Source organism: Marmota flaviventris, chromosome 12 (genome assembly GCF_047511675.1).
Source record: "Marmota flaviventris isolate mMarFla1 chromosome 12, mMarFla1.hap1, whole genome shotgun sequence".
NCBI lineage: Eukaryota > Metazoa > Chordata > Mammalia > Rodentia > Sciuridae > Marmota > Marmota flaviventris.
The window spans coordinates 23,301,214-23,423,109 of NC_092509.1; the positions used below are offsets into that span (position 1 = coordinate 23,301,214).

A 121,896-nucleotide genomic window follows, 5' to 3' on the forward strand; every position below is an offset into this window, starting at 1 on the left:
ATGGCGTAACTCTACTTTGTGTACAACCAGACATGAAAAATTGTGCTCTATATGTGTAGTATGAATTGAAATGCATTCTGCTTTCATGTGTAACAAGTTAGAATTTTAAAAAATTTAAAAAGACTTCATATTTTTACCTAGGCAGAAATTTCTGGTGTTTTTTTTTTTCTCAGAAGTTTTAAGATATCCTATTCTAGAGGACATCATAAATAAGAATAGTGTCCAAAAGAATAAAAATTGCTCTTCTAGATTTTAATTTATAGGGACTGATTTGTTAATAATGTATCATTTCTTTCTTCTTCTTTTCCCCTGCTCTTTTAGGTGGATTATTTAAGTTGAGCTAAGGTCTTCATTTGAACTGCAGTATTCCTTGGTTTAGAAAAATACTCAAATTTCTGAAATGTCAACTTTGTATATTAGAACCTTTAGCAGTCTCTGGAAACTCTAAGAGCTTTTGTACTAAGTGTCTCTTGTGACCCATTTGGCAGAAGTTACCACGCTGCATTCACTGGTCTTCAGTAAAATGAAGCTATACAAGACCAGGCACATCCGGGGCCTTGAGCTCTCCGTTTTGAATTACTCCTTTTATGGGAACATAGTTATATGTTTCTTCTTTCTTGACCAAGCAAAGAAACAAAAATGCTATAAACCCTCCTTTCCAATCTGCAATTGAGCTACCAAATCTCATCTCTTTAGGGCAATATTTACAGTGTGTTCCTTCCTTTCTTTTCAGTTTGAATTTTGACTGAGGTTAAATGGATAAAATGTTGCAGAAATTAAGTAAGTAGAAAGACTTACAATGAAATAATCTGGCCTCTATAATGGGGCCTGTAATCTATCTCAGGAAGCTTCATCTTTTTCTATAACCTGCAAAATCGGCCATGCTTGGTATAACTGCATTAGTCCATTTGCACAATAACTTTTATATGGACTTCAAGTGTATATTGGGATTTAATAATAGAGAGGATCCACTTGAAAAAAATCAAGGCCAACATGTACAAATTACATTGATGGAAACATCAATTGGTTTCATTCTGTATTTATTAGTAATTTCCTAAATAAACAACACCATGGGAAAGACCCAGTAAGAACATGTTGGAGAACTTGATCCTATGAACCCTTAATCACATTGAGTAGATGAGGTTTGTGCCCATGAAACACCAAGAAAATAATACGTATACCATTCTGCTTTAAAACAACACTCAAGTAGTTTTGCAGGAAGTCAGAAAAGGACCAAATTGGGGGCACAGAAACAGTCATGAACAAAATTCTATTTATTTATTTATTTATTTGTAGGCTGGGGATTGAACCCAGGGATGCTCTACACTGAGTCACATCCCCACCCTTTTTTATTTTATTTTATTTTTTTCATTTTGAGACAGGGTTTCACCCTTTTTTATTTTATTTTATTTTTTTCATTTTGAGACAGGCTGGCCTCCAACATGCCATCCTCCTGCCCCAGACTCCCAAGCAGCTGGGTTTACAGCCATGGTGCACGGTTATGGACAGATTTCTAAACATGTTATTTGGATGCGACTCAAGAGATGGAGAAGCTGGGGCAACAGTGTAGCATGGGCTGTCCCAAGGACAGCCAGAGGCCACACAGGAAGGGATGGAATCCACCTGGAAGAGCAAAAGGGGAGGCTGGGCAGGTGGTGGATAAGACTAGGGATATCGCAGCAGGGGCTGCATCTGGTCCTTGCTGTGCGGTGGCTGCTGACACAGAGGACAGGGATGCTGCAGTCCCAGCAGGGGAGAGGACAGCCCTATCCCTCAGCTGCCTCCAGGGTCCATCAGCTTCCAGGACTGACAGCACATTTGGACAGGAGCAATGGCCAAGGGGCAACACCCAGAGGAAAGGGGAGAGGGAGGGAGAGAAACACGAGCAAATGGCCCTATTTCATTCCATTAGCTGCTGTGACCAGGGCCTCCTAGAGCCACCCCAGCTGGTGGCCTTTTTGCTTTATGAAAATTTCTCCGGTGGATGGGCTCCCAGGTAACCAATGCAGCTCCTCAATGGTACACGGACCCTCTTCACCAGGGTCCTCCCTGGGATGGAGGAATCCTTGACATAAACTCCTTTGCTCACTCCTGATCATTCAAGAGGTTACCGAGAAATACTGAAATAACACAACCAGAGTTTCCATCAGCATAACATTTTTATTTTACGTGGTACCGGGGATTGAACCTAGGAGCACTTAACCACCGAGCCACGTCCCCAGCCCTTTTTGTATTTTATTTACAGACAGGGTCTCACTGGGTTGCTTAGGACCTTGCTAAATTGCTGAGGCTGGCTTGGAATTCCTGATCCTCCTGCCTCAGCCTCCTGAGCTGCTGGGATCACAGGCGTGCGCCACCTCGCCCAGCTCCATCAGTATAATTTATGCAGGATGACCGTGGTCTTTTTCACGTGGATTCCTTACCTCTGGTCCCCACAGACCTCCAAGTTCAATGACAATGTTCCAGGAGCCCCGCCCTCCTGACAGCCAAGGCGTCCCCCCACTCAGCCTCTCTCGGAGTCTGATTCCAGGACCAAGCAGCTCCCCCGCAGCCCTATTAAGCAGTTAATTATTTCTCTTTGATACTGGCCTTTTTTTATCTTTTAATACAACAGTTTTACTGTCTCTGATAATGACTCTGTCTCAGATAACTCTTTCAGATCTAATGAGGCGTGGCAAGCTCTGCCTAACAAGGCAACGCGTCATTAACTTCTTGCCTCTTTATTTGCCATCTTATCACACTCAATTACTCTATCACCAGCCAGATACACAACCTGTCACTCGCCAGGCAGAGCAGTGCGAGGTGACCCCCTGTCAGGCCGGTTAGCGTGGGTACTTAATAAACGTCAAGGGCCACTCACCACCGGCATCTTATCCTGCCCACCGTCCTGGGGACCTCTAGATTCACCCGGTTTCCACTTACCACGTATTGATAAGTTCCATAGACAGTGGCCTCTACTTTCTCTTCCCCTATCTATGGATCTTGTTATTCAGGGGTGGTAATGTCCTCAAAAGTCCCTTTCTATATAGAGGAGAAGAAAAAAGGCCATGAGCACCGAGTTTAGTCAAAAGACTCAGTCAGGGTCAAGTTCGAGCAAGCTCTTCAGCACCTGTGTGGCTTTGGGCAAACTGCTTAACCTCTCTGGACCTAATGCTTTATCAAAAACAGCAGCAGTAACAACATATTTCCAAGGGTTGTCTTGAGAGTTAAACTAGGTAATTGCTATCTGTGTTAGAACTCAGATTACCCTCAAAGAAAGTTTAAGGTAATCCCTTTTAGTCTATTTTGGGGACGAATCAAGGTATAAATAAATATAGGGTCATTAAAAGATCCATTTCTTTTAAGTCTCTTCTTTCCCCCATACTCTGTATAACTATGTAACTTCCTGTTGTATTGTTGCTCCCAAGAATTTTGAGAGTCTTTAGGATTCATGTTTTGGTATCTGCCCATGTTCCAGGCAGCCCGCTCGGTGGCCTAGGGATCAGGGATGGTGTCTGTCCTGGGGAGCTTTCATCCTGAAGAGCAGGGCAGCCACCAGCAAGCAAGTATGCCGGGAAGCACTGCAGACGGACTGCGGCTCCATGCAGAGGGGAAGGAGACAGAAGCCAGCACTTCTCCCTTCTGTATTCTCACCTCCCAGAACAGAGCCAGGCACATCCACAGTGGGTCAAGGTCAAGTCCTAAATACAGGCGGTCCTTACAGTGAGCAGGTGCAGTGAGGGAGGAGAGTTACCACACACCTGAGAACGGCGCGTGGCCCGCTAGAGAGTGCAGATCTGGGCCAGAAGGCTGAGTTCAAGTTCACGGCCCCTTGCCAGCACTGCCCCTCAGTCTAGCATAGACCTGTGGGCCCCCTCTAACACAGATGGCCAGTCCTGCACACGGGGTCTGAGGAAGACATACCTGAAACATCTAAACACTGTAAACTGAGCATTACTCCTGGAAATGCAAATGCTGATTTTGGTCCAATTTCCCAACAGAATTACTAGTGATAGGAAGAGGTGCTTTTAAACAACCACAAAAAGAATTCTGTCTGAATGACGAGGAAAGATGCAATTTCATGCAAAGACCCGTCCCTTCCTCTGACTTCCTTTCACACCTTGCTGCCAAGCTCATAGCTAAGGCTGTTTCTATAGATGAACTTCAGACGCAAAATCACAAGGAAAGCTTTCCAGCTCATTAGGATTACTGTTAGAGTTTTGAAACTAACCTCAAGCCAGGTGTGGTAGTGCACATATTATCATGCCTTCTTGGGAGGATCGGGCAGGAGGATCGCAAGGCCAGGCTGGGCAACTTAGGAAGCACCTGTCTCAAGTAAATAAATAAATAGAGAAGAGTATGCAGCTCAGTGATAGAGCATCCCTGGATTCCATCCTGTACTGTGAAGGAGAGAGAGAAAGAGATAGAGGTCAGAGCGAGAGGAAGGAAGAAAGGAAATAAATCTCAAGCACATTTTTTTTTTTAAAAGAGAGAGAGAATTTTTAAATATTTATTTATTTTTTTTAGTTCTCGGTGGACACAACATCTTTATTTTATTTTTATGTGGTGCTGAGGATCGAACCCAGCGCCCCACGCATGCCAGGCGAGCGCGTTACCTCTTGAGCCACATCCCCAGCCCCAAGCACATATTTTTTAACAGATCAATTTCAATCTGAGCTCCAGAGACCATCTTTTGTTTTGGGAAGATATAAGGTCAAATCATTTGTCACATATTTTTCAGGTTATCATCTTGTGAGTTCCAATCAGTTTTATCATAACTATTAATGAACTATGCCTCAAGAAATGGGAAGATCACTGGCCGGGAACCATCAAACTCCCTTTCAAATCCCAGACAGAGGACCATGAGGAGAGGGCCATGAACAGGAACAGGGTGCTTTGTAAACTGTCAAAAACAAAATGGAGAGTATTGCTGAGCTGCCCAGATAAACCACATCTGTTGTTTTTGTTTGTTTGTTTGTTTTTATTGCCACCTAAAGTATCCAAATGTTTTCCTGGAGTGCTTTTTTCCTTTTCTGTTCCCTCCCACCTGGAAATTTATTTTTCCCATAGGTGAAGAAAGTGAGAGGTGTGCTACCTGCCCTGTATCCCTGATGTTTATTTTTTTAGACAGATACAGCTAAATTTCTGAGGCTGGCCTCAAACTTGGCAAGCCTCCTGCCCTGGCCTCCTGAATAGCTGGGATTATAAGCATCTGTCACCGTGCCTGGAGTTCTGCCCTGTTCTTGAGTGAGGATGCTCTGTTTGTGTTCACAACTTTGGTATATTTCCTTGTCCCCAGGATACTTACCTAAACCGAGCTGATTAGAAGGTCAGCTGACAGGTGCTACCTGGGGAGGTTCCCAGGAGCCCTCCTGCCTTCTATGATTGACTTGTTGGTGACCAGAACCACTTCTGTCCCCTTGTCCTGTAATCCTTGCACCAGGTAACACCCAGCATGTATCTCTGCAGTGAATAAGACAAGTGCCGAGCCATCCCTCACCTGAGGACCTGGAGCTGTCACCTTGACTTTCTTCTCTACCCAGAAGGCCCTCATTCAGGATGCCCTTTAGGTGTGGACTAATGAGTGACCCCTGGTGCCCATGGCCAAGTTCCTCCTCAGCAGCCAGACTGGCGTCTTCAACAAAGGCAGCCACTGGTCCTTCTTATTGAATTCTTAGGTTCATTCACTAATCCTTTTTTTTTCAACAAAGGTTGCCAAGGACCCGCCACATGGCAGCTTTATTCTTCTTTCTAAAAATCCATAATACATTACATGACTCAACTTTCCAAAATAGGTAAGAGGGTATCAACGAAGTCCCCCCCGTTGGTAGATGCTAGTATTCGATTTTGAATGAGAGCAGATTCCCCGTCTTCACTGCTCACTCCTGGCTTGGCCTGTTTTCTGTTACTATGACAATACCACAGACTGGGTCATTTGCAATGAATGGAAGGACCTTTCCCCGTGGTTCTGGAAGCTGGGAAGTCAGAAATCAAGAGGCCATATCGGGTAGGATCTTTGGGCTGTGTCATCTGGTGGAAGAAGGGTGGACAGTCAATCTAGAGCAGCAAAAGAGCAAAGCACAAGGGGCCAGACTCTAAAACAACCTGCTCCCCAAACAGCCTCAATCCACACGTTAGGTGGAGCTCCTAATCCATGGCCTAATCACATTTTTTTCCTTTGGTTCTGGGGATGGAACCCAGAGCTGGTTTGCCCCTGCAATACATCTGCAGTCCTTTTTGAGACAAGTTCTCACTAATTTGCTTAGGGCCTCACTAAATAGCTTAGGCTGGCCTTCAATTTGTAATCCTCCTGCCTCAGCCTCCTGAGTCATTGTGATCACAGGCACACACCATGACACTCAGGCCCTAATCACTTACTATTTTTTTTTTCCTCCAGGTGCTGGGGGTCAAACCAGAACCAGCCCCACTAACCACTTCTTAAAGGCCCCACCTCTTCATACTGCTACAATTGCAATTAAATTTCAACAAGTTTCAGAGGGGACCTTCAAACCATAGAACTTCCCAGCTGGGTTATAAAATTGTTGCAGTTTTCCTAACTGTCTGGATGGGAAGAGCATCTCAATCTGTTACTTTACTTCACAAAGAAAACAACTAATGCCATCTACTCAATGATTGAGGCCTGGAGAGTCAGATCCACAGTGGGCAGGTCTTTCCCAGGCTGAGCTGCTTGCATTTCCATCCACTGCCTGCAGCTGGGCAGTCACTGGTCCTAACAGACTGTTTGCATTTCTGCTGCCCTGGCTGGTTGGGAGACTGGTTAACTAATTTTGGCCCATATCAGAAGCAGGTGATCTCTGTGGTCTCTGGTCTTCTGTGTTCCCAGTGGGAATTGCAGGAAAGATGAGAATTTGCTGCTTTGTAATTTTATCACAAATGGATGATTTTTAAAAATTGGTTAGAGGGTAATAATGAGTGTAATACATTCCACTATTGTCATGTAGGTAAAAAAAAAAAATAGGTTAGAGCTATATCATGTACTCTGAATGAGTGACAATGGGCTGCACTCTGAGCCCTCCTCTTTTATGGAGAGAGGTCGTAAATGTACATGAAACAAATAAGTGAAATGGAAGATCTGTACTTGGTGGGAAAAAACATCTGTCCATTAGTGTTATGACATGAAAGGAATCCATTAGAGATTAGTTTTTGTTTTAGTTGGGTGCCCTTTCACAATATTCCACTAGATGGTGCTATTCACCCGCTTATCTGCCACTCTGCGGCTCTTGCATTGTGTTAAACTCAATTTTGAGATTTGAAAGCTAGAGGGCAAGATTTCCTTAGAAATAACTTATCAAATTTAAAAGAAAAAACACTTTGTAAGTCCTGTTGAAGATTAAAAAAAATTATGAAATGAGGGGCAAGGCTCGGCTTGCAGCAAGGGAACCAGAGATAGGAGAGGATTTTGTAAAACTCATGGGCAATATATTTTGTCCAGGGGAGTCAGAAATCAAGGCAAGAAGTTTCCGTGGAAAATCCTCCAGAGTTTTCATGGTTCTGCTGTTGCTTGGGAAACACACCTTAGATCTGCGTCCTTTTGTTTCCACCGGTCACCTTTGGTGAAGAGAGGGTTCCCCCGTGAAGTGGGGTCTTCTGTGTTCCCTTGGTGGGCCCCAGCAGAGGGAAGACCTACTCCTGCGAGTCTGGGAGAGACTCCATCTGTCATCTGGAAGTCATAAAAGCCACTCTTGGAACCATTTGCTGTCACTTCTGGTGACTGGTGGTCGTGTTTCAAGGTCTCTCCTGGGGGTCTGAACTCCAGGGCTGGGGCTGCACGGTGAGTCGGGTGTTTCCATGGGCTGCTCTCTGGGCAGCTGTGGCCTCCATGGAAAAGCGTGGCCCTTCTGTTGGCGACCTCCTGCTGGACCCCAGGCTGTGCCTTCTATGCCTGTCTGCCTATGCCTTTGTCCCTTTCCTCTACATCTAGCACTCACTAAAACCCATCTTGTGACCTCTGACCAGGACAGCCTGGCTCTGCATAAATGAAGACTTTATAATCTTCATTTTGTGCCTTCCAGCTTTCCTCTAAGATTTAACAAATTATATAGATAGAGATAGATAGATAGATAGATAGATAGAGAGAGAGAGAGAATAGCTATTTCAGATTCACAGAGAACCAACTTGTTTCCTAGCCTTTGGTGCCTATAACCACCTTTAACCTGTGGGGACAGGGAAGGCCACCAAGGCTGAGGAAGGGGGGCACCCTCATCCTCTATACCAAGCTGATGAGATGCAGGTGACAACTTTCCCCAGACCACCCCGATGCGTGTCAACTTGGATTAACATCAATGTTATGATGGCGATGCCCCTCAAGTCTTCAGGAAAAGGACTAGGGGCACACAGAGGAGAGGAATTCAGGGTGAAGTTCCACCCACCCCTCTTCTTGTGTCGCCCCTTAGGAGAAGTCTGCCCTATGGAGCAGGCCCTCCTCGGCCCTCCCTGCCTGCATCTATTCAAGGTGCCTTTAAATGTGTGTTACATTCACGAGGCAGACTTGGCTCAAGCTAAGAGCACTCATTTAGGTTGCTTCCCAAAGTTGACTTAATTTTTTTTTTTTTAGGTTGAAGATGGAAGGGGTGTGGAGAAGTAGGAATGATTCCATGCAACCTCTGAAATATGGGGTGCAATTTTATAGCCTAAGTCATGGGAAGAGTCAATTTTATAGCCTAAGAGGCAATTTTATAGCCTAAGTCATGGGAAGAGTCATGGGTTCATTTGATTTAACAAAACAGATGATAGATAGATAGACAGATGAATGGATGGTAGATGGATAATAAACAGATGGTTGATGCATAGATAGATTCATAAACAGCTAGATGAAAGATGATCATAGACTAAGAGTTGATTGATAGATGATAAAGAGATACACAATAATAAATAGATGATGCAAATGCATAATAGATACATAATAAAAGATAGATGGCAAATAGATAATAGGTGATGTAGCTAGACTTTACATTCTAGTTTCATAACTATAACTGTAAAAACAATTCGAAGAAAGGCAAACATAATTCATAAACTTGTTTCATAGATAAATTCCATTAAAAGAAGAACAGTTTCCCAGTCTTTAGCAAAACAAGCTCACCTCCTCCTCCTCCAGTTTGAGAAGCCCCAGCCAGGTGCTATGCCCAGGTGGGTGCCTAGTGCTAGGCCACGAGAGCAGTTAATGGGAGAAGCAGGTGGCTGAGGAGAGCAGTTGGACTTTTCTCTGCAACTATTGCAACAAAGCAGGAACATCACTGCAGCATTTATTCTGCATTTAAATGGCAGAATCTGTCCTAAGAGACCTCCATGGGCCACTCTCATGTGCATCTCTCTTCCAAGGGATCCCTGGAGAGACAAGTTTAATGTCATCATAACTCGAAGGACCCCTTTGAGCAATGCTGACCCAAGAGCCCTCGGCCGGGCAGCTGACTGTGGAGGGCAGATAGACTCCTTTGATGCAGGGTTGGCATAACTGATGATGTTCGGGTTCTTTTGTTCACAAGTTAAAATACTCTACTAAGTCACATTAGACAATACTCTTGGTAAATTTCCCTCAAGATCTTAGGTCTATGATTTATGTAGCCCTAAGATTTCTAGATTTGCCCTGAGTAAGCCACTTTAAAAATAATGATGATTAATTAAGACTAGGTCCACTCGGTCCCTCTGCTCTTTGAAAAGGATCCCCCAAACAACAGATTTGTTGTTTTATGGATTTGTTTAAATACAATGGGCTCACTTGATTATAATGCCACATGCTTCAAATATTTTTACTGAAACGGATCAGACCACAGGGAGAGCGGGCAACATGGGAGGCTGTGGAACAGCCCCTGGGGAGGAAAGAAAGCTCGCTTCAAAGGTTTCAGCCCTGTGATTAAGGAGAGGAAAAAAGGCTCTACAGAGGTCCAGGGAATGGGTTCCGCTCGTTCTTTGTTACATCCTTCACTACCACTTTTTCCACCGCAATAAATCTGAAAACATAATTGTGAGATTCTGATTTATCCTTATCCTTCTCTTTAAGTAAAATGTATTAAGGGACCAAAGGAAGAAAGAGATCCTTGGGGAATCTGGTTAGTTTTGACCACTTTTTCAATATCTGGAACTGAAGAAGACGGAAAGGCTTTACCAGTTTCCAGAATTTCTTCCCCAGTGATGACTTGGGTCCAATTGCTTGGGTCCGACTGTCCCAAACATGACACCTTTGCGGGGAGGAAGTGCTAATATTATTGTTTTAGATTATAAAATAGCCTTTAACACAAAATAAATTGTTCTGCTTCCTGTGACACACCACACATGAAAGTCAAATGAGATGAACTTGGTATTTACAAAAAGTATAAAACGATTTCAGCAATATTTACTTATTTTCTTTAGCTTCCGCTTATTTATTTATTTATTTATTTATTTATTGTTGTAATGCCATTGGTTTGGGTATATGAATGTTGCCCAAATTTCTGGCTTATCTAGAAAGTTTTCTTAAACCTTCTCCACCTCAATTTCCTCATTTTGTGGGCATAAAATGACGTTATGATCAAAGTTATCATAAAAAATTAAATAAAATATATATTCCACAATTTACTTCCTTCAGAGAAGTCAATATGGTAGACAAAAATCTGAACAGGTAGAGAACTGTAATGTGCATGTCTTAAGCCATTTCAGTCATCTCTAAATGCTTGCCCCTGTGAGTAGCAAAAACTGAATGCACTTCAAGATACAGGACAGAGAATGATAGTGTAAAGTCATAGAATTAAAGCATTTAGAAACCTATTTCTAGGTTCTGTGAGACCTTGAAACTTCACCAGCATCCACCTGTCACCTCTATGGAACAGTGTAGATAATATCTTTCTAAAACATCCATTGCTTCTGTGACCAAAATTAAGTATAATTTCCATGTACGTAAACATGTGTAATATATTTAATTTTCATTCATTACTATACAGCAGAAAATTGGCTCAAGGCAGCAATTAGCAGCACAGAGTGAATCTGTGATTGAAATTCAGCCTTTCCTTGGCACCATGGCACTTTCTAAGCAGGACACTCTGATGTCACTGTGATAAGCTTTTCCTTCTCTTCGACCCTTATTTGACTAATAGCATTTAATATTAAACGAATGCGTCTTTGGGAAAACAGCTCAATTCATTTTCACTGGCTAAGCTGTGTTCTGTTTTGCCTTTGATCCGTGAAAACGGAGGGGTCAGTTTCTTGCAAGGCGATTGGAGAGAGGGTCTTTATCAGAAACGAGACCAGCTGGCATTGGATTCAACACATACTGATGGGTAACTGCCACTAGGTAGCAAATACTGTCCTCTGTGGGAAACAGAAACTAACTAGTCTCTGCCATCATCTTCTGTCTTTGTGAAAACTACAGATGTTGGATTGTTCTGTCCTGTTGGATGCTGGGCCCCATCCTTTTCTATATGTATTTGTACGTAGAGATAATTCCTCAACACTCTTCCCTTTTAAGATTCATTAATTAGTAGCTGGGCACAGTGGCACACACCTGTAATCCCAGTGGCTTGGGAGACTAAGGCAGGAGGATCCTGAGTTCAAAGCCAGCCTCAGCAAAAGTGAGGCAACTCAGTGAGATTCTGTTGCTAAATAAAATACAAAATACAGCTGGGGATGTGGCTCTGTGGTCAAGTGCCCCTGAGTTGAATCCCCGGTTAAAAAAAAAAATTCATTAATTTAGTCACTCAATAAATCTCTACTTAGAACCTACTATGTGCCTGGCACCATGCTAGATTCCAGCTGGCATAAAACAATATGTGGCAATATCACACCTGGTTCGTGTTGGTGGAATTTTTATAGCAAGGGACAGATGCCACAGTCAAGGAGTCATCATGCCCACATGTGAAATAGCCCCATGACAAGCACTGTGCAGGAGAGACATGGGTGGGGGCCGTGTGTCCAGTGATGGTGCTTGGGGCAGGGGACAGCTGTGCCAGGGAGCTGAAGGGGAAGGAGGACTTCACCACCAGAGAAGGGAGGGAAGTACTCCTCACCCCTCAACTGAGAATGAGCTCGTGAGCCAGGGCCGAGAAGGTGGGACAAGAGAAGAAAGAGGAGCTGGAGTCTAATGGTGACAGGCCTGGAGTTGCACCAGGTGAAGTGGCCATATGCTCAGACTTTGAAAAATCTCTCTGGTGGCAAGGTTAGGAACACATAAAAGGATACCTTGCTGGAGGTTCTCTTTGCCCTGGGTGACTTTTGTCTTACATGTGGCTGCAGGAAAGCTACTCATACAGTCTGGACCAAAGTTAGTGTCCTGGGGAGGGGGTGTTGAGATTGTTCCTCCCTGGTGTGGTGAGTATGGTCAGCATCAGGAAATCCAGGATAGGTGACGTTAGCCTTTGTGTCACAGAAGGAGAGAGCGATGTGGAGTTTCTGTTTACTGGGGCTTCAGCTTGATTGCTCATGTGGTGGGACTTCATAGAAGGCCCTTTGTGGGATCACTGCCACCCCTTGTGTTCGGCTCACAATAGGAGCTTCAGGAGCTAAAATGACCAATGTGCTGGGCTGGTCAGGGTTCACTTGAGGAGAGTGGAGGCTGCTCCGACTAGTTTAAGCAGAGAAGGATTGATTACAGGTGCTCTGTGGCTTCAAGGGAGAAAACTAGAGAAACTCCAGGCTGAGTTACCAGGAACTACTCTCCAAGAAGCATGCAGAAATGGGCCACCAAGGCATGGCAAATCTGTCACCATCAGAAAGTGAACTGCCATTGCAGGTTCCACTCAGATGCCACTATTTCTGCTGTCTATATCTGTGCAATGGTTGGCTTGTTCTCTGCCTCTCTAAGTCAGTTTGGAATTCAAGTTGCAAGCAATTGCTTCTGATGGATGGAACATAAACCATGTCAAATACCCTGCGTTAGTCAGGGTCCTCCAGAGAAATACAACCAATCGAGGAGTGATGTATATATTTATTAGAAGGAACTACATCAACTTGACAAGTTCAAAATCTGCAGAGTGGATGGGCAGTCTGGAGACCCAGGAGAGCTGGTGGTCTGTTCCAGGTCTGAAGGCCATCTGCTAGCACGGTCTTTTCTTACTTGGAGGAACCAGTCTCTTGTCTATTCAAGTCTTCAAGTGATGGATGAAGTCTACCCACCATTTGGAAGGAAATCTGGATCCTTCAAAGTCCACTGATTTAAATGTTAATCTCATCCAAAAACACTCTCCCAGAAATATCCCGAATGATGGTTGACCACATATCTGGGCATTGTGGCCCAGACAAATTGACTCATAAAACTGTCACATGTCCAGCAACAAGGAAGTCTAGCAAATGTCTCCCTCCCCGCCAACACACACACAGTATGGGAAGTCACCACCGAGAGCATCTGCAGTAGCTGAGCTGAGCCTGTCTGCAGGGTCTGCCAAATGTCTATGGAGACATCCTGGGGAAATTAGAATAACTCTTCTAGAAACATTTATTTATGGAATCCTTTTGAAGATTTGAAGTTCAAAGATAAAGTATCACTTGTAGTGTTTGTCTTTCCCATCGTTATGAATTTTGTTGTTGTTGAACGTGATTTATGTTCTTGTTTTTGTTTATTTGTTTGTCTGCTTGTTTAGCATTGCTAGGGATCAAACCCAGGGCCTTGCACATGCTAGGCAAGCACTCTACCACTAAGCTACATCCCCAGCCTACCCTAGGTTTTTCTTTAAATTTTTAATTCTGAGACAGGGTTTCTCTAAGTTGCGAAGGCTGACTTTGAACTTGAGATCCTCCTATCTGAGCCTCTCCGGTAGCTGGGATTATAGGTATGCACCACGATGCCCAACTACTATGTAGTCTTCTTTTTTTTTTAATATGTTTTAGTTGTAGATGGACACAATACCTTTATTTATTTATCTTTATGTGGTGCTGAGGATCAAACCCAGTGCCTCACCCATGCTAGGTGAGTGTTCTACCACTGAGCCACAACCCCAGCCCTATTATATAGTCTTAATGGAAGGCAAACCATTCAATTTAAGTTCTATCCTAGATGTGGGAAAAGAATATCTTCATTAAAAGCATGACTGCTTAGGGCTTACAAAAGCAAAGTCAGAGGCTAATCAAGATTATGATTCTATATTCCAATCTTTCCTTGTAAAGAATGCATAAATCTCATTATATCCATTTTCCAATATTAGTATAAAGTGATCAATGTCCAACTTTCTCTCCAAATGTCAGCCAAATGTCTTTTGAGAAAGGACTTCAAGTCCTCCCCCTAGAACTGAGCAAACCAACCTGTTGATAATTCTCAGTTTGTAAATTCACTTTGAGGTAACTCCAAAGGATTGAGAACTTGGCCCAAAATTCATTTCAACTCATTCTTATTGAAAATTCATCTGAGATACATCCTCCTTCTGTTTTCCTGTTTCTCAGAGTCCCACAAGGGGGCAACAAGAGTTCTTGAAATGGCTTAAAACTCTGGCACAGTCTTTTTTAGGACAGTTCATTAAACATTCTTTATTCATAACCAGCCTAAGAAACAATATTTTTAAGTTTCATAATAAAAATTCAAGGAAAATTGCTATAGTTTACTTGGTAAAAATTCTAGAACCCACTAGTTAGAACTGATTTCCTATGAGGAGTATATGCTAGATATACAAGTGATTCCCTCACCCCCATCTCCTCATGTCTGTCCTGTTGTTGGTATTTTCTGGTATCACATTACGTTTAGGTCCCTTTAACGTTTATTTGGTCCTTCGCATCTTTTAACATGACCCACAGATAGGCCTTATGGCCTCCTGGGTGGAACGACCCAACAACTAAGGTCAAAATAATGTGGAAAGCTCCTTTGAGGAAAGGGCCAACCCATATATTTCTTTGTATTCCACATAAATACCATAAAATGGGATCATCTTAGTGCCTATGTGATAGAGGAGTTGTCCTCAAAATAGTTGCTCAAACCTTTGTGGAATAGAGATGAACGAATGAATGAAGATCGCTCTACAGGAGAGATGGAGCAGAAAGAACCTAGGGCCTTGAGTCCAGTGGCCATTTCTGCGGAGGGTTTTTCACCCCAGAGTGCCTCTCCCACCTATGCTAGGCACAGCCTGTTTCCTATCTTCCTGCCCCTGTGAACCTTCTTAGAGATCCTGAGACACAGCTGCCAGCAGTCCGCGCAGCATGATTCATCTCTGAAGCCTTAGAAAAGGTCAATGTCTGGGCCTGGTGGCTGGGGCCCGTGGCTCTGAAGTGGGGCAAGACATCCCCAGGCTTCATGGCAGCCCCAATGCCACCAAACAACTAGGGCCTTTCCTAAGCCTGGAGGCCAAGAGGTCCACACTGCTCTGTTTCAAGGGCTTGAAAATCACTTGGTTTTTCTCTGGTTGTTCTTCTTCTTTGCAATAAGCTTTGCACTGAGAGAGAAAGGGGAGTCTATTCTTCACCTTAATCCCCAGTAAGGAGCACTGCCATCACACTTGCCCTAGCAAGAACTTTCAGAGAGTATTTCCAACTCTATCAGCTGATGGGGACTCATCCAAACCGTGGTGAAGTCCCTGTGATACACAGATGCCCTCTTACCCCTCATCGCACTGGTTTAATGGGATGTTAAAGTGAGCTTCTGGAAAGTTACAAAAGACCTAAAGAAATCTCAGTGGCTTCTTTCCAGTTTGAAATGATCGGTCGGTGCTGACATCCACTGCAGCCCTTGTGACAGTCATATGGTGTTTTCTCATTTAAGCTGCACACAGTCCCATGGGGGCAAGTTGTCTTATTTGTGACTAAAGATAAAAGCAGGTGGGTTCTCCCAGGCTAGGAGATTCTGATGACTGATGTCGTAACCTGATGATGTTATTACCTTACATCATCATAAAAAAAGCTGTCATTTAAAAAAATCACCAAGGTCAAAGCTGGGGACATGGCCAAGTGTCACACAACCATTCATAATTGTTAATGACTGGGGGCGTGGGCTGGAAATCAACTCACATCTGGTGCCCACCTAATATAATGGCCAGAATTATGGCCAGAATCCCCTTCCCTCTGGACAGACTTCCCAGCATGCAACTCACTGAGGGGCCTGGTGAGAAGTCTCCTGTCTTCCTACTTCATTTGCTTATTTATTTGGGGTGTGGTCATTATATTCACCTAACTTAGTAACAGAAAGGGGCAACACACTCCAAAAGAAAGCTAAAGGAAACTTGAATTAAAACCTTCAAGTTGGCCACACCTGTCATCCCAGAGGTGTGGGAGCCTGAGGCAGGAGGATCGAAGGTTCAAAGCCAGCCTCAGCAAAAAGTGAGGTGCTAAGCAACTCCATGAGACCCTGTCTCTAAATAGAATGCAAAATAGGGCTGAGGACGTGGCTCAGTGGTCAAGTGCCCCTAGGTTCAATTCCCCATCATTTCTAAATGATGGCTGGGAAGGCCCAGTGGATAAGAAGAGTAGAGCTAGAGCCAAGGGGTCTAGTGGAGCCTGGGGCCTTAGCTCTGGCCATACCTGACTTGAGGGTATTCATTCAAGTTTCATTTAGCTTTCTTATGGAGTGTGTTGCCCCTTTCTGTTATTAAGTCAGGAGAAAATAGAATGACCACACACACACACTCACACACACACACACAATTGTAGTGCCCTAGGAAGACAGAGACTCACCAAGTCTCTGGGTGAGTTGCATGCTGGGAAGTCTGTCCAGAGGGAAGGGGATTCTGGCCACAATTCTGGCTATTTTATTAGGTGAGCACCAAATGTGAATTGATTTCCAGTCTCCCCTCCCAGGCATTAACAATCATGAGTGGTTCTGTGACTACTTGGCCATGTCCCCAGGTTTACCCTGGCTGATTTTTTTAAATGACAGCTTTACTCACCTGAAGCAAGCAAGATAATGACTGTTTGCAACTGGTCATGACACTAGCCATCAGAACAATGGATGAACACACTGAGACTTAGATAAGAACTGGAAGAACTTTCTGGTTCTGTTTTTCAAATGAAGACTAGGGTCCCTTCCTCCCGAGACATGTCTACCACAACTGGCTTGTTGAACAGGCCACGACAGAAATGCAGAGCAGGCTCTAACCTCGAAACTCATTTCTGGGAGCTGCAGGAAGAGGAAGGACCAGTTAGATGAGGAAGGCAGACCCCTCTTCCTAAGGCAGCATAAGTGGAAAGCTTAGCCTGAGAGAGAAGTTTCTTGGTATCCTCGAAATGAAAGGTGATATGTATTCATAATGTCCCTCTAGCTGAATTTTCAGATATTCTGATTTCCTGCTGGAGTTTTGGTTGGACCAAGTCAGAGGTTGATATGGAGCTGTTCTGTTTATCCATTTATCAAGTACTGTGTAGCAAACCACTCTAAAACATAGAGGCTAAAACAAAAACAAAAACATTTATTTTTGCTCTTAATTGAACCTGCAATTCACTCAGGACTCAGCAGGCATGGCCTATCTCTGCTTCACTCCCTGTCGACTGGGGCAGTTGAAGGCTGGGGCTAGAATCATCTAGAAGCTCATTCACTCAGATGGATGGTGATTCATTCTGGCTATTGGATGGAGCCTGAGCTGACTTGTCTGCCTAACAACCACATATGGCCTCACCATGAGGCTTGGTCTTCCTCACAACATGGCAACTGGATTCCAGTGGTGAGTGTCCTCCCAGGTGGCCAGAAGTCATACCCTTGATACCCCTGTTTATGACCCAGCCTCAGGAGTCACACAGCATCATTTCCACCACACTCTATTCAGTAAGGCAACCACAATGGTCCACCCAAATTCAAGAGACTGGAAAGTAAACTCTGCCTCTTGATGAGAACAGTAAAAAATATTCTAGAAAATCATGTAGGACTAGAAATATTGCTGTGCCCTTTTTTGGGAAATAAAACCTGTATGGGAGTAGCCTCATTTCTTGGTGAAGTGGGGACTCTGAAGATCAGATGACCTTTGGCACCATGATGTAATATCCTATAACTCTCTAACACTGACCCTCTCTCTGTCCCAGGGAGGGCTATCTTCTCACATCTCATGGGGGTTGAGCATCCCTGTCCCCCCTCTAGGATTCTGTTATCCAACCATCTTCCAAGGTCCAACCACACCATCCCCCATGTCTTCTCTGGCTATACTAGTTCACAGTAGCCCCTCCCTTCTCTGAACATTCACTGTCTGTATCACTGGACAGAGTCTTACTTTCTTCTATTAAAAGGCAATTTTCTTGCATGCATCTTCACCTCTTGACTAAATAATAAGCCCTTGGCATCTCCCACAATGCTTTGCACAGAGGGGGCATTCAGTGCGTTGTTCTTGGTTAGAGTATACGCTCTTTATACCACCGTGAGGTTAGCCTCCTTAGGTTACATAACAATACGGAAGAAAATCGCAGTCTCATGACCTCTTATAAAAGTGAGGCATCTCACTTGAATGCTCAGTTGCCCTTCAAAGATGGGAAAAATAAATACCAAATTTTTTCTTTTTTGGTTTTGTTCTTATGCAATCGTGGCTTTATACCTCTGGGGGAGGGAAGAATTGGATCATTTAATAATTGCTTAGAGTTAAGTGTAAGACACACGGTGGCATTTAGCTCTGGGGGTGGTAGAAAGGAAAGAAGCAGGGAAGGGTCAGAATGAATGGAATCTTGTTGGTTTGCTCCTCATTTTCTCCTTTGTGTGGGAGAAGAGCAGATGGTGGGAGGGTAGACGGAATGGATATTTCAAGTTGCTCCAAAATCTTGGAATGGGTGGGAATAAAGTCACTATCAGGTCACGTTAATACTGGTTGGAGTTAGCAAAGTGAATGAGGGTGAACCTTGGCATTTATTTCTTGGAAGGAGTTTAAAAGTCCTTAGCAAAGCCCTCCAGCTCTGTCTAATGCAATGCTTCTGATGTGTCACGGGCAATTTCCTCTGACTTATGGAGCCTCTGATTTCTCTGTGGATTGAAGGGTATCTGTCTTTCTTATTCTGAACGGCCTGATATGGAGAGAATTGGTTCTCCTCCCATTTCTTTGGTTCAGAACACTGCTCTCCGCTGGCCTCCCCCTGCTACTCTGAGAAGCTGAAGAACGTGTCCTGATGGCAATGCAGCTGTGGACCCCTGGAGAAAAATGGTTTAGATATGGCATGCCAGATTTCATGTCAAGTTTTCCTTCTCAATTTGTGTTAGAGTTATTTGATGTTACAATTTTTGCATTGTCTAAAGTCCATGCTAATTTGTAGCAATGAGATGTACTCTGGAATTCTGTTAGGTTTAGGAGAGGTGCCAGTTACACCACCAGTGATTGCCATCAGGTATCCCTTCACGGATAACAGGATTGATTTGATTTGACTTTATTTTTTGCATCCTTCATTGGCAAATAACAGCTATCCGATTGATTCCAAGGGGAAGGATTTTTATTCTGGCGTGTTAGGTGCACCACTTCACTCCATACTGTCCCAACAAAGAATTGAAGTCCAAGGCGAAGCCTCAATTGGTATTCTGCACTTTGGAAGATAAACTCCTTGAAAGCAGAGACAGTCTCTCAGAAGAAAATTCCCAGGCATGTCACACAGCATCATGCCTAGAAAAGGTGCTCGGGTGGTGAGGACTTAATACAGTCACATCCAAAGAACAAGATGAAAGTTTGAAATAAATTCTCTTCCTCATCCATGAATACATATTTTATTCAGATGAAGATGGAACCGAAACAAACTATAGCTCTTGTCCTTGTATTTCCCACAACTGTACCTACAGGGGTGACTCTTGTGATCTGCAGTATCCATCCACTGCCCAGAGGACGTGGAGGATCACTCCTCCATAACACAGGTACATCCTGCCTGTGGCTGGTCCTCTGCAGCCTCATCCTGGTGCACGGTTCTGCCAGCTGTGGATGTGGGGGTGTGCTTGAGGCTGTTGCTATGGCACCGAGCAGTGTTACCATAACACAGCCTTCCCACATGCTCACAAGCCAACTTGGACTGGTGGCCCTGCATGATGCTAGTCCGGCTGGAAAGCGATCAAGGACCCTTTGGGATTGATATTCTGGTTTTTGCGTGTGAAAGTTTAACTCTGGCTAAAACCAAGCATGTGCACAGCACAGGCCCAAGATCTAAAAGGAAAAGTTGAAGCACTCTACCCCCTTTCCTTTCTGTCGGGCTGTGCTGAGTAGCCAGGCGTTCTGAGTGCTTGGGCCCCAGGGACTTATGCCTGTGAGGTCTGAGTAGCTGTAGGGAGTGGAACAGAAGAGAGAGGAGGCATGAGCTCATGACAAGGGGACAGGCACAGGTTGACTTTTATAGTTAAAGACTTAGAAAGTGATCTGCAAATTTCCTTACTTTCCCGCCTCCCAAAGGATACACAAGAATTGGGCAACTTAATTTGAACTTGAATTTAAGGGGAGATCTTTCATTTCTTGGCAGTGGCATGTCACCCCCCTGCCCCGTCTGGGTCATGTAGACGTTATCTAAGAGCCTTCCTCCTGCCTTGAGCCCAGTGGGGTAAGCCTGGCTTACCATCCATGCTGAGCTCATGCTTCACATTCAACAGCAGTTCTGTTGGAGTCCCAAATCACCAGGGGACAAAGTTCACTACTGTGCTTTACTTAGAGCCAGAAAACACCTTGACAGGGACAAGAGCAGTCCTCTGGCTGCCTGTGGGTCTACTTGCAGGGACAGGGATTCTCCAAGCATGGGTCAGGGTGCTGCTGGCTTCCCACTGCTGCTGTCCATACTACCCTTTCTCATGTGTGAGGGGTGACCCCTTCCCCTAGCAGGCCCCTCTCTGCATTCCTCCCTCAGTTCAGATTGACTCTTCCATCTAGCCCGATTCTTAAAACAAAGATAATATTCTTTTTTTTTTCAAACTTTCCCATCTAATAAAGTCTGAAACAATTACATATTTGCCTTTCTTGTCCCCCTCTCTCAAACCATAAGTTCTTTGAGGACAGACATCACTCCTGCCTGTGTCTGTATCCCCTACCAGATTCTGGGCTTACATCATGAGTACACAGCAAGTGTCTATTTCAACAGCATAAATTAAATATCTCAGTGTTTGCACGGTGGACATTTACCAACAAAGCACCTAGGCAAAAATGTCATTTTGGAATTCCTTAACTTACCAGGAATTGGGGGTGGGACCATATAGATGATATTTTCTCTCATGACACTCAACTTGCTTCATATAATATATGGGACAATGATTTTTAAAATCTGTGATCCATGCTTAATTGGACTGTTTGTAGATTGGGTGAGCTTGATTCTGGCCACCTAGTAGAGCTAGTGTGATCCCTATACCAGGGCTGACTAAGAGCCTGGAGCATAGTTGGGGTTCAGTAACTGCTACTACCTTTCCTCTCCCTGCTGGTGAGAACCTAGCAGTAAGCACTGGCAGATGCTAGAGCCTAAATCCTTGGTTATTGACCCTGATGCTGCCAGCTTCACTTAGGGGGTCATCAGGAAATCTTCTGCTAGTTTCTTTTATCTGTTAGGAGGAAGTGGTTGGCTATTTCTTTGTGATCTCAGGGGGAAAAAAAAGAGTGCTTGAAGACCCAGGACCATTTCTCTGTTATCAACAAAACAAATGCATGTCTGATATACTTAGCAGACAAGCAGCAGCAGGCCTGAGAGAACGAACAAACCAAATCCCAAACTAGCAGTGTCGCCGTGTGGCATTTTTTGGACATCTGGCCCTTTGGGGCACATGACCAACTTTGGGGTACTTCCCCCACTTCATGTGTCCTGCTTCCCTGTGGTAACTTTAGAGGGGTTTATTTCTCAGGAAGGGTTGAATCAGGAAGCTCCTTGTTCCCACCCTCAAGGTTTTGGTGACTATGGATGTAGGAGAGGAGTCAGCCTTGGTTCTTTTTGGTCTTTCAGTTGGAGTTCTGCAGTCTCAGTTTTCAGGGGGACATAGAAGCATATGGTAGAGCTTATGCTCAAAGTGTGGTCCAAGGACATCAGCAGGAGCCTTACCTGGGAGCTTCTTGGAAGTGGAGACCTTCAGTTCCATCCCCCCCTGCCCGCAACTTTAACACAGTCTCCATGTGACAGAGAGCACTTTGACTCTTGAGAGGACTAGTGTGCAGAAAAGCCCAAGCAGTGGCTCAGAGGTAGGTACTTGAACAAATCAGAGGCAGTTACCTGGCTCAGCCCCACTGAAGACAGAAAATTCCAGAAGGATTTAGAAATAATGGTATAGCAAGATCCTGTCTCAAAATAAAAAAATAAGACTGGGGATGTGACTCAGAAGTAAAGTGCCCCTACGTTAAATCCCAGCACCAAAAAAAAAAAAAAAAAATCGAATTCTATCATATATAATAATATGGATAGAATTCGAGGACATTATGTTAAATGAAATCAACTTCAAAGAGAAGAACAAACACTGCCTGTGCTCCCTTGTAAGTAGCAAGTAGAGAAGTTGATCTCAAAAACTAAGCAGTTTCATTGTAGAAACTACTGGTTCCTTCAGTTCCAAATTCTGTTAGATCCTGCTGGTGGGGGACGTGTGGAAGGAAGGCAATGCTGGGTGGGAGACGGGGAAGGGAGAAGCACCAAATTATTTTCTTATTAATTTCAAAGTAATCCAAATTCGTTATAAAATTTTAACAGCACATAAGAAAATAAAGCAAAACTTGGACATGAATCTTCCTCTAAGTTAGTAATGATCGTAGAAAACTGATTATGGGCATAGACTCAGACCGAACTTCAGGGTCTAAACCCCAGCTCTAGCACTTACTAGCTGTGCAGTCTTGGGAAAATTACTTAACTTCTCGGTGCTTCAGTTTCCTTGGCTGTAAAATGGAGTTAATAAAGGGGTCATTGTGAGGATTCAATTTTGAGTTGTATAAATTACTTTTAAACCATGACTGCAAGTAAGTTTTATATCTTGACTCTTATTCTAATAATGATTTTTCATGTCTGAAGTTAATGATTTAACTTTACATTAGTGATTTTTCATGTTCAAAACCTTGGTCCAAGAAAATGTGGTACACACAATGGAGTTTTATTCATCCATAAAAAGAATGAAATAATGGCATTTGCTGGCAAATGGATGGAAATGGGGACCATCATGCTAAGTGAAATAAGCCAGACTCGGAAAAATCCATCATTGAATGTTTTCTCTCATATGTAGAAGCTAGAGCAAAATAAGGGAAAGAAAGTGGTGGTGGCTTGTGTGTGAGGGGGTGGGATCAGATATAAAAATATAAAATAGATAAGTGGATTAGAAGAAGGAGAAGAGAGGGAAGAAAATGGCCCTGACACTGAAGTTCTTTCCACCATGATGCCCAAGTGCAGGATCAGCCACCATCTCTCTCCCTGAATGATGGAATTTTTTTTTATAAAACTTAATGGGATGTGTTTGAGGATTAACTCCATCCACAGACAGAACTGTACACTGTGCTGGTTCAAAATGAAGTCTTCGTTCCTAGGCTTAAGACAATGCCAATTTCTTTCTTTTTTTCTTTTTTTAGCACTGTTGGTGGAGTTGGAAAGGGAAAGTGCCAATGCCAGGTTCTATTTCACTTGAGTAAAGAAAATCAGATTAAAATAATGAATGACAACCCAGGAACTAGGAGGCTTCCTGGGGGAGACAATGGCAGTCCGCTGGGCCTTAGCATGAGACCTCCTCTGTGGCGTAAATGGGGATGCATTTCATAGCAGCTAAGCGTCAGGAAATGTGCTTTTAATTATTACTTAAGATGTAACCTGTCAGAGGTATTAGTATCACTTGTGTTTAATGAGAATTGATTTTCAGATTGCATTACCCAGGAAGCCGAGGATAATGGAAAGCCCTGGTTCTTTCCCGAGACCTTTAGTCATCACATGTCTCTCTGTGCTGATGCTCCCCCCCATCAGCAGCCACCAGATATCTGATCTGCCCACATGTGGCCTGGGCAGAGGCCCGCTTAGCCTTGAAGCGATTTCTGATGAATGAGATTCCGTGGAGCTGAGCTGGGCTCATGAATTTCATTGCAAAGTGAGGAAGCCCCAGGGAAAACTAATTAGGGGTTGAGTTTTTCACCAAGGTCCACAGATTGGCCTTGTCAGTGCAAGGATATAATGCAGAAAGAGTGTGTTGATGGGAGAAGCATCAGAGGGAGCAATGCCCACCTCTGTTTTGACCTTTCTCTGATGGTCCAGCAAGTCATGGAGCAGCAGACCTGCGTGGGTGTGCAGCAGGCGGGTCAGAGACCCAGAAGATGTCTGATTCTGCATGTGTTCCCAAACTTAAATTATTCCTATTCCTCCTCCTCCTCTTCCACTTCTTCTTCTTGCCTTAAATTTATACTACCTTGAAAATTATTTGCTTAAAATTTTTCTCAAAGCTGAGAAATCAGCTTTGCAAAATCACTGCAGTAAACCAATTAATCCTTCTGGTTTGAAAACAGACCATCTTTCAGTTGTGATGAATTTTGTTGCCTGCTGATGATTTTGAATTGTGGACCCCACGATTTCTTTGTTAAAGTGGACATTCAACAGATGCTAAGGCATAGAAACATGATGTGGGACCTTCTCTTTTTTCCTTATCAGGATCCAAAGGATTGAAAAAGATTTGAACAGGGAATAATGTTTTCACTGCAAGATCCACATTGTTGAATTCTGTGTCTGTATACGACTTAGGAAATGGTGCTGTGTACTTTACTATTTGGAAAACAATAATATAATCTATGCATAGCTATCTGGGGATCCTGCTGCAAGATTATGTAAAGGGAGGTTTGGGGAAGGTGGAGTAAGCAGGAGACAAAGAAGAAAGCTCAAGCAGGCCCCATGGATTGAAGTATGGCTTCTGTATTGTCTAAGATGGTTTTTAAAAGAAAAATGATGGTACTAAATTCAGTTCAACGCCAGTCTCTTGGCCCTTCATTCAAGGTTATTCATCCATCAGATGCCTCTCATGTATCAGACACTGTATAATACACTAGAGCCATGGATGAATAATTGCTGTCCTTGGGGGCCTTGTCTAGTTCACAAGTTAGGACAGCAGGCAGATGGAGAGCTGTGGGGGCCCACGAGAAAGTCACTTGAATCAACTTCTGAGGCAGTAATGGAGACTTCTTAGAGAAAGTGCTTCCTGGGACATCACCATACTGGAGTATTCTTATTCTCTGAGGCAGGAAAATTAATCACAATCCAAGCAGCACATTAGAGGAAGTAGTATACAGTGTCAGACCACGGCTGGCTTTCTAGCGTCGTTCCCAACCTCACTATGTGTCGTGGACCTTCAGAAGGGACTGTGCTCAGTATGAGATGCTACTGACGGCTCAAATTCCAAAGCCCAGAAGCAGGGGTGTCTCAAGGATAAGTTGGGCTTTGACTCTCTAGACAGTTTCACTGAACAACGGATTATAACTCCTGTGGGTGGCCACAGAGTGGGTATTCACCAGTGACTCCTGTTGGGTGACTACAAGCTCAATTAGTCAGGGCTTGAGAAGATGTCCACTGGCCTTGTTCTGCTTATCCCGGGCTCCGTCACAGCAAGAACATTTCTGCCAATTTGGTAGGTTGATGTTCAGACGGTGGTGAGGTCTAGAGCCAGGAGAAGGCCTGGATCTGGCCAGCTCTGGCAATGCAAGCACGGTTTTCGTGGTTTTAACCTGGCATTGACGTTTGAACTGTTTCTCTTGCCCTATTGGGAAACATAAGCCAATTCATATTGTTCATTGTGAAGCCATTTTTGCTAAACACGTATTAGAACAGAAAAGCAGACCTCACCAGAGCTCCCTGGTGGTTAGGAGGATTTTGTAGACTTCAAGATTTACCTCTGTAGTTTCATTACTGTGAAAATTTGAGGATTTCCCTCTATTGCATTTCATTAACTGTCTCCAAAGCACCATTCCTTCATCCACCATACTTAATTTTGAGCTCTATGCTTAAAACTCATGTTTCCTGACAAGAGGATTTGAAGTCCACAGGGAGAGACTACCAGCTGTTGAGGACCAAGAGCCCTGGATTGATTCTGTTGAGTGATGATTGTCCCCGTTCCTCACTGAGTTAGGAGATTTGTTGGATTACATCCTAGACCCTCAGCTGCAGCTGACCCTAGAGATGGGTAGCATGCCCCTCCCTGTTCCTGTGTGTGCACTGAAAGGGGTTTCTGAGAACAAAATGGAGGACACAGCCAGGCACATGGACCAGGGCAGGAAAGTGGGCTTGGAGCTCCCTCAGAAGCTCATGGGTGGGGGCAAAAGAATCCCTTTGCAAAGACCAGTTCTCTCAAGGATTTGATTTTCTTCAACAAACCCTTGAAGCAATAAACTAATATATCCTTCAGGCTAAAAGAGAACCACTGGACACATCCACAGGTAGAGCCCATGAAGGGTACCCCTCACACATCCACACGGGAGCTTTCCTTTGCTTCTTTCTTCACAGTATTCTCTTTGGGTTATACGTCTGTCCCAGTTTTCTGTGAATAATATGAGAACGAATGACTCTGAATGCTGTCCTGACACTTCCTGTCCTTCAGACTCGGCCTCCAAATAAAATAAAAGAGGCATGAAGGGAAGTTTAGACTACAAGGCTAGGGGCTGTCGTTGGCTTGGTTCAGACAAAGGACAGGAAATGGAAAATAATCTGTATTTAAACCCCACATGCGTCAATTATAGGAAATGGAATGATCCCTCTGCTTCTCAGAATATTGAGATAATTTTGGTTCATGCTCTTTACCTGCCTTCGTCCCCATTATTCACAAGTAGTCCTCATCATAAACATTTCTCCCCATGTGATGTCCTTACCTTCTCTAGCTCCTGGGCTCTTCCTTCAGCAGAGATCCATCATCACTTGACCAGGAACAAGTGATTGGGGGCTTGGAAATAGGCCTGGCAATATGTTAGAGCCTAGAGACACACCCAGCAAAATCCCCCTTTTGTACCTCCTGCCCTTACCATGACTTTAGGATAGAAAACATGCTTTACTGCCTTTCACCATCCAGTTCAGGGTTTTATCAAGATAATTTTCTGTATATAATAATAATAATCTACAAGTCTTATTACCTTCTTGACTCCATCATGTTCTGAGTAATGGATAACTTGATCAAGAGGAAATGTAAACAGAAGAGAAAAAGTAGTGATAATCTTCAGAGCAGATAAGAGGAGGACAGTCTACTAGTCATCAACCAAGAAGACTATCAGGAAGACTAGAGCATTGACCAACCTGAAACATGGTCCCTTAGGCTCAGTCACTATGCATAAAGTTGTACGTCTGGGTACAAAAGAGATACAATTAAATCTGTATCATTTATTACAGAAGATATGTGTGTGTGTGTGTGTGTGTGTGTGTGGTATGTGTATGTATCTCCACTCATAAGAATAATGTGAGTTGACTGTAGATACTTTGGATATTGCTGAATATATTAAAAAAAGAAAAGAAAAGTCATCTATAACCCTAGCAGCAGGAGGTAATCACTATTAGTATTTTGGCACATTTCTTCTAGTCTTCTATTATTTTTGTATCATTTCTTTTCCAACCAGAATATATGAACATTTTCCCATATTGGTAAATAATCTCACATAATCAGATACTACCTATCTATGCATGAGCCATAATTAAAGTCCCCAGGCCTCTATGATTAGTTACTTGAGCTGTTTCCACTCTGACTACATCCCTACATGAGCCTTTGGCCTACATCTTGAGGATACCTGGAGACTGCGTTCCTTGAGCCAGGACATAAGTAAGGAGTACACACACATTCAGACTAGACGGCACCAATATTCCCTCCACCATCAGTACACAGAGTGTCCATTTTGCTAGGTATGATTCTGTCTAATGGGTGCTTGAATATGGAGCCCAGGGTGAGATGGAAGAGGTTCAGTAATGATGAGGAAGGCATATTTGCCCAAGTAATAAGTACTACTTTCCAAAATTAGATGAACCCAGTCTAGGAGTCAGGAGCCCTGTGTTCAAGTGCTACCCTAATAAGCTGGGTGATAAGCTTGAGTTAATTCACTTCTCTGGGCTTCACTTTCCCTTTCTAAAGAGTAAAGGGGTGGGTGAGATGATCACTCAAACAATAAAAATTCCTGAAATTAAGCTTCCTGCTTTCTAGTGGACCCATGTTCATAGATGAGTGACAGCCAACATGTCGGCCCTCAGTGACAGAATATTAAATTTTAGATGCCAGGTCCAGATTGCTAAAAAATGCATTTCCTCCCCTCTTAACTAATGGGACCAGATCTTTAGTAATAACCAACTTGTAGTCAGGACTCATAAAACACTTATTTCCACAGTAGTATTCTCCTCCCTGAGTGGAGAAAACCTTGTGGACCCTGTAGTATGGAGCCTGCTTGAAGGATTTCTAGCTTTGGTGGACAAGACACGAGTTCAAACTTCCTAGCTCCTAGATGCATGCTTCCTTTCTATGGTTGGTTGCCTAAAATGCTGTCGTTTGAGTATGCCATGAATTACATGGATTTAGGAATCAAGAGATTGCTTTATACCCATACAACAAAGTTAACCAGGAAGTCTCAGCACCCCATAAGAGAAAGAATTATGGGTTTCACAGAAGCTCCAGCTATAGATCAAAACTAAGACAAAGCTCAGTGTCTTCCTTTATATAGTTAAAAGGTGTAAGGTCAGGGGGGTCCCAGGTTAGATGCAGGGTGCAGGGGTGCAGTTCACCTCTCCATGCTCTGCTTCCTAGCCACTTCCTTCAGTTAAAGCAAGTGTTAGGCTAGATTGGTTCCTTCTTTGCGGATCGGCTGACTGAAGGTCTATCTAGTCTTATCACCGGATCTTGCTTTCTCCTGCTGACAGCAATATCATTTGGAACAAAGCGTGGGAATAAAGTATCTTTCGAAGAGCTCAGTGCAGTAGGGAAAAATTCATTCCCAACCTTACAAGAGGCACATCCTCACTCTTCTTGGCATATGGCACTTCCTGTCTAACACAGCAGAAAGGTGGAAACCTGCTGAGGTTCCCTTCACATACCCAGGAGTCACACTGCTCTGGTGTCCCAAGAGTCTGATAGCCTGAGGTAGGTTAATGGAGGGGGGGGGGGGTAAAAGGAAAAAAAAAAAGAGCATCCAGAATTGAGCTTTCAGTATGCCACATTTTTCAGAAAAGTAAGTTAGCACCAGTATCTGAATTACCCCAAGGCTTTAGTGATCACTCAAGGGGTAGTTGACACAAATTCAGCTTCTAGGACATGCATTGAAAGGGCATCTTTTTTCTTTTCTTGTTTTTTTTTTTTTTTTTGAGTACTTAGTATATGCTAGATACAGCACCAATTTCTCTCTTAGATTAGCTCATTGATTTTTCTCCTCAACATGGCATAGTTATGAGCAACTCCAGTTTGCAGATGAGGATGCTTTTGAGGTGTTAAATTACCTTTCCAGGCCATAGGGTGGGGTATTGCCCAGGTAGGATTAGGATGCTGGTCCTTTATTGCTCATTGAAACATCTTGTCAACCGGAAGCCATATTGTCTCTCCTGAGGGTCAGTCAGAAGTTCACAGTGGAGAACAGGATCCAACTTTTTGTGATAAACAGAAAATTAAATATTACTGGACTCTTGGGATCAAATTATTTTTCTCAATTTTGGCTAATGTCCTGAATTAATCAAACTGGCTTTCTCCCTCCCTCCCTCCCTCCTCTCCTTCCTTCCTCCCTTCCTTCCATCCTTCCTTCCTTCCTTTCCTTTTCCTGGCCTTGGAGATCAAACCCAGGGCCTTTGCATGCTAGGCAAGCCATGAACTCCATCCCCAGCCCACAATCTCACTTCTGAGAATCCATTTCTTGATGTTTACTGGCATGGCTTACTCAAATGGTAAAGTGGGGTGTTCTATTTCTGATAGGTAATCTTCTGGAAATAGGTCTCTATTGAAAATTTTCTTTTTTTTCAAAGAGAAAGAGAGATCAAATTAAAAAGAAATCAATTCTTTGTGGTCGTCTGTATTTTCCAAGGTTTTATTTTCTTTAACAATGAATATGTATTATTTTGCTGTCAGATACAAACTGTGTTTTGTTTGTAAATGAAAACGGAGAGCTATCAGCCCAACCTCTAGTGGGAGAGAAGAAGCATTTCAGAATTGGTTGTCCTCCCCCTCCATTTCTGGGGACAACTACTTCATATAATGCTCAGGTAGGATGCTGACATTGATGCCATTTCTTCCAAACAAGGAACAAAACACTTTCACACACATTATCTCTTTGATTCCTCACAAATGAAACCAAAGTCCTTTTCAATAGTTAGTAGTTGACATATTAGAATGGAAAGCCAAAAGCATTTTTAGTATTACTTTAGAAGCAACTTGGGAAACAGTGGTATCTTGTGATTCTCATTTCACAGACCCATTTCGATCCAGAACCCTCCTAACTTGGAAAAAAGAAAAAAAAAATGAAAATGATTAGAACAATGATCTGAACAGTGGTTCGTTTTGATTATTTTGAATTATGACAAATACCAATCATTAAAAGTTTTTCACCTTGCTGTACAAGAGATTGGTCACAGTGTTCTGGGTTGTAGACGGTAAGAAGAGGTCCCAGGGACACCGTGTCTTGTTCACATCAATACAAACACATGGAAACTATGCTTTCACCCCAGTGGGCCAAGCCAGTTGTGCCCCTCAGACGGGGTCAGAAAAGTGGAAATTTGAAACATGATGCGATATGGCTTCTGTGCCAACAGTTGAGTGACTTAAGAAGGATGGGGGCAGCTGCTGCATGTGAGCATTTCATAAGGAGCATAGCCTATAAGGATGAGAAGGAGAGGAGCTCCCCTGCCTGCCCTGGAGAGCAGTGAACATTTCCTTTTAGAATTGCAAAAGCGTCTTTTCTCTGTGCTCCATTTCTGCATTTTTATTTTGTCCCCTACCCCTCCAAGGAACTTTGTCTATAACATTTTCCTCTGTTTAAGGCTCTAAGGAACTTACAGTCTCCTTTTGCTCACAGATGGCCTAAGCAGTTGGTCTCCATCCTGTGCCAAGCCAAACCATGAGTCACCAACATCCCAGTAGCATGTGAAGCTCTGGGGACTCCCCAATCTGCCATCCCACTGATGGAAGGAAGGGTCTGGACAGTTCTGGCAGTCCTGACTGGGACTTCCCAGGCTGTAAGGCCACCTGTGGTCACTGGTTTGGCCCCTGCCACCCAGCTTACCCTCTTCACTCTGGGTCCTGATCAGCCCTTAAAGATTTTGGTTAGAGGGTAGAGGATTTTTTTTTTTTTAATTGTGGGGTAAAATATATGTAACATAAAATTTACCATTTTAACTAATTTTTGTATGTTATTCTTTTAATGTAGTTAGATTCTGTTAAAACTATCTAAAAATCTTGCCTCAATGTCCATGAGTTTTATCTGTAATTTTCTTTCATTGTGCAATTTTTTCAAGTTTTATTGTCCCCTGTGCTTACTCCCCCCACCACCCACCCAAACACACTTTTTTTGCTTGGTAAAAACCACATAATGTAATAGCTAAGCCATTTTCCAGCACACACTTCAGTGACAATTAAGGATATTCAGTGTAGCCATGCAACAGATCTCCAGAACCTTTTCCTCTTGAAACACTGAAGTCTGTCCTCCCCTGAGTTTCCCTCTTCCTCCTCACAATCCCTCAACCACCACTCCCTTTCCTGTGTCTGTTGCTACCCTGGTACCTCATATAAGTGGAGTCTACCATATGGGTCTTTCTGAGACTGGCTCATTTCACTTAGCCTAAAGCCCCCACCCCAACCCCCCAGGTCCACCCTGTTGTGTATCAGTGTCCCTCCTCCCTGAGGCTGCATGTATATACCACATTTGATTCATCCATTCGTCCCTCCGTGGACTTTGGGCTACTTCCACCTTTGGTTGTTGGAATAATGCTGCTACGAACATGGTTGTACGTCTCTCTTCAGGACACTCTTCAGGATACTGCTTTAACCTTCCTTAATTAAACATGTGGTTGGGTGGTATTACCTACCTTCATATCTTTGGGCAGGGGACACCGTGGCCTGAAATGAACCACAGAAGTCTGAATGCTACTGAGAAGGATGGTTGTCCCAGGGTCCCCGACTGCAAGGGGATATGGGAGTATGTGTGAGCCTGCCTGGGTCCTCTCCAGCTGCTCTGGGAGGATGGTGCAGCCGACAATGTCCCAGAAAGGGGTCCTTGTCCAGATCGCGCCCTTAAGTGACTCCATCCTCAGGGCCTTTGGGAGCCGTGCACCCTCCAGTGCAGACCCTGTGACATTGTCACCAGAACCAGGAGCCAGGGCAGGGCCTGGGGTCCAGAGCTCAGCTCTCTCCCCTCTGCCGGCACCCTCCTCAGGCGCCCTCCCCTCTACACCGGGTGCTAAAGTTTCCGGGCTGCACGGGGGTGCGGGAAAGCGCCTCTGGGTTTATCAGGGTTCATCGGACTGTCTAACAGCAGGCGCCGGGCTGCCAGCATCGCCCGGACTCGAATTTCAACCCGTTTTCTCTGCTTAACACCTCCCGGCCCCCCTCTCCGCCCGCACATAATAAGCTCCTTTCTTCGCCAGCAAGCGGGGCAGCGACAGCCGCCCGGGACCCACCGTGTGGGGACAGGAATTGACTCTACTTAACTTGCGGGATTTTCTTTCTTCCTTTCTAACCAGTGCATTCAGCTGTAATCCTAGCAGGCTCCGGCCCAAGAGGGGCGCCAAGGCGTTTGCCTGGGGAGGAATCGACCCAAGCGAGCTGGGAGCGGTGACCCAGGCCCTGCTTTGCACTCACTGTGTGGTCACCCGCAGGTCACCGGGTGTGAAGTTCCACCGTGACCCTGTAAGTAAGAAAGAATAGGCTCTCCTCGCCCTGACCTCACAGAAAGATCTTGGGAACTGCCTTGGTCTAAATGTTGAAGTGCAGGCGGGGGATTGAAGGGCTGTAAGGGAGAGAAGACCAAAAGCAAAACAATCAAGGGAGGTGCCTAGAATTACACTCTGTTTGCTGAAAGGACCCAGCAATTGGGAGTCAACTGGATAGTGAGATCATTCAGGGATTCTCCAGAGGGATCATTCAGGGACTCTCCAGTGCAGGGGCATGGTGGGCTTGGAATGCCCCCAGAATACAGCGGCAAAGAACTTTCTGCTGGGGATGACTTTACTGAGAGATCTCATGGCTAATGACCTTCATTTAGCTTCTACTTCTTCTTCCTTTCTTTTCTTCTCCTCGTCTTCTCCTTTTCTTCTATGAGAAAGTCCCGCGATTTAATTTTTCATCACCTAATCCAAGTGCACCAGGCAGAAAGGCATTAAGAATCACCTGGTGATCTTTCAAAGTCCCTTTGAGCTCCTGCTCCCTACTGACCAGTAAAGAGCTTCTTACTCCATCGCCCTTGTCATTTGCCTCCAAACTCCAGGACTGAGGTGCCAGGAGTGGAAATAGCCAGACATGCTGCACACGAATGAGCCAACCAGACTGAAGGATTGGACTGGAAGGGTCTCCTAGCCCAGGGGTATGAAGGGAGGGACAGAGAGCCCACCCACCTGCACAGGAAACCAAGCTCAGGGACTTTCCAGCAGATCCTCAGGAACTGGCTATCTTTCCTAAATGTGGGTTTCCACTTTGACTTTGTATCATTCATCATAGTGAGCTTTGGTGAGCAAGGGCATTCAAGGACACTGGGCAATGACACAGGAAACTTTTTTTTTCCAAGTATTTTACCTTTGGTTGTGGTATTCTTTGCCACCCCCTCCCTGTTTCCCCTCCCTCCAGTTATTAGAAACTCATGCTCTCATTTGCCTGGGGCCCCCATCTCAAGTCCATGTTCACCTCCTTCCTTTCTTACTCCCTGCAAAACTCCTGGGACTTGCTGACTGGGTGTCTCCCCATTGCTGCAGCTGGAGTCTGACAGAAAAAGGAAGTTCTTGCTGCTTCCACCTTAGCAGGATGCTCTCTGCCAGCTCAAACTGGCTCATTAATCATGTGTTCCCAAGAAGACAAGTGACATTTAAGAGCCACTCAATATGCATATGAGTTCTCTTTCTGTTTCTATGAATCTAACCCCCAGTCTGGCTCTCCATAGCCTGGCTCAACTCCCCACATCCTTCTAACAGTGATTTGATTGCAAAGGAAGCTTGGAATCATGTCCATGAATCAGAACTCCCTGTCCACTGCCACCCTGACCAGTGGCAATGGCAGCAGGACAATTCTGTACAATGGACACTGCTTTTAGATGGAAAAACACAATACTATTTTGAAATCACTGTCACTGGGAGGCATAAGCAAGACCCCTGCCATCTTTCTTATCCTCTCAGGCCTGTGATGCATTTGCTGGATACAGGTGGTCCCCGGTCTCATGGCCCATAGCTCATGGAATCACAGTAGAAGCTGTTTTGTTTGTCCACAGCATCCCAGAGTCCTAAAAGGAGGAAGAGCATTGCAGCCAGGCAGCCCGCCCCCCAAGACTGATTCTGTGGCAACAGCAGTGATAAAATTTCCCCAAAATTTTACTTCTAAACTATGTATTTCCCTCTTACTTATAGTGTTTTATGAAGAATAAATCAGTTGTTACATGAAATGCTCCCAGACATCTTCTTCCCCCTCTGAACCTGACCAGTCCTGTAAGATCTAAATCAAATGCCAGCTCTTCTTTTATTCCAGGTTGAAAACAATCTTTACCTTTAAACCCCTATAGAACCCTCTTTTTAGCCCCCTGTTTTCTCTGAATGTCTGTAAGATAGACTGCTGTCTATTTTTTTGTTTTGTTTTGTTTTGTACTAATTACATAAAACATTATCTCCAGGGCTGCAGGGGAGGGATGTTATAGCCTTATACGTACTTGGTGCTCACTAAACATTATTCTTAAATGCAAGAATAAGTACATGCATATATTTTGAAGCATTTTTTCTCTCTGATGGGCAAATTTCATGAACAATTTAGAAAACTGTCATTCAATAAAAGTACAAAGTTTATCCTATGTTTTCTTCATAACATGTTCTCCAAGTATTCTACTTTAGTTTTCCAAGCATGCACATGAAGAGATTGAAAGGATAAGTAGTTACCTACAAGTTCTAGACCTTTCAGTTTCTAGAATATTCCTGGGCACGAACCTTCTTCACAATCAAATACACTTCACTTTTGAACTGACTCACTGTTTTTGCCCTCCAGTGGAAGGCTGGTTTCCTCTGTAACTTTCCATATGGCCTTTGGAATAGAAGCTGGACTTGAGCACTGTGTGATCTCTTGTTTTTTTAACATTTATAGAACTCATGCTAACTTCATGGCTGAAAGATCATAGAAAAGTGAGGCAAAATTCCAAACGGAAATTTAACAAGACAAATGTATATTTGTGTAGCATTCAGACCATCATTCACACTCAAGTATCTGGAGTATTGTATTTTATACATTGCCCTTATGTATTTCAAATAAAATTTATTTTTAAAAGCATACTAAAATGTATTTACAACAAATTTTACACTCATAGTTCAATGAAGTCATGTAATGGGCATGTGAATAAACTTCACACATGTGATTTTCAACTTATATAACCAGAAATTCCCAGTGAGCCATCAGAATATTGGATCTTTTCTTGCACAAACACAGCTGTTGTTTTGAGAAAATAATATGATTAACCAAGAAATTTCAGGAAGAACGCTGTGTCAATAAAAATTAATTTGGCGTTTGCTTCCTTTTCACATTCTGTGATCTCTGTGAAATTCACCTAGCACATATATTTCAACCTTTATTTGCAACATCAAAAATAGCAAAGATGAAATTATTAAAATCAATAAAAATCATGCCTTTAAAAAAATAACAAAGATGGGGCTGGAATTTTTCCTTCCTTTTCTTCTAGATCTTCAATCCCCAAATACCCACCCATATGATGAATGTAGACACTTTGAAGATGAAATTTAGTTTAGCTGCAGAATAACTAAAGGGAAGAGAAGTCAGAAGAGAAGTTCACACTGCAGATTTATATATGGGAGCCATCTATGTATGCAGAGCCACCTGTGGGAACCATGAAGTGCATGAGGTCACTCAAAGAGAGAGTGTAGGGGGCTGTGTTAGTCTGCTTCTCATTCCTGTGACCAAAATAACTGACAAAGAACAACTCAGAGGAGGAAAAATTTATTTTGGCTCATGATCACTGGGGTCCATTGCTCTGGGTCTGAGGTGAGACATCATGGTGGAAAGGCTTGTGGGTTGCTCAGCATTTGTTGACCAGGAAGCAGCGGGTGGGGCGGGGAGCACTCATGGAAGTGGCTGGGGAGAAGAGAAACCTTTCTAGGGTATGGCTGTAGTGACCTATTTCTTCCAAATGGGTCCCACCTCCCAGTAGTCCATTCAGTTCTGAATGGATCAGTCTGAAGCGCACTGAACAGGTCACAGCCCGCATCGTCCAATCACTGCCTAAGCCCCACCTCTGAACTTCTGCATTGGGACTCATGCTTTCCACAAGAGACTCTGGAGGACATTCCAGATCCAGGGACCATGGAAGAACCTCAGGGTAATCCACAGATTGGTAGGAGGAAAGAGATTCATCAAATGAGGCTAGAAAAGATTTACATAAAAGAAGCAAAAGGATCCAGCTTTTCAAAAAAGGGGGAAGAGGCCACCAGAGTCATGCTGAAGGTACTGCCGTTAGCTTCGGAAGCAGGGAATGGTAACAGGATGTCTAAGGTATGGTTCCCGAACACCATGAAGGCAGATGCTGAATCTGAGATTGAAGCAATGGACTAGGAGGTAAGAAAAAAGAGGTGTCAAGTACCATCCACCAAAGTTGACACAGAAATATGAAACAAGATAGAAGCTGTAAGGGAGCCCAATCAAGGGATAATCATTTCAGGGTAGAATGAAACTATTTTGGAATGGTGCAGGTTGAGCATCCTTGATCAGAAAATCCAAAACCTGAAATGCTCCAAAATCAGAAACTTCTCGAACGCTGACATGATGGTAAAGTCTATGCCAATATGCAGAAATCCAAAACAACTCAGAAATCGGAAACCCTTCTGGTCTCAAGCATTTTGGAGAAGGGATAGATAGTCCACATGCATTTGAAATTGGGAGAGAGGGACCTGGTGGGGAACAAGAGTCTGGAGAGAATGGCTGAGGCAACCACCTAGAGGAATTGAGAAGGGAAGGGACCCAGAACACAGGAGGGTGGTCATCCCTAGAATGAAGGGAGGTACCAAGATGAGGAAGCCATGGGAAGAGAGAAGCCCTTTGATAAGGGATAGTAAATGAGGGGGTGCTGGGTCCTTCCTCAGTTTTCTCGTCAGCATTGGAGGCAGAGGTGCTATGGAAAGCTGCAGGGTCTTGTAACAGCCAAAGCTGGAAATAAGAAGGGCCACTAAGGTCAATATACTTACAGAAAATCAATGCCAGCAGGAGCCCTGTTGACTACGTGGACCCATGGTAGAGTCATGGGACCTTCCCTGGGTGCTTTCTGCATCCCAGGAGTGGGAGTAAAGGAAACGGATGATGTGGACATGGTTGGAGATCCATGCATGGGGACGGGGTGCAGGGAGTCAGGAACCTAGTATTCCACCAAGCATTTTCTATAGTGTGAGTTCCCAGAAACCATTCAATCAACAGCTCTATTTGCACCTGAATGCATGCAGTGAGAAGCTCACTTCCATTTGGAAGGTGCTCCCAGTTGCCTACCATTATAGAAAACAAGTCCTATGGGGTTGCTTTTTTATATACTCCCCTTCCTGGCAGCTTAGCTCAAAGCTCTGTCCCTGGAATAGTTTCCTGACCTCCCTCTTACCTTCCCGAGTTGTCTCTCTACTATGCTCAGGTAACAGCTCTCGGCAAAGTTCTCCTGCAGTATTCATTAAACCTTTGCACTCTTTCTCCGTTCTGTGATCTCTGTGAAGGCAGGAACTTTGTTCTCTAGATCCCTGGGCCTGGTACACCGGAACTGCAAATTCTCTGGGGTTACTGAAGGAATACTTTCCTAACTTATCTTGTGGCGGTTGAGGAAGTTTTTTTTCATCTGAAGGCAAAAGATAAAGATCAGAGGATCTTAGAAGTTATCTCCTCCATAACTATAAGAAGCTAAAGAAGCTGAAGCCCAAACAGGTTGACTTGAAGTCCTTGATAATCGATTGTTGGCTTGTTTTCTATTTAACGCAGTCTGCAGTGATGTCTCCCTTGTGTCTCAGGGTTGTTTTGGTTTAAGTCAGGTACCGTTTTTATTCAGAATTCAACATAGCTCAAACAGAATCTAATCAAGATGTGACAGGAGTGCTCAGAACTGGAGGTAAGATGTCAGAAAAAGCTAGAAATGGTACCTAGGTTGGCAAGGTCCAAGCCAAATGGAAGAAGCATCAACTGAGATGGTGGGCAAAGGGTGCACAAATGAGTGAGAAGGTGATAGAGAGTTTGGGGTGCTGGTGTCCTCACACAGTAATGCACTGGGGGTGGGGAGTAGGGTGGTTAAGATACCCCTAAGTCACAGTTTTATAAGAGCACAGGAATGGCCACCATAAATTTGCTGTGTCTTACTGTACAATAATGTGTTACTTTAACATTGTTCTTCCAATGTCACTAATCCATGCTCATATCATTTTACATACAGTCATGCATTGCTTAATGACAGGGATACATTCTGAGAAATGTGTCACAGGCTACTCTGAGAGTATCATGAAGTACAGTCACACAAGCCTAGATGGCATAGTTTATTATGCACCTACTCTGTGGTATATCCCATGCTCCTAGGTTACCAGCATGAACAGCATGTTACTGTACTGAATCCTGTAAGCAAATAAATTGCAAAGTATTTATGCATATAAACACATCTAAAGGGTACAGCAAAAAATAATAGACAGCAGAAAATTCTCAGCTCCATTAAACTCTTATGGGACTACTGTCCTAACATGCCATCCATTGTTGACCAAAACATCATTATGCAGCTCATGACTGCAATTCAGAAAGACCTACATACAAGCAGCACTGTTAGGATCATTGCTTTATTCTCCCTAGTCCTGATCCTATTTTCCCTCAAAAAACAAACACCTCATTACTTATTTTTAGACATCATTTATTTTTTACAAATTTTTGTTTAAGAAAAAATGCTTCTTGAAATGTGAACTATCTTGTATCCTCCTTATAACTGAAAACGGGTTGCTAAAATAAATATTTAAAATTGTATTTCTAAGTATTTGCTTAGTTGTGTTATTTTATTTGCTGTTTATTTTAGCTAGATGGTGTTCTTATGGTTCTAAGAGTCTTTCAAATTTTAATAGTAGCATTGTTTGGGTACATTCTGGGTAGTTCAGAGAAAGGAAAAAGAATGCATAATGATTGAGTGTCTTCCTCAGCCTAGGCTGCTATAACAAGATTACCACGGACTGGGTGGCTTCAACGACAAGCGTTTATTTCTCACAGGTCTGGAGGCTGGGAAGGCCGAGATCAAGGTGTCAGCAGATTTGGTGTCTGGTGAGGGTTAGCTTCCTGGTCTACAAACATTCTACTCTTACACGGCAGAAGCAAGAGAGATGATCTCTCTTGTCTCTTCTTAGAAGGGCCTTAATCCCATCCCTGAGGGCTCTGTCCTCAGGACCTAATCACTTCTGAAAGAGCCCACCTCCAAGCACTATCACATTGAGAACTTAGGCTTTAACATACGAATTTTGGAAGAACACAGGAATTTGTTCCACAGCATTCAGTTAGGCCAAAAGATAGAGAATCCTGTTCCTAATCCACCTATAAAGGCACGATTCAAGTAAATATTTTATGTTCCTCCTGATATGGGACCAAAGAGGAGTTCTCCCCAAGTCCCCTGCATCCTCAGTCCTCAGCATCCTCCCTCACAGCTGGCCAGCTCGGATGGAGTGTTGTGCTGGTCTGTTCTCCCAAACACCTCACCCTCTAGCCTGCAGGGCAAAATCACACCCAAGTCAGACAGAGGAAGATAAGGCACCAGGCCTGGCAGACAGGGAATGCTCAGCCCGTTTTATTTGGGGGATATGAAACTTTAAATTAGTAGACCCCTAAAGATGACCCATTCAGAGGCCTCTGTTAGAGGAGGGAGGAGGTTGGAATCCAGAGATGTGGACTTGCTCAAGATCCATTATGACTCATTAACATGAGCTATTACGATAACAGGGAGATTTATCTCGTCTAACTTCAACATTTTTTCTCAGTTCCATTCAATTACTCATTTAATAACCTTCCAGTATTTTTTTTTAAAAAAAGCAGAAGGAAAATAAATGATTGACCAGATGGTGAAAAAATGTCAAAGCTAACAAAATGGATTCAGGCAGTTCAGCCTCCCCCTGCTCTAAGCCTTTTAGAAAAATCACTCAACTGCACCCTGCCTTAGTTTCTCTGTCTGACAAGAGAATTCCTCTTTTTCTCTGCATTTGCTTTAAAGAGCTTGTCATTTATAATACATGTGGCCAATTTAAAAAAAAAAGCACATTTTCCAACCAAATTAAAAAGTCCTACATATTATACTGGTGTGGGGTTTTGTACTCACAGATATGAATTTCCAGCTCCAACAGAAAATTCAATGATAAATACCTTCTGCAAATAAAGAATGATCTACAACTAAAGCAGACAAACAGGACTGGTGTTTGTCTAAAGTAAAAACATAACTTTAAAAGCTCCTCTTTGATACAGTAATTTTTTTTTTTTTGGTCTGAGCTGGACAGTTACTGCTGAGTTTCTCATTGGAATATGTTTCTCTGCTGTAGTAGTGACGGGGCTTGCCTAATGACATCCTTCTCTCTCCAGTGTGAGGCCAACACCTGGAACAACAGACCATCGCTCCACGTGCAGCATAGGGGCCTGGGCCTCTTGGCATTAGTGTTGTCTGCTCAGCTGGGATTTATGTAATGGAAGGTCCAGGGAATCTGACCAGGACGGCACTGGTCAGCCCTGGCTTGTGTCCCTCCTCTTTTTCTGAGCTTTAAAATATGGAAACATCTGTCATATGTTTTCCGTATGTGGCAGGAAAGCAGACAGCTGAGTTTGGTAAGATGGGAGCCAGATAAATAACACAGCTGACAGGCCGTGGTCAGGTGGGTGGGTAAGTGCAGACAGAAGGAGGCCCTGAGAGGGACGGTACCATCACCTGGCGCTAACTGGCTTCCGAATCCAGCCTCTGATGGGAGCATGAGGATGTCATTTCACTGCACGGATGTTTCCCACAGGAAGGTAAATACGATAAACAATTTTCTCCGCTCGGTGGTCTCTCAGGTGCTGCGCATGCCTTCCCGTTTCATGCAGAGGCTGCCCTGGCACCAGGCTGGACGGAGGAAACCCCACGTGAGCGCGTACAAAACCTTTCACTCTGTCCCACATCAAAATATGCTGTTTCCCTGACCACAGTCTGTCTTTCTCTGCTGTTTGGCTCAACTGCCCACTGTGTCCATCTGCTTCCAACCAGTGACTCTGAGAAGACCAAGCCCAGCAGAATGAGAAGTGCTACAAAGAGGAGCACAGAGGCTCTCAGCCCATCACACCTCGTTCCCCTTGGTGATATGGCCAGGCTTTACGAAGGGCATTCGGAAGGAAATGCCTTTTTTTTTTTTTTTGTAGCCCCTCTGATTTTAACACTTTCCTTAGGGGATCAGGTTTGCCCAAGTTCTGGAACCAACATTCCCTGCTCATGCTGGTTTCCTGGCTTTTGCCCATCTAAGAAGTGGGAAGTCCATTAGGTTTTCTGACATGTGTGCCTTTCCTACTGACAACATGCAAGCTGATTCTTCCTACACCTGGGCTCCCTCTGAGCCAGGTCTACCTTACAGGCCAGCGCCATGCCAGAGCCCTCCCTCAGTTCCTGGACGGTGAAATCAAAAATGGCCCAGAAATCCTGACAGAGACTGAAGAGTTCCAAGCTAACAATTTGCCTTTCAACTGGCCAACTCCCCAGCACCAAGACGGCCCAATAAACACTATCCACGTGGGGTTTTCCTGTTTATCAAAAGCACTCAGCTTATTGGAATAAATTGCACCAATATTCACCAGCAAAAACAAGTGGTTTATAAAGCTCTTTAAAAGGAAAGAGATTGGTATCTGGGATGTACATGTTTCTACATTTAAAAAAATATTTTTAAATTTGTTTTTAAAAATTTAAAAATGAAATTAATTTTAATGAGTAAGATTCCACAGCAGAGGAAAATCCTCTCCTAAAAAAATATTTAATTGTTTAAATGATCCAATGTGTGTTTTGTCTGTATGGCCTGTGGCCCAGGGTCCATGGGTGGCGGCAGGGAAGAGATTTCTATGCATGAATATAAGGCAAAAAGCAGAGGGCCTGTACTTGGCTGTTTCTACAGAGAAAACCCTTTCAAGCAACCTCGCATCATCAGAAAAGGTTACTGTTTGGTAGGCTACAAGATGGGAGAGACAGATGGTATATGATACAAACTTTCTTGCTCTTAAATATGACCTTTCTCTCCTTGGCACTACCATTTTCCTCTACTGTAGATGGGGGCGGGGGCAAGGGGGAGAGGAAGGAGAAAGAAACAATATTTTCTCTAGAGCTTCCTGCCCCAGCCCCTTGCCCAAGCAGACACCAGAGCTCCACCCCAGCAGGGTTAGGCTCTGGAGCGCAGCTCACTGCAAGAACCAGGTGTGCACAAGCAACAAGAAGAGTTGCCCCACTGCGGCCCCCAAAGTCACTTCCGTTTCACGTGCTCTTATGAATTAAGGCTGCTGGTTTCGGATCCCAATGTCATCTCTGTGTCAAACGGATGAGATGCCAGGTAATCTTTATACTCCCCATCAATCAGTTTGGCGGCATTGTTCCTGGCAAACCAGCAGTCTATCTGCTCCTCCCCGTTGTAAATCTTCCTTTGTTTCCACACCACTGGGACTCGGTGCCCTTTCACCTTTAGGATGGTCTCAGAAGTCCCTCCTGCTGGCGGGAGTGGAGAATTGGTAAGATTCTTGCTGTGCCCTGCAGGCTCCTGTGTGAGTTTGGCATCCTGGTTCAGGAACTGACCTGAGAAGACAAAAAATAAATAGATAGTAGATAAATAAATAAATAAATAAAAGCATCAATGCATGCTGAATGCAGACAACAGGTGCAATAGGTCTAAGTCAATGAGATGGGTTAACAGGACTACCAGTCCCTAGGTGGACTGCATTCACACATGGTCCCTAAAATGAAGAATAAAGAGCTAAGCTGCTACTTGTAGTGATGGACACTTCTGGAAGCTGCCTGGTTGCTAACATTGAGACGTCGTCACCTAAACAACAAATGGGGACAAACACTCTCTGGTTGAACGGTGAGGACAAGAAGAGGGCTTTGGGCAAAGGGTCAGGTCTTCCCTCTTCCTTCCCTGTTATAGGTCCCCATTTGAACAAGACGTGGTGGGTGCACCTGGGTGGGATATGGAAAGTAGTCAGCTCACTCCTGACACTTGTCCTCAGAATTCTCCAGGTCAGGCGAGGGTACTGCTGAGGCCAATGGGACACAGATCTGCATCTGTGAGACGGGGAGCATGTTTGGCAGCCAGGCACGGCAAAATGCGTCCAACTCAAGTGCCAGGAAATCCTGCTTTCTAAACAGAGCCCTGGCAATGGCTCGACCTTCATTTTTGGGCCAGGAGCCCACATGAAATTACACGTTGAAGGACGTTGGCCAGAGGGGCCTGCCCGCTGCTCACAGCATCAGTGTGGATGACTCCTATGAAATGCAAAACACTTTCATGCCGGGAGGGTAGTGGGCTGCCCTTTTTCTGTGTCTCCTTGCAGAGGAACAAGGAAACAGCCTAAGATGATTATCCTCCACTGCTTTGCTCTCCCAGAGACTAGTGAGAGCTGGTTTGTAACAGCCACTCCTATTCCAGAAAGTCATCAGGAGGCCCAAAATCCAATTTTCATATACACATACTCAGCACTCCATATCTATGGATTGCACATCTTTGGATTCAATCAACTGTGGATCAAACATTCAGAAAAAAAAATGCATCTCTATTGAACATATAGATACTTTTTTCCTTGTTATTAGTCCTTACACAATTCAGAATACCGGCTATTCACACTGCATCCTATGAGGTATAATATAATTTAGAGACGATGTAAAGCACATGAGAGGATGGGTGTAGGTTTTACACAAGTACTATGCCATTTTATTTATTTATTTATTACTGTACTGGGAATACTATTGAACTATATCCCCAGTCCTTTTGATTTTTTTTTTTTGTTTTTTTGGAGGCAGTTTCTTACAGAGCTGCCCAGGCTGACCTTGAACTTGCGATCCTCCCTGCCTTAGCCTCCTGAGTGGCTGGGATTACAGGTGTGTACCACTTCCACTGGCTTACTAGGCTATTTGAGGGACTTGAGCATCCTCAGATTTTGGTATCTCAGGGAATCCTGGAACCAGTCCCTGGTGGATGCCAAGGAACAGCTATGTACATAAGGACCACATTTGCTATTGGATTCCTCAATCAAGCTGAAGAGATTGGTAGTAGGGGCTTCTCTTTGAGAATCTAATTCCATGCTCCAAGCCCAGCGTGAAGATGAGCAGCTGCCTACCTAAGAGACCGTGGCAGTTGCTAGAAAGGCCCCTGCTGTTGGAGATGTAGAAGCCCAGGTGGTTTCTCTGGAAGGGCGCTGGGTTTTTGTAGAGGTGAATGAGGATGACAAAAGCAATGGTGCCCTGGATGGTGACAGTGACGTTAGCGTTGGCAGACACAGACACCTCCAGCCCCCGGCTCCCCACCACCACGCTCTGGTTGCAGGGAAGGACCAGCCTGTCGCCACCATCCAGGATGACCCTGTTGGGTGTGATCTCCAGGTATGATCTCTCTGGCTTGTTGATGAGGATGGTGATGGTGCGGAAGTAGGTGCGCTGCTTCTTGTGACCACTAGGTGGGGCGGGGGCCCCGATTAACTCTCCATTCACTGTCACACCTTGAAGCCCAGGGGAAGAGAACAATGGTTAGAAACACAATCCCCAACCCCCAAAGGCCTCTGGTCAGAATTTCCTTCCTCCTTCCTGGTCTTTGTTTCTCTAGCAGGAATGACTCAGTCATAGAAGCTGCTCAGTGATGGCTGAATGAGTGAATGGGTGCGGGCTCACTGGTAGCCATGTTTGAGCTTTCTGCCCCATGGTCTGACAACATTCTTGAAACAAGGGAAGAAAATTGAGCCTGGGATCAAGATCACGGAAGGGGACTGAATGTTTGTGTGCTTTCATTCCAGCCTGGGTATAGAAGAGAAAGATTCAGTGGTCCTGATAAATATTTTGTATCTACCAGTAGCCATAGATCCTAATTCAGAGACCATTGATGCTAGAATGTTTTTCAATCCAAAAACTCAAGTTTGTCCATGTCCGAGGTGTTCATCCTTAAATAAGTCATTGGAAAAAGTTAAGCCTCAATTCCTTCATCATGTAAAATCGGGAAGATATAATCGCAAACTAAAGTTTTGTAAGGATCGCAAAAGGAAGCATATGTATAAGCTGTCAACTGCCATCAAATATAACTCCTGTGGTTTTTTTTTTTTTTTTTTTCCTGTGCCACTAAGAACACAAGCGTTTCTGGACTTAGTAAGGCTGGCAGCCAGCTCCCAGGGCTCCGTGCTGTCAGGCTGAATAACAGACACTCGCAAGTGCACAGGAGATGCTTGCAGTGAATTAAGTGATGTGTGCTACGTGGGCTTTGCCCTTATGCCAAGAGGCAATTTTCAATAACAAAAGATTGGTATATAATTAACTCTTGTGTTCTCTACTTTGGGATCATCTCCCCAGTAAATCTTGACTGTAACTTCTTAGGTATTCAAGGAGAAAAAGGGTCTTCCCTGGGACAAGGAGTGTGTGTGTGTGTGGGGGGGGGGGGGGTGAGGATTGGAGAGATAGAATCCCTGCCAGAGCACAGCCATGCTCCAAGCACTTCCAGGCTGAGTTCCCATCTTGGGCAGAACACAGAAACCATGGAATAGCTCCAAAGAGAGGGGATACTTCCAGGAAGGGCTGCAGTTAGGCCCCTATCTTATTCCTGCACCCTTTTAGATGAGAAACATTAGAAAATATAGCTCTAAGACTAGAAAGACCCTCAAAAGAACAATGTGATAAAGGAGACCCAGGGTCAAACTTTCCTTAATCTCAACATACCTACCACCTGGGACCTATGTAGACTGACCTTCCACAACTCTTATTTTCTCAGCACTTACAAATACCAGAAAGGTCCACTCCCAAGCTTGTCCTCACAAAGCCATGCTGTGTGGCTGTCTACATAGTTGTCCCTAAGCACTGCTACAGGCACTGAACTCCAAAAGTTTTTTCTGTGCCAACCTCTTTTATCCAGTCCTTCTCCCCAGCCCATGGGGTCCAGAGGTCTCTTTACATCTGTGCTCACAGCACACAGGACTGTGTGGTTAACCTCTGGGCTTCTCATCTACGTCACCAAGGAACTGAGATCGATGAGTTTGGGCCTCTGGCTTTTCCGCCATCACAGCTTCTCAATGAAAAGACAATAATAACTTCATGAGTTTCTTAAGCATTTATGAAGCCAAATTATGTCCATTATTTAATTTAATCCATTTCATAATCGCCCTGTGGGACCAGCAGAGTATCACAATCTCTATTTTACAAGGGAGACAACTGCAGTCCAAGGCCACACAACACCGAAGTCATTAGAGTGGGTCTGAATGTCCCGGTCTCTGACTCCAAGTCCAAGAACAATGTCCACTGCCCTTCATTCATCAGTGGCACCCACTGAGCCTCTTCCATGTGTCCCTGACATAACTGGTCATTCATCCCAAGAACGGGGGGAGGGGGGGTGTGCAGCCCCTCCCAGGCCCCTCCTTGCCTTGATGCCATGAGGGAGGGAGGGCAGAGCTCACCAGAGTGCACGTGATCAGAGACCAGCCGGAGGATGTCCCCAGGCTGCCCATCGATGTTGAAGCAGACAGTGAGTTTGCTCAGGGGGAAGTCCACCACAAAATGGGGGTCACCATCCACTGCCAGGACGGGAGAAAAAGGAGAGAGAAAGGCAGACATTTATTGGCTGTCTTCCGTGTGTAAATACTCCTCTCTATTTTCTCACCCATCATTTCTTTGCTCCTTAGGACAATGGTGGAAGAACAGTTTTCCCAATTTCTAAACAAGGGAGAGAAGTGACTCTCCAAAGTCTCCCAGTGAGCCCACGTAAAGTAAATACGGACTTCAGGCCTCCTAAGTCCAAATCCAGTGCTTCTTGCACCAGGCCTCAGTTAAGTGTACAGAGCCAGGCCTAAGAGGAGGAGGAGTGTGACAGGGAGGAGAGGTGCAGTCCCCAATGTCCTGGGTGGGTTTCCTCTCACTGCCCACCTGAAGAATGCAGCCTCGGGGCTGGGTTGTGGCTCAGTGGTAGAGCACTTACCTTGATGTGTAAGGCACTGGGTTCGATCCTCAGCACCACATAAAAATAAATAAATAAATAAATAAAGATATTGAGTCTAAGAATGCAGCCTCTTCTTATCTATGGCAAGAGTTTCTTAGCGCTTCTCCCAGGAAGCCCCAGTCTGTCTCACAAACACTCCCAGTGCCAGCTGTCTGCGATCCTAGCGGGCAGGTCCTGAGAAGCCAAGCCCAATTTATGGGCAGTGACAGGTGAAGCACTAGGTTCGGCAGTGACAGCAATGAGGGCAGAAATCACTCTCATAGGTCACACTGACTTTACTGCTCTCAAATTTTTGTCCACAGATGAAGTTCAGCTGGCCCCCGTCCCTTGTCCATTTCTCCCCCTTTTCACCTCTGCCAAAGATGAAGAGCCTGTGTCTTGTTGTACAGATCAACTATTTCCCAAGAGTCTACATCAATTCCCTTCTCTCACTGGACTGGAGATGTACTTTCTGACTTACACACCAGACACAGCCTGTTTTGGAACTCCTCTCTGTTTTTCGTGTATGTGTATACATGCATGAGAATGCACCTAGGTACAGCAGAGGTTTGGGTCAGGAGAAGTCTGGTCTTTTCAAGCTCTAAACAACTTCCCATCCTCCTTATACCTGCAGAAAAACTCTATCTGCCTCCAGCATCACTCAGAAGATCCCTTGAGAAAATCTGGCTACTCTCACTGTGAAGTGCCTCATGTCCCCTGTGAATGGCAACATATAAAGAAATAAAAGGTATCTGTCTTCAGATGGTGGGTGGAGGGGAATGATACCCAGAGGAAACAAAAGTTCTCTCCCACATTTTTGGCACTCTCTGACAGTACTTTGAGACTTTCTGTACACACTACGACATCCACTTCTATTTAAATCATCCAAATCCCTTTACAAGGAAAGATTCTGCTTGTTCCAAAAAAGAGGAGTCCAAAAGTGATTACTGCAGGCAGCATCCAAGAGGAAGGTTTTCTTGCATTCCACAAAGCACACGTGTTCAAGGAATTGCATTCTATCCATGAGAGACTACGCATTTCATCCCCATAGCTAATCTCTAGTACGTCCCTGGATTTAAGAACTTGCACGTACAGTACATCGGCAGAGGGATCGTGAGACTTAGAAGGGAAGACGTGTACATTGGAAAATAAAAGCCCAGCGCCCCTAACGCTGCTCTTCCATTTTTATCATAATACCAAGAAGCTGCCAAAAGGAAACTCTATGATGTTTTTAATCTGTTCTTCCTTCTGAAGTTTGGGATTACAAAACAATGACAATGAAATCCTGCTTACCTCAACAGAAATTTCTAAAATACCACTTCTATATTCATGACACCAGGGGCTGGAAGCACACACACTCCAGACCCCTGAAACCAATGCCTTTTAAGCACAGAAGATGTCTGTTATTCGACTCTTCTTCCACCAGGGCTGTTGCGCCAGGCTTTCCTGGGGACTGTGTGATCTCCACGGTGTTTATGTAATGGCTTAAAGATGGTCCTGGTTCTCAGCATGCACTCTGTTGGCCTGAGCTAAATAAATACAGTCATGATGCCTTGTTCTGTGAACTGCTAACCTAAATGTGCTCCTGGTGGCCCCTGTCCAAATTTCCCTTGTTCCCAACGCATTCACCAAACCACCTCCTTCTCTTTACCTGATGTTTTAGAGATTTTGATTCTTGGGTCATATGGTTTCTTGAGAGTGGGCCCTAAAAAGGAGAAGGAAGAGAACACTGTAGTTATTCATCAAAGAGGATCCTGTTAGAGGCCCTGGAGAAGCAGGCTGAGATGAGAAATATTCAGTTTTCAGATACATTTGTAACCAAGAATAAAAAACAAAAACAACAACAACAACAACAAAAAACTGTTCAAAACATCATCTATTTTAAAGGAAAAGTCTGGCCTCCAAAGAAACAAGCAAGGATGGTTGATGATGTTATTGGTTTAGCATTTAGATAGTATTTTTCTTTTCTGTGATCTCTGTTTACATAAAAGGGGGGAAACAGTCTATCACACTTAAGATACAGTTCTGGGTAAAGGGAGACTAGGGGGTTATTGTTTAGGGAATACAGAGTTTCGGTTCCACCAGATGAAAAACTTTCTGAAGCTGTATTTCACAATGAAGAGAATATAGCCAGCACTACTGAACTGCACCCTTAGAACAGTTAAGATGGTAAATTTTATGTTATGTAGTTTTTACTGCAATAAAAACAAAAGAGACAGTTATATTCCAGGGTCCAGAGCTATGTGTGTAAGCTTAATTCAGAAAACATTTTGAAACACCAAGGATTCAAAATGTACCTTAAAAAATATTCAATTAAATGATAACCTAAAAGTAAATTAATTTCTATAAATAAAACCAATATCATATGGTGCATTAGCAAAATTACACTCCTCTTTAGTCGTTTTCACCCCTCATAGAAATTAAAGGTCAACAGTGTTGGGGACGTAGCTCAGTGGCAGAGCGCTTGCCTAGCATGCCCAAGGCCCTGGGTTCCATCCCCAGTACTTAAAAAGAAAAATAAAATTAAAGATCAAAATCTCTAAATGGGTTTTAAGTGCCCCTTCCTAATTCTGGTCCCTGGAGAGCATGACATGGGCAGAGCGCAGATGGGCCAGGAAGGAGGGGGAAGTCCTTAGGCCAGATGATTGCTTTGAGAAGTGTCAGTTTCAACAGGCACTTTAAAAAATTAAAATTAAAATGTCATCAGAGCATTAACGACAGGAAGATTGTCTTACAAAATCACTAACGCTTCAGGAAAAATCTTACTCCAAAACTCTCCTTTGAACAATCAGTTGGTTATTTCCTCATCTGTGCTCTGGGTCCTTTGGGTCTTGGGTCATCTGCCTCTGATCTCTCCTGAAGCCACTGAGACTTGAGTAGTTTATGTAAGGTCCTTATTGCTCAAATAGCCATTTTCCTTGGATGTGGGACGAGTCTCGTGCGTGCGAAGTGACAGCATCCTGCAGCTTGACTTTTATCAGAATGAAAACGGCCCTCGCTTCCCCAGACAGGCGCCAGTCTTTCTAACACAGCCACAGCTTGGTGTCGCCTGTCTGAAAGGGTCTGAGCTTCTTGATGAGCTTCTCACACGATGATGTGCCTCATAGAGAGGAGGGCTAAGATCTGCAGAACACTGGTCACATGCCCAAGACACTCTGTGCTTAATACTCACAGCAGCCCTCAGGGAACCTGTCACCACCTCCAATTTCCCAGTAAGGGAACGGAGGCTCAGAGGGTCTGGAACCTGCCCCGGGTCTCACAGCAGGTCAGGAGGTTGGTGGGTCCTAACTCCATGCTCTCTCTGCCACACCCACGTGCTTCCCAGAGCTCAGAGTGTGAGGAATAAAGGAGACAGCAGTTAACCAGGGCTCGTTAACTTCAGTCCCCTTTCCTAGGAGATGGCAACTTGACAGCGGCCTCATCACAACACCACACCCAACCAATGTGCCACTTTCTACCGGTGGACATGACCTAGACTGTGACCCTCTGATTTGGTTTTACTACTTTTCCTTTCTCCTGCTCCCGTCTCTGCGAAGTCCCCCTGTCCACTGGCACTGACTGGGCATGAGGCTTCTGTTGGATTTTGAGTGGCAGGTGTGTCCAGGGTGAATTCTCTCGAGATTCCCTAGCTTGGTTCTTCAAAAAACTTTCTCAAGAAAATGAAATCGATCCCACGCACACAGTAACACAACTCTGATGTGTTTTGGGACATTGAAAGGCACTAAAGCAGAACATAGCTGTGGGCTCATCTCGGGGCCTCCAGTACTGGCTGGCATGTGGTGGGCCCTCAACTGATTGATGATTGACTGATGGGCATTTTTTGCCTCATGCCAATTTTTTCTCATTTCTCAAGAGCCACAGTTTATAATGATACAAATACAAAAATCAAAGATACTCTTTGAAGGCTATTGCTATATGCAGGGTTCTGGTTTATTAAAAGAAACTATAGTATGATAAAAAATAAATAAATAAACTTGTGGAGGTCCCCACAGCCTCACCAGGAGCTCAGGTTTCTGGAGCTGCCTTACCTGGCTGCAGGCCGGCTCCTCGCAGGCTCTGCATCACCATCTCAGGGCCTGTGGCAGCAGACATGCCATGGATGTCCTCCAGCCCACCAGTGTGGAGAGTCGGCTTCTTGAGCTTCATGGATGTGAAGGGGGTGAGGAAATGATAGTTCACGGCCAACGCCTGGGCCCTCTGCCTCAGCTGCTCCTTCTCCTGCTCATCATTACTCTGCACCCAAGAGCTCAGCAGCTCCTTCACGGTGAGGTAGCTCCAGAGACGCTTGATGTGGTTGGGGTCCCCCTGGCCATCACCTTTGGGCCTGGGGCTTCCTGGGACATCATTCCCAACTTTCTGGGGCTCCACGGGCACCTTCGTCTTCAGCACGACGAACTTCTTACTGTTGCTGGCGGTGACCTCCACGGGCAACTGCTCCACCTTCCTGTCCGCCAGCTTCCCGGCGATGATGATCTCTGAGCCGTTGAAATAGTTGGGGAACAGAGTTTTGGTGGCATGCTCCACTATGCCAGGGGGATAGTCGATGCGGATGTCAGAAAGGAGGGGGGTCCTGATCTCATCGTAGAACCTGCAGCAGCAGCAGAAGAGAGAGAATGAAGGTCCAGCCCTGGCGAGGAGTCCACACCTCACAGGTGGATCTGACTCCAGAGGTGATCAAGTCCCACACTAGAGCCAGTACAGTATGCCCCATGGGAGGTCATTCAGCAGGAGCTTGAGCATTTCTGGCAAGACCACACTCACCGCCTCTTAAGGCTTCCAGGCCCCTTTACCTACTCTCTGATGATGAGGAAGACCCTCCTAAGAGTCGATCAAAATCGTCCCCCTCAAATTTCCAGCCAGAGGCCTCAGTTTTGCTTCTGGAGCAAGACAGAATTAGGATGATCCATCCTCAACACAAAAGCCATTTAGATGCTCCAACGACTCTGCCCAGGGTTCCCTGCAGTCTTCGTTTCATGCTACCTAATCAGCCACCAGATTTTTAAATTGGTGCCTATTAATTATACAGAGTGGTGAGTTTCACTGTGGCATATTTAAAGATGCATAAAACGATGCGATTTGAAAAACAAGGAACATTTCACAACTTTGGGTATCATCCTGGACAGGGGCCATACTGATCTCTGGATGGTTCCGACCTTAGTATACCTGCTGTCAAAGCAAGCAGTTTTCATGAATCACTCTTCATGAGAGTCAACTTCAAAGTCCTAAGCACTCCTGATAAATTCCTGATACACACCTGAGTTTCTCAAAGAGCCACTTAAAATATTATTCTTAAAACCAAATACACATTTCAGATGAATTTTAAGCAGCACATTAGATTTGAGAATTCTGGCCTTGACTTTAATGTGGTTCTTTTAAGTGATGCAACATTTGTTTCTATTAGGTTTTTTTTTTCCGTGTGTGTGTGTGTGTGTGTGTGTATGGCGGGGTGGGGGGGTTCTGTTATATGGTTGCTTCTTGATAAAGCCACAATTAAAATCCCTTTTCCATAGGTGTAGAGAGAACAGGCTGTAGAGCCACTTCCTTACTGTGTGTCTTGGAACATGTGGCTTAACCTCTCTAACTTCAGTTTCTTCAGCCATAAAATTGGAATATTAACAGTACTACTTTGGTAGCCTACCAGCTGTCTCCCCAAGTCCATTCTCCCCTTCTTTTATATTAACTGAGTTCTAAGTAGGCATTTGTCCATCCTCCTACAAAAGCAATTTCCCAGCCTCCACTGGGGCCAATTATGGCCATGTGACCATGAGCTCACCAATGGATTATACATACAAGTGATTTGTGAAATTTCAAAGATACTTGCTAAAAACAAAATAGCTTGTGTTGGCTTTCCTTCCTTTCTCCTTATCTGGGCAGGGAAAACAAAGGATACTGGCTTAATTTCAGCCTGGCAGCTCAGGAAAACACCTATGGGGAACAAATCCATAAAATGGAAGGAGCCTGGGTCCCTGAGTGGCTTCATGGAGCAGAATTGATCCTGTCCAGCTGACAGGTGGGAGAAATGAGCAGTTTTCTTAGTTGAGTCTTTGCATTTTCTCATCACTGTGTGTGGCCACTTGGCTTTTATGTAATATACCTATCTCCTAGAACTTCTGTGAGGATCACATAAGGCAGGTAGAGATGCCTGGCATGTCCTGAGTTCTCTGTAAATGTATCAATATTATTTTTAGTAGTGTGACAGTGAAGTTGATTTGTTTCAATGTGGTGGCTTTTGCTTATGAATTCCTTACTGAATCCCTGTTTTTATCAGAGCATTTGATTCTCCTTCTTTGAATCTAATAATTTTTTATAATGGTAGGAAGTAATCAGGGTTTTCATTTAAATCTTTCATTAAAATGTTGGGGAAAAAAAATGGTAGCCAGTCCCATACCAACCACCTGTTTTTATTGCATACCTGAGAGACCTTCAGCAGGATTGATAATGAATAAATTTCTTTGGCTATGGCTACTGAACAACTGTAAATTCACCTCAGTTTTCCTTTACCACATATGCCACAACACAGAGAAAGGTACTGTATGCAGACGCTGGCATCTGAGTCAAAAAAGCAAAGTCACATGCCCAGCTTGGCAACATGGCTTGAGGGAAGGTACTTTTGTGTTAGAAGACCCAAGATCTAGTTTCTTTTCCACCTCAATATAATAATCTGAGTATTGTATTTACCAGTTTTAATTGGTCACTTTGCTTCAAAATTAAAATGTAACCACTTATAAAATAAACTCAAAATATCAAGAAGGCAATTGTAACTACAGGAGCTCAGTGGACACCTCATACCTGACACTGTGCCAACACTTGCTTTCTCATTCAACTGTCAGCCTGCCATGACCCTCACTGTACAGATGAGGAAACAGTCATAAAGTCCCAAAGCAGGACCCCTAACCTGCCTGATTTCAAAACACCCAGTATCTACCAGTACAAGGAGTTGGCATTTCCGGCAGGTGTGAGATCACCCTCATTTCTGAATTTCACAAGGAATCCAATCCTGGGCCCCCTCAACCTCTCCTCGTCCCGAGAAGACAGGCAACTGACCCGATGAGCTGCGAGCCAGCGTCCTCCTCCTCATGCACGCGCCGGGTGAGGCCACAGTTCTCCAGCGACAGTTTCTCCAGCAGTTTGAAGTCCACGTCGTTCCCAATGCCGATGGTGAAGATACAGATCCGACCTCGGGCGGCCTCCTTGGTGTTGTTGAGAATCTTGAGGGTGTGGGTCTCCCCAACGGTGGGCTTCCCATCTGTCAAGAAGATGATGAGGGACACACTCCGGTCCTCGATGTCGTTGTGGGTCACATAATTGTTCAGCAGCCCGATGGCTGTCTGAAGGGCACCGTTGATGTCTGTGCCTGTAGGGAGCAACACAGAACAGCTCACACCTCTGCACCCACCCGGACCCTGACACACGTGTAGAGCTGCAGAGAACTCGGCCACACAGGCATCAACCAGCAGGACTGAGCTGTGGGGGGAAAAGAGATCACCTGCATATGTGGGTGGCTCAGCTTACAGATAAATCTAAATGGCACGGGGTTATCCCACTGGCAAACCTTTTCCCCAAGGTACCCAATGACACCTGGGCTTAGAAGTCCTTATCTTAGCATTAATGGCTGCCACATTCCTAGAACAGCATTGAAAAGAAGCAGAACATGTTAGATACAGAGATTCAAAGAAAGAAAGTCAGAGAGGGAAGAAAGGATCACAGAATGAAAAGGTGGGGGGGGGGGCGGGTGGCGCGGGCAACTGGAGACCATGTCAGATGGCTTCAAAGGCTGCCCAGGCTGGACGGTGCTGACTGAAGAAGTAATGAGTCACCTTCATTGTCCCTTTTCTTGCCTGCTGCCTCTTCAGGGTTACCTCTGCTTGTTAGAAGCCACAAAGGAAAGAGGCATGGATACATATATATATATATATATATATATACCTCCTGATTCTGTAAACTCTCCTTTAGAAAAGGTGCTCAGCAGCAGCAGTTCTGATTAAAGTCCTGGGGCAGGGTGTGTGGTAGGTACCAATATGTATTTGCTTGGCGGGTGGAGAGAGATGGGTGGTTTGGTTGGTTAGGTTAAAACTATCAGCTAAAATGAGGTTTCTGGATTAGCCAGGAAGATCACTCAACTGAGCTACCACTGTTGAACCATCAAGGAAAACAGATTTCTTACTGTAGCATGAATATCTGTTTCCTTTAGTTGTTGTTTTTTGAATGGCTTGAGCTAAAATTTACATACCAAAGAAATTTCCCATTCTAAGCACCCAATTCGTTATTTTTAGTCATAGATTTCTGTTCCAAATACCTTGCAAAATGTACCATGTTTGAAAGAACCAGATCATTTTCCCCACTGCTTTATACTCTCCAGAATTTCTGGCAAAAAAGGATAAATCTATGCCTGTGACAATTATGTTCATAATTCTTGCTAAGATGCACACAGAGTCTAAACAGAAGGGAGAGTTACAGCTGAAACCATCTTCAACACTTCTTTGGGATCATTGATTTGCCTTTCTTAACGCCCATCTAATTTCATGTGGCCTCTGGGTGTGTGGGCATGGACTGACTGGCAGGTGTTTGTATGCTCTTTAATCGGCACTTAGCAATGATGCCAAGTCTCCCTCTCCACTTCAAAGCCAAAGAGAGCCAGGGCCAAGCCATCAATTTAGCCTTCCTGATTGCACCTGGGTGCCAAAGGAACTACAGGGCTTGGAATCAGGCCTACGTTAAAACTCAGCAACCAAGAACTCACGGGACCCAAGCGCACCAGCAAGGGAGCTACTCAAGTGGGTAAAAATCATGGCCACATCTGATGCTTGAAGAGGACTTCCTGCTTGCCGTGCCTCTTCTGTGCACTTTAAAAATCTTAACTCATCTCACCCCAATAACAGCCCCATTATTATCTCTGCTTTACAAAGAAACTGAGGCAGAGGGAAGTTCTTTGTCTAATAGAGAGTGGAGCTGAATTCAAGTCCAGGCAGTATGGCTTCAGAATCTACACTCCTAGTTCTGAGGTTCCATTCTCAGAGAGAAGCAGATTAATCCACTGTTGACCTGCAGAGGCTGAGGCAATGCAGGGTCAAGAATAAGTAGAGGGGGGCTGGGGCCGTAGCTCAGCGGCAGAGCACTGGCCTAGCACATGTGAGGGACTGGGTTTGATCCTCAGCACCACATAAAAATAAAAACAAATAAAATAAAAAGGCATGTGGTACATTTACAACTACAAAAAATATTTTTTTTTTTAAAAAAAAAAGAATAAGTAGAGGAACCAGGCATGATGGAGTGTGCCTGTAATCCCAGTGGCTCAGGAGACTGAGGCAGGAGGATCAAGAGTTCAAAGCCAGCCTCAGCAATTTAGTAAGATGCTAAGCAACTCAAGAACACCCTGTGTCTAAATAAAACACAAGAAAGAGCTGGGATGTGGCTCAGGGGTAAGTACCCCTGGGTTCAATCCTAGCCCCCTACCAAAAAAATAAAATAAATAAAATTATATATATATATATATATATATGAAACTAACCAGGTTTCTAAGGTTCAGATTCCAAAGGAACATAGTCCACAGTTTAGCTGTTATCTGAAGTTATTTATCACCTCCCTGCCAAACATACACTTGTCATTTGAAGAGTAAGTAGTGCCATTAAAATAAGTTCACTTAGCAAATATTCACTGAGGATGCAGTACCTGTCAGGAACCACGCTGGGTACTAGAGGCCACAAGGACTTCACAGCCTTGTCAACTTTCTTCTGTGGACAAAAACTATCAAATTAAATCTAATCTTTTACCTTTACCATCCAACACCAGAAAAGTTCTAGACCACGCTGCTATGGAGACTGGTAGGAAATGCCAGGCTAAGTCAGACACTGGCCAAGCAAGGCCAAGTTCCAGGTGAGGCTCCTCTGGAAAATCAGGGCTTCGTCCTCGATGGGAAATTATGAATACATGAAAACTGGGAGAAGACTGAGTTGTTTCACATGTTTCTAGATAACCAAAGTGGAGTTAACCACAGTGACAACTTCATAAGATGGGTCTCTGTAAAGGGTCTTCAAGACAGGGAGCAGGGACAGCTCGGCCCCACAGAACACTCCAGCACTGAGCACCTCTTTATGTGTCCACAGTATTCATGACACAGCCCCTGTCGGGAGTTGAAAAAACTTACAGGTAGCACAGATGGGTAACATATTATTCTGATTCTCTGATCTCAGAACTCTATTTTTTGATACTGGGGACTGAACTACTGAGCTGCATCCCCAGCCCTTTTTAAATTTTTTATATAGAGACAAGGTCTCAGAGTTGTTGAGGCTGTCCTTGAACTTGCTATCCACCTTTTTCAGCCTCTGGAGTCACGGGGATTACAGGTGTGGACCACTGCACCTGGCTTAGAATTCTCCTCTCTGAACACTCTGCACATGGCGCCATGCTCAGGATGACCACACAGTGATTCAGAGCCCAGCATCCTCCTTGGCCCATTTCACATTCATAGCACTTCCCAGGCCATGGTGACCCACTCTGAAGACCCTGCCTTGAAGGCCACCAGTTCCGCAGGGCAGTGCCATCTTTCTGCTCAAGGTGCCCTCATCCAAATGGACCATTCACTGGGCTTTAACTCTCCACCCAAGAACAATTTATAAAAAGAGTTTCCTTGTCCAGGATCCATGAGAGAAGCCAGGAAAGCCTCCAACCACCTTTTAGGTACTTTGTCCCCTTAAGCTGACCAACTTAGTCTGGGGACTGAGGAAGGAGAATTCACAAATTTGGTGTTCCGAGAATCATAAGCTCCTGAGAAAGCCCTCACCAGTTACCCTCTGTCCTGTCAGCACCTTTAGCTCTCAAATTCTTGTCTCTTGGCAGAAAATTAGCTTGATTATGCTGCGGCTACTATGGGAGGCAGGAACCATTCTTACCTCCACTGGGTGACATATGGTGAATGTGGATCTTGCCGTCCCTGATGTTGAGGGGAGTAACTGACAGCAAGTGGTCCTTCCACACTTTGATCCGGTTGGAAAACCCAATGATACTGAAGCGGTCCTGGGGCCGGAGGTCATGGAGAATGGTGAAGAGGGCATCCTTGGTCTAGGAAACACAGAAGCCAAACCAGTCACTTGGATGGCATTAGTCCACTTGCTCCCTGGCTTGGAAACTGCCCACAAGGAACTATCCCAGGGTTCAGAGTGGTACCTGCCATGTAAAGGGCTCTTGGCTAAATAGAAGGAATTGTGACCTCGCTAAACAATGGCGTAACTGTATACAAGGCATGAGTCGGTGGTGAACATGTAACAGGTCACATGCTGCTGCCAGTCAAGGTGTGTCAGGCCCAAGGTATACCTTCATAATTGCCGTTCTCTTAACCCAGAATATTCTTCGCAGCTGCTTTGTTCCCATCTTTCACCCAACAAGCCTCTACTCATTATTCCAGACCCAGACAAGTGTGCGAAATTCTCTATTTGAAACTTTTCCAAAGAGAGCTGATCATTCCCTCCTCTAGGCTGGCACTGTCCCCAGAACACTCGGGTCATAAAATGCCTGCTGCAGAGTGACGATGACTTGTCTTATGCCTCTTTCCCTTATTGGATTGGAAGCTGTTTGCAGGTGGCTCTCATTCATCCTGTAACCCTAGGAGATGCTGGGGGTGGGTGAATGAAGGATGGAACCCTCAAATCAAAGGCAGACACAGCAAGTGCCATAGGAATTGAGCAGATTATGAAATCGCCATGGACTGGAATGACATGAGAAGGTTCTGTAAAGAAACAGAAATCTGAGTGCGGCGCTTTGAGGGTTGGACAGCTGCAAGGAGTAGGAGGGGGACCCTGAAGAGCAGCGGCCATGAAGAAGCAGGGCCGGAGCCAAGGGAAGAGGGGAGAGGCGAGTGCGGGAGATGCCAGCTGGAGCGAAGGTGTGCGCTCAGGTCTGACGTGACCTGTGGAAAGGAGAAAGGAACCTCAGGAAGCAAAACCAGAAAAACTCTAGAGTCTGGACAGGAGTTTCTGGAGTCCACCACCAGACACCACGAGGAAGCACAGCCGTCCCCGGACAGCAGGCTGGGCGCTTAGAGAGACTCAGCCTCTCAAGTTAGGGGCTTTCATGACACCATTGCCATGACAATGACACCAGCACCTTTTTACAGCACTAAAGGTCACAGACTTCAGAGCCAGGTGGTCTTCTGTGGGGGAGGATAGAATAAATGAGGACAGGCAGGGAGGAGACCAACAGGGAGGGGGAATGGAAGGTGTGACTTTCAATCTAAGCAGCTCGGCCAACACTCTCATCGCTGCTCCCCACCCTGCGTCCCTCCAGGCCTGAATTCTAGAAAACTCAGAGTATTCTCAGTCTAGAGGGTCACTGCCATGCACGCTGCTACTTTAAATAATATATTTTCTTTAGACTAAATAAAGCCAAGGAAGGCTGGGGGTGTGGCTCATCAGGAGAGTGCTTGCCCGGCATGCCCAAGGGCCCCGGTTTGATCCCCAGTACTGCCAATAAATAAATAAATAAAGCCAAGGGGGAAACAGTCTCACATGTTCACTGTTTATGAAGATTCACTATTTAAGAAGAAGGGGCCAAGGCCTGGGGATATGGCACAGTGGTAGAGCGCTTGCCTGGAATGCATGAGGCCCTGGGTTCAATCCCAGCACCTGCCACCACACACACTCACACACAAAGACAAAGAGCCCAAGACACCAAAAGTCTCACTCTAAGATGCCCATGCTCCTTCTGAGTGAGCCTCCTGCTCTATGGCTAGCTTTCCTAGATATATATCTAGCTGTCTTAGATAAATCTTTGTGCTTCTTTTGACATCTCCTGAGATTCCTTTCTGTGGTGTAAGTCAAGAACCTGCCAGGGCTGAGTTGAGGCCCCCTCCTCCATTCTGGGGGACCTCCTCGGACCCCTTTCAGGTGACGGTGTGTACTTGAGGCTGGCCTCATCATCTCTCATGGGCCCTATGCAGTGAGCGCCATCTTTCCTTTCTTACTCTTTCCTATCTCACTGTGCCTCATTGGGACAGTGACAGCGCCCACCCCATCAGCTGGTCTCAAAGGTCAAATCAGGTACAAGATGAAAGGTTCTCAAACAGGGCCCGGCAGACAGTGAAAGGGACCTTGTTACTTGCCAGCTGGTGGGAGGTAGAATTTAGGGAAGCAGGAAGTCTGGAGAGGCTATTTCCAGAATGACTGGCAGTAAAGAGCAATATGACCCTCGGAAATACTACGTAGGTCTTTCCCCAGATTTTATGACTCTGACTTTGCTTCATTCCCCAGATTCAGGCAGTATTACAGCTTCCACCTCTGTGTCAAATGACCACTGTTTTTTTTTTTTTACATTTCCCCTTCTAAATTTCCGCTCTTCCTCACTTGTCTGTCTTCCTCTTCAATCCTGTGTCCACCTGCTCACTGTAATATCCCGTGGCCCAGCTCCGAATTTCACTGGGACCTCCAGATCCACTTTAGAATACTATTCTGGACGTGTCTACTTTTAAAATGGTACATTCCATTCTTTCCTGTGTGGCTTATGAAACCAGGAGGTTCTAGTCTGGGCAAGTGTTCACGTAATGTTCCCTGGTGATCCCTGCTGAACGTTAGTTCCTCATCTTCTACCATTTCTTCATTCCCAGATGGAGGAAGCAGCAGAATTAATGACATCATCAGAAGCATGAAGATGATGATGATGGGGACAATAAATGTCATGTTGAGTGCAAATACTTCCCTGTGTTGGGGTGACTGATTCTCCTAATCCTCACAGCCCGCCTGAGGTAAAGTGACTATTAATGTTCCCATTACTCAGATAAGGCAACTGAGGCACAGAGGGAGTAAACGCCATGCCCCACAGGAGCCTGGATTGGAATTCAGGAAGACTGACACCAGGACCAACACTCAACCCACAGCGGTGGGATCTGCAGCCCCCACCCTGCTGGGGCTGAGAATACTCTGACCTATAACCCTCACAGTCTGCAGCCCATTTTGGCATCCCTTCCAGTTCTGTTTCTGAGCTCTGTTTATTTCTTTGTTTCTTTCATTTCATTTCTGGCAGCAATTAATGGATTCATCTCCTATAACATCCTTACAGAAGGCACTGCATGAATTCCCCATCCACCCAGGGACGAGAACAATGACTGTATTTCATTAAATCCGTCTCCTCATCCTACAGAGGACTGCCTCCTACTCCCAGTTCTTCCAGGAGAAAAGAGGGCTGTGGAAGTGCTGTTTTCTCTCCTGGGGCTAGGAAGCCTCCTCCATTCTCCCTGAACTCCTTCTGGTGTGGGCTTTCCTCTGAGGGACACTCATTGGCAGCAGAGATTCCTGTCCCCTCATAAACCTGACTCCCATTCCCAGGAAATGGGTCAAAGTGTCTTATGACCATAAACAGAATCCACACCCCAAATGGGCCAGCAGTTCTGGAAGACATTTAAGTGTGTGTGAGATGCTCTACCAAGATGGCAGCTTCCTCCTTCTTAAAACTCTTCTTGTTCTGGCTTTCCCCCGCACACCCTGGGTCTCCCCAAGCTGACTGGTGCTCCCTTGGGCTCTGCTAGGCCTCAGCCACCTTTCAATGAAAGAGTCACAGGGTGATAGTCTCAGCTGAGTCCCAGCTCCACACTCCTCCGCCAGTCTCTGTCTTGCCCACTTCCAACTCATCTCCAGAACTTGCTTCTCTCATTAGATCCAGATCAACCCGACAACTATTCTCCCAGCATGTCCCACCAGCAGCTCAGACTCAACAACATGAAGACTGGGACCTTCACCTTCTGACTCTTGCCTGTGTCCCCTCTGCTGCTCCCTCTCTTGGGGAATGGCACCTTTGGCCACTCAAAGGTCCAGATCGGAAACCTGGGCATCATGCCAAATCTTCTCTCCACCCCATCCCTGACCCTCATCTGCTCTAGCACCCAATCCCCAAATTCCAACGCCTCCCCAAAACTCCCCAGGACTATAATCTGAGCATTTTCTTTTGTTGTCGTTCTTAATTTTTTTAAAAAAATATTATTATTGAAAAGATCAGAAAAAAATATAAAATTCACATTATCCCACCACCTAGAGACAACCACTATCAAAATACTGGCACACTGCATGCCCTTCAGGGGTTTTTGTGTGAATCTACATGTGTACACATGTGTGTATGTGTATATGTTTGATTTTAAAGAAAATGCGATCGTATAATATGTATATCATGCTGTAAAGTTTTTATTTACTATACCATATACATTTTTCATGTCAATAAATGAATAAAAGTCATATAATTTTAACAGTAGCATAATACTCTGCTATATGTGTACCTATTCTTTAATATTTCTGAGTATTGAAGCAGAATTGTTATGAAGCTCATTACTCACACATCTTTGTGTCTGTGACTACTGCCTTAAGATAAATTCCCAAGCATGGACTTGGAGTGACGAAGGACTTGCACTTTTGGAAAGATTGAGCATGTCCACATCTTGCTGTGGAGTTAGATTTTCACCCCTCTGTTAAAAACTTTTAGCTGAGCAAGGTGGTGCATGCCTGTAATCCCAGCGGGTTGGGAGGCTGAGGCAGGAGAATCAAGAGTTCAAAGCCAGCCTCAGCAAAAGCGAGGTGCTAAGCAACTCAGTGAGACCCTGTCCCTAAATAAAATACAAAATAGGGCTGGGGATGTGGCTCAGTGGTGGAGTGCCCCTGAGTGCCCAAAACAAACAAACAAAATCTTTGACGGCTCCTCACTGCACTCAGCATAAAGTTTACTCTCTTTTTTAGATACAAGATCCTCCATAAAATATATGGTCCCCATCTTCTAATGCTATCTGCCGCTGGTCCCATCCCCAATACCAACACTGAGGTCGACTCCACTCCACCCCCACCAAGCCCCTTGCCCACAACTTCCCCAAACCCACCAGGTGTTTCCAAGACTTTGCTGCTGCACAAACTCCCCCTTCTCCTTTCCCCTCTCTACCCTGGGAACCATGGTCTGTCCTTCAGGACCCACCCACCATGCCCCTCCTTGGTGAAGCCATTCCTAACTCAGCCATGAAGACAGGCAATGGCTCCTCCCCTGATCCTCCTCCATGGATTCACACGTACACTATGGCACCTCCACATCATGGCGGTATTGCTTCCTCATGCTCCTTCCTGCCTCAGGGCCTCCCCACCTGCTGTTCCTTCCCCTGGAATGCTCTTCCTCACAGTCCACACAGTGGCTAGTCCCCGCACTTCCTGTATACATTCTCTCCCAAGAGAGCCCTCCCTCGCCTCCCCCACAGGCTGCTCTCCAAGGCATGGCTCCTGCTCTTTCCATCACACTAAAGAGAATGCCGTTCTCTGACGTTGATTATCTGTCCATTTCAATTCCATACTTTTGAATGCAGGAACTTTTTGGATTTTTTTCATTCCATTTTTAATACCCAGGAACACCTGGCACATTAATGAATGCTTGATAACTGCTTCCTGAATAAGTGAGTGGTTGATAAACTGCCTGTCACACTCGATAGGGAGGGAGCTCCTCAAAACAGCTGTCCCCTTCCCTTCCCCACTCCCAACATGGTGTTTTGCACACTGTAGGATTTCAGTAAAGTACTAATATCTGTCGTATTAGAATTGTATGAGTATATTTTGTTTGTATTGGTAAATAAATGAGGAGCAGGGAGGAGAAAGAGAGAGGAAAAGAGAGGGAGAGGAGAGAAGGGGTCCTAGCTCTACTAGCAAATCAAAGAATGTGAGAGACTGCAGACTCCTCAAGACAGACAGAAATACCAACACCGGGAGGGCGGATGCGTGGGAGGTCAGAGTGGCCTGGTGGACATGCTGTAGTGCAATCCTGCACCAACACGGTGGCTTCAGCCAGGGAGCTGGCAGCACCGGTTCCCCACCCTTCCTGCTACTCAGACCCAGCGCACACAGCAGGAGCATCAGATGGTCTTGGCATTACACTTCTGGAAGATCTGCAGGTCCGGGGCTGAGGGCGGCCTGTCTGTGAGAAGGCCCTCTGGAACCCACCTGCAAGGTCCCCAGGGCCCAGAGCTGGCTGGGCTGCACAGGGAGGGTGGGGGAGGGCATGCTTGTCAGAAAGGGCTGTTTGTTTAGCTGCTGGCCTCCCTGCGGACCCTTAAATAGTGTGCTAAAGACCTCGAGAGGGGCCCCGAGGGACTGGCCTGGCTCCTTGGCTGGTATTTTCCCCATGGTGATGGATATCCTGCTGCGGAATGGCTGTTCAGTCTCTCCACCCCACTCCCCTCAGCTCTGTGACTGCAGACTCCTTATGACCTTGTAAGGCCTCAGCTGCGATGTATCCTTGCGTGCACCAAGGGAAGGCGGCCAGCGGCTCGCAGTTGCTCCATTTCCAGTTGCATTAGAGCTGTCTGGATGGCCTCTTGCCCTCCTCCCAGAGGGGCCTGGGTAGAAGCCATCTGCTACCTGCCTCCACCCTCCCTCAACCGTTGACTGGCTCTTCCCCTTTCTTTGATTGGCCCTGGAGCTCTGCCTTCCATACAAGGCTTGGGAGGGAGGAGAAGGTGAGGTCCACAGAGCAGAGTTAAGGAGAGTGGGCTTACGCTGATCTTTCTGCCCAGTGTTTATGCGCTAAAGACTAACAGAGACCTAGTCAGGCTCTGTTCCAGAGTACAGTTCAGGGAACAGGGTTAGCACATTCCAGAAAGACCAGAGGAAGTCCAGAGAGGCAGAGAATGTGCAACCCAGGCTTTCTAAGGGCCTGAACTGCACTGAGGGTAAAGGAGCATTAGATGAGGGGGTGGACCAGACCCCGTAGGATCCCTCCCACACCTGAGATGGTAGGACGATAACGAAGAAGAGCTGTAGACTCTTCCAGCACAGGTGTATGAGGAGGCAGGTGCACCTCCAGGCCCTTTCCAACTAACAGCCTGAATGAAGATCCTGGATACCCCCCAGGAAGTCATGCTCCTGGACTCCTTCTGTCCACAGCGCTCCCTCTACTGGCCTTACAGATTGGAGAGTCACCTACTAACCCCCAAATACATCCCTTGGAATAATGATGTCCCCAAATTAATTTATTAATAGGTGACCAGAGGAGACTGAAGAATGTCTTCCCTAGAGATCTTCTGAAATAGGCATATGAAGCTGATGTTTACATGTATTGCATAGAGTTTCCATGGAGATGAATACAGTGGGGGGTCCGGGTATGATGAGTGAGTGGGGGGTAACTGTCTGACATCAGAAAGTTACATTTGCTCTTGGGGGCCATTAAAATAGTTTCCAACAAGTCGCCATCCTCATTCATCATTATGTTCCCAGACAGAACAAGGGCTTATTTGGAGTGAAAACAGAAGGGAGGGAGGCTCAAGTCATGCATAGCAATTGCTGGGTGCTGAGCCTGAAGAGGGGAGAGTGGGCAACTGTGAAGAGGCAAGACACCCAGGCTAGAACCTAGAGAAATAGGGAATTCTTTAAAAGTGCTGAAGAGGAAACAGGGCTCTTTAGATCAACCAGCAAGAGAGCATCAATCCACAGTGAAAGACCTTCTGTACCGACCATCAAAGTTCTTTAAAATTCCAGCTTGTGTTTGGACAAAAGAGCGCTATAGAGACATACGAATACAATAAATAAAGGAAAAGGACATATGCATTTCTTACTATTTGTGCTGTGAAGATGTAACTTAGCCTGGATACAGGCATTAGATGAGATTCCTTCTAATCCTAGCTATTTAGAATCACAAAGGATAGGGATTACTCTGTGCTTAAAACTATTTTATGGTGATGAATTCCTCTTCTTATATGTACTTTTCTTGGATTAAAAAGAGAAAAAAAAAAGTCTTTAAAAAACAGTCTTAAAAGTTCATTCCAGCTCTGCCTTCGGTTTACTATTAAGTAAGTCTTTTGATCTCCTCTGTTTAAATTCTTCCAAGCACAAGGCGGGGGGCATAAATAAATAAAAGTAAACTCTGCTTCAGAATCTTCACCATTCAATATGGCTAACGATGGTCCATCTTGCTCCCGTGGATCTACAGGAAAGAAAATTATAAAGTCCCTTCTGATGGTGCCTGTAGAATGTAGAACTGAGTTCTTGGGCACTCAACCCCCTTTCCATTCTTCAAATCCAGGGAGGGCAGTGTCCAGAGGGCAGCTCTGCCCTGTGCACTGTGCCCTGCACTGAGCTGACCCTTTCCTTCCATCTTCCTTATAAAACTGTGCCCAAGCAGCTGCAGGCTCTTGGCGTAGCCCTCAAAGGAGTGAGCATTCCACTGTGGAAACCCCCATGCCATGAATGACAAGTGAATAGTTCCCACGGAGAGAAACACTATCTAATAAGTCCCTCCGAGACAGAGTCAGTGGAGCCCATGACAAACCCAGCTGCTGCCCACCCCTCCCTCCTACTGCCATCAGGGTACACATTGATGCAGTTCTTCTCAAATGTTTCTGTGTCTCCGTCAAACAATATGCGATGGAAACCAACTCCGACACAGAAGGCTTTTGTACCACAAACCCTAGGTTGTTGGGCATAAGACAACGGGAGCCCATGACATCACAGATGAATCCGAGTTCGAGGGAATTAGTTATCAGCCATCCCATGTTTTCAGCACAATAATGGTGCTGTTCTCCTACCTAGTCCCATCACTTGCCTCATTCTAAAATATTTACCAAGGAGTTGACATTTTATCTTTCGTTGGTCCACGCAGTCCTTTTCAATGTGTCCAAGGGAAAGATCTTCTAAGCTGCGTAGCTTAAAATAATCTTACAAAGAGATCAAAGACTTTCTAAAAGTCCTGTTGGCTATGGAAGAGAATAGTGACCAGCCAATACTCAAAAATAGCCCTAAGATTCTGAGAATTAATACTAGAAAACAATATAACCAAGACAAACTGTGGCTATGGGTCACCTTTCAAAGGAGGGCAGAGATGACAGACTCCGGAGTTGAGAGAGGAGAGCAAGTCTGTATTGTCCTCTTGGTGGCCTATTAGTCCCTCTTCTTCTTCCAGACAAGAGGTCCTCAGTACCCAGGACCTCCTGCTCTTGGAGGGGGGCGGGCAGTATGGCCCTGTACTCATGCCATTAGAAGGGACAGACAACAATAAAAAATAGCCTGTGATTTCATCAAAGTTTGTGATTCTCACCACAACCTTAAACTACTTGTCTATGACTACAATGAGGAGAAAGGAAATGTCCACCATCTCAGAAGTGCTACCATCCCTCTGTGCAACCCATTGGGACCCCTACAGAATAGCCTCAAGACATCTTGAAGTCAGGGTCATGGCAGAAATCAGAGTAGCCATGACTTGCCAGGAAATGTCGCTGGTCCATGGGTATAAAATATGCTTCATTTGGGGTTTTCCAAGACCATGGTGTTCCAAGATCACAAAAACTTAACCTACCAAAGACAGCACCAATTTATATTGCACTCTGCAGGTCCTTCGATGATTTCAAGGAGAAAATTCTAAAATCTTGTCATGACTGGTCCACCAAACATTTATGTAATAATGTCACTGAACATTTTCTAAAAATCTTTGCCAATATTCTCTTTGATTCTTCATGACATACTAGGCACATTTGACTTTCTTCCTTTCCCTTCCCTTTCTTTTTCTTTCTTTTTTCATACTGGGGATTTGACCCAGGGGCACTTTACCACTGAGCTATATCTCCAGTCCTTTTTTATTTGGAGATAGGGTCTCACTAAGTTGCTAGGGCTGGCTCAAACTTGAGATCCTCCTTCCTCAGCCACTCAGGTCACTGGGATTTTAGACACAATGTGTCTGGCCACATCCATTTTTCATACTTGATGTATAAACAACTTAAAGCTCAAAACACATTTGTTTTTACTTCTTTTCACAATCTGGTAGGTTAGTATTATGCGTGTTTACACTCATTGTTGATCCTATAAATCTCACTCTAATCAAGAATATAACCTTACCCTACAGTCTTGGTTGCCTTACCAAGAACCTAGCCTACCTCTCTGTAGGTCATCCCTGGGTGTGGCTTCCTGCACTTACAGTAAATAAATAAGAGGGTTCAGACCATAAGAAGCTCACCTCAGTGTATATATCTCCTTCTTAATTGGTGTCCTCCATCCAATGTTCTGACATGCTTACTGACTATGTGACTGGGCTCTTGGTCCCTTTGACCCATTCAACTTTCCCTTCAGTTCTCGTGATTCTTGTCTCCCTAGCTTACATCCATCCTGTGACTCACTATGAATTCCCAGGACACAGATTGACAAATATCAAGAACATAAAACACAAATATGTGGACAGGCTGTGAAAAAGCCATGCTAAGTGCAAAACTGTGGAACAATTATGTGAAAAGTAAACACAATTTACCAACAAATGTAGATTGTATACACAAGGAAATGTCTAGAGGAAATGGAGTTGCCCCTCCCCAGACAGGGAGTGTGATGATATTCTTGCTTCTCTTTCACTTTCCCATAACTGTAAAGTCACCATGAGACTGGAGAGGGAAATTTTTGTTGCAAGAGCGAAGGGATTATAAAACCAGATGAAGCTTATTGTTGGGCATAGGTTTTTATTTGTGCGTGAGGAGATTGGATGTAGAGCTAAAGGGTCCAGAGGGGAGAAGGCAGGGGTTTCCTCAGATGTATGGGGAAGAAGGACTAAGGGAAAATTTCCATCTCTTCCTATTGTGTGGCTCAGCTGCCGAGGAAAGAAAAGCAAAATGAGCATCAAGGCAAAGTTTTGACCAATAATTAGACTGTATGTTGGGGGAAGTTTCATATATGCTACATACTTCAAAAACCTAAGCTGTGGACGGAATGCAAAGGGGCAAATTATTCCAATACCCCTGACTGAATCTGACCTCTGAGATTCCATTCTCCCACCTGACCCCAAACTTGGTTCTGTTTTGTTATAGGTATTTTCTTCCAGTCTAGCATCTCCCTCAAACTACCATATCTTCTTCTGCATGGCTCAGAGTCCTCCGTCCCTATATCTCCCTGCTCCTCTCAGCCAAGCACAGGCACAGCACATCAGAAATGAGCTCAGTCCCTCCTCCTCCTGGTTGCCATCTTATTCACTCAGCCTTGTGTATACAAGTCACAGATGTGCTGAGGACAGGTGCCTGGTAACCACTCACTTGCTGACTTAGGTTTGGTTCATCAGATGGTTCTTCTACAAGTTAATAATCTGACACGGCATACCTGTGGGTGTGCAATGGACCAAATATTGATGTCTCCCAAAAGCCACATATTGAAATCCAACATACCACGGTGACGGTATTAGGAGGTACTGGAGGTAGTCAGGTCATGAGAAGAGAGTCCTCATGATTGGAATTGGTGACCTTATAAGAAAGTCCAGAGGGCTAGCTATTCTCTTCTACCTTATAAGGACACAGTGGGAAGGTGCTGTCCGTGAACCAGGATGTGGGCCCTCACCAGACACTAACTCCACTGCCACCTTGATCATGGACTTCCTGGCTCCAAAACTGTGAGAAATAAACTTCTATTGTTTACAACCACCGAATCCATGGTACTCTGGGGCAGCTGGGACAGACTATGACAGATGCTTATACTATTAGATACATCTTATCCATCTTTCTAACCTCAGTTGAGCAATTAGCATCTGTTGTCATTAGGCAGACTGGTGGAACTTGCATTATGACCACATCCTAGCAAAAGTGGAATTTCAGAGAATTAGAAAAAGTGTCTCAATCAGCAAACATGAGAACTTTCTTTCCTGTCACCCCAACTCAGAGAGATGGCTGATCCCAGAGGGTCCTTGGAGGTCCAGGACACTAAATCCAAGAGTTCATTCAGAGGAACAATGGCTTCAAGAAGCAGACCTGCCTGAGTCAGACACAAGAAGAGCCCAACAAGTGCCAAATCATAACACAATGCCTAAGGAAGTGACTGAGACCTGGCCTTGGCCCACCCTGGATCTCTGGCTTAAAGATGCAGGTCTGCTATCTGGAACTCCAAACACCCTCTCTAACATTTTCTCCCTCCCATTCTCCTCACCACACTGGATACATTAGACAGATAGCATCAAGCAGGTCTCATGCTCCAAACTCTCTGCAACATGAAAAAACTGCTTCTAGAGGTCCTGGCAGGTGGTCACATGAATGGTGGTCATCCCAAAATGGGAAATGCCACCCCATAGGCAGGCCACCACCACTGAAAAGTAGTTTCAATTGCTCAAAGGGACTTTGGTTTTTTTGACCCTTACTGGAATCTCTTCATTCACTAGAGAACTGACTAGTCACAAGCATATGACCCTCTTCCACCTCCAGTACATCTGGGGCTCAATCCTGCCTTCTCACCATCTCTTTCTTTCCCTCTCCCCAGCCCCGCTGACCTCCTCCTATGAGGCCCAGTCTCTCCTCTGTCCCTAAAGGAATCTCATCCATACTGTAGCTACAACTCCCCTTGAGGGGTTTCCCAGGTCCACCTCTCCAGGACTGACTTCTCCCCAGGCTTTCCTTCCCCATGCATTATCACCATACCATCACTTCCAGTGTAACCTGCTGAAAACCCAGTGCATAATATTCTTTATCTCAAACCAGCTCCTCCTTTAGAATTCTGTACTTCTGTCCCCAGTTCTGCAATCTTAAGAATCTTTCTTGTTACTCTCCTGCTCCCCAACATCCAGCGTGTGTCCGACTGCAGGGTTGTGGGCATCTCCTCAGAGAGGCTTTATCTGGGGGGATCCCGTGCAGCTTGACTCTCACCGTGTCCCTCCAGAAGCTTCTGCCAAGCGCCTCTGGGTTATCACTCTCTCACACTCCCTTATGGGACAGTTCTTTGATTAGATGGTTGTATATTCAATCACCACCCTAAATGCGTTCTGTTCTATTTTATTTGAGTCCCATGTTTTGTAGGAAAGTCCTTCTCCCCACACCTCACTCAAGCCCATTGAGAGTTGGGCAAACTTCTACGCTGCCTTCCTATAGCAGTGAGTGAAGTTTTTTCTGTTATTTCACTGAAGATGTGGTCCTTCAAAGGAACCAGCTCTAGGCAAGGGTCAGAAGGCCCAAGGCCTCATCTGCTATTCCCACGTGGGCTTAAAGCCCCAGGCCTGGGATGTGGACACTGACACTCTCCTCGGGGGACATCACTAACTATGGTGGTCAGCATTTGCTCTTCAGTGCCCTTTCCAATCTTAGACTCTGATGTTCTTCACTTGTTACAGCTCAGCCCTGCTCTTAAAAGACTTCTTTCAAGGAACAAGGAAGCCAGACAAATTTTCATGTTATCCAATCCAAAATATTACCGAAACCTTCAGAGATTCTAGCATTCATTTTCTTTGGGGGAGGGCGGGGGTTCTAGGAATTGAACTCAGGGGCACTCGACCACTGAGCCACATCCCCAGCCCTATTTTGTATTTCATTTAGAGACAGGGTCTCACTGGGTTGCTTAGCGTCTCGCTTTCTGAGGCTGGCTTTGAACTTGCAATCCTCCTGCCTCAGCCTCCAGAGGCACTGGGATTACAGGCATGTGCCACCACGTCCAGCTAAATTCATTCTGGTTTCCGCTCTTTCTTTATGTATTTCCTCAACCAAGAGCTCACTCATTCCCTTTCTGACAAGAAATCTGCATCTCATCTCCAAGGACTAGACCAGTTCCTACCTATTCCACCTCCATCATTTATCTTTTGATACCTCAGCTCTTCCTCTTCCCTAAATTTCTTTCCACTCTCTACATGACAGAACAGGTTTGAATAATTGTGACTGTTCTGTGTTTTCCCCAGAAAAATCCTAAAGTCCTTTATTACAGTGAGTAGACTTTCTTGAAAATACTACCTCTGTGTTTTTATACATGTGATCCCTCTGTCTGCACCGATCCTTTCCCCCCTCTCTCATCCCATCCACTTGACTAACTTCTGCGAGACCTTTGAGACTACTCAACTATGTCCCTCAAGAGACAGTCACCCCCACTCCCACCCCTAGAACTGGTCACCACCTCACTGCACAATGACTTGGCCTTCCACGTACCTCCATTATATGGAGTACTTTATATATAATTTTTGTCTGACTCTCTCTTCTTCTCTGGCCTTCTTGAGACAATAGGCTCTGTGTTATTTTTCCTTGATTCCCCTATGCCTCGCACCTCGCCCACAGCATACAATCAATATTTGTCTCATTCTTGGAGAATCTGAAGTTCAGAGTCAAAGCCAAGCTGGAAACAGGGGGGAGAGTCGGATGTCTTGGACAAGAGAAGGGGGTGGCTGTGCTTTCTGGCATTGGTAGCTCACCCAGTTGGAATTTCAATCAGCCAGCCAAGGCTATGCAATCCCCTGAACGACCAAGTGTCCCGACACTCCGATAAGCCCTTCCAGGTTTGTTATCTCACTTGATTCTCTTTGACTCATTGAGTTTATCTCATCTTTACTTGTAGCAAAGTTTCCTTTCAGCCTCTATCTAGCCTTTGACAGAAAATTTTGGCAATCCCAATTCGAGACAAGACTGCAAAATCAGGAAACCAGAAAGGGAGATGCCAGAAAATGCCAGAAAAGCATTTACTGTATCCATGCTTCAGAGGGTTTCAAGGAGCCTGCAACCTGAGCAGGTGAAGTGCTGGAGCCCTTTGGCTCCACACTGGTCTTCTCTGCATGACAGCTCACCTGGGGCTTGTGTTCAGAGACACTCGGTGCTTTTTAAGCATGATCTCATTTAGGTACATCGTAATTACCTTGACCATTTTCTTTTCAACAAAATTGGGTGCCTCTAGTTTATTTGAAATTTTCTGTATCATCATTGTGGGAGGGCAATGTTTCCCTAAAGCTAAAGATTCAAATTCTCATTGATGGCCTGGGGAAACAATATTTTGCCCTCTGCTCATCATATATTACTTCATGTTCTGAGTCAAAGACAAAAAAACACCAGTTTTAACACCATCTTCTGCATCCTGCCCCAAGCCTCAGATCTCTATGTTTAATATATTTCTGAAACAATCATCTCCTAGGGGCGATATTTTGACAAGGGTCACCTGTTAGACAGAATAAGTACTTTCCACTGAAAAAAACCTCTACCCACACACGAATTAGTCACTACTCTGGACGAGGGGTGAGCCAACTGTGGTCCAGGAGCAGAATCCAGGCTGCTTGCTGTGTTTAACAAATAAAGTTTTACTGGTACACAGTCATGGCTCTTTCTTTGCAAATGATCTATGGCAGCTCTTGTTGAGTCGAGTAGTTACAACAGAAACCACCTTGCCTGCAAAGCCCTAAGAGATTTACTATTAGTTATTTTATAGAAAGTTTGTCCAACCAGAAAGAGGGAAGTTGACTCTTGTTATTCCCTGGAGCCATGTTTATAGATGTTTAAAACGGGGTCCAGGACCTGGACAGGCAGTGCAGGTGCACCCAAAGCTTCCTGTTGACTTGCATTTGTATGACAACCAGCAGTGCTGATTCTCAAATGCCTCCACACTCACATCCCTCAGGCCCTTTCTGAGAGACTCAGTTTGTCCTGAGAACTCTCCCCTCTGACCAGAGGCCCTTCTGGATTCCCCTGCTGCCCAGGGACACCATCACATGAAAGCTACTTCCTGCACGTCCTCATAGCGTCAAGAATCTTCCCTTTCAGAATACAATGGGCCCACGTGTTCTTGAAGAGGAGGGCTAGAATGAATCTGCACTATGGGTCATCACTGGACTTCACGATCACTCCTAGAGCCTCACTCTGTACCTCCACTGTCCCTACACTTGGAGTCAATCTGTCCCATCCAAATTGTGAATGGGAAAGAAGCCTTTAAATGCCCAGGTATGCTTAAATAATGCCCAGCATTTAATTAATAAAATGCTACTCACTAATTCTATGGATCAGAGCAGAACGGTTCCATTAGTTTTTTTCCCCGCAACATGCTGCTGCTGGCGGAAGACCCAGGATAGGTGACTTTTGTGTGAGCTCACCTGAGATGCACAGCATTCTCTCTCACGCTCCTTGGCAACAAGAGTGGATGGAGCCTCTGAGCTTGAGAGATGGTCTGAGGTTTTGTAATGGTTCACATCTAATGTATGGTGAAGAGCTTTAGGGTGGAGTTGACTTGCGCTTGAATCCTAGCTTTTTACTTCATGTACCTTTGTGTATTTCAGCATAGCTACAACAACATCCTGACCATCACCTGTCCACCTATAGAAAGGAGATAGCAACGCCTACTTCACTGGGTTGCCGAAAGGTAACATGGGAAAAATAAGCACTGTGACCAGTGCTTTAGTATGTACTGATAACTCAATTATATTTACTGTGCCTTAAAACCTGTGAGGTGAATTTAAAGTCCTTGTGCTGGTAGAGTCTCAGCAAATATCCTGACCTACTATGCGTTAGGTGCTGTGCTAAGAGCTGGGAATACATACTACAATGATCAAAAAACATGATGACCCCAGACCCAAGCAGCTTGCAGATTATTTAACAGTACAAGTTAAAATGTCCAAATCCTTAGAATCCCAATTTTGAACAGTGAAGTAGAAACTGACCTAGAGGATAAGGTGAATCCATGAATGACATACAAGCAGCACGCAGATCACCGTCCTCTACTCCATTAGTTCTAACTTACCTTCATTTTAATTTTGCAATGACAAATAAGAAACACCATGCTTGGGACTGGGCCTGTGGCTCAGTGTTAAAGGGCTTGCTCAGCATGTGTGAGGCATTGGTTCTCAGCACCACATATAAATAAATAAAGCCCATCAACAACTAAAAATAAATATTAAGTTTTTTTAAAAAAGAAACACCTTGCTTGTTCTCTATCCTTTGATATTCTCAACCAAATTAAATAGATAAAGACAAATTTCCCAAAGCTACTAGGGTTGGTGCAGAATGGCAGAGTGTGGGAACAGGTTTGGAGAAAGTTACAACATACAAAACGCCTAGTAAATGATCCATTAGTCACTGTGTGGTTACCAAAGAGGTTCCTCGGCCATGCTCCTTAATATGAAAACATGAGTAGTAGAAGTAATTACACAGGCTAAGGAAAGAAAAGAGAAAAAAAATGTGGGCTTTGGCCAAGGAAAAACGTATTCAACAGACAGGATGTTATCCTTGATGTTCCAAAGGCCGTGCATGTCAACAATGCCCGTGCCTTCAGCCTGCGACTAACAAGGGGAAAAGAGTCAACCCTGGTCACATGTCCCTCCTTTGTGCTGCTCTTCTCAGCTCCTGCTCTCCCTGAGTTTTACAAGCTCAAATAGTGAGGCAGAAATCTTGCCTGACCCAGCACCAGAGCCACCACCTCTCAACAGATTCATCTGGAAAAACGTGGGAGAGAAAAAACAAAGTCAAGTGCCAACAACCATGTCATGGCAGACTCTGTCCCTGCTCTCCTGCTGGGGAAACCCTGGTTTCCAGACTCACTTTCCACTGGATTAGGACAGGAAGCAGAAAGTGCCAGATGTGCATGGCTTCAGGGGCTCCTAAGGGCTGCTATGGCCCTTACCGAGTGGATACATCAAGGTTAAGTGATCTTACAATTTATAAGCCAATTGTTCATGTAATTATTCAGTATATATGCCCAACTATATGCCCTATATTGTGATAAGTACTTTAAAGTCAGTCAAGCCCATCAAACATGATGGAAGCCAAAACATCCAAAATCACAGTGAATGATTCTTAGTAAAATCCAAGGGGACTGTGACAAATGTCACACGTTGCCAAGTTTGTTGACACAGTATGAAAACGCTGTGCTTGGGGCAACTGTCCTCTGCTCTGAAGACACAGCATCATACACAAGATGGTCCAAGAGCCAGCAGAGCTTTTTACTTAGTGCTGTGGCCTGAGAGAAGCTGAGAATTGCGAAAGTAGTAGTTTTTGAAACCACTCAATGCAGCAAGGGGCTTTAGGAATGGCTCAGACATGTGTTTGGCTGGTCCAGGGTGATTCTCTTGGACAGAAGCCAGGCTGCAGCTAAGAGCCAGCAAAGCACATGCCAGACTGTCAGTGACTAGCATCCAGGAATGAAGGAAGAGGGAGGATGACAAAGGGTCTGGTATGTGTCATCGCACTGCTGTTACAGAAAGTAGGAAATCCCGACTGCTGCAGCCTTCTCAACCAGGTCTTGAAAGGGGTCAGTGCCCTGACCTTGTACCTATGTGCACTTCTCTGCTGCTGCACATGACAGGGCTGCCTTACAACATGTTCCATGTCTAGAGGTGCCATGGCACCATTGGTTCATAGGCTTCAGAGTTGGATCTCAGAATGAGGCTGACCCTGCTACTCACCACCCATTACCTACCTGTGCTGAACCTCAGTTTCACCATAGATTCAATGCAAATGATTACAAAAATTAAATATCCCCTTATTACTTAATTCACATAAAACCACAGCATAATAAATACCATGTGAAAATGCTCCAGGATTTTTTTTAAAGAGGTGTTGAAACTATTTTATGAGTGACAATAAATTTAGGAGATGGTGATTTATCTCATGGGCTTGTTTGTTTTTGTACCAAGGATTAAATCCAAGGCTAACCATTGAGCCACATCCCCAGCCTTTTTTATTTTTTATTTTGAGACAGGATCTCACTAAATTGCTTAGGGCCTCACCAAGTTGCTGAGGCTGGCCTCAAACTTGCAATTCTCCTGTTTCAAGCCTCCCAAGTTGGATTACAGCCTGCACCACCTCACCTGGCTCATAGGTTTTCTCTGTATAATTGGGGGCAGGAATTATCTTTTGGGGAGTTACTTGGTAAGAAAATTCTTGATCATTGTCCTGTCAGATGGGGAAGAAGATGATTGTGTATTGGAATGAACTGGGTTTGGAGTCAGTCCCCGAAGTGACTCAAGCATAGGAGCCATGAGTGTTTCAAGCTGCAGCAGCCTGTGGGTAATTAATGGGCTCTGAGTGGAGGGACAGTGGGACTGATGAAGAACTTCCCACTTTGGAACTGCTTAACACTTTATTGGGAAATAATCCAAATATTATCATTGTGTTGAGTTCTACACATGCATGCTATTGAAAGTGTCATTATTAATAATTTACACTATTTACAGTTTGAAACCATGAAGATAAAAACAGTATTTCTTTACATTTGCATTAAATATACTTGACCCTTTTCCCATGATCTCACAGAATCCTCTTATTTCTCCTGGACTGTTTCACATTCTTTGCTTATTTTCATGTGTAGGATTACCTTTTTGTGATCTGGAATAGCTCATTTATATTCATGATCAACTCCTCTGTCTTTCTCCTGCCTACAACTTACCAATTTTTTCTTGACTTTTAGACTTTTAATTTACCATAATTTCACGATATTTTATTGACCCTTGCTTTTAAAATTTACAACAGTTTAATATTTTTATGCAACTCAAGTTATTGTGGGTTTTTTTTCCTTATAATTACTTTCATTGTTTTTAGGCTTAAAAGTACCCCCCATTTAAAAATTAATTAAAAATGTCCCTGTATTTTCATACATATCTTTGGGCATGGTTATTCTGATAATAGGCTTAAATGTTATAAATTGGTTCAGCCTTTATAGAAAATGTATTTGTAATATGTATCAAAACACACTAATGAGTTGTCATTCTTTGCCCCAGTAATTCTACTTCTAAGAATCTAACAAGAAAATGACTGGGCATGTGGTCAAGGATTTCTACACAAAGACACTCATCCCAGTGGTGTTTGTAATAGCAAAAAAATGAGAATAATTTAAGAGTCTCTCATGTGTGGGGTAAATATTATACAGCTACACTATCTCATGTGGTAACCATTAGCTATTCAAATTTAAACTTATTGAAATTAAATAAAATAAAAAATTCAGTTTCCTGGTTGCAATAGCCACATTTCACATGTTCAACAGCTATATGTGATGAGTGGCTACCAGATTTGACAGCATAGGGATGGAATATTTCTGTTCTCATAGAAGTTTCTATTAGGTAGTACTGCTCCATGACCATTAAAATCAGGTTTTTAAAGAATATTTAATAACAAGATGCATTCAAGATATGATGGTAAACAAAAGTATCAGAATACAAAATATATGGTGATAACAGGGATTTAGGTTGGTTTTAGTAACTTTCTTCATTAAGTTAAATTAGTTCAGAGGAAACCCAAACCCTGTCCTCATGATACAGAAAGAGAAAGAGGAAAGAAAATCCAAGACACATAGATGCTCAAGAATTAAATGAAATACATGGAGAAATCTACCATATGACACCTACTTAGTAACTGTTTATTGATTGAAGATACAAGTGGGAAATGTCATGCTAGATTACACAAAAGACAGATTAGCACAGTATTCTGTGGCCAACAATAGCTTTGGTTGTCCTACCAATGTTCATTATGTAGCCACCAAAGTCACAAATACAACTTGGGCAGCAAATGGCACTTAAGAACTTATATAAAGCAAAAAACCTTTCAGAATACTTTCTACATATGGAAAGACCATGAAGCCTCTCCAAAACATCAATAAATAATTACATACTATGAAAGAGTACTTCACTATGGTGTGATTGAAACTTCGGGAAAAACTTGAGAAAACTACAGGCAATTTGGCCCCAGTCTTCCCACTGAGAATATCTCAAAAGCCAGAGAAAATGTATTTATTTAAATCTTGAAATCGTGTTTCAGTAATCTCAAGCACTCCAACTTTGAGCCATCTGGGTTCCCAGAAAAATCTTGAGCCCAGAATAAGGTCTGAAGAATCCCAGATTACGCGCTTAACAGAAACAAGTCAAAACTTTCTCTAGAAGAACACACCATAATACCAGGGCTCAATACAGTTTTACCAACAATTTCTAAAATTTAATGTTCATAATTCAATCAAAGATATCCAGTCACATAAGGCAAGAAGATGAGAGAGAATAAAAACAGCCCCTAAGAGGCTCCAAAGTTTAGATTTATTAGACACAGACTTTAAGAACATTACTGTACTTGGGAAAATTTTAAAAACATTATTAAAAAAAACTTTGTAAAATAACTGAAAATTCTTTTAAAAATGACTAGACAGATTTGAGAAATATTTGAAAACAAATAGGATTTCTAAAGCTAAAAAGTACAATAACCAAAATAACTCAAGAGATGAGTCTAACAATCACTTAGACATATCTGAACAGAGTATTTGTGAACTGGAAGATAGGTATGAAATGAAGCATGGGTAAGTTGGAATATATAAAAGAGAATGTGGAAAACAGAGAAGAATAAAAACTCTAACATTGGAATCACACATGGAAAAGTGAACTTCCGAGATTATGACTGAGAACATAATGAATCCACAAATTCAGGAGGTTCTATGAACTTCAGGCAGAATAAATAGAAAGAAATTCACCCTAAAATCACCATGTTAAAATGATAGAAAACTAAAGACAAAGGAAAATCTTAAAAGTAGTCAATAATTAAAATTCCCTTAGAGGAAAAACAGTTTAAGTTTTTACTGACTTTTTCAATGGCAAAAATGGAAGCCAGAAGACAATGGAAGCCAACCTAAAATTCCATATCCAGTAAAAATGCACTTGAAAAAAATGAAGGGAAGTAAATAATTCTCTGGCCAACAAAAACTGGGAGAATTCTTCACAAAAAACCTACAATGTTAAAGATTTTAACACAATTAATGGATGTTCTTCAGGCAAAAGGAAAGTACTTTTAGACAGAAGATCAAGAATGAGAAGTTATACACCATTCATGTATGATGGGTCAAAATGCATTCCACCGTCACGTAGAATTAGAATTTAAAAAAAGATACAGGAAAGAAGGAAAAGCAATAAAAATGGAAGAGTTGGCAAAATAAACTTGAATGAGATGTGATGTTGAAGAGGAATACAGAGCTATTTTTCAGGGTGAGGTTAACTTTTGCCTATATTAATTAGAACTCATATTTAGCTATACTCTGATGAAAAATATTTAAAGCAATTTTACCATAAAAAAGATCTGTCAATCTTCTATCAAAGATCTGTCAATTTACTGCATGATTCTAAAAATACAAATGATCCAAGAAATCATTTATAAAGTAATAGTCAACTGAGAAAAATATTTGCAATACTTCATTAGCTGTAATAGAGTCCATTACATAGGGAGTGGGATCTATGGTGGAAACAGGTGGATATGGGTTCTTAAGAGCTTTGAGGTACTATTTAACACATCAGGTTGTATATATACGATTAGTTAAAAAATAGTTAATGAATTTAAAAAGAAAAGATAAAGACCTCACTCAATTTTTAATGAATGTAGAGTTATAAATGATCTGGCATCCTGTAGCTCTCAATTCACCTTATAAAAGTTGTGGATATATTACAAATAGCCCAAATGATATTTATGATACCAAAGTAAGATAAGGAATCATCTTTTCTAATGATTTGTTTTTTAAAAAAATGTAAATAGTTGTATTTTCAGGATAACTTAATTTCTCAGCAGAGTACATGGCCCCTTAATCCCTTTCAGCCCTCGAATTTTAAGATTCACTGCAAATTCTGTGAAAATATCAATCCTGAATTATGGAGACCTGAATTCCTTATTCTAAGGCTATGCCAGGGGGACTTCCAATGATCCTACTCTGTTATTCTCCAAGGAATCATCACTGAGCAGAATCATTCTGTGGACAATGGCTGTGTGGTTGAGTGGTCCTCTCAGTGTATTCCTTTGTCTCACGTTATCCACTCTGCCAGTGCCCTATGTCAAGGTGTTTCTACAGCATGTCCCTCTGCTCTCTTAAAAACCAACATGCTAGAACAATGGTTTACATCCATGGCTTAAATTAATCAATTAGGAATGTTCTCTGTGGTTAGGAATAGCTGCATGATAAAGCAGATATCTGGCAGCAACTGAAATTTTATTCACAAGGCAGATCACTGTCCCAGAAAAACCTGAGACAGGAAAAAAATAGGCAGGTGGCACTCACTTACCTGCCGGAGTTTGGTTCCCACCATAGAGGCACTGGTGTCAAGAACAAAAACCACATTCTTGGGCAAAGGAGGAAGGTCTTTGGGAGCAAAGTAGTGCACAAAATAGCCATTTAGAACCTGGTAAGGAAAAACAAAGTAAAAAATGGTAGTACTCAGAGTAGGGAGGAAAATTATCCAAAATAGTTAATCTATGGAGCTTTTAAAACTAAGATGGCATGAAATAGTCTAGGGTCACATTCCACACCCAAAGCAAAATTATCTGTGGCTCTGATCCCTCTAAGGGAACCAGATGCTAATCAATCCCTATAAGGATAGAATCATCCCTTTAAAATTTATTGATCAGTGGATTGAGAGTGTAAGTACAGAGTGCTTGTCTAGCATGAGTGAGACCCTGGATTTAAATCCCCAGCACTGAAAAAAGAAAGTATTGATCATGACAACCCATTCAACTTTAACTATCTGTCTCATTCTGACCTTGCCACGTGTGAATCCTACTTTTTTCATTATCTAGTTTTTATCAAGCATTGTACGCATTGAGACATCAAGGTTGTCAACATTCTGGATGCACATTAATATATTTTAATATTCCCACCCTGTCTCTGGAGCAATAAAACCTAAAGGGAAATAAGCTGTGGAACAGTCTCCTTTAATTAAAATTGAAGATGAACTAAAATTCCAACCTCATCTAAAACACCACAGGGAAAATTACATTTTAGATTTCATTAGCTGTCCAGATTACTGGAGCAGGAAATAGGTACCCTCAGCTTCCAGCAAGGATCATCTCTAGTTTCTTTGAAGACATATTTTGGGGTAAAACAAATTTACAAAGAACCAAAAAGAGCTTTTGCCCTTAGCTAAATATCAAAATCAATAGTTCTGAGTCTAACAAAAAGCTACCAATATGAAATAGCAACACAAAGCCTGGTACCTGGATGTCTCCAATGCTCTTTTCTCTATTGACATCATATCGAATGATGAAATCTCCCAAAATTCCATTCTGGGCAATCTTGGCTTGTTGTACCACAGTAGGCTTAAAAACGACCTTGGCAAAAGTTTCATTTTGGTTGATAGCAGTAGAAGGAGGTGGCCCCAAATCATCTGCAGATAACACATTAACATCATAAATAACAATATAAAAGTATTTCCCTAAAAAGAAGTAAGAGTCAATATTGTATAAACAAAGAGGGTTAGACTTCATCTTACTGCAGGTGTACAGATCATATAACCTTCTGAGACTTTGTGTTACTAACATACCACAATGTAAGAGATATGCTATCGTATATTTCACTGTTATGGCTCCTTTCTGAACCTTTTATGAAAATTGTTAAAATGCACAAAAGTAGAAAGAATAGCAATATGAACCCCCTATGTATCCATCACTCAACTGAAACAATTAGCAACATTCTGCCAATTGCTTGTATCTACTTTTATTTCAGCTTTTTTCTAGATCATTTTATAACAAATTTCAGACATCATATTCCATCCAAATATTTCAGTAACAAAAGAATATTTTCCTATCATAACTACAAAACCATTATCACAAGTAACAAAGATAATGCTTGATGTCTTATTATTGTCTAATACTCAGTCTTAAAGTTCTCTTAAAAATGTCATGGTGTGGTTGATTTGTCTGAATCAGGTTCAAAACAAAATCCCCACATCATATTTGGTTAATGTTTCTTAGAATGTCTTTAAATCTCAAGTGTCCCTTCCCTCTATATCTCTTCTTTTTGAAATATGTGTGTGTGTGTGTGTGTGTGTGTTATGATGTTATGGTGTGGATATGAAGAACAGTCAGTGCCGCAGTCCGGCTGCAGCAAAATAACTGGGGGGTGACGAGCAACTTGTGTACGTTGATACAGCAGGAGTGGGAGCCATTTATTGCAGGACAGGAGCAGTTATTTATACATTCCACACAGCTTATCTTAATTAGCATAAACTAGATACATCAGTCAACCAATAAGAAATCTCCACACTTAAGGGCTCCCTGGCGTTACTTCACAAACCACTCCCTCTGGCATTTTGCCAGGCGCCATCCAGACTTGTTTACAGACCCTAACATTTCTCTGGCAAAATGCCAGGCGCCATCCTGACTTGTTTACAGACTCTAACAAGTCAGAGGTGAAATGACTGGATTATGTGAGCTATCCTATTTTGAAAGGATCAACTATAGGCAAGGGGGGGGCGTGGCTAGAGGAGGTCACTGGGGGTGTGTGTCCTGGAAAGGTGAATCTTTCCTGTAGCACTTAGTCCCACCCCACCTCTCTGCTTCTTTGCTACCTTGAGAGGAGCAGCTTCCCTCCAGCACATCCTTCCCCCATGATGTACTGCCTCATCTCAGGCTCAGAGCAATGGAATTGGCCATCTATGGAATGAAAACTCTGAAACCATGAGCCCCAAATGAGTTTTTCCTTAAGTTGTTCTTGCTGGGTATTTCGGTCACAGTGATGCCAAACCTAACTAAAACTATACACACACATACATATATACATACATATATATCCTGCTCATTGAACTTGTTCCTCTCTTCTGCTGACACTGTAATATTTGGAGGAGCTATTAAAAAAATATTGATGCCCAGGCCCATAGAGTCTCATTAAATTGTTCTGAGATGAAGACTAGGCATTAGGTCTTTGAAAAACTGCCCATGTGATTCAAATGTGCAGTTAGTTGTGAGCACCACCGCTCAATCCCCTGTGTTCACTGGTGTTCTGGAAGTCAGAGCTGGAAGCTTGATTATTCAGGTTTGATGCTACTGAACTACTTCATAGGTGATGAAGATTTCATAGGTGAAGTATCTTCATGGAACACCTTCTAGGTGATGGCAAGCTCTTTCTACTCCATCACACTAGATGGTACACAATATCTCCCTGTCTACTTTTAGTGGTACCAATAATGACAACATGCAGGTGTTGTGGGCCTGACCCTCATCCCCTTAAAAAGTTCAGACATTCTGCAGTGATAGTACACTTAATACTTTTACCAATGACTGATGAAAGCTAGGTCCACTAATTCATTAGATCTACAAAATGATGACTTCAAATTCTGTCATTTCTTCCATATGTTAGAATTAGTCCATAAAGAAAGCCTTTCGCTCATGAATCATTCAGTTGCCCTAACACACTCTTGTCCAGGAAGCATATGGTTGTTTAAAAAAAAAAAATCCCCAAAGTTTTCCCCAAAGTGAGTCTTAGGATACGAATTAGAATTACAAAAAGATTATCAGAAGAATGAATTTTGTGTAATTTATTTAAAACTAGCACAATGAGATACTAAGCAAAGAGAATCCCATTTTTACTTCTGAGCTTCAGTTCCTACTAGAACACAAGAACTATTTAGCAGACTACCACGGTTATAAGTGCAAACAATACCAGCCTATGTACTTAGCAATAAAAACCCATATTTTGAAATATGAATGCATCATAAGTAGTATAAAAATAAGATTTAAAATAAAAATAAGATTTCCTAGTCAAAATGAAAATAAGAATTCTTAATCATAAGTATATGTGCAGGGATTTTTTTATCCATATATGGAATCAAAGCCAGGTTTAAATTGCTATAAGTGTCTGATTATTTTTGAAAATCTATTCAAGTTGATAACATGGAATAGGCTGACCACTAATTTCCCATCTTCAATTAGCAGAATAAAAAAAGGAAATGAAGCATAAATGGCCCCAGTAATTTGTACTTAAGAATAAACTTCTATCTGCTAAGGGTTTATTAGACACTAAAGTCAAAGGAAGTTTAAACACTTCCTTCAACAGAGCAGACAGTTATTTTTCAGAGACAATTTAGGTGTAACCTTAACAGGAACCTCAGGACTAAACTGATTCTATTATTTGCATTTAACAAGGGCAGGGATTTTGGAAGTGATCAGAGAGTTTGCAAAATATAGTTTTTTTTTTAAAGAAAAAGAAATCACAGAAGAAACAAACTCCTTCCAACAAATCTTTTCATTTGAAGGAGTTAGAAAAAATCAAGATGGCACATTGACAAGTGTCCCCATGCAGTTTACTGGCACAGCTGAAGAAGCCTCAGGACCATCACATAATAGGAAGAAAAGAGGGCTGAAAATGGAAAGGCCCTTGAAGAGAGGAAACTGTAGTTCTCTGGGATCAATGTCACCATGGTGACCACTGGTAAAGCACCAAGAATGAGAGTCATAGCAACATGTAGCTAAGAGCTCAGGGTCATAAGTCAGAAGGACTAACATTCAAATACTGATTCCACTTCTTATTAGCTGTGAGACCTTTTGCACATTACTGAGCCTTAGTTTCTCATCTCTACAACAAATTAATAGGAGTGCCAATATAACATTATTGACCAGATGAAGTGACATAAGGTATTTGGCACCATTCTGGTTCATGGTAAGCAGTCATGCCAGCTAACAACCTTAAACATATACAAAATAGAAGAAGGAATTAAATAGAAGACTGTAAGGTATGTCAAACTTGGGATACTACATAGCAATAAAAATGAAAGGCTCACTATTGCTATTGACAACATGGTTGAATCTCATGGTCATGTTGATTGAAAACACCAAATACAAAACCGTGTATCTTCTACACATCCATTGACATGAAGTTTAAGAGCAAACATACTTGCTGGCTCACAGCAACTGAAGTACACCCATTGTTCCTTTGGTGGATTGGTACTGACTGGAAAGAACACAAAGGAAATTCTGGGGTGATGAAAATGTCCTGAATCTTGACGTGCAAGGTAGGTAGTTGTATGGATATGTTTATATACAATCACTCATCAAGCTGTACACAAAATATTAGTATACTTTATTCTGTTTCCCAGAATCTCTTAAGGTTTGAACTTGGGAGCCAGATGGCAGAATAGTCTGAACAGGCATGGAACCTATTATAATTGGCCAAACAAACGCCTGTTTTTTTTTTTTTTTTCCCTTGGGTAAACATGTTAGTGTAGGCATTTATATGGAGACTAGGTGTATCCAGAGAAATCCCAGCTGGCAGAAATTGGACCAGGCACAGAGTTGTGGGGCAGCACTTTTCAGCACGGTACTAGCCAACTGTAAGATGTTTATTGGTGCAGGCAGCTCTCACCACTCAGCTCATTAGAGGTGTTTGAGAAAACTCTGCAGTAATCACCTGCAAGGACCGTGGTAGAGGGGACATCGTAGTGTGACCTTGCCCCAGCAGCAGCACCACCACCTGGAAGCTGGCTAGAAGTTCCAGTTCTTGGACCCACCCTAGAAACTGCAAGTCTGAAGCTGGGAATGGGACTCAGCAATGTGTGTTTTTAACAAGCCCTCCAAATGATTCCAGTTTCTGCTTAGAAAATAGACATGTTCCTTACACACAGTTGATGCGTCTTACATATAAAAAATTGCCGATAAAATTTGTTGTATGTAATTAGGCAGTGCTTAGATTATCTCTAAGATTCTGCAATAATTAGATTTGATTCTTCTTTATGCTGCCAGCGTGTACCTACTTTGTCTTGCTTCAGATCTCTCTCATGAAAATGTTTCTTACAAGTACCCTGAATTAATACATTCATGGTCGAATGAAAGTACTGGGGATTAAAAAGTATAATTTTTCTCTTCATAATTCATTTGACTAGGCTCTTTGATATGGACCATGAGAAAGGATAGTGTATTATTATTTTCGCTTCCTATTGACCTCGGTGTTTGTTCATTCATGATGAAAATTCATGAGTTTCATCTAAATGGGCTTATTTTACATGAAGAGTGGAGTGATTCTTGATCTGATTACGCACCAAGAAGCTGAGCTCTTGATGCATTTGCCCGTTAAGCACCAGTTAGTAAAAGTGACCAAATGAATTTTCCATTACCTATTTAAAAAAAAAATCTACAGAGAACAATTCCCAGAGTCATATCTCTAGAAAGTAAAATCCCCTTTTTGGGGGGGAAGGAGGATCTGCTAATTATGTTAGTATAGGTTCTTCTTAGAGCTACTGACCAAAACCCCAAAGCACAACAATGCTGCTTCGCCTTCTTTAGTGGGAACGGTGTTTCCTGGGCACAATGGGCTGTATTAGCAGGGCACTTGGCATTCTGGGACATGTTCCACAGACAATGAGGAGCACTGGGGAAGAGTGTGCAAGGCGAACAGAGGAGGGGAGCATCTGACCTACTTTTCTAATGAGTGTCCTGTCTCTTTCCTCCTCTTTGTTTCCTTTCCTTCTTGCCCACTTGCTTGGGGGAAGGAGCCAACTTTGGTGGCTGCTCCGATGGGGGAGGCTGAGTCTCATATGGTCTTCCTGTTTTAATTCAGACATTGGTGGTCTCTTGCAAGATACACCCGGGGGCCCATGACTGCATGCAGCAGGCCCTGATTTCTCCGCCCACTGGCTCCTCTCAGCCTCTCAGGCCACCAGTGTCCTGTGAGGCTGTATTCCTATTGACAGCCTAGTCTTCCAGAAAGAAGCAGGTGTCACCTTTGGAAAACACCTTATACCAAAGTGGGCTTGAGAGTTACAGACTCCAAATGACTGGCTTAATCCTTCTAAGCCTCTGTTCCACATCTGTTAAACTGGAGTTGTGCCACAATCATGGGATCATTGTTGGGATTTAGTGAGATCACACAGCCAAAGGTGCTGAGCCTGGTGCCTGGTACCATAACGGCTGCTCACTCCACACACATATCCCCATCCCACCCCGCAGAAGTCACTTCTTGTACTCTTGGTCTATCATCAAAAAGCAACTTATGGGGAAAAAAATACTCTTTGATGACATACAGTTTACATTTTACCAAAACAATTTTCTCTTCATCACTAAAAGCCTGGTAAAAGCAATCAGTCAAGTCAGACACATCATAACAAACATTTGTAACAAAGAATTCAAGATTGTTTATATGAAGAACAATCTTTATAAAATATGATAAAGATATGCCCTAGAGACACCTGAAACGATCTGCAGAATTTTGCATGTAGAAGCATATGTACAATTTTTTTTTCTAAAAAGAGGATCCTTAGCTTTCACTATATCTTCCAAGGAGTCCAAAGAAAGTTAGAAATCACAACTATAAGTGCTATTAAATATTCATCTCTCTGATTCTATCTTGTAATGACAAATCATGCGCTCGCTCTCTCTCTCTCTCTCTCTCTCTCTCTCTCTCTATATATATATATATATATATATATATATATATGGTACACACAAGGTTTGGAGAGAATAAATTTATGCCCTTATTCTAGAGCAAAGATGTTATACACAAATATTTTCTTCCTAGACAATGATGGGGAAATAAAAGGGAGACAGTTGTTACATAAACTATCTAAAGGTGGAAAGATTCCGGAGCCGAGAACCATGCTCAAGGACATTAGCTGGAAGCTACACGCTTTTGGGTCCACAGACAGAGGGATTTCCTGGCCTCTGTTTCCTGTGGGCTTGGGTTTGGCTACTCTCTGTGAAAAGCAGCCACCACCTGGGGCTTTTACAAAAGGATTTCCAAACAAACACTGCCTGCTCATTTCCCCCTTGGAAAGAGGCTAAATTGTTTATATTTGTTTATGTACCAGCTCACCTGGAATCCAATGAGGCAATTTCTTAAATTTAGGGCAGTCAAAAGTACTGTGTGTATTAGGCAACTATCCTTTGGTGGTGGCAATAAAGACAAAATTCATGCAAATCAGCACAGCTTTGGAAGAGACACTAGTAACACTGAAGCAATATAGAGGGGAAAAGTTGGTTATTTCATAAATTTATTACATACAGTTCTCTTATTGGAAAGGACCCCTCCCCAATATTGATGATTGGTATTTTACTTGCTTTGGGGAAAACAGTATCATGTAGATATGATAGCAATATATGGAATAGAATAAAAATGCAATTTTACAGCTGACAGGATTCAAATTTGACTCTTATAATTAAGCAACGTTTGCCCAGATGTCTTAGCATATTAGCTTTCTTCACTATTTATTCAATGTACTTTCTTCCTAAATAACACATTACCAAGTTTCAGCTTCCATATTTGACCAACTTCTCAAGCCAGACTCTTCATGAAAACATGTGCAAATCCTTCAGCAGATGCGCCTGTCCTAATGGCAGCTAACTCTCAAAATAGGCACTATCCCTGCCTGACAGCATCCTTCGTCCACTGGGAATCTAATACCTGCTTGAAGGATTTCAAATGGAGCTACATGAAATCCTTCAAAAGCTGTGCTATAGCACCAAAGAAATATGAGATTAAGAGATTTCTGTTAAAGTCCTTTACATTGTCCTTTCGCAGGCAGACCGAACAAGGCTTAGTCATTGAGAAAAACTGGGTGACATTTTATAGATTCAATCATACAGCAGTTTTGTTTTCTTATTATTCAAAACTTCCAACTCTACACATCCATTAGGATGGCCACTATCCAAAGAAACAGAAATTAACAAGTGTTGAGAATATGAAGAAATGAGAACACTTGTGTACTATTCATGGGAATGAAAAATGGTGCAGGGGCTTTGGAAAATGATATGGTGGTCCCTCAAAACACCAAAAACAGAATTATCACATGATCCAGCACTTCCACTTATGGGTATGTCCAAAGGAATTGAAAGCAGGATCTCAAAAAGATATCTGCATGCTCACATTCACTGCAGTATTACTCACAAGACCTACTGGCTGGGGATGTAGCTCAGTGGTAGAGCATTTTCTTAGAATTCATGAAGCTCTGGGCTTGATCCCCACCACTGGGGAAAGAAAAAAAAAAGATCCAAGAAAATGGAAGCAAATCCAAGTGTCTGTTAACACAAATGGATAAACAAAATATAATAAAAAGGAGAGAAATTTTGACACAACATGGTTGAACAGTGAGGACATGCCAAGTGAAATAAATCAACCACAGTAAGACAGATACTGAGAGATTCCACTTAAAAGAGGTATCTAAAGTTCAGAAACACAGAAAGCAGGATGGGGGCTGCTGGGGGCTGCAGGGAGAGAGAATAGTAGTTGTTTAATGCACACAGAGCTTCGGTTTGGGACAATGAAGACGTCTAGGAGATCAGCCGAACAACAATGGAAATGTACTTAGCACCAATGAACTGCACACTGAGAACTGGTGAAGGCAACACATTTTACGTTATGTGCTTTTTTATCACAATTAAAAACTTTTAAAAAAATCTATTACTGACTCTGGTTTTTCAAGGACAGTGAACATGTCGTAGCCACCTTTAGATTCCAGGCATCTGGTTCAGTGCTGGGAACGCAGCAAGAGCTCAAGACAGGCCTGATGGACAGATAGCGAGAAAAGGACCAACATGTCAGTAAGCAGCTGGGAAAGATGGTCAGAGAAGCCCTTCAAGAGAATGGAAGCCTCATCGTGAAAGTGTCACATCCCCTGGACGACCTCTGGCTCCAGCCACAGCTGTGGTAGACAGTAACCACCTCACACAGCAGGTCAAGATAACAGGAAACAGGAAAAAGCAAAGAGTGCAGTCTCATGGGGCTGCCCCTCTCCATCAGGCCAAAGAGAGGAGGCCCAAGCCCCCTGTGACAATCTCCCAGGTCTCTCTGACCATCTTGCTCCCAGGTGTCCCTGGCCAGACTGCCGTGGATGTCAGAACACACAAGATAATGTGGGCTTGCACACTGACATTACGGAACAAAACAAAACCAACTCTGGAGCCAAATGATTCATACCTGAATAATTTCTGTGCTGAACAATGTTGGAAACTCTCACACAACAACAAAATTGTTTCCTGGCAAATATACAGAGATTTTAGAGGCCAAACAGGGCCATGCCTTTCCAGCTGCCGCGTGGAGACTGGAGCCAGGGGAGGAACGCAGTACAAGGGCCTTAATGGTGAATCACAATGCAGCCCTTTAATAAGGGAGAGAGGCCAGATTTAGAAAATCAAAATACAGGATGTCCAGTTACATCTGAATTTCAAATGATGAATAACTTTTTAGTATGTCCCAAATATTGCATGACACATATTATTTATCTGAAATACAAATGTAACAAGGTATCCTGCATTTTATCTGGCAACCCTAGAAAAGCGGTATTTATCTAGATTTTTGGAACCAGAGTCTTCTGGAACAAAGGTGAATTATTAATTCTCTCCTCTAATTCCTCCTTCAAAACAAGGTAAGAGTTAAGCCTAAAATGAAGCAAAATTCACCAAGGTAAGCCAGGAAAGGGTTGAAAACCCAGTAGCACTTTCATTGTCAATAATTATTTAGCCCTTGGTTCATTGAACAAACGTTTATTGAGCACTTACTGTATCCCAGACACAATCTTAGGGGTCTGAGGATACAGCCCCCAAAGAGCCCTGACAGCACAGAGCCATGGTGTGAAGGTATTAAAGAAAGACATAAGTAAAAGTTTGAAACAGATTCTATTCAACTCCTCATTAGGCATCTATGAAGTGCAAGACACTGTGTTCATCTCAGGTCAGTGGTGACTTGATCTTGCAGGGGAATGTGGCCTGTTTTTCAGGACAGCTGTAGCGTCTTTCTTTACATTCACCTTCCAACAAAGAGTAATGAAGCTGTTGCCAGTACCTCCCTTTGTGCTCATTAAGCTTTCTCGGTGTTAAGGATTATGTGAAAGCCAAAATTTTATAGACAGAGTACATCAGGGTGATATGATTAAAATGCAAGCCACACATCAAGTTCCACCTACTCTGATCATTTGCTTTCCCAGGCATGTAAATGACGCACAGCTAAGTGCCCAAGAGCACAAGAAACTGGCTTCCAGGGCATGGAGAGAGAAGGTATCACAATCTAGGATACAACCCTTTCCTTTAAACTCAGGTGAAGCTCACAGAACAACAACAACAAAAATAACCATTTTCAGGTGTACAATTCGGTGACATTTAGTATATTCATAAAATTGTACATTCACCACCTCTATTAAGTTCCAGAACATTTCTACCACCACCAAAAAAATTCTACAACCATTAAGCTATCATTCCTCATTCCTTCCTCCCCGCAGCCCTGGCAACCTCCAATCTGCTTTTTGTGTGTGTGGATTTGCCTACTCTGGACATTTCAAATAACTGGAATAGTACAGCCTGTGACCTTCTGAATCCGCTTCTTTCACTTCGCATAATGTTTTCAAGGTCCATATTGTAACATAAATTTGTGCTTCCTTTCTTTCATGCCTGGATAATATTCCTCATGTCCATATTCCACATTTCATTTATCCTTATACCTGTTGATGCACCTGCAAATGTACTAAAAAGCACTGAACCCTGCACTTAAAATGGGCAAATGTTATAAAGGTCTATAAAGGATGGAGTCATTAGAACCATACCTGCAGAGAGGCAGAAAAATATTCAGCATTATTCTTTTACTTTATGAATCACTAAAAATTTTTAAAGTCCATATAAATTTTTAAGTTATTCATGTAAAAGCAGAATTGCAACCTAAAAATACAGCTCCCTAGAAACTATCTCCCTCCCCGCACCAACAACACTAATTCACCTAAGCTGGGGTGGGCTTGGCCATTTGGATTTATTTTTCAACCTCTCAAGGTTACTATTAGAAAAAGTCAAGTTTGAGAGTCACTGATGTAAAGCCAAATGAGGACTAAAACAGGTAAGGTCTCTTACTTCTCACTTTATTTTATTTATCTAACCACTGGTCATTATGGATCTGTCATAGTGAAAATTTACACATATATTAACTCTTTTAATAATCTTGAAATTATAATGTTTTAGTTTCCAAATTATCTCAATTAACTTTTACATTGAGAAAGGATTTGTTAATTTATAATTCAATGGATGTGGATCCAATTCTGATTCATCTAGCAAGGAAACTGAGGCAAAGATAGATCATCTTGCTGGTTTTTTTAATATTTATTTTTTAGTTGTAGTTGGACACAACAATTTTATTTATTTATTTTTATGTGGTGCTGAGGATCAAACCCAGGGCCTCACACATAGTAGGTGAGTGCTGTACTGCTGAGCCACAATCCCAGCCCGATCATCTTGCTTTTAACCTTAAAAAATGTTTAAATTTAACTGGGAAGAGATATGGAATTTGGATTCATGCCCCAGAAGTTTAAAATATTCTGTTCAGTGAGAATATAGTACAGTACAATGGCTAAGGGCATGAACTTGGAGTCAGATGGATCTGTTTACATTCTGTCTCCATTAATAATCAAGTATGAGACACTGTCCATATAGCTGGACCACGTCAATCCTTAGTTTCTTCATAAATCAAGTGAGGATTAAAAGAACCTGATCTAAGAGGGTCTTATAAAAAGACGGAATGAGCTAACATGTATGCCAAGTGCTTAGTCTAGTACCACACACAGTAACCCCATCCAGATGCAGCCTTCAAGATGAAGCCAGGTCCACTGGTCAGAGGTTAGCTTAGACAAATTGCAGAAGTCTGATTTCTTAACCACAGCCAGATCTACCAGAGTCATGTTCTGCCTTGGAGCACATTCACACAGTTACAGCTCGTGATCTGGTGCAGGCCCAACCCCCAGTTTGATCTCTACCCTGTATTTCTTTTGGAAACATGCAACACTGTCCAGACAAAAATCACAACATCCTGTGCTTCACACTGCTGGGGCTACCATTTTGCAAGAAAAATAACAGCTGAGCTCAAAAAGATGGGAATGAAGAACAGCAACAAGGGAATCAATCCACTGCACCTGGCTCTGAGATGCACTTGTGAAACCACCACGTTCTGGAAGGCAAAGTATCTGCCTGGGTATGAAGAGCTAAAAAAACAATTTAAAAAATAAATAAATAAACAGATCCCAAGAGATCAATGGTCTGGAAAAACTCCTGTGAATTCTAACAGGGCCTGAACGTAAACAGTGAGCAATGTTTTAAACAACAATTGCAATTCATTACCCCCTCCAAGAATAACACACATACGAATAGCACAACATGTACACACACACACATGCATGCACATTTACACCACAACACATTCATACACACACCACATTTATACACACATGTACACACATATGCACCACAATATGTACACACACACATGCACACAACATGTACGCACATATACATATACATTACAAAATGTACACAGCTATGAAGAATCACGGTGGTTCAGAAAATTAGGCAAAAGCACACACATTGCTGACTAGCACAGCTGCCCTCAGAACCTCCTACAGGCACATTCACTGACCCCGTGTCACCCAGAGCACTTCAGATACCCCACTCCCTGTACCAACTCAGAGAGTAGTCTTTCCCCTAAAAAAATGTTTCTGTCATTTGGCCCTCTAAGTTACGATTAGAGAAATGAATTTTTAAAACATTCCTGGCTATTTGTTTGGTTTTTCTTCTCTGATTTGAACACTCAATGATGTGCTATGTAAAAGGCACTGGGTTAAATCCCTCAAGGAGATGCACAGGCCTGCTTCAAAGCCACCTATGAGCTTTAACAGGGGGGTGAGATGTGCAGAGAATGATAGTAAATATAAGGTGATCATAATAATGACAACAAAAACAATCCTGAGCAGTTACCAAGCTCTACTCTGGACCAGAGGCTGTACATACAATGCACCTTGCCATGGCCCACTGTATGGGTGTGCAAGCTGGCTTCCAGGGGTGCCGTAGTTTTTTCACGAGTAGTCAAAAACTGAGCTAAAATCCACTAACCACATGACTACCACCAACATGACATGAGAATGACTGCTGTATCTCAATCCATTTCTGAATGCCAGAGACCCTGGCAATGGCTTTGCTGTATCAGTGGGTATCAAGTTCAGGGTTTGGAGTCAACACACAACAAGGACCTGAGTGTCCCAGAGCCAGGGAATGCACAGTCCCTGAGGGTGAACGACTTCTCAATATAAAGTCTTTAAACTGTGGGCTGGGGTGGGGAACATACTTCCCTTCTGTTTGCTCTTCATTATACCAGCTCTAGGCCTTAAATAATTTTGAAAAATGTTAAATGCCTATATTCTTTTATTCCATTTATCTAGTCATTTCTCTCCTTACCTTCCAATGTCATTCACAATTTTCAATGTCACGATTGCCTGAAATCGTGTCATTCCAAATCTGTTAAAATTTTTTTAATATATCTGTCTCATCATCCAATTTGACAATAAACTTTACTGATATATTAACTACAGAGCTCAACGCAAGTAAATATCTAACACAAGCTAACTTGTTGTAATTAATAGTGATTAAAATTAGACAATAATGATTCATAATATTTTCAATAAATGAAATGCATTTTCAAAAATAAGAATTTGAGAAGAACCTATACTGAATGATCCTGCTAATGAAATTGTCACCTACAAAACACATTTTTCATTATCTAATTGTAAAAAAAAAAAACATAATTGAATGATTAAAAATAAATTTTTAAAAACAACCCTACAATCCCATGTTCCTAACATAAAACTATTGTTATTTTATAAAACTTTCTATTCAACTTTTATTTAACACAACTAACATATTTTACAATATGCACAATTTTGCATGTATGTGTGTATATATATATATATATATATATATATATATATTTTTTTTTTTTTTTTTTTTTTTTGGTGCTAGGGATTGAACCCAGAGGTACTTTACTACTGAGCCATATCCCCGCCCTTTTGATGATGTGACAGGATCTCACTAAGCTGCTTTGGACCTCGATAAATTGCTGAGGCTGGCCTTGAACTTGTGATCCTCCTGCCTCAGCCTCCAGAGTTTCTGGGGTTAAGGCACACATCACCATGCCCAGAGGCGCATATAAATTTATACGTACAGTTTTATCTTTTCTCCCATCACATGCTGAATCGTGATTACCATCGTATTATACTAATATCTTCTTATCATTGAATATTTAGGCTGATGAAATGTTTTTGCTACAATAAATGTTACCACACAGATTGCTGCATGTGATTATGCCCAATAAAATCTTAAATGTTTTCCTTAGCAAGAGTGGGATTATTGTGTCAAAAAAAAAAAAAAACACTTAAAACATCTTTTAATTTACTGATAGAGACCAGATCCTTAAAAAATAAAATGTACCAGCCATTGTCTTTGGTTTGTTGCTATCTTTCCAATTTCCACAAAAATTCAAGCCTTTGAGGAAGGGGTGCCATTCCTTCTACAGACTTCTGGAGTGCCTAGTGGCAGCTCTGACTTGACCCAGAAGATCTGAGCACAACCAGCAATTGGTACTCACCTTCCCCTCTCCCACTTCCCTTCTGCCTGCTGTTGTGAAGTGGGGGCACCTCCAAGGACGTGATGCCTGACCTCTCCAGAACATTCACTTCCACGTTCAGTCTCCCAACCAGCTGCTGGGGTCGCACACTGATGACGTGCTCATACTTCCCAAGCCTTCTCTGCAGAAGTTCTTCATAACTCAGGAGGAAGATGGCTTTGTCCTTGCTGGGAATCACTAGAGAAGCTCTGAACGTATCAGCCCCCTTCTCTCTGTCAGGAAGAAAAATGAGGCCACAGGTAGAGTTCAGAGTAGAAAAAGCCAGGTTTCCTCAATTCCCTCAGGACACCCGCCATACTCTTTTAACCAGGATGCCAAGAAGACCAGTGGGTACAGCAGGGTGAGTCCTTAGACTGGAAAAATAAAAATGAGTCTTAAAAGAAGTTGAAAACCTGCCCAAAGGAAGGTTACCGAGGACAAACAAATACTGAATAGAAGGGAATTCAAAAACTGACCTTTCCTACCTCTACCAGAGACAGACCTAAGAGGGCAAAGAGAAAGGGGACCTTTGAGTAGATAAACCACTACAAGAAGGAGCTTTGGAGTCAAGTTGTGAATTTCACTGCTCTCTCTACAAGGATGGACAAATTAATTCATAATTAGTTTTTTCACTTTGATTAAGTTTGGTGGATGTGTTTAGGGCAAAATAAAGGACTGCAAAGTTTATAAAAATACGAACTAATCCAAATGCTTTCAGTACTCAGAGTGAGGGTTCTCTGATTCAAGATGGCGGGCTGGCCACCAAAAGATGAAGAGCAGGAGGGGTGAGTAGATAACATATTTCAGAAAGGTTCCAGAATACTTGGGAGATTCAGTATAGAGTAAGAATTCTATAGCTCAGGACATAATGGAAGGGGCTTCACTAAAGGAAAGACACAAAGATTTTGTTTGGCATAATCTCAGAGAGACTGCTGACTTTGAGTTCAAGAGGACACAATAGGATAAGACTAAGAAAGGGGACCAAATAGAGGGGAAATAATTCTAATTCATATATGAATGAATGAATAAGCCGATAGACTTCTTGTACTCCTATTTCCCAGAGGTGAAAAGAGACAGAAAGTTCCACTGAACACTGGGCAGAATGAACAGAAAAGGATTGATAGCTAAACCCATTATGGTAAAATATCATACTACCAGATGAAGAAAACATGTAAAATGATGGGAGGGGAGGGGAGGAGTAGGGGGGGTAGGAATGGCAGCAGAATAGAATAGACTTCATGATTGCTGTATGTATATAGGTGACTGTATGACCAGTGTGATTCTGCAATCTGTACAATCAGAAAAATGAGAAATTATACCCCAATGATTCAAATGTGTATGTATTTCCAAGATCATTGTAATGTCATGTGTAGCTAATAAAAAAAAGAAAACATGTAAAAGCAATGATACTAGATCACACCAAAGACAACAGCAATGATACTAGATGTTGAAGGCCTTGAAGCAATACCCCAGAGTTCAAAAGGAAAATCACTGTGACCTTTGATTCCATACAATATTATAAAATATTACGAAGGCTCAGAAAATCTATCCCTCACACATTCTGAGGAAGTTACTTCAGAATATATGTCAGCAAAGTAAAAGTAAAAAGCAAGAAAGAGAAAAAATATGGAATCCAAGAAATCACAAAAGCAACCCACAAGAAAATGAAAAGTGATTCCAGGGGAAATGTTTTGTAATGAGGCTTCAAAGGAATAACAATATCCATGGATCTGGAGACAGCCATGTTTTCACAGCATGTTTTAATGGCTCTGAAATCCGAATGCCTCCCAATCAATGATGTCTTCCAATTGCTGTTGGCCAGGCTTCTGGATGATGTAGATGTCATTGCTTCCATAAACTTGGTTATGGCTATTCATTTTGTCCTCATTTCAAATGAATTATGTGTCTTGCTCAACATTAATAGTAACCAAATTAAGTTCTCTCTCATAAGAGGAAGGCAATTAGAAACTCCAGAAAAAAAAAAAAAACAAAAAACAGAAACCTGTATGTTATGATCCAACTAAAGTAAGCTGTGGTGTGACTCTGAACAATTTTGATAAAGACAACCTGGGAAGCAGCTGCAGAATACAAAGTGAGGTTTAATAATTTGCTGCAGCAAGACAGACCACATACCAGAGGCACTGCAAGGCATCTCACCAAACAAAGGCAGAAACTGGGTTATTATGGGATTGGGGGAAGGGTAGGGTGTAGGTAAAAAATCAGTGAAGCTGAGTTTGGACAGGCACCAAGCAAAGGAGGGGTGCTTGTGAGGCTGTTAACGTCAGCCTGGACTAAGAAGGAGACCCAAAGTTCTGTGTCCTTGGAAACTGTAACTTTAAGATAAACGTGGAATTCTGCATGTGAAAATGCCTTATCTGAAGCTCTGAACCTCATTTGCTTTCAGTATCAAAATGACTCAGGTCTTTTAGACCAGAGCAAGATGTTCCATTCTTACAAACTGACTACAAAGGCCTGGCAGTCTATAATTTTAAAGAACTAACTTTCTCAAAGCTGTGTCTTTTATTAATGAGAAAAAATATCAGGCTTACAAGTTTGGACCATTTTATCTAGGTACTTAGATCACTTCTCTGCAAAGGGAACAGAGGCCTTCACATTTGTCTGGTTGAGGGGAAAATGTAATCTTATTAGTGTATGATAGGCTGTTCTTCTGTTAATGTAATTGTTATAGTAATTGAAAGGCAAAGGCTATTTATTGGCTTTCAGTAAATAGCTGATTTTCAATAAATACTTGTTTTTCAAGTTTACAAAGAATACAAGTATCATTATAGATCAGAATTTAAACGTTAATAACATTAATGAAAATGTAACAAGTCAATGATTACGTGACAAAAGATGAGTTCAAGAAATGAATAAGTAGAGGTAAACTGAAGGGTAAGAAAAGGAATGTCATCATTTAGGAAGCAGCGACAGGGACGGAAATGTAGCTCAGTGCTCCCCTGGGATGCATGAGGTCCTTGGGTCAATCCCCACATAAAGATAGGAGGGAAAGTCTAGGGGAGTAGAAACACTTCATCAGCGGAAGAAGAAATAAAATAATAATATGGAAATGTTGAACGCAAAGAGAAAGTAGGACTGTTGTAAATTTGCTAAATCCTCTTTCTTCACAATCAGGAGATAGTATCTTTATTTTTATTAAGAAATCAAGAAAAAGCAACACTATCGTACACTTTAGAGTTAGGAGGTAACTACAAAGAAAACTCAGCACAGAAATATTAGAAGCAGATGTTCTAGGAAGTAAAAACCAAGGAACGGTGTAATAAAGTTATCTTTTTTTATTACCAATGTTCATCTACTATATTGTTAATCACATGTACTTATTACTTCGATTAAAAAAAGAAAAAATATTTGGAGGACAGCAAGAAATAGGTCAAGGGGTAGAAAACGTGACACTGTAAAACCAGATTTTTAATTCCTAATTAAACAATACTTACTCATTTTCTTCTGTGGTTGTATTCCTTTTCCCTTTTACCTTATCACCATTTTTCTTCTCTTTTTCTGTAATTTCACCCTGATACACCTTTTCTCCAATAATCCTGAAACATGAGAGACAGCTATGTTACCAGCTTGCAGTTCCAAGACAGACTCAAACATGGTTCTCAGAACCATGACAACCCTAGAAAATATTTTTATTTGCCTCTTAGATATGCAGATTAAATGCATTCCAGACGAGGGCACTAGCATTAAACCATTCATTTCAATCTAGGGCAATTTTCAAAAGACCCAACCCAGGGTGTCTCTGATTCTCCAGGAGAAAATCATAACTGCTCAAACGTCCATGAAGATTCACCAACTCAATTCTTGCCCAGACCAAAATTAAACCCAACGCTTCCCCTGTTTTGCCAATTTTTACCTCTTGAGTCAGAAAAAAAAACCTCAGCTAGTATGTCAGAGGTTTCATACTGTCTCACTCGGGTCTCAACCTAACCATGGCCCCTGTCACCTCCCTCCCTCATTTCCCTTCCTAAGGAAGCCCCTCTCAGTCCTGTTTGCCATCTTTATACTACAACACTCCCCACTGCCCAAGATGATGTCACTGACTATTTGTTTACTTGCTAATGGACTATTTCTCCCAGCTGAAATTTCTGGAGCAAGCAACATGGTCTTTTTTTTTTTTTTAGAAGTAAATCAATCACCCCTAAGACAGCCTGGCCCAGCGTGGACCAGGAGGGGAAAAGGGATAGGAAAGAAAGAGGAAGAGGAAGAAAAGGAAGGAGGAAAGGAAAGGAGAATGGAAGAGATGAAGGCAGTCAGGAAGGTTGGCAGGAAGGAACCAAAGAAGGAAAGAAGAAGGGGAATCAGCCCTCGGATCCACACGCCGTCTAATGGGATGTGAATCCTTCCCACACACAAATCTGGACCACCCCCACACAGAGCTCCATCTCTCGCCAGCATGCCACCTACATGGTGAAGTTGGTGATGAAAGCTGAAGCTGGAATCTGCATCTGGAACTCAGCATCCTGGTCCTCAGAAGCCCTGTTCAGCATCCTGCAGGAGACTGTAGTGAAGGCGTAACGAGAAATAATGGTGGACTTCACCGAGAATTCTGTCATCAAGGGCTTGGTTTTCTGTTGAAATTAAAACAACAGGATTCTTCCTGATGCATGGAAACATGATGAAAATATTTTGGGGTAGATGTAGGCATTTGAGAGCCTTTGGCATGTGATTCCCCCCCCACCTCTCTCTCGTGTTGTCCCTATGTCCCCATTTTTAACTCCCTTAACGTGTAAAAGCAACCTTAACTGAATAATCAATTCACGACACAGAAGCAACTCTTTTAAACTAATCTGAACAAGAGAACATAGTGAAGATTTCCAACTTAACAGAAAAGACACATTGCTTCAATAGATCAATAATTATCAGAATTTTAGAAATATGTAACATATTTAATACTTTCATCAACTTGGAGATCACATTTACAGGATCACCCACTTGTAACATCAGAACATGCCTAAAGATTCTCACATTTTCAAATTCCTTTCAATATCCATTTAGAGGCACTATCTGCAAGGGCTTCCCCATCTGGACTGTAATTATGGTATTATAAAATAAAAATCAATACTAAACTCAAGAGAGCTTTTGGGGAATTTTCCCAGAATAAAGAAAGTCTAAGTTTGTGCTAATTAAATTTATCCCTAAAGCTTCTGATAAGAGTAGTTGCTAACAATGCAAATTTAAGGACTCCCCACCCCAGTAAAACCATTCACTGTTTTTTCTAGTCTCTGCAATAGTGCTATGTCTTAAGACAGTTGGCAGCAGAAGCCCAAAGAAGGAAGGAAATATCCATGAGAAAAGGTGTTACTAAGAGGGATTCTCTAACCCCAGGAACTGGCTGAGCAATTCACAAATGTGAGCTGACTGGGTGGTGCCCTCAATTCATATGCTGAGGCCCTAATCCCTAATGTGGTGGTATTTGGAGGTGGCTCCTTGAGAGGTAATCAAGGTTAGATTAGGTCATGAGGATAGAGCCTCAGGATGGATTAGTGCTCATATAAGAGGACACAGTGGAGAAGATGCCTCTTATAAGGAGACACGCTCTGGGTTCCCTTCCTCTTTTTCTTTCTCTCCAAGTGCACACACCAAGGAAAGGCCATGATATAAGTGAACAGCAAGAAGTGGCCATTTACAAGCCATGATGAGAGCCCTCACCATTGATGAAACCCTGCTAGACCTTGATCTTGAAATTTCCAGTCTCCAGAAATATAAGAAAACAAATTCCTGCTGTGTAAAACATTCAGTCTATAGTTGTGTAAGCCCAAGCAGACTAAGACATTATATAGTCTTGGGACAGACATGCAAAGGAGGTGTTTTACCCTCGCTTTTATGGCAAAAACTCAAGCTTAATGAGGGAACATATTTGTCCATACCAACAAGTAATAGAGATGAGACTTGAACCGAATCCCACTTGCTCCAAAGTGCACACCTGCTACCATTATGTGAGGCTGTCTGGCAGCTCTGTGTCAACGGGCCTACTCACCCTTGTGTGCTCCAATCTCAGCCTGGTATGTGACACACAGCAGGCCTCAATAAATGTTGAATGGAGTCAGCTTACTCTGATGGAACTGGACTCTCTGCTGTTGGGCAACATCTGAGTAATTCAATCCTCACCTGCTTTATTTACAAGCCTAGGCTCACTTTCAAAATACATACAAGGTTACAATCTGTTGATACCAAGGCGTATTGTCCCCGTGACAGGAAGGGCAATCATATACCTGTTCTAAAGGGTCACCACAGAAGGTTACTCTATTTAAAACAAGTTACTTGAAACCTTTGAGTAAAATCATGGATGGTCAGCCCAGCAAACCACAAATTGCTCAAGAGATGTCTTCTACAATGCATTAGAGAAGTGGGTATACACATAAAGTGATCTGAGAATATACTCAAATACCCCCAGGAGGGCCAACTGCAAGCATCAGAGCCAAGATCACAAGCAAGAACAGAGCAGTGGGGGAGCTCCATGTGAGCATGTCAGGAACATTGGTGTCTGTGTTGGTTTATGGCAGAACTTCCAGTCTTGGAGAAGGAAAAGACAAAATTGGAACAGCTTAGGACAAATGTTGGGGTACATGTGTGAAAAGTTCGGGAAGATAACACATAGAGAACAGCTAAGTAAGGATCAGGTTAAAAATAAATAAATAAATAAATAAATAAACAGCCTATTGAAAGCGGTTTAGCTAAAACAGGAAAAGAAATCCCCCAGTTTGGTCTGACAAAAGTGATTTCAAAACAGTGGTTCTCGAAGTGTGGCCACCAGACCAGCAGCAGCATCAACCCAGAAAAGGGATTGAAAGGTAGATTCTCAGATTCCATCTCAAGCCACAGATTCAGAAGCCCAGAGGATGGGTTTCACAACCCGTGTTTTAACAAGCTGCCCAAGAGATCTTGATGTATACTCAAGTTTGAGAACCACTGTTTTACCGTAATTTAACAAGGTGATCACCTTTGCATAGTTTTTCATCTGTAAATTGAGAAGGCTTGAATATGTCACTAGAATCACATCCACTTCTGAGATCCACAGAACTAAAGACAAAGCCAAAAGTGTGGAATAAAACTTTGGGATTTAGGAAATAACTCCCCAATTCAGAAATAATTGGATTGTACAACATTCTTTTATGAAACTCCAGTTTCTTTAGGACAACGTCTGTCTCTCTACACAGATGTGATTTGAATTAAAAAAAGAGTTCATTAAGATTAACCAAATGTTTCTTTTAAATGATGTCATTAAAACATTTAATACATTTCAGTAAAGATGATGGGTATTAGACTGGGGATGACAATGATAATGATCTTCATAGCTTAAAAACCTGTTGCGTTCTTTAAATTAAAATTTGTATCTCATGATCTTTCAAAAAAAGGGGCCTAAGGTGAATGAATTAAAACCATGAATTGAGATGAAGTGTTGACTTTGATTTGTGTTATTTCTGGAAGCAGATTTTCTTTCTAAATTATTCATGATTAAATATATTCTTTTATCTCTAAATCTGAGCTGGTGTACCAAAAAAAAAAAAAAAAAAAGTCCTTGGTTGCACCCATATGAATTTGTGAAAAGTCTAAAAATATACTGCACATAGTTCTGATTTCTGCAGATGCAAAGTTAATGGGAATCAGAAGCTTAAAAAAAAATCCTGTGAACTAAGAAAATTTTAACTTTATCCTTCTCCACTTTATTTAAAATTTAAACTAGTTCTTAAAAAATAGCAAGTCACATAGACACATGGTAAAAACTTCAAATTACACTGAATGTCAAATGAAAAGTATGCATCTCCCACCCACCTGGGATCCACATTTCCATTCCCCAGAGGCAGTATTTAACAGTTTGGGGTATATCTTTCCATAAAGATACTGTAGTCGTTTGTTTTAATTTCATCTGATAATAGAGTAGTTTGTTCATCTTTCTTCACCAATGTTCCAGTTATCTCACTAGGCATAACAAATCACTCTGAAATGGTGACTTCAAACAATAGCAATTAGTATTTTCTCACATGGTTTCTGTGGGTCACAGATTCCAGAAGGACTAGGTTGGGACCTGGCTCTTTCACAGTCAAATGGTGGCTGGAGTTATGAAAATGAGATGGCTGGCATGGATTTTATCTTATCCCAGGGCCCCTCTATGTGATCCTTCTGAATGTGTTGAGTGTAGGCTCACTCATTTGAGGGGCTCCCTCAGAATGATTATGTAGAAGCTAGAGGTTCACTGATCACATGGTAGTGTTCCCAACAGAAAGGTGGTCACTGTTGTATGCCCCAGCCTCAAAATTTCACATAGGATTACTTCTGTTATAATGTTGGCCATGACAGGCACAAAAACACAATTTCAATGGCAAAGAGAACAGATCCTATCTTAACAGGAGAAGTGGCATGTCAAAGGGCTGCCATTTTTTAAAATGCCATTTGCTGCTGAACAAAAAGGTCTAACTCATTCTTTTCTAAATAGTTGCATAACGTTTTAAATGTACTATATTTAATCAATCCCTCCTATCATCCACCAGTCCTTTGTAATTATTTTTTGAATTATAGTTTGAAACTCTCTTCAGATGTCCCTCCTCTCTAATTCATCCACACCTGGGGTAGGCAAACTATGGAAGGCAGGCCACATGCTTTTGTAAATATATATATTGGGACACAGCCACATCCATTCATTTACATACTATCTCTGGCTACTTTGGGACTATAATGGCAGAGTAGTTGAGTAGTCACATTAATTAATAAAAATAAATAATAAATGATCACAAATTCTTTCTCATCTCCACTTTTGGAACAGATAAGGCCCTTATATCAATCATTTACATATCTTTATTGATCAGTGTGCTTTAGTAAGAGATCTCAAATTATACAGCTGGTAGGCATTTTATTTGACTTGTGGTCTTTTAAATTTTTTTTCACGTTTAGAGTACAACATCTAAAAATTGGGAAATTTTAAACAAAAATCTATAATACCTATTTCTATTGGAATAGCGAGTGGGGAAACTCTAGCTCTCATTCCCATAGCACCATCATCTGCCAGTAGTGATGGCGATGCCCATTCAGATCAGCCCCATATCAATATATCCAATATCCCACATTCCCCTCTCACCCCAGGCCCCCTCAATCCCAATTGCCCCCTTGAGGCTGAGACTGGTAGTGTTTTCACTAGGATTTTTCTTATTCCCATCTTAGTCCACTCCATTGTAAATGGATTAAAAATGGCCAAGATCTGCACACGCACGTTTAGAGCGGCACCACTCACGACAGGGTGGAAACAACCCAAGTATCTATCACCAGATGAATGGAAAAACAAAATGTGGCATATGATACAATGTAATATTACTCAAACTTTAAAAAAGAAAGGAAATCCTGTTATATGCTTCATGGGTAACCCCTGAAGCCACTATGCTAAGTTAAATATGCCAGACACAGAAAGACGAATATTGTGTGATTCCACTCACATGAGGTAGCTAAAGCAATCAATGGGGATTTATTGCTTCAAAAGGACAGAGTGTCAATTTTATAAGATAAAAAAGAGCTGGATGGTGGTGGTAGGTGAACAATGGTATGAATGTACTTATTGAACTATGTACTTAAAAAGAGCTAAGACATTAATTGTATGCATTTTATCACAAGAAAAAATGAAAAATAACTTAATGATCATGAGCTAGGGGTATAGCTCAGTGGTACAACCCTTGCCTAAATCACATATAGTTCTAGGTTTGATCCCCAGCAGCACCCCCAAAAAATATTAATAAAAATAAATAATAAATGATCACAAATTCTTTCTCCTCCCATGGAGAGGTGAAGTTTGATTCATTTCCCTTTGAATCTGGACCTTAGTGATTTACATTATCCATAGAACACTCTAGAGGTGATGTTCTGGGATTGCAAGGCCAGGTCATGAGAAGCCTTGTCCATCCAGGTCTCCTAGAATGCTCTCTCAAGGTCCTGAATGTCCATGTAAGATGTCCAGCCATCTCGATGGTTCCATGCTGCAAGGCCACATTCAGGTACTGCAGTGAATGATGGCAGTGAGCCCAGCTTCAGCCTCCTCTCCCACCAAGCCTAGCATTGAGTGAAGGCTTCCTAGACCCTCCAGATCATCCCATCTGCCAGCTGAATACCACTGAGCAACTTCCATTGATGTGATTGGCCAAAAGAATTAACCCCCATGAGCTCTACCCAAATTTCTACCCCACAAATCAAATAAAGCAATGGCTGTTGCTTTGAACCACTAAGTTTTGCAGATTTTTATGCACCAACAGAAAACAGGAACACTTTCCCAGTCTCTGTAGACATGTGAATGTACAGTCCTACTTTAGTGTGACTTGCCAGTGAGTGGCATGGAGTCATCTTGTTAGTTACTCCAAACTCTAAGCTATTTATGACCTGTAGGTGTTTCATTTGCTATGTTTTATAAAGATCAACAACACCTTTGGAATATTTTTGGAAGAATTTAAAGTATAAATTATAAAGTCAAAATATACAGAAGAATACTCTTGTCACCTCAATCCCTTCACTTTACCAATACAGGACAAAGTTATTTACCATGTGGCTTTACCAGGTCACCCAGGTAGGAGGTAGCATATCCAGGATGACAGTCAATCCTGCCTCTCTCATGAAAGGATTACACATGCCACCTGGTTGCCAAAGGCTTTCACAACCATAGTTGTTAGATAATCAATGAAATACAGAACTCCAAAATACACTCAATAGAACGTGGTCTTTGTTGCTGATTCAAAAGTTACTTATGACCCTCAATTACCATCCACTAAATTATTAACACTGGAGAGAGGATGTTAAGCTGAATCTATGCTGAAACTGCTGTCATATTCTGACATTCTCCAAAAATTCTTATCAACTGGTCACTTATCAACTGTTTACTCTTACATAAAAGTCGTGTACTCAGGGTGCAGAGGACGTGCTAAGTTTACACCTTAGTTCAACAGAAGTTTATAACTCTAGCTACATAGCATTCTAAATAAAATTTAGCTCCTCCAGTGGAGTTCTTGCCCAGTGCTATTTTAAAAATAACTGAAAATCTGCTTCCCTTGATACGCTGTGACTATTTTGATGTCATGTTGATGGGTTCCTATTTATGTGATAAGAAATGATTTTGTTGAATTTAAAATGAGAAAACTAGAAGACACCGGACAAACATTGTTTATTACAGTATAACTTCTTGGGCCTTAAATTAAGATTATAGATGTAGTAGAATGTTCCACAATATTCCATCAAGAATATGAGGCATAGTTTATGGGCCCAAGAGACAAGTTGAAAAGAGCTTGAGAAACTATTTTCGTCTTGCTGCCTCTGCCCAGTTACCATTTTCCCAGGAGCCCCTGATGCTATTTACACACCACAGCCCTGCCCTCTTGGTTCTGCATGCTAGCTCTAGAATCTGCAGGAATCAATTACGTGCATGTCTTTATCAGCTCCAGCTACCAATCCTTACCCCACCCCTACTACATTGTAAATGCATGGAGAATAGCAACGTTGACTCTCTTTTTCAATCCACAACTCTCAGCAAGAGGGGACAACTTGGAAAAAAAAAAAAAAAACATTTATGGAACTGATTTGAATTTTCTGAACAATTAAAAAGAAAAATATATACCTACTAAAAAATGAAATGTAATAAACTAGTATGTATTAAGTACTGCTACAGATGGAATTCTATGAAGGTTTGGGAAGAAATACCACACATTCTTCCTTCTCTCAAGGCATGAGATGGGAGGAAAGCAACATAGGAAGATACAGGGAAGGCCATGTATATATGTAGCTTCAGATAGACAGACAGAGACTTGACTGCAAAATATTCAAGAGTTTGAAGAAAGATAAGCTGTAGTGTACAGGGTATAGCTCCATGGTAGAGTGCTTGCCTACCAAGCACAAGGCCCTGGGTTTGATCCCGGCACTCCAAATGAACAAAAAATTATAATAAGTAAGAAAAGGTTTTCAAATAGATGCAGAATTTGTATGTGAGAAAACAAAACAAAAAGAAAATTCTAGGATGGGGATATAGCTCAGTTGGTAGAGTGCTTGCCTTGCATGCACAAGGCCCTGAGTTCAGTCCCCAGCACCACTAAAAAAAGAAAGAAAGAAAATTCTAACAACACCAGACAGGGAAGTTGGACGCAGCCATGAATACACTATGGAAAGTGTGTTGGACAGGTAGGTGACAGAGGAAATGACATTAAAAAACAAACACAGAATGTTGAATGGCAGAGGCTCATGAAAAATTTGTCATAAGAGGAAGGATATAAAACAGTTACCTCAAATTTTCCCAGTACATAGTTTTTAAAAATATAACATGTGTTCTATATTTATAATTAATAATTTTGTTTGGGGATGTCAACTGGAAAATTGGGGGCCACAAAAAAAATCTTCCTGTGACACAGTATAATTTCTTCATTATTTTTTCCTGCAAAAAAATAATGAAACAGATGGAAAAGTAGTTTGAGGCAGGGAGTGTCTTAATTAGCTGCCTAAGGGACCAAAGGTTTTCAGATGACTCATGTGAGTCATTTAAAATCAAGCCACCCAGAGGATGTCCTGAATTACCCAAGCTGTCATCTGGAAATGCAATGGGAATGTGTGGGGTGGGAGCTGCCAACACCCAGGACCCGGTGCCTTCTCCTACATTAACCTGTTTTCTTCTGGTCTAACATCCTTTAATATCCATTAGGAGAAATAATCTGAGTGGTTCTCTGCTCCCTCAGAAATCCTCTAACTCCACTCCCTCGCCTCTTCTAGAAGAGGAGGGTTTGCTGTGGCAGCTGGCTAACTCTGGACACAAAGACTTAACTAAACCTTCATGCCTCTCCTCTTGAGGAAAAGGAGGAAGCACACACTGTTCTTACGTGGAGCAGAACGATAAGGGCCCTTCCCAGAATGCACGCTGTATGTATTTACCACCTTGGGAAATCATTTCACCCTTCTGCAGACACAAGGGCCATCAGCTCTGAGCCGCCTACATGCAGTAATGCATCGTACTTAGCAGTATTTCCTTTTATTTAAAGAGAAGAAACGCAACACGTAATTATCATCTTTTCCCATAGGATGGGAAAAACCCCATCCTATTATCTGCTGAAAAGGATACATCCTGAAGGTCAGAGTTGGGCACAGGGAGACAGACACACACACCTAAGTAGCCTCCCTGAGGCAATGTGGCCCAGAATCGCGCTCCTTGCAGTATTGTAGCCAACAATCAGTTTCTGTGTTCTTGTTGCTCTGGCAGCTGGGGCTTTGATCCTGGAGGGACTGTCCCTCTCATTCCTAGAGAGGGCGCATGACTTCCCTGCCCGCACACCTTCCACACACCAACCAACAGTCCTGGGCCCACACCCAACCACCTCCTCTATCAAACTCTCACACCAAGTCAACGCTGTCCCTATCCTGCATCACCTGGAGCAGGTACTGGACAACTAGGGACAACTGTTACAGCCCAGAATCATGCAAACTCTCCAGGCTTAAGCTAAACTCAGCAGACACACCAGGCCATGCCCATTTCTTCTCATGGAAACTCTAATAAACACTCTGAGCCATGCTATCCCCTGCCCCTTCTGCCTCCTGACAGACCATGGTACTTGCACATGTGACCCCGCATTGGTGCCGAAGCCCCTGTTTCTAGAGACCTACGAGTACCGCCTTCTTCCTCTGTGAAGATCTCCTCTGCGTCTTCATATCTTACCATACCTGAATAACAGTTCCTGGCTACAAATTTTAGAATACCTGCTACAAAAATCCATGAAGACAGGGCATCTGCTGTCTGAGGGTTCAATGTCAGCAGAGAATCATTTTAGGAAAACTAGGCCAGTATCCTAAAGCACCATGGAAACTCAGACACAAAGATAACCCCTGCTTTTCAAAATGTGTGCGTGTGTGCGTGTGTGTGTTGCCAGGGAGCTTCATAAAAAGGATACCTAATTAATTCAGAATAGAAATCCAGCAAATCCTTGCAGCCTGGCCATGGTGGGAGAAGACCAGCTGTTGCCGTTCACATTCTATTCATTAATTAAAGTGTGGAACATTCAGGGAACTATAATTAATGTGAGATGGCTAGAGCACAGAATATAAGGAGACTCAGAGAGGGAATTAAGATCCCGCAGGGTCTCCTGGTCCTTGGAGTTTATCCCACATGTGATGTGGAGTCATCGAGGACATGCTCGCACAAGCATGATATGCCAGGTCTGCTGCTGGAAAGATCGTTCTGGTTCCAGTTGCATGGGTATAGTTCATGTTACAAATTTATAACACATGTGAAAATAAGACTGAAAACTCTAAGAAGTCTCCAAGAACATCTAAGAGATTTTCTGAAGAGTCTAAGCCAATGGATCAAGAAAGTCTTTGTTACCAAGAACAAAGACTAGAGGCTAAAGGAAAAGATAAATTTATTTATTACTTTGGAACTTAAAACTTTTATATGGCAAATATACCCTAAGTAAAATTAATAGGTAAATGGCAGTTTTATGGGGGAAAGTTTTAGAAGACAGAAGGTATCTGTGACATACAAAAATCTCAGCTACATTGACAATTAAGGGGATAAAAACACAATAGAAAGGTGGGCAAAGGACCTGAAAAATTCAATTCAGAGAACTACTCTGAATGGCTATCAAATCTATTTTTAAATTTCCAAACTTGTATATACTCAGAGAAACCAAAGGAATAATGAGATATCACTTTACATCTAAGAGACTGGCAAATCCAAAAGAGTAGTCATAATGATTATAAGAGGAATGTGTATATTCATCACTGGTGACAGAATGGAATAAATACAGATAGTATTAATAGCAATAGTATTCAAAAAGTAATCTGAAGACATCTGTCAAAAATTAACGTACATCCATTTTGAATCAGCAATCCTCCTACTGAAAATGTAAGCCACAGAATTAAAGCACTGTGAATAACAGTATAAAAAAAGGGTTTTGTTGTTGTTGTTGTTGTTTTGTGGTACTATTTAGAAGAAACTAGAAACAAATTAAGAGTTCAATACTAGACTGATTAATAAATTGTAATGTATCAATGACATGGGTTTTAAATGGTGTTCACCATTTAAAAATGGGTAGAGCTATGCCAGGTAAAGTATTATAGAGTGAAAATGATAAGGAATAGAAAATACATATAATTCATAGAGTAGCTGGTGTATTAGTTAAGAGCATGGACTTAGAAGCTTCCAGATCATTGGGACTCAATCCTGGTCCTGCCACCTCTTCTCAGCCATGTAATCTTGAAAAAGTTACTCAATCTCTCTGATTCTCAGTTTTCTCATGCTGTCCCCCGCAAACCATGATAAGAGTAATTGAGACAAGACACAAAGAACTGAAGAGGAATGACTGGCACACAGTAAGCCGTCGGCCAACATCAGTGGTCATTGAAGGTCCCCACTGTTTTAAAGCAATGAGCAGAAATCTCATGTATAGGTGTATATAAGGTCCCATCTTCCACTGCTCATCTTGTCAATGGGACTTTTCATCTTCCCAGTTACTAATATGCTGTTACTTTTATTTATTTTTTATTTCAATTTTTTAAAAATCTATTTCCACCCACTTTTAGAATTCAAGCTCTGCAGAGGGCAAGATATTTTATGCCTACAACAGTGCTGGGCAGGTATCAGACACTCAAAAAAATATTTGTTGAATGAATGAATATGTGTATGTGTGTACTGTTAGGATAATATTCCCCAGGAGTTGCTGGAATTTCTGCACTTTTACCACTAGCTGACACTGGATGCTTTGTTCTGCACTATCTTTTCAAGGATATTTGTCTAGTGAACAGCCTTGGAAGATAGGTGGTATCTCTTTTCAAAGCAGAGGACAAGTTGGCTTAATGTCCAGAGTAATAAAGAGAATATTTTCCTGCAAGGGCAAAAATCAGGAAGGTTCAGAGGGCAGTTGGTATATTAGTTGGTGTATTATTAAATCATGTTCCCTAAACTTAAGTTTGCTCTCATGTAACCAACTGCATGTGTAAGGGTCATCATGTCCAGGGACTGGGGTTGAGGAATAGAGCAAATGTTATACCCTGGTTATTATTACTGTTATTGTGAGGAATAAACTGGTCTTTGTCTCTGACCCAGGAGTCTCCTATTTCCTGCCAGCGTTAATGAAATGGTAACAGGGAAAAATCTCAGATATTTCACAATCTTTGACATACTTAAGTACACATGTTAATCTATGGTATGTGAACACGGATAAAAACCTGAAAAAAAAAATACTAAGCTAACAAAATTGGGAATATGGGGAGGCAGAATTGGGAGGACCATGGGAAGGAAGGGGGAAGAGGAAGACAAGCAAAAAAAAAAAAAGAATGCCAGGCGTGGTGGCACATGCCTGTATCTCCAGCAACTCAGGAGGCTGGGGCAGGAGGATTGCAAGTTCAAGGCCAGCCTCAGCAACTTGGTGAGACCCCCTCTCAAAATAAAATTAAAAGGGCTGAAGAGGTAGCTCAGTGGTAGAGCACCCCTGGGTTCAATCCCCAAGTACTGAGAAAGAGAAAGACAGACAGACAAAATCCCAGTCCAAATAAGGATGGTAATGGATGTGATACTGTTAATGATGAGACAATCTAAATCAATTCAAACACCAGCCAGAGAAAGGAAAGCCTCCCTGGAGCCTAAGACATGTCCCCTCGCTTTGATATTTCACCACATACGCATTCATAAGGAAGAACTGAGATTGCTTCAAACAAGCTCTTAGAGTTTCTGAACGTTTGTTCAAGTTCTAACCTACTAGCCTCCATTAGGCAGTGAGAACCTGCCCAGCTTTCACCAGCTGCCTTCATCTGTGAAAGTGAATTCTTTGGATGCCTGACCGGTTGACTTCACAACAAAGTGTTTTTTTTCCTGGGCAAGGATGCCATAAAAATAATAAATGTTATGTTTAGATTCTTTTTAAAAGACAGCCCTTTGAAACTTCAGGCTTTGTTCTTAGAGTCCTACTGAAATAATCAAGTCTCTTTCAAGCAAGGAAAATCCACTTAAATTAGAAAACTTATAAAGGAATCAGCTACGCGGACTCATGTTAGAATTCTTCTGAGAGCAACCCCAGAAGCTACGGAGGGCCTGCATGCAAAGCGTGTGCCTGATTCAAAAGAACCAGCGGAGTAAGGGAAGTGACTTTTGAGATGCACCAGGGTATACGTACCAGCCTCTGCAGCAGCCTGAGTTGCCTGGGGACCCTGAGTCCAACCTACGTGGAAGAGGAGAAATGGAAGAGCAAGATCATGAGGTGTCCTTAAATATGAGGGTTAAAATTCAGATTCACTCAAATTCACCAAAAGGACTACCTATCTCAAAAGGTAGTTTTAACTTTATATCGGAGTTTGTTTCCAGGCCAGAACTGGAGCCAACAGATCTGGTCAGCTCTTAACCTGCCTGGTCACCTGAATGGTCTTTCCGGTAAGAGGAGAGATGATATTAGAATATCTTTACTCTGTTTCATTTTACTTTGGGGCTTGACATTGAGCTCCTTGCTGTTGTACCTATTATGATCAGTGAAGGTACTCAGCCTTATTCTGATGGGCTCATTATGCAACTCAAAACTCTTAGAGTGTTAGGGATGTGGCTCAGTTGGTAGAGTACTTCCCTCACCTGAACAAGGCCCTGGATTCAATCTCCAGCACCACAAAAAAAAAAAACCTCCCAGAAACTCTGAAAGCAAAACTGAACTTACCCTGATTTTTTTTCTTTACCATGAATTTTCTTATTGTGTTTTTTCTGGATGATTTGTCATGTTTTCCCATGTGCAGCAGAGGAACACAGAAAAGTGATAAAATCACCTTCTTTAAAAACCACAGTCATAATCAATGGGCCCCTCCAGACTGATTTGAAAGTTGTAGCTAGGTGCCAAACGTTACTTATGACAAATTTCTGTCTCAATAGTAGCAGTGTAAATGGTTATTGCTAAGAGTAATAAAATATTCTTTCTGGAGGGCAATTTGACAATGTAGATCAAAATCTTGAAAAATATGCCAGGGATTGCCTGCATATTCTTTAAACAATGGTATGAAGTGTAATTTACATAAAATGAAATTCATTCCTTTCTGTGCACAAGTAAAAACATTTTTTTACCATATACAGAGTTGTGCAAATACGGCCATAATCAACTTGAACATTTTACTGTTCAAGAAAGAACCCCTATTTCCTTTAGCCGTCATCTCTGAATCTCTTCTTTTCTCCTACCCCTTTGAAACCACTAAATTTACTTTGTCCCTATGGTTTTGCCCATTTCGGTCATTTCATATAAATGGAAACTTACTATATGTAGACTTTTGTGTCTGACATTTTTCACATAGCATGATTTTTTCCAAGGTTTGTCCATACTGCAGCAACCAGTACTCAATTCTTTTTTATATCTGAATGATATTCCATTGTATGGATGTACTACATTTCATTTGCTCGCCAGATAATGGACATTTGGGTTGTTTCTACTTTGTAGCTATTTTGAATGATTCTGAACTTGAATGAAGATTCACAGTCAATCCTTTGTATGGGAGACATACTTTTATTTTCCTATTACTGAAATTACTGGCAAATTTAACTTTTAAGAATCTGCCAAAACGTTTTTCCAAAATGACTATAGCATTTTATATTCTCACCTGAATGCATGTCTTTTAATTTGAAAATTCTACTTATAGAAAAGCATAATATACACAATGGAATATTACTCAGCAATAAAAGAGAATACAATCATGACATTTGCAGGTAAATGAATGGAATTGGAGAATATAATGTTAAATGAAGTTAGCCAATCCCAAAAAACCAAAGGTTGAATGTTTTCTCTGAAATAAGAAGGCTGATTCATAGTGGGGTTGGGAGGGGGAGCATAGGAGGGTTAGACAAACTTTAGATAGGGCAGAGGGGTGGGAGGGGATGGGAGGGGGCATGGGGGTAAAAAAGATGGTGGAATGAGATGGACATCATTACCCTAAGTACATGTATGAAGACACGAATGGTGTGAATATACTTTGTATATAAAAAATTGTGCTCAATATGTGTAATATGAATTGTAATTCATTCTGCTGTCATATACTACAAATTAAAATAAAAAATAAATAAATTTTTAAAAAGAAAAATATCATAGGAGGAGAAATCATTGGAAAAAAATAGATACACAAGAAAATTCTTTGCAACTTTTAAAGCAATTGTTCATAATTGGAAATTGTCCAAAATATCCTTAAAACGTGGTTCAATTAAATATATCATGATACATTAATTACAACAGAGCTGTTGAGAATAATGATGTGGATCTATATTTACTGATATCAACAAATCCTCTTGTTACTAAACTTTAATGCTATTCATCAAATATTTTTCTAGCTCTCCTCCTGAAAGATTACTACCTTGGAAGGTAAGTGGATCCACATGACTAGCTGTGGCCAATAAGTTGTGAAGGCAAGTAGTGTTTGTCACTTCTGGACCAAGAATTAAATTATAGACACTGGATCCTCCAGTATAGTAATTAGCAGTTTTTAGATCGGTAGCTTCATCAGGCCCATGTTCACAAGGGACAACAGTGTACACATGCGCTCCACTGCCAACCAGGAACAGACAAGTCGCATAAGCAAGAAATAAATGAGGGGCTTGTTATCTAGCATAACTCAGCTTATCCTGACAGATACATTCACGACACAATTTAAAATATTATATCAGGCAACAAACACTACATTTAATATGATTCATTTTTGCAAGGATAAGTGTTTTTATGTGTGGAACCCGCACCAAAATGCTAAAGATGGTTACTTTGGGATGGTTGAATTCTTTCTCTTAATACTTTTCTGTATTTTCTTCAGTTTTGACAAACTATCAGGTATCCCTTCCATATAGAAAAAACAATAAAGATATTTCCTTTTGAAAACTGATTGTATTACAGAAATTGTTTAACCCCATCCTCTTCCTTATCCCAAGTATGTGTGTGTGTTATAAGTTAAAACTAGAAACCACTAGATAGCTTCATACTCAAAATTCAAGAACAGAAAGGAAACTACAGGATTTAGGTTGACAGCCACCCTGAATCCAAATGGGAACCAAACAATTCCTAGGTGGATGGTGGTCTCTGATTTCTAAAAGGAGGTAAGATGTATCAGAAACCACTGGAAGGATCATGGGCAAGTTATTTACCAGTTTTGCAGGTTCATCTGAGGCCTTCCCCTCCCTAACATTGCAGAATAGACTGGGGACCACTTAAAAATAACTATGGTCAGAAGGAAAGCCCAACCCCTCTAGGTATTAAGTTCTCTGATTGATCTAAAGTATTTTCTTTGAAGTCTCCTCCTTTTAAAAATAGATTTTACAAGGAAATAAGCAAGCTTTAAGGAGAACAAGACAAGTGGGTTTTCCATTTTTGAGATAACTATCTGATGTCTCAGGGGATCCTGATGGCTACACTTCAGTCCAAGTTTAAACTCAGGTTGACCCAGAACCAAAACATCCCAGTACAGACAGATTCCCGGTGCCAGCTGGGACTGGAAGTACAAATGGCACCAATGTCATCATCATTGTTTTGAGTTAGGAATTCCTGATCCTTTTTATTGTTTGAGTAATTTTCCGTTGTCTTATATAAGAATCTGGGGGTAGGAACTGGGAACAAGGAAGTTACTGATTTTCAGCTTCATGGAAAGAGTTACCATAAATAGTAACCTCAGAGCTCCCACCAACTTGCTTGCAACCTAAAGAGATGATTCAAGTAGGATTCTTTGGTTCTAGCAAGACTTAGAGCTTACTTCCCCAGCATCAGATGTCCAGATCACAGTATTTATTAAGAAATATAAGCCATGATCTCTACCATCAAGGACTTACTATCTAACTAAAATATATATATATATTTAGGAATGGAAAAGGGCTGGGGATGGAGCTCAATGGTAGAGCACTTTCCTTGCACGTGTGAGGCTCTGGGTTCAATCCCCAGTCTCACAAAGGAAAAACAAAAACCAAAAAAGGAATGGGAAAAGGTCAAGTTCATTTTGTTCTTGAGTGACTATGGAGGGCTATATGATAGAGGTACGACTAGATCTAGCTTTGTCTGTATGGAATGGGATGAAAGGGAAGCAGGTTTAATACAGGTAACTAATGAGACAAGTTACCTTAGAGGTCTGCTGTAGAACTTGAACCAAAACCAAGGTCAGACATGGAAGGTCACTTAAGATGTTGTTTGTCACCAGTTGAAGAAGAGCCAGTGTGGGAGTATTTCCCTTTGGGTAATTCTATGTCACCTGCACAAAACTGTTCTTCCTTTGGGGTAAAGCTGCTGCAAGTTGTTCAGCTACTAACCACTTGCAATTCGGGGTTTCTATAACTTCAGAAATGAAAGAAGAAACTTCAAATTTGGGCTAAAATTGCAAACAATTTCCTGGAAGATTTGGGGTAAAAAATCAGCTGGCCTTAAGGCAAGTCAACCTATTTTGTTTCTTTGTGAAAAATAATGGAAATATAGGAAAATAATGAGTGGTTTAGGACACCCACTTGTCCCTGACCCTACCATTCCCACACACAAACATAAGCTCAGGCCTTCATCCCGCGGCTCCATCTTCCTGAATCAACCTTGCAGCTCCAGGGACACAGAAACATTGCTCACATTCCAGACTGCAACTCCAACAGCACATTGAGCAAGATTCCTCAAACCTGAGCATCCAAGGCTTTGAGAAAGTGCTAGTTAGAAACACAGAGTCACATACAACTCATCACACAGTGCTCAGGACTCCCACCCCTCCTTTCCACCCCCACGAAATGAGATATGGCTGGCTTGGGAATGAGCACATCTCTGGAATTTCTCCCACAGCATCCTCCTTCCCCATTCAGTTCTACAATTCCATTTCAGCAATCACATTCATGCACACAAGGGAGGCATTATTGAGGGGCCTGCAGTTTGCACAATCTGGGACTGGCTTTAGAAAGTTTCATATATTTACACACACATATGTATTTGTCTTCTCTGTTTTTTCCCCAAATACAAAGATGTGACTCTAAATAGAAATTTGTAAGAAATTTCCAAATTCAGGGAATTGGAAATGTATTACAATAGATGCTAGAATTATGATCAGCATTTATTGAACACTATTGATGTGCCAGGAGTTACAAATGAATATTACATTTAAACAAACTAAACTGTCCACATGAAAGAGGGGTGCTGCTTGGAGGAGTCAAGGCCAGCCCCAACCTTGACCTCTGCACATCTGGGTTCTGGTATGGGCTCCGCCCAGTTAGCCTGGGTGCATTGTTTCTTCTGGTGGCCTTCCCTGGTTGTCCTTTATAAAGCAGCTCACTGAGGACCTTGTCATGGAACTTGTGAAGATTTAATAAGGCTGGACATAAATGCTAAAAACTGCTACTATTACCTTAGTGTCTACTATAGGCAAATGCTTTGCCTGAATTAACTCTATCCTCACAATAACCATGAGAGCATACAATTTATTGTCAAATTTATTATCAAACTGAGGGTCTCCTACATGCCAAGAAACCACAATTTATTAAATAAATTTTATTATGTTTAGACTATAAGTTTGGAGCTCCCTCCCTTGTAAGAGACCCCTAAAACTGAGTGATATTTGTGATGTTTTTTCAGTTGTCATCTGTTGCAATTTATCACTCTAAATAAGAGGTCCCTTTAGCACCTAATTTTGTAGTCATAATTTGATATTCTTTCCCTTTAAAAAGGGCTCTGCAAATTATGATAACTTTATTTTCATCCTCAAACCTAAATCCACTCCTGCCAATGAGGCAAGAACTATTATCAACTCTTTTTTGCAGATGATGAAACTGAGATCCAGAGAGTTTGTTACTCGCCCAAGTATACACAGCCAAGAAATAGTGGGGCCCAGATTTGAACCCAGCAGTATGACTATATTTGAAAGGTGATTAATCATAACTTTATTGCTTTTGATGGGGAGGACAGTACTGGGGATTCAACTCAGGGGCACTTAAACGTGGAGCCTCATCCCCAGTCTTTTTTTTAATTTTTTAAATTTTGAGACAGAGTTTCATTAAATTCTTAGGAGCTTGCTAAATTGCTGAAACTGGCTTTGAACTTGCAATTTTCCGGCCTCAGCCTCCCAAGCTCCTGGGATTACAGACATGTGCTGCCACACTTGGCTTCTGAGTTCTTTAACACAAAAGTTCTTAACAAACTCTCTGAGAGACTGAAGACATTCAATAACTGGTGTCTATTACTATTTTGTGAAGCTAAAACTGCTTTTCTAATCATAGGAATAGAGCCAATCTTTATTTAAATTTAAAACTTACAAAACATATAAATCAGCAGACTGATTTTATACAAGAGACTTCCTCTTTAAGATTAATTTTCTGAAAGAGTCTTTTAAAGTAGTAGTGTTGGGGTGGAGACAGGAATTTGAATGAGGTGTTATTAGTCTATTTCTAATTAAAGGTAAATGACAAATAAGAATTGCATTGCAAGTTAATGGGTCTATATAATTACATTAAGATTTGCATAAAATTCACATACCTGGATACAATTTTTAAATTAAGTTTACATGTAATTTTGAAGAGCATAATATTTGAGAATAGAGTACTGACAACATTTCCAGGTTCTGTTCTAAGGTCTAAGTACATTAATTCTTTCACTCTTCAAAATCCATGTAATTAAGTAGTTTTGTCATTCTTGTTGAGACATAAAGGTTCAGAAATGTTAAATAATCCCCTAGCAAGTGCCCAGCCAGGATGTGAACCCAGGAAGTCTGTACTAGAACCTGTCTCTTAAATTCTTCTTCACCAAAAAAAAGAAAAAAGAAAAAGATAAATAACTAAATTTTAAAAATAGCACTTATTCTATTTTTGAGCTTTACTCAAAGGTACAATTGCAAATTTTCATAGAACTTCATACTTTGAAAGGTTTTATTTTATTTGCATTTTTTTATTTAGTCATTTTCAACACAAATTATTACCACATATTAAAGATCACATGAAACCATTAAATGGGCCGAATCCATGTTTTTCTAAGAAGGAAAGTTTAGAGAGTGTTAAGCCTTCCTGGATGTTAGAGCTGTAAGAGGTCCTCCTAATTCATAAACACAATCTTCACTTCTGTCCTTCCCACACTGCCTTTCCTCCATCCCACAAAAAAGTTACAAGATCTTTACTCTAAATTCCTTGTTTCTGCTCTCCTGCTGCACAAGAGCAATTGCTAACATGCAGTGCCAACCCTGTTTTAAACACACAACTAATATTTTCCTATATTTTACGTAAGAGGAAATTGAGGCACTGAGTGTAAGCTGCCCAAGGTAACAGAGATGGTAAGTGACAGAATCAGGACTCAAACCTAGACAGCCACCGATCATGCCCTTTACTGCTTACTAAAACACCTTCCATGTACTGAGTGTCCACTGTATATATCAGGTCCCTACCACATGGTATCTACGTCCTTGGCTGTATGCCCAAAGGAACTGCACTGTAAATGGAAGAGAAGGGACCAGCCTGTCTCTGGATCCAAAGTCTGCACTTGTTCTACACCAACACAAAAGCCTATTGGGATTTGTATATATTCCATCTGATGACCCCCAGAAAGAATTACTGCCACCTCCACTTGATCGATAAGCCCATTCATAAGAAATAGTCTGCATGAAATTAACCAAGGACCGGGCAGATTTGTCTTCCAGATCTGCTCTTCAAAAGGAGGGGCAGGAAAAAAGCGAAAAGAGGTACCCTGCTTATATCTTCCTCCCAACCTACAAAACAGGTTTTAAACTGAACAGTTTGTCACTAAAATGTTGTGTATGCAAGCAGCTTGTCCACTTTAACTGTGACAGCCACTCCTCTCACAGGTCTCCACAGTGCCACTTGTGTGAAGCCGCTATATACTACTGTCCAAAGGGCTTTCCTAGTCGTAGGACACCAGATTGGGATTTCATATTTATTGGTTTTATTCACCTGGGAGGCTAAGCCAGTTAAAACACAAGCTCTAGCGAACATACTGAGTATCAGTTAAAGGGGCTAAGACGCTTTAGTTCCGGGGGATTTTTAAACTGCTAACCCATTGCTGAGACCCTAATGGGAAAGTCGTGTTCTCCCCGTTTCCACGTGGGAAAAGCTAAGCTTCCATGAGTCTGGAACTTTCCCAGGTTGTCCCTTCTCCTTGGATCAACAACAATAGCAACAAACTCTTAGTCGCCTCAGAAATTAACAAAGACTGGCCAAAACACGTCCAGATAACCCGAGGCCAAGAAGTTAACTTGGTCCCGCAGGACTTGGAGTCTCAGGCACAGTTCCGCGGGAGCCTCAGGGTCAGGTTGGCACTGCGGATGATGGAGAAGCGACCCACCAGTGACGGACAGGTGGGGAAGCTTTGGTGCAGAAAGTCGAGAAAGGAGAGGGAGGTGATGCCTCCCTGCCCCGCGTCCGAACTGCCCAAAGACTCCCGTCCAGAAGCCACGCGGCCCAGGCAGGCTGAGGGAGGGGACCGCAGCCCCGCCGGCCCCCGCCCACCCCTCCCTCCAGCTCTCCCGCTTACTTGCTCCGAAGTGTCATCCCAGCTCCGTGCCTCTTCCTGCGACCCTGCGCAGAGAGAAAGCCCCAAGCACAGCCCTAAAAGCAGGAGCATGGTGGGGCGAGAGCGCGGGGACCGCACTGGGACCGGGAGGGACACGCAGGGAGATCCCGGGACTCCGGCAGCTGCGGACGCGCCCTGGCCCGGGCCCCGCCCCCGCTGGCCCGCCCCCCGCTCCCCGCTGACAAACCCCCGGGCCCCGCCTCCCCGAGCGTCCCCACTCCGGTCCTGCCTCCCTGAGCGCCCCTATGGACACCCAGCCCAGCCTCCGGCGCGCTACCACCTCCGATCCCCGCCTCCCCTGGCCCGGGTCCAAGCAGGGTACCCTCTGCCTGAGTAGCACGCCCAGCCCGGCCACCTGTGCGCTGTCCAGTGGGTCCTCTCCACTTGCTTGCCCTCCTATTCTGTACCTTGTGCCCTTAAAGGAACCAGATTCCGGTATAAAAACTTCTCCGTTTTCACCTTCCAGCACTCCACCCTAACCCTTTCCTCCCTTTCTGCAAGGTGTGAAATGCCTCTGTGTGCCAAAGGAGAGGGAAAGGTCACCCTAACACTCAGCATAGTACCCACTCCCTCAC

General features: G+C 42.7%; 1 protein-coding gene and 1 non-coding gene across 2 annotated transcripts; both read right to left on the reverse strand.

Annotated features, from left to right (window-relative positions):
- Positions 1-35,058: 35,058 nt before the first annotated feature.
- Itih5 (inter-alpha-trypsin inhibitor heavy chain 5) lies at positions 35,059-121,464 on the reverse strand. Its single transcript, XM_071599781.1, has 14 exons — positions 121,283-121,464; positions 112,970-113,014; positions 100,266-100,429; positions 99,296-99,397; positions 95,826-96,076; positions 81,674-81,843; positions 80,746-80,862; positions 57,945-58,113; positions 54,100-54,409; positions 51,084-51,643; positions 48,707-48,760; positions 46,538-46,654; positions 44,228-44,605; positions 35,059-42,689 (listed from the first exon to the last, which is right to left on the reverse strand). The coding sequence occupies exons 1-14, from the start codon at positions 121,370-121,372 to the stop codon at positions 42,385-42,387; spliced, it is 2,832 nt and encodes a 943-aa protein (XP_071455882.1). The 5' UTR covers positions 121,373-121,464; the 3' UTR covers positions 35,059-42,384.
- Positions 52,135-52,237, reverse strand: LOC114100248 (U6 spliceosomal RNA). Its single transcript, XR_003584028.1, has one exon. It is a non-coding gene; the product is annotated as a U6 spliceosomal RNA (small nuclear RNA).
- Positions 121,465-121,896: the final 432 nt, after the last annotated feature.

Bases quoted from the DNA above. Each gene is read 5' to 3' on its own strand.
- Itih5 (XM_071599781.1), bottom strand. From the start codon at position 121,372: ATGCTCCTGCTTTTAGGGCTGTGCTTGGGGCTTTCTCTCTGCGCAGGG. The intron at 80,863-81,673 runs GTACCAGGCTTT...TTTCCTTACCAG, and splicing joins AGAGCATTGGAGACATCCAG to GTTCTAAATGGCTATTTTGT. The intron at 48,761-51,083 runs GTAAGGCAGCTC...TCTCCTTTTTAG, and splicing joins AGGAGCCGGCCTGCAGCCAG to GGCCCACTCTCAAGAAACCA.